Source organism: Sander vitreus, chromosome 1 (genome assembly GCF_031162955.1).
Source record: "Sander vitreus isolate 19-12246 chromosome 1, sanVit1, whole genome shotgun sequence".
NCBI classification, from domain to species: domain Eukaryota; kingdom Metazoa; phylum Chordata; class Actinopteri; order Perciformes; family Percidae; genus Sander; species Sander vitreus.
The window spans coordinates 30,912,690-31,056,868 of record NC_135855.1 but is presented as its reverse complement, the minus strand read 5'-3'; the positions used below and the strand labels follow the sequence as shown (position 1 = coordinate 31,056,868).

General features: G+C 39.6%; 1 protein-coding gene across 1 annotated transcript; it reads right to left on the bottom strand.

Annotated features, from left to right (window-relative positions):
• Positions 1-24,567: 24,567 nt before the first annotated feature.
• On the bottom strand, positions 24,568-141,600 carry LOC144522719 (protein unc-13 homolog C-like). The gene is made up of 33 exons (XM_078258019.1): positions 137,553-141,600; positions 125,842-125,864; positions 125,173-125,219; positions 124,014-124,092; positions 121,593-121,598; positions 121,199-121,270; positions 116,618-116,837; positions 115,554-115,781; positions 112,626-112,767; positions 110,560-110,729; positions 107,726-107,841; positions 107,248-107,411; positions 98,998-99,154; positions 98,469-98,537; positions 85,202-85,291; positions 83,967-84,095; positions 78,212-78,345; positions 75,839-75,924; positions 50,655-50,781; positions 49,295-49,391; positions 48,303-48,446; positions 47,995-48,072; positions 45,664-45,741; positions 44,825-44,851; positions 41,639-41,727; positions 41,089-41,226; positions 39,370-39,493; positions 38,747-38,806; positions 36,731-36,811; positions 32,616-32,763; positions 29,581-29,673; positions 27,279-27,438; positions 24,568-26,225 (listed from the first exon to the last, which is right to left on the bottom strand). Exons 1-33 carry the CDS (start codon positions 141,595-141,597, stop codon positions 25,940-25,942), a joined length of 7,707 nt encoding a protein of 2,568 aa, XP_078114145.1. The 5' UTR covers positions 141,598-141,600; the 3' UTR covers positions 24,568-25,939.
• Between the last annotated feature and the right edge of the window lie 2,579 nt (positions 141,601-144,179).

Genomic DNA, 144,179 nt, shown 5'->3' with positions numbered 1-144,179 from the left:
TCACACCGTTTGCTTTGGTCCGAATCAGTTGGTGAGTTAGTAAACTTGGAGCGATTTGCCCTCGGTCGGTTTGGTTTGGTTTGGTTTCACACCTGGAAAAATCCAAGCCTACCAAAATGCGTCATTACAAATCAGGCAAGAATGTCCACCCCTCTTATTGGTCAGATATGTCTGGGGGCGGGAGCAAAAAAGTAAATACATGAAGAAGGTCCTGTGGTCTGGTCTAGTGGTCAAACCAGCTCATTTCATAAAAAGATGAGAGACGTTACTACATCTGCTCTGGTCACCGAGACTTCACTCTGCTCTGCCAGCGTCTGTCTCCAATTTTAGCGGCAGCTGGTTTGACCACAGAGATGCGAGTGACAGACGGCAAGCTTGACTGCAATCTATTTCTGTGATAGAAACACTGCAAGCTGCTACAGTTTGCTGCTCTGCCGCATCGCAGATTGCTAAACACACCTGACTACAGGAGACATTAGCTCAGACTTGCGGAGTACATTTAGTTGGTGCGGTTATCACCACACAAACGATCCGCTCCAGAGTTCGATTGAAAGCGTACCGAGACCACCTCTTCAAGCAGGTCTCGGTACGCTTGTTTGGTCCGCTTTTGGTGCGCACCAGAGTTTGATTGCTGCGTTCTCACCTGCCCAAACGAACCGCACCAGCGGGGCAAACAAACTGTAGTTCGATTCAACGAAACGGTGAGAAAACGCCCTGAGCCTCCCAGGTGAACTAGGACTCAGTTGCCTGCTTGTTGGTTAACGGTTTATAATGAGATCGGTCAATGAGGGCCTAAATTAGCATCCATACAATAATAGCAGTGACCTCAAAGTGATTTTGAGATGCTTAAAGAAATTGGCCCTTAACTAATGTTTGTCATGGAGCCCACAAGGTACCCATTATCCTTGGAAGGGGGTTCCCTCTTGCTTGGTCCTTCTCAAGGTTTCTTCCTTCTTTACCTGTTAAAAGGTTTGGAGGGAGTTTTTCCTTGCCCGCTTGAAGGGGGCGGGAGCCTTAACACGTGGGCTTTGTGTCACTCCTGAAAATAGTTAAATTAGCCATGGCAGTCTCTGGCAATTACTGTAAGAAAATAAATAAAATGAAAAACTCAGCAACAACAAAAAAAATCAATGATATGTGATATTTTATTCATACTAAAGAAATTGTCAAAATAGTCACAGAAACTTTTTCTTAAAATTTAAGGAAAAAACAAGGTCATTCAGTTGGGAAATTGTCTTTCATTTTGAAATTATCAAATGTTAAAAAGCAACGCTGCAGTTCACTCAAACATTTTGAATCATACCAACCCTATTATAAATAATCCCTATTGACTATTGGTATTTAATTCCAAATTTTATTTACATCATATTTACACTAAGAAGAGACATTAGAATATCGGTTTTAACTTCAAACCTCTATCAAGACAGTAGTCACAAATTCTTCAGACATATCTTTTCAGCTAATAAAAATCTAAAACGGGCGACCAAGTCTGATAAACAAACAAGAGAGGGAAAAGTCACTGCATTCTGTGTCATGGCTGACTCCAGAGTCATTTTGTAGTTTTGAGGTTTATCATACCGAGATACATACCTGCAAGTTAAAGGATTTCCAATTTTTCTTGATACTTTTAAAGGCCCTACACGCCCATGATCCATGTGTTTTCACTTATGTCGCCTGATTAGACCTCTTCTCAGGACTGCGTGGGCGTGCACAAACTAGGTTTGATTGACAGCTCCCTCACATTCACCTTGTTATCATTCTTTTTGGCCCATTGCTTTTTGTGACATTGCAAAATTCCCAGCATAGCTCCACCCAACTTCAACCTGACTAGGTGTAATCAGCCAGTGTGAGTGTGCAGGGCATTTACATAATGAGATGGATGTGTCTTCATTGGTTAATCATTGAGTGCAACATGCACCTGACAACGTTAGACAGGTAATAGTAATCCACCAATCGATCTAGTGAAAGTCCTAAAATGTAAACAGCAAATTTCCTTAACATTTTATATTGATTTTTATATGTTTTTGTTATACATTTACACAATAATATACATATGTGGTCTTGAAATGAAAAGTCAAACTGTACACCTAAATGGAAACTCTTAAAAAAAACTGCATTGTTGCTGTCATTTGAACACAAGCGAGTAATGGAGTACCATCTGCAGCTTTTACCAATTATACAATAAATCGAGGAAAAATGAGCCGAGGAGTACTACTGAATATAGATAATAGAAAAAAAAACAATTTTCAAATTCAATACTTGGTTTTTGGACTGCAGCCATGATACTAATAAATGGGAAAGAGTGGGCAAAATAAAACCTATAGATTACACCTGTGTGTGATCTGTCTACAGTGGACAGCTGCACATCCTGCTGTCTCAGGGGTGTGCATTTGGTCTGGGTCTCCATACACAGACACACACAGATGTGTAAATACAATACAAGAAATAGAAAGAGTAACATGTTGGACTAGTAAAAGCACTGTGCACTCTGGTATGTCCTTTTGCCTCTACACTGCACTGCAGTCTTTTTTGCATGCAAACGCAACCTTTTCAGAGATGCTGCCTAATATGACACAGCAAGAAGGACAGTAGTACAACAGCGACAAGGACCTCACTGCATCATCCAAAGAGCAAGTTTATACCATTATAGTTGGCAGTCCGTTTGCCCTTTCTCAAACTACAGCAGATTGTCCAATTACACAGTAAACTTTACATTTACATGTGAGTCTGTTCAAGCTGCAGTGACCCAAGGGTTTCACAGAAAGCTGTCATGAAAATTGTTCAGGGCTGAGCAATGTATGCATGGCTTGTTTAATGCTGGGCTGATTTACGCTCGATGCCTGTGAGGTGCTTTTAGGGCCACGTGCCTTTAACATGTGTTATGGAATTGCAGTGTTATCTGCCCTATTATTATTATTATTATTGCCTTATCATTCACACATGGGACTAAAGTGTGGGGATAGTGGTAGGAGTAATGGAGGAGGCGAATCTCATTACTTGGCAACCTCTGTGTGTCATTGCATCAGTCATTAGGGGTAATGGCAGACATGACTGGTATAGAAAAGCAAATCATGGCTTGCCTGTTTTGATGTATGAGATGCAAAACACTGCTGTGAAAAGAGCTCCTTATTGTGATCTGCAGTGTGCATTTGTAATCTGGTTTACACTGCTAATGCAAAAAAAAACTGGGTTGAGGATGATGTATCCTTGCTGACTAAAGGCCTATCACTCATCGACAGGGTCCGTGTGGAGCCACCACCTCGTGATGTTTACACCAGAGGCGTTTAACATGGGAGTCATGAGATGATTTTCATTCATCACTCTTTCATTCTTCTCTAAGCTCTAAGAAGTATTTTACTTATGGGCAGTAATTTCAACAGTAGACATTAAGCAATATTATCATCCTTGATAGACAGAAAGACAGACAGACAGACAGACCAAGAGATGTACTACTATACTGTTTGGTTCTGCCAAAAGAAAAACTTTTACATGTGGAAAATCATTCAAGTGGAGGCATGTGGAATTCAGAGTTCTGAGAATTATAAGATGCTTTGCACCTTCCCTTTGCACTTGCCTGAAATGCTGGTACATTGTGTGGAAAGATACAGGAAACAAGAGGCAGAGGTTAATTACATATTTGATATGCATTGTCTGTTCTGCACAATTTTTGCATCTCTCCGATGGATTTTAGATTCAAAAGATCTTGGGAAACCTTCAGAAGAGTCTGCATATGTTCATCTTCGGAGGTCACTTCAATTTAATTTTCACTTCTAATTCAGAAGGAGCTAACAGACTGTTTGCTATTAAGTCTAACCTTAGAGCATCTGCAAAACAATTCAAACAAAAGATTAAACATAGAGGCTAGGTTATTTAAATCATAATTCTGGGCAGGGGCTATCTTTCATCTGCTGGCAATCTCACTAAGGCTTGATGCAGGAATGGCCTGGGCTTAACCCTCATTTTCGGTTTGTTTTGTAAAACTAAGGTTTGGCACCCGTCCAGCACCCTAGAGAAATGTCCTGCACCTTGTTATCAACAAATCTTTCAGGGAAGCAGTGTCAGCCATCCTCTAGATGTCTATTCCAGTTTACTATGTAGAAAGACACAGCTTGGCATACACTGCATCAGAAACATTCAGCTCAGATGTGTTTCTAGCACTGGAAAACAACATACTTCTTTCCTTTTTTCTTCCTATTTTAGCATAAATGGTGGTGCATTAAACATCCCATTTGAAAGAACTAACACTGGTTGCTATACTGGCTGAATGTCATTCTGTGTGTTTACTTAGTAATTGTAAGAGAACATTGAAAGTTTACGGTTTAGTTGAAGGTTCAACTATACAGTCTATAGCTCAAAATGTGCTCCATGGTGTGTTGATGACCATTTAGAACCCTGTTGTATGTACATAAATCACTGCCTCTGCAGATGTATGGGTTTCACCCCTGACATACCCACTGAACAAGAGCAAGCATATCTCAAAACATCGCACAAAACATCGCACACCATTGAGAGGAAACATCACTCAACCAGAAACTGTTGCAAACTACTGAAAGCACCATGAGTAATGTGTCAGTGGTAGGCACTGCAAGCTGTCAATCATAGAATTGTTTATTAAATTGACTTTCAAATAATATAATGTCTGAACCTTTTTACTGCCATGTGCACCAATTCCTAAATTCATATGAAGCATTTGCAAACACTATTTGACTTGGGTCAGCACAATAAGGACACAATGACTTATTGAAAGGCTCTATTTATTTTACAAGCATCCCATCTCAGACTGATTTTTCAGGCAAGGACATTAACAGAGTATCATTGTCCTAAAGAGAAGGCCTCGAGATACTCCCAGCCAAACAGATGACTTGTGCCACGAGGCCACGAGGACACTAGCTCAGCCAGAGTGTGCTCGGCTGATTTATGATTTCAGCGCTCTGCCGGAGCTGATATGATTATGCAGGCAGCTCCCTGGGCCCCAAGCAGCACCATACAGGTTATTAGAGGTGCTCCACTACTCCACACCCAGCCATATGGAGAGACCGTGGACAGATGAGTTTTTAACTGCCGCATCATGGATCCAGGGCCTCAAAGGGGTATGGGATCACTTCTATGCAGTCGGTCAGCAGAATTAAATAAAGCACCATCACTTTCACCTCCTCTTATACAAGTTTCTAATCTCAGGCCGAGCTTGGCTATCAGCCTATCTATGTGGTTCCCACGACGACCTGATTAGGTCTTGCCAAAGGACTGTGTGCAGGGCCTCTGGGGAGAGAAGGAAATCGATACAGGATTGACTCGCGCTGATTCTCCCAGGCTGGGTCATGTAAAGTTATTTTCTTTGCCATGCTTGTGTTTATTGGGACAGCCTGCACCGATGTCCCCCGGCTTAAGAGAGATCACCAAAGATACTCTCAATGGCTTGTTAAAAGAATCTTCATTTGGAAGACAAATTACCAGATGCTAAAAGGCAATGAATCTTTATCTGAACAACCACTGTGCCTTGTCCTGAACTATTTGGTGAACATAACATGCAATCACATCTGAGCACAGACTGGACCAATGCTTGGACTAAGACTGTTGGTTTTGCTCTTGCTTTAACCTAATTTTAAATCAATAACCACTGCCATTATTTTTATATTATCTCTTTTAGTATTTATGTCTCTATGTAAAAATAATAAAAAAAAAGTTTAGTTAGCAACAAAATGAATGTTCTGTAAATATACTGAATTTACCCTCTCTGTCAAATCACCGGCTCACTCACCTTTACAGTATATCCTCAAATATAAGGGCATTATAGGCAGGCTCCCATGTTACATATCCAAATTTCTTTCTATTACACAGAGTACTTATGGTTTACGGTCCCAGAACACTATTTCATTGAATGTACCTCAAGCCCAGACAGAGTTGTTCAAAAAGGATATTTTAAAGGTTATGTTAAAACTATAGAACATGAGTCCATCCACACGTGCAAATGTTTTAATTAATGGCACTTTTATTTAATTGAAATGCACTTGAGTTGTCTTTGCCTCTTGTGTTTGTTTTGTGATTGTGAATTGTTTTATATGTAACTAATTTGTTCTGCTAGCTTGGCCAGGGCTCTCTTGAAAAATAGATTGTATATCTCAATGAGACTAACCTGGTTAAATAAAGGTTAAATAAATACAGCATAATTGTATGATGGACCCAAGTGGTGTGGCGGCTCAGTTGTTTTGCACTGTGACCTCACAGAAAGAAGGCTGTAAACTGGCTGTGGTTTATTGTGTGTAAAGTTTGCATTTGCTTTTAGTGATCCAGTTTTCTCCACCAGTCTAAAGACATGAGACTTTAAAGCACCCATAGGTGTGAGTATCAGTGTATTTGTGTCTTTATATCTTTATGTCTTAGCCCTGGTTGGTGACTTGCCCAGGATTTTGCCTGCATTCCTTTCACATCGAGCTTCAAATATCTTGTAGGAAAATAAAATCCTGCCCTTGTAACCCTGAAGAGAACTATGTGAGCATGGAAATTAAAAGAATAAATTACCATGGACATGTTCTTTTTGGAATCACCCGATCAATGTATTACCAATAAACCTAGTGGATAATCAATAGCTAGACAGTCATCAGTGAGATTTATTTTGAAGAAGAAGAACAATAGATGTGTGTGGAGTTACAGCTGGCCTCTCTTGGGCTAACCTTTTTCAACTCATTATGGCCTCATTCCAAAGCATTTCATTATCACGCAGCAGTAGCAGCCCCAGCTGAATACAACCAATATCTCTAACGAAATTCTAATGTGCCATCGCTTTACCAGCTAAAACAAACAAACCATCAGCCGTGATCGTCATTAACAATTCACCATAACATCACATTACATTACCTGCCTGGGTTCATTTTCACTGTGAACCAAGAAGCCTTTCTTTACATGATTTAAAATAGAAATATCTGAAGGACCCTTAGAGCAGTATATCTTTTATATCTTTCTTTCTTATTTGTATTTCTGGTGGATACTTATGGTGAGGGTCCCTTTTTGGTTTCAGCCGAGTAACACTTTACAATACGGTACACAGGACTATGTACAGTATTAGATAACGATGAGTTACTACAGAACAGACTGGGAAATACTATATTAATGAATTATAATAATTAGTTCATAAATATCTGTGAACAGACATACTGACCACTTTCTTAATGAGTAGTTATGCTATGAGTCAGCCACAGAGCGGCACAAAACTAGTTGATTTGTAGATGACTCATTACTTAATCATTACATAACAATTAGTTCCTTTTTTGTGCCCCCTCAAGTAAAGTATTTTAGATTATACTGAGTTGTTATCAAGTTGTCCCTCATTACTTTATGATTATGACAATACAAATGATGGAATTCATAATTAGTCTCTTAATAACAAATCAGAAACAGTAGGATTCACAAAATAATCTTCTTAATTAGACCACATATATACTAATATTTACATTTAGTCAAGTCCTATTCTGTAGCATTAGGGATGCCATTGCCTTAGAAATATTATAAACAGAGTATGTACCAGTGTAAGTAAGCGTAAGGATTCGACCATGAAAAGGCAATACCTCCAAACACTTTTTTTTATGAATCCAATCCAAAAATAAACTTCAATCTCAATAGATTTATTTGGTGTGTATTTGGTGTTGCTGGGCACACACACTTTACTGCTCCCCAATACCAGCAGAAAAAAAGTTTCATTCCAGTAAATTATTACATCTCTGGTCACTTTAGTTCCAGGACTGTTGAAAAGATGATGACAGTTAGCGTTGTGCTACGTTATATTGTATATCCAGCATGAGTTATTCAGTAACAAACAATTCCTTAATTATCATGAGCGTTTCCTAAATTAGCTCCCCATAGCGCTGGCACGAAATACGATCCACAGGAGCGTTTTCCATCCTTATATCTAAACCAGATAACGTAACAGTCGTGATTTTAAACACGTCGTTAACGTTATGAAACAGTCTGTTTGGTTAGGTTTAGGCACAAAAACTACTTTTTTGGCAAGAGCAGTTGTAACACCAAAGCTGTGCTGTGCTAGATTTTTGGACAGCCACCTAGTATGCAATTTAAATATAATTTGTATCCACCAGAAACAATTTCAAACAATCCTGATAGATTCTCAATCTTTGGCAATGGCTTAGCAGTTACACTGAAAATGAATAGAATAAAGGAAAAAAGTGAGAAGGAAAAAGAATGAAAGAGACTACCTAAGCACTTGGCTTGTGGATTAACAACCAATTATTTGCCTGGATATTACAGCTCACATGGTCCTTAATTGCATTGGTCCAGTAGACTGCTGTTTTATCTATAAGACTATGGGGACATGTCTTGCTAATGTATTTTGTTCAGTAAGTTAGAGTTAAACAGATGGAAATGTGGACTTGGGTTTTGAAAGGCCAGCCAGGTCATGGCCCATTTTCCATTTAAAAACTCATCTCTGAACCTGGATCTGTCTCTGTCTGCCAACTAGAAGCCATCACATCACTCTACCCTCTCTGTTCTCTAAAACCAATAAATGGATCCCAGCTTTACTCAACTATTCTATTTGTTTCTCTTGCACCTTCACGGTAAGGTTTATTGAAGGTAAATTTATTGTGAAGTCAATAAACATAATTATAATATTAGTATTAGTATTAGTATTTTCTTTAGTTTTTTTTCATACTTTGGCTGGTTCTGCGACTTATAGTCAGGTGCGACTTATATATCAAAATATATATAATTTAACATGTTTTTAAATGTTATTTCATGCTGAAAACATTACCGTCTACAGCCGCGAGAGGCGCTCTAGGCTTGTGACAACTATAAGCTGCTCCTAAAGACAACTGAGAAAGAAAAGAAACTGCAAGCGACTGCAGGTAGTAAAATATGCAGCGAAAACGGTAATCGAACAGCAGAACAAAAGTTTGGAGTGAGAGAGAAACTTGTGAGGGACTGGCGAAAAGGTTAGTCTTACTGCAATGAAAAAAACAAAGAAAGCTAGTCGAGCGCTGAAATCCAGATGGCCAGAGCTGGAGGAAGGAGTCCACAGATGGGTGCTTGAACAACGTGCTGCTGGGAGAGGCTCGTCAACAGTGCAGTTACGTTACGTTAACATACCGGACACCTACCGTATTCAGCCCCTTGTTCTGTGTGCTATTGTGTAGTTTTGTGTAGCCTTTCCAGATTAAATGTCTGTTCTTGGTCTTGGATTTTGTGAAATTAATTTCTAAATAAATGCGACTTATAGTCCAGTGCGACTTATATATGTTTTTTTTCCTCTTCATGACGCATTTTTTGACTGATGCGACTTATACGACTTATAGTCCGGAAAATACGGTACACCTTACATAGTGATAGAATTTGTAAAAGGCCAGTTTATTAGAGAAAGACCTTTTGTAGAGGAAAATCTCTGTAACAAAAAGGTCATTCTTAAGTAAAGAGTGTTTGCATTTCAGTCTTGCAAATCCATAACACTAGCAGTTGTAGCTACATGTGACAATGTTAACACTGCAGCAGCTTAAAAAAACACTTCTGTAGTTACTGCCTGGAGCAGATGACCAATCATAGAAAGCCGGTTAGGTGTTAAGTGACACGGAGCCGAGAGTAGAAAAAAAACTGTTGAAACAGGGGCGTTCAGAAGTTTTAGCTCACAGGGATTTCTCTAAAATACGTTTACCTCATTATTTGGCCACATTTAACATGAAAATCCAACATTAGAACATTATAGATATGACAGAAAATATGGAAAAGCATAATAGGTCGCCTTTAAAGTCTACTCTGTTATCCCTCTACATAACGGCAGTGTTTTTCTTGATCTGTTATTTGACTGCCCAATTGTATGCAGCAAAGTGGAAGAAAACAATCCCATAATCATTTGAAGACAATTTCTCTGTCTTCCCTTGGAGATATTACTCACACTATATACGCAATAAAGATGTCGGATCATGGCACTTCTCATGTGTATTCACAAGAGTTAGTCAGTCAGCGAGTGAGGCTCTGTGGGCATAAAGGGATTCTGTCAGATGTGGAAACAAAGACGAGCGTGTAAAGAGGTAGAGTGCTGATGATGATGCATCATCTGACGGAGTATATACCTGTGCCATCTCCTCTCCTTATAGAGATTAATGACCCAGGCATCCATTTAAAAGCTATGTACGACCCTCAACTACAGCACACCACAAATCTTTAAGTCTTTCAATGCATGTAAAAACAACAAATCCTCATTCTTTAGACAATGCAATGTGGATCAACTCAATGAGTTGTGACCCCTAAATCAGAGGGCTGTGGGGCTGCAACAACCTTATATTGGTGTTTACAGACGGTAAGGATTTGTTTCTTCTTCTTTTTTACCACCTGTTTTTTTTTTACCTGCTGTTTGCAGTGTTGATGCCCACATTTAACATATGTTTCTTGTATCATAAAACAGACATTTATTTATTGAGGTATTTCTAAGTAAATTCCTGAGTCTAAATGCCTACTCCAAATATGACTACTCACAATCACAGAGGTATGCATTTATTGATAATTAATTATATTTAATTACATTCGATATTCAATATTTTAGGAAACCAAGACTTGTGTCATAAAGGATGTTCAGTATAGTCGTGGTATGTTCTGCCAGCTTGACAAACCTAATCTATTTTCTTCAGACATGATGTTACAGTAATTCACTGTGATACCTACAGCAAAAATACCAAGAATAAACAACACCTGAAAAGCGGCCTGCAAAGCAGCAAGCTCACCTGAGGAGATGCCTCAGAAACAAGCTTTGGTGCTACAGAGGTTGCTAAGCTAACAAGCAGCAAGAAATTGATGCCCTGGACAAGAAGGTGGACCCAAAATCACGAGGTGCATACATAACTTACTTTCTGTCTTCTGACTTGAAAGGTCAGATTAACACAAAAAAGGAAAAAACTTTTACCGGTTAGCGCTACCTCTGCCACTCAGGAAGCTCACTTCACTAGCCTAGAGGAAGCAACAAATGCATACTCCGACAGAGTGGTGGACTGAGAGACCCACATGCTCCACTTAAAGGCAAAACTTGTAAGGAAGACAGCGGCAGTGAGCCATCCGAATTCTAGGGATCAAAGAAAACTTAGGTTCTCACCCGACCCACTTAGTGACCAAACTTTTTCAAGAGACCCTCATTTCTGTACACACCACCAATATCCTGGCTTAAGTTAAGCAGTAGGTTTAAGATAACCCCATATTTTATTGATTCCCCTTGGGAAATGAGGTCATTACTTCAAAAGTCAAATTATTCAGCAGCATTATTCAGCAGGGGAATATATAAATATAAGGATTTACTCAGGCATATGGAATATAAAATTAAGCATAACAAAAAGTTTGGGGATAGCATGGATTAATGTTTATGTCTTTCTCTAAACAATATACAGTGCCGAACTTTCAGGGAGGGTCACGTGACGCAATGCGAGAGGAGGCCTGAAAGTGGCCTGAAAGTGAGCTCCGCTAGGTTCTGCTGTACTTATCCTTTAAATTTAATTTTTAACCTGATATTGGTTGTTGGCTCGAGAGTTAAACTATAGAAGGGCTAAAATATGTCGAAACATGGGCAAGACGTGGCGAAGGGACAAGATGGCGGAGCTATTACTAATCAACAGACCCAGTGCATAAGCCAGGATATTAGTAATATCTATGCAACACTGATGAAGATATCCAGCGAAATGGAGGGATTGGCAGAAATTTGCCATACCACCGCTTCAACGGAAGCCAAACTTTCCTCCTTATTCACACAAATTGACGATATGGAAAGGCGAGTGGAATACCTTGAAGCAGCCGAGAAAGACTGGCAAGCTAACCCTCCCGCTAACAAGAAAGAGGTAGAGATGATCTGGGATAACTTGGGAGGACATGGGAAATCGTGCAAGACGTAACAATGTTCGATGTATTGGATTTCCTGAAGGGAAAGAAGATGGGGATGCAGCTACATTTTTGGAGCACTTGATCCCCGAGTTACTTGACATCGAGGGGAAGTCTGAGATAGAACGGGCACACAGACTCACTAGCCAAAGCCCAAAGTCAGGAGGTAAACCGTGACCTATACAGGCGAAGTTTCTGAGATCTTCCGACAGGGATTTATTGCTATGTGCGGCGAGGACCAAGACCAAGTTAAGCTGGGATGATAACAACATTATGCTCTTCCCGGACTTTTCGAGGGCTACTATGATGAAGCGGGACAAATTCAAAGACTGCAAGAAAAAGCTACATGACCGAGAGGTGCACTTCCGTTTGATGTATCCTGCCACACTGAAGATTGCATGGGAAGGAGCTAGCCCTAAAAAAACCATGGCTTTCATAGATGCCATGGAGTGACTGTGAGTAGCCTATATAGCCCGGACTATTTCCAAAATAAGAGAGCAGTCTTTTAGTTCTTTTCATTTGTCTTTGTTGTAATTTAGTTTTACTCTCTGTATTCTGATTAATATGAGGGCAAACTCAGGGCACTGGTTAGACTAACAAGCAGCAAACCTGCGAGTTACGTTAGGTGGAGACTCAATACAACAGCTCCTAAAACAGCCGGGTTCCTAGAAGAGATATTAAGATACTATAGTCAAGGATTCAAGGCTTCTGTGTATTACTCCATGTTGATTCAGACAGCAGGGGATGGGGTCATACTAGTTCTTAAGAGCATATGGGAGAGGGACCTAAGTCTGACACTGGAGCAGGATGAGTGGATAAAGATATGTACAAACATAAAATCCATGTCAAGGGATGCAAGAGTATGTTTAATACAATTTAAAATAATGCATTGCTTTTATTGGACCCCGTCTAGACTGTTTAGATTAGGTCTGATTGCAAATCCAAACTGCTGGCGATGTAAATCTGAAGAGGGTCATCTTTTACATGCCTTATGGTCCTGTGACAAAGTGCAAGAATTTTGGACATGGATACACAGTCTCCTTATTGAGATCTCAGGGATTCAAATAGAGTTCTGTCCCAGACTATTTGTCTTGATAGGATGATTCAGTATTTACCAAAGGGACTAAGTACATAAAAAATTGGATCCAAACCAGCATCATGATAGGCAGACAGATACTTCTTAGAGGGTGGAAGACCGAAGGCGTAACCTTGGTTCAAGAGTGGACTGTTGAATTGGCAAGAGTGGCAGCATTTGAAAGGCTGTCTTATAAGACATTTGGAAAATTAGAATTCTATGACAAAAAATGGGGCAAATATTTATCATTCTATGAAGGAAGAAAAGAGAGTGTAAATTGAAATAATTCCTTGAGCGAGGCATCTATGGTATTTTGTTTTAGTCATTTATTTTTATTTGTGTGCATGTGGTATGTTGTTTAATAATTGTACCTTGTAGTTGTTATTGTTGGCAGGTTAATTTTGTCTCTTCCTAACATGCAAAATACATCTTATATGGGGACTACATCTATGTAAAAAAAAAAATGTTAATCACAAAAAAAAACAATATACAGGGGCGATACAAACATGATTAACAGTGAAAGGTAATACTGTTTGGCTAGAGGCCTAGAGAGAAAATTCAGATAGTGTAAATAGGTTTGTTGCTACCCAGGCACAAAGGTACAGCAGAGGTACTTCTCATTGATAAAATGCTGTGCTATCATATTAGGACTGACATTTCCAGACATTTCAAGAGTGGGCCTCAGGCTCCCGAGGGCTGTGGTGAATGGATACAGTCTATTGCATCAGTCAATCTTGGAAATCATATGAATTTCAGAGCACAGCATACATTAACTATGGTCAACTAATGCACTGTAAGTTACACACAGCTGGTGTTTTAGTAGCCAATGTGGCAAACGGCCTCTAGGTAGTAAAGCATTTATTGCAGAGTCTGATATAATGAATCGTTAGGGAAAGAGGAACTTGTTACTTGAGCACCCAAATGGACCAGAGGGAGTTGGTTCCTTTGAATGTATGCTTCTATACATCTGGATCTGATGGTCTGAAGATAATCTGCCGTGGACTGTTCGCTGTGCAGCCAAAGTCTCCAGAGTGACATACAGTATCTGATGTAAAAATGAACAACCATCAAGAGGGGCCAGCCAGAGTTCATTCATATCTTACTTTGCTTAAATATCTTGCTTGCTTGCTGTCGTGTGAACTCCACCGGAGAAGTAAACAAAAGGAGAGCTACGAGAGGAAGCGAGAGAAGGATCATATCCCTGTAAACCTGGACACAAAGAGTAAGTTTGTGAAGAGCTGTGAATTCATACTGATAGATATTTATAGTATATTTTCATGCACTGTAATTATCTATTTTGCTGGTTTATCTATTTTTTCTCTTGATTCTATAATCTCTGCAGGGATTAATCATATATAATAGAATATAATGCAATAATTGTACTACTGTGTGTCTTTAAGAGAAGCCTCCAGTAATGTATGGTCACATACAGTAATGTACAGGGAGTATGTGACCATAAAACATGTCTGCAATCACTAAAATAGTTGCATAAAATAACAAATGCCAACATCATGGGGAAAAGTCTGTACAAACTCTTGTACAAAAAAAATCTATATTATAAAGTAGTGCATGTTTCCTGTTCTAATTTTCACTTGTGGAAATAGACTTGGTGTAAAGGTTAGAATGAATGGCTGTAGACACTGTAGTGCCACATGTCCATTTAGAGAACCACAGACACTTAAGCAGTTTGGTGGAAAGTGATGAAACCCCTCTCTGACCATCTGCCACAGGGCTTCCCTCTGTACTCTGCAGTCTGGACAGAAACAGGGGCAGACTGTGGTGACCTAATGTTGAAACTGAGACACTGCCGCCTTCCAGCTGGGCAGTACGTCCCCGCCTGGTTATTGATGGTCAGAGTGGGAGATGTAGCCATAAGGAAGTTGTACATCTTAAACTGTCACTGCTGATATTTGCAGTCTTGCAACGTGCCTGAATCCCAAATGTTATGCTGCACAAACACATATCCGCACACACACATACTTATGCATATGCAAATATACATTTAACCCTGTACAAAAATAGGCACATATGCAAAAAAAAGAAAAGCCATCACACCACGCCGTATGTCATTTAGCAAATGGGCGACTTGCATACAGTGTGAGAATGGGGTGTCAGAGGTGGTGCTATTTCAGCGATTATGATTAATAGCAAAACTGTCAATGTGCAACAGCTATGGCTGAGTGCCTGCATATAAGATTATGTTCCACTCTATGAAGCTTTGTCACAATGGTCGTGGATTTGCGAGGCAGCACATGCACACAATCATCTCCACACGTCAATTACATTTAACGTGTTTGACAGCCATCGTGCTACACAAAATGTTATGTGGCATTACAAACATTATAGGCAGGTCATTCATGAAGCTGCCTTAGCCTTGACAGAAATTACTAGAGGGTATCTTAATGGTTGGTGGGTAGAAAGTGTAAATACGCTATTTGTCATATAAATTGTCAAGAAACAGCCCATTAACCCACTTGTAAAGACATTACTTTTGGTGTTAAATAAAGAAACACTGTCTGATTTTGTTTTCCTCTTCAGATTCCCCTCAAGCTCAAATCCAGTCAGCTAGAGAGGTATTTAACAGCTCATTCCTGACTTCAAACCATGTAAGCTGCAGTGCAGGAGACAGAGCCAGCATTTACCTCTCAGCCAGGCTGTAGGTTGGTCAGGGGGCCCCGGATTCAGACTGAGCAGAGAGCGATCCAACTAAGGCCCTAAAGCTGTAATTACACATGAACAGATGGCCTTCTTGGAGGAATTTCCTCCCTCAATCCCTTCTCTCAGACCTACTACCTGCAGTGCACCGAGCTCTCGCTGCCCTCAAAGCGTTGCTGCACAAAGATTATTGTCCACAGTTAATGGTGGCTGGCTGGTCGCCTTTACTGTTAGAGAGGTGGCTGTGTTACCAGGGAGCCATGAGCTCACTGAAACAGCCAAACCATCATGCCTTCCATGGGTGAGTTAGTTAGATAGATAGATAGATAGATAGATAGATAGATAGATAGATAGATAGATAGATAGATAGATAGATAGATAGATTTTACAAATTTACAAAAGTGCAGTATATAAAACAATGTGAGTCCTAGAGCTGGTATTGTGTTATTACTCAGATACACATACTGCAGAGAGGTCTTACAATTCCCTGAGAGAAGACACCCCTGAACATGAATATGTGTTTGAAAAAACATTTACTTTCTCTCAGATATAAATGAGCGCTGCATTCACTGACTGCGGCAGTGCGAAAAAATACACTATACAGTACAGTATAGTTGCTATATAATGTTTTTCTGTGGACTCCCATGAGATAAAGATGGAGTGGATAGATGCTTCTTGTGCTAGCCATGTCCTTTGTTCTCTCTTTGAAATCATGCAGGTGATTTACGAGTGAGGAATACAAATAATGCCCCTGTTGTGTTGTGTATCACTGGCCCAGTGCAGACAGAAGCAGAAACATATTTCAGTCCAACTCTGGTTATTCGGCAAAGACAATGTATGGAAAGGAAAAAAGGAGAGCAAAAAAAGAACGTCTTAGAGAATGTATTTACCTGTTAACTAAAGCTTCATGCTCATGGGGCACCTCACAAATGATTCAGGGGCCCCAGAGCTCTGGAGCAAACAATAAATTGTAGATATTTACTGTTTCACGGGCCCAATTGAGCTGTTTTTAAGGGCCCCAGAATAAGACAGCTGTAATGATTTGTCAAATCAAAGTGATAAACTTGCCATTGAGCGATTTGGTGAACAGATTCTATTTGCAGGCACTTCCTTTTAATCAAAACCTGCAAAATGAAACTGTGCTCAGTCAACTGGAAAACTACATCCAGATGACTGTATCACAGAAGGAAATAAATTATGTCTCCCCCTCCCTTGTCGTCATGTGTGTTTGCTATAAAACTGTCAACCAGCAGAAACAATTACAGCATTGTTTGCGGCAACTATACGCTAACGGTTGGCTGCTCAGTATCATGGTTCAGTTCAACATCTCATCTATCAGGGTCAAAAGACGGCAGCTCTGTCATACTGCACGCCGTTACAGAGGTTGCTGCCGCAATCCCTCGCCATGTCTAATCACCATAAGATCACACCTTGTGCCTCTAAGGTGGTGTGTTACTTACTGCTCAACAAGTATAGCAGCCAACCTCTGTGCTTTAATGGCTGTACTTCCCAATTGTGGCTGTAGACCTGCTTTTTTCGCTGTTTAATGGCAGGAGGAGGAGCAGGCGCCCCATGCCCACTGAGACACATGGAGCTGTAATTACACTCAGCCAGATTGGTTAGGGAGGGAGGGCAGAGAAAGTTTACACCCATAGGACACACTCAAAACACATACTCAAGCACATAATATATATATAGGTCATGGGGACACAACACATGCTCAGTACATCCACATGCAGGTCCCACAATGTTATCTTTCTTACAGAACATACTGTATATGGCACACACACACACACACACACACACACACACACACACACACACACACACACACACACACACACACACACACACACACACTGTCCTGATGATTTATTAAAGCAGTCAGAGGAGAGAAGGAGCAGCACCAGAGTCCAGTGATGGGAGGGGAAACCTAGACAACTTGTCACAGTGATACTGGACAGCGCTTTGTGGATCCAGCTAGAAAACACTGCTTTCAAGAAAGAAAAATAAGACATTAAAGTAAAATTAGTTACCTCATTTTAAAGGTATTACTGTAATTATAACTCGGAGCAACTTCAGGTTTTCTCCAGGTAAATACATCTGAAGAATAACACGGTAGGATAATGAACCCCAGGAACTGTCTTGCAGGGACTGAAATGTTACAACACAGTTTTTTCTCACAGCAGATGTTTCTTACATCTAACACAGGTGTGACAAATAACATTAATGATGGCTGCATTCAATTTAGGTGTGCCCGTGTCATTGCCCTGGAATGGTCCATGCTGGTCCACTGGCCTGGCTTGATAGCACTTTCATTTTTAAAATGTTGTATGAAACATGCCACGGACACTACTTTGTTCCATAGTACTTTTTCACAGAAGGCACTTTGACATGTCACAGTAGGAAAAGCACAGGTGTAAATTCTAAAACAAATGATGGTTTCAGGTTCCTGGTATTGTGCATGCTGGTTGACTGTCACCCTGAGCCATCGTTATTATTAGTAGTAACACCTGTCCTTTTCCTACTATGACAGACTAAGTGTCTGCTGTGAAAAAGGCCTGTTTTTCAGTGCACTATGTAGTGACACTCAAACAAAATGGCAGAGGGTAAATATAGTGCACTAAATAGTAAAGAAGGTGTGATTTTGGATATAGCCTGAGGGACCTTTTTTCACGGCAGACATTTTGACTTGATAATATTTTAAAAGGAAAAGCACGGGTGTAACTAATGACATTAGTGTTGGCTCTGTCTAATGTAGGTGTGTCAGTGCAGCATGCCCAGCATATAATATAACATTATAAATGTTATTACATGAATTATTGAATTTAGGCAATTTTAATGTATGAACTAGTTTTTCATAGGTGGAAAATTTCACATACAACCAACTTGGCTGATCAAATCTACCTAGGATGTATCAGGCTCTCACCACACGCTGACAAATATATCACTATACATGACGGGTCTCAAGCTAAATGTATTCCAACATCCCCAACAGGTATTACGTTTTAACAACAAACACTACTAGGCCTAAGAGCTGATGATGAAAATACATCCAAGTCTTGGCTGTCCTGAAGGTCAGGAAATGTTTGACATTCAAAGGCATGGAAATTCAAATCCACAGGGTAATCTAAATAACATTATATAACACTATTACATTTAGTTTGCATTCATTGATAATATTTGAATAAGTGTTTCTTGTTGAAGGACTTTTTTCCCTTTAGAAACATGCTTCCTATATTTTTTTCTAATGCCTGAAGGAATAAAATGCAGTAGAATAGGTAATATACATTAAGTAACTATGACATATTGTATCATCTTGCTCCATATTTTGTGTTTTAATATAGTGCTGCACTGTGTTTGTATTAGTCTAATTGCATTTGGTGAAACTAGCCTATTTCATACTCTAAAACTGGATCAGGTTGAATTATCTTGCTTCATGTGGTATCATATTATATGAAGTGTTGATATAAAGTCATTTTAATCAAGTTTATATATACCTTGCATATCATATATATGGATATAACATCCTGCTGTGAATGACTTATCCCTCCCTAGAGGTGAGCTTCATCAATCATCCCCTAAAGAATAAACAGCCCGCTGCTTTGAAGGACACAGAAAAGTCCAGGTTGGATGCTTCATGTCTGTCAGGCTGTTACTCATACATAACAGCTGGCTGCATTACATTATCACACAGATGGACATGTTTCTTTGGCCCATAACTTCTGGATAATGTATCCTCCTCTTGTTGAGCTTCATTGCTGTTTTATCATCCTGTCATATGCTCAATTAGTTGCCCCTGGAATTCATGTATTTATTAATCTAATTTAAAGTATATCAGTAAGAGAAATCAGGTGCCTAGGTTGGCTGCTTGCCAGCTCCTTGTGCACACGCATACACAGGCGCAGATCGGACTGTGAGGTTAACAACATGGCCGCCATCTTCCCATAAATTATATCAACCAGCTCATCCTCAGACATCATAATTTGCCCACCATCAGTTTGTCCTTTGAAATGTGATGCAGATGATGACTAAAAATTCCTGCAGGAGTTGACACTATGCAAATGAGAGGTCAAGGTTTTGGAAGTCAAAGTTGATGTAATTCTGCATCTTGGCAGCGCTATGGTAGGATGAGTCAGGTTAGTGTTTTTTTTCTATTTTCTCTCCCTCCTGAGAGTATATGAGTGACAGTGTTTCCCTTCCCCCTGCTTCAGTTTGCTCTTTTCTGCATGTTTTCCTCTTGTCCTTCTTTAACAATCTCTGATTATACATGGTGAGGAAACACGCTGGTGTGGCTGGCATACTTGGCTCAGGAAAAGAAAAGAACAGAAAAGAAAAGATTGCACACACAATTTCAGGTGGGGGATTGAAGCATTTTGGGGTTTAAAAAAACAAAACAAAAATGATGCAATTTCCTGTAATGTTATTCAATCTGAATTCAGACACATTCAACACCACATAATGCTGTGAATCAGTAACGTCCCACTATTACTCAGTCCCTCCAGGATTTCGCAGCCTTTTTTTGAGATTGTTGCGGCCCAAAATGCCTGATGTTTGTTGCAATGAAGTTGCGGGAGACAGTGAAAGTTGCAAAAAAGTTGCGATTTTGTTTTTTGTATAGTTCTTTAAAAATAAAAAGGAAACTTGTTTTGGGGAGAATAAAACTACTCTGGGCTGAGATTTCCTAGTAACCTTACCAACAAAGCTCAGGATGCTGCAAATGTTGGTATAATATGAAAATGGCTGGTGGATTTAAGACAAAAAATAATAATTTATTGAATGAATCAAATTTGAACATATGTTTTGTTGAAACAAAATATAGGTCTTGTTGATCTTTACATTGTTAGATAATTTCCAAACCTGGCCTGGGACACACATTCATATGGTTTGATACTTTGAAAGTACTGACTTTAACTTATCGTTGCACTTACAATAACGAGCGTAGCTATCCTCAATTTAGGTCATCGTGTCGTCTCATCTCCTTTTTTTCCTGCATCCACCGTGTGTGTTGTTTGTGTGTGTCTGTGTGTGTGTGTGTGTGTGTGTGTGTGTGTGTGTGCAAGCGTCAGTCGCGGGGGGAACAGAGCAGCAGCTCCACCCGCTGCAGAGAGCCGACAGCCAGGATTGAAATGGCAGCAACTTCAGCGACTTTTAAATCATTACAGTCTATATTGATGTTAAAATGTATACAGGTTGGCAGGACGGTCTGAAATGTTTTCCACAGTCTTTCGCTGTACGTTTTGTTGGTAAATGTGAGATGTTCGAGTCACACACGTCTCGTCTTCATATCACAAACAAGGAAATGATCAACCCGTTCTCACTCCCGCTTAGTCACTGGTTCTCAGAGTGCACGTGGGACTGCTGGGATTGGTTGAAACTTCAGGTTATTGGTCAAATTTGCGGAAAAGTTGCAGTGATGAAAATTGCGAGTCGCACCAAATTAGATTGGTGATCGCGACATCGCAAAATCCTGGAGGGACTGATTACTGTAGCCATAGTAAATTTATTTAAAGGAACTCGCCGACTTATTGGGACTTTAGCTTATTCACCGTAACCCCAAGAGTAAGACAAGTCGATACATACCCTTCTTGTGTCCGTGCGTGTTGTAATGCTGTCTGACGGTTCCACCGGTAGCTTAGCCTAGCACAGAACCTGCAGGTAACTGGTTCCAACTAGCCTACTGCTCCAAATAAGTGACAAAATAACGCCAACATGTTCCTATTTACATGTTGTGATTTGTAGAGTCACAGCGTGTACAAAAAACAACGTAACATGAGACACAACCATCTTCTAACCGTAAACAAACCGGGAACTATATTCTCAGAAAGGCTTGCTGCAAAGCAAATCACTCCGCCCAAGTAGCAGAAGTAGCAGAGCTTCGCCTTTATTTATTTTTTATATTATAAAAAAAATCACTTTTTCTGGGATTTGGGGTGTTATTTTGTGTCTCTGGTGCTTCCACACATATACAAACTTGGGAAAAAAAACTGTTTTTTGTCCATGCTGTTTTGAGTGAGATACGGTTTCTGAATGTGTCCTACCTTCAGTCTCCGGGTGAACTGTTCAAAATCAGAAGGGCTTTTTACGTCACTAGCCAAAACGAGGTGGCTAACCATCGCATGCTAGCGCTAGCATGCTAGCTCGTTCTGAAAGGCAAAACACTGCTACAACACACACAAGTTCACCATAATCTACAAAAGAACTACTTACATGTCCCTATTCTGCAGGTATTCCACGCAAAGTTGGAAGTGTGCCCTTGTTTAGAAGAAGTCTCTCGGCTAATCCTGCCTTATACTACTGAAGTTGTAGAAACAAATAGCTAGCTAGATGATGTGATCTTACCTAGCTACTACGCATGTGGGACTGCCAACAAAGATGTTACAGCAGTGAGAGGTATCACTCTGTAGCTAAAACAGAGACCTGAACACAGGGTGAAAAGAGGAGCTGCAGCAATGTGCAGTACAACATCAATATGTACAATACATCAAATTATAGAGTACACTAAAAAACCTAGAAATACACACCACAAATGTGTCTTTATTTATCAGTAATGAATGATGAATGTTCAGATTGAAAGATGAGCAGTGCCATCATGTCTGTTTGAAGGAATTTCATTGATCTCTCTGTGCATTATAACTCTGGACTAAAAATATCTCACACATACCCCAACCTATTCTCTGACTTTCTTTACTGTCTGTATCTCTTTTCTATAGTTTCTCCATATCATCACTGGGCTCTCACACACCTGTGTTACTTGGAACCTCTCATTTTCTTTCTTTCCCCATCTCTGTTAGAATTGTACTTTCAATTGTACTACAGCTGTAAAGAAAAGACAAAAGGATGACACTGACAAATGGACTTACTTTGTCTGGCTTACTTATGTGCTGGTTCCAGGTGATTAGATTCACTGTGTGGGCTTTTGACCAAGGTGCCAGCGGGGCCTAGAATAATCAGCTTACAACAACGTCAGATTTTCTGGTGGTTTTCTTCTCTGGTGCTTTGAAATAATATTTATATTATAATATCAGACATTAACTGCTCTCTGAAGTAACACAGATGGCCCAAATAAAAATACATAAATGCGGAATTAATGTTTTGGCAGGTGAGAAGTTTTTGAGGGATTATTTCCTGCCACAGACGTGCATTTCTACTTGTGGGTGTTGAATGACTGACAGTAAGTAGAGAATAATTTATCTCAAAACATTTCAACTTAAGCACCATGAAATCACAAAAACAGAGTAACTTTAACAAAGCAAAGTCTTCATGTTTAGTACAAAGGATTACAGTATCTTGTGAAAGTATCTGTAGCGTAGAGTCAGCATCAAAAGGCAAAAAAGTTTCAGATGCAATGTGCAGACACCACTAAGAAGATTATATGCAGTAACTGGGGAGGAAATCGTTCAGCAGTGTCTCTCACCCTGCAATTTAAAACCATAAAAAATATTTACTTTTTCAGTCAATCCCGTAGTTAAAGCATCTGTCGTGATTCTTTAATTTTAGGGATATATTTGTTTATGTTGGCATAATGATCTTTGTGAGTTTGGAATAAGGTTATCTCTTAGCCATTTTCTATCGGAACACTATTGCAACAGCATTGAAGGATAAAGTATATTTGTTTAATTTCGCAAAATGTGCGTTGTGGTGTATTGCCGGATGTTTGTAACACAGCAAATATACACATCAAAATCAATTAAGCTGTGGGGAGTAGCCTACTACTGGATATTTTACTTGCGGTTCCAGTGGGAGCTGTGCAAAGTGTGAGATATTGCCTCAAGTGATGTCATATGAGACAGCATTGGTTGAAGACTGAAAATTAAAAATGAAAATCACGGTTGCGTAGTTATAAATATAACACATTCGAAGCTCTGACCAAACTGCCGGTGGTCAAGTTGCGTTGGGGGTGATAGAGATGAGCTAGAGATTTTGACAAGGAAGAAGAATGTGTGGAATAAAAGAAGATATCTCTGGTTCTGATGCATCACTTTTTTTTTCTTCTGTCCATTGTGACTCTTAACAATGTTACAGATGTTCCATGCTAAATCAGTGGAGTACTCCTTTCAGGACTTATATCATCTTACAGTGGATGTACTGGCTATAACCCTAAAATACCAACCATGGGAGCAAACAGATCTGGAAACATATCTGCAAACCAGTGCAATGCAATGTGAAATAATTTTCACATTGAATGCAGCCTTTTTTTTCTTATATACTGGTATTGATTTTTTTGTTAAAGATTATTTTTTGGCATTTTAAGCCTTTATTTAAGAGGACAGCTTAGACATGAAAGGGGAGAGAGAAGGGGAAAGACATGCAGCAAAGGGATGAAGGTCGGAATTGAACCCACGGCTGCTGTGGCGAGGACTGAGCCTCTGTACATGGGGTGCACACTCTACCACGTGAGCTACCCAGGCGCCCCACTACTGGCATTGATTGATTTGATTTGCTCTAAAACATCCGATTTGAATGCCACTGACCACATTTGCCATTAAGCGGGTTTCACACCGCCGTGCGACAACTGCCCTGACAACCGCCTACCTGCAGGAGAGTTTCCCAAAAAAGCAATGTGATTTTAAAAGCGGTGGCAAGTGCTTCATACCCCTACCTCTGTGATCAAAACCACTTGCCATCATTGAAATGACTAGAGGCGGTGAGTTACTGTGTGGCGGTGTGAAAGCCCCTTTATGTATACTGAGGCAATTTCAGATTAAACATGACAAACTTGCATGCAAACTTTGTCAAACTGTTCTTCAAGAGTATATTATTTCTTTTGATTTTTATATTGTAATTCTCAACACAAAATGCAAGAAATCAGGTGCAATGAGTTTGTATGAATAGTAGTTGTTCTAATTACCAGTCACCTGATTCTGAAGCTTCAATTATAAAAAAAAAAAAAAAAAAAAAACTGATGATTGATGATTGTGCTATGTGTAAAAGAGATGCTTACTGGACAACTGTTCAAAATGACCCAGATGTTTAAACACATTTGCACATACTTTATGCACATTGAAGAAAAGTAGACTTTTATACAATATCTCACTAAATATATTTACATGACATACAATTCGCCATCAGTGCAATACATAGGAATGTTGCATATTTACCAAATGTTAGACTCTTTCCTTCATGAAGAAAAATAACTCTAATGACAGAAGCTGATATAACTAATGTGTAAAGTAACATGTGCAACTTTCATATTGGTTAACAGCTTCACAGGAAATAACAAAAAAATATCTTAGTACCACCCTATCAATAATCAAATATAAAGCATTGAAAAAGTAATAGATCACATGTACATATTTATCTTCATACATGTAATGGATTGCTTTTGTACAAATATTTTATATAACTTTGGCAGTTTGTCAGGAACAAAGTTATCGGAAAAATATGAAACAATAATATCAAACTGTCAGCAATGTCATGTAAGCTTGCCTTCCAAAGCTCATGTTCACAGTGGTCATTCAGAAAGGCTGGAAGCTGATGGCTAAAAACAACAAACAAAACGCCAAAGAAAAAGAAAACATTTCCGTCCTTTCTGCTAAGACTGTTAGCACTGGAGGCTGTCATCATTGTTGTCATGGTTATAAAATTACAAACACCTATGAAGGTTTACATAGCAGTCATCGCCATTTAAAAAAACACGGTCTTTTTTCAGGTTGACTTAAAATACAAACAGTTTGAAGGCAAGGGGACAGGACCCTGCTCGGTGGTCACTGTGGAATCATGGGAGAGACATGACCGAGAAGAGGACATGCACAACAGTGCTGTGTGGAAGAACGTGAAGCCAAAAAACGAGGGTGCAAAATGAAAGACTTTGCAACAATCAAAACGCCACACGGTCAGAAAATGACTTACACTGGACAAAATAATCGAGCAAATTTCAAACATACTAAGTTCACCATAATTCATATACGTTGGTTTTGTTCTTTTTTACACTGGTTTGGCACTTTATTGGAACAAATCTCTGTTCAAAAAGACTAAATGTTGTAAAAAAGGTATTTCATGTCTCGTTAACATAACTCGTAGAATATAGTACTTAATAGTAAGCATACGGTAAGTAAACACTAATACTGTAGTTTTAAAATGAACATTCCAACAGATGTTTTACGCACATGCACAAAAACAAACAAACACAACCTTCTCTCTCGCTCTCTCTCTCTCTCTCTCTCTCTCTCTCTTTCTGACTGTCTTGCTGCCTCGCCACATTTGGGCCTCCTGCGCTTCTCTTTGGACAATCACATTCTCCAGCTTTTATCCAGAGAGAATATCTGTTGCTACTGCTCCTTCTCCTTTTTCTCTTTAGCTCTCATTTAAGACAACACAACTCTTTTATTACTGTATTTTTGCTGCACATTATGACACTTCCTCCGCCGAGCGTGTGTCTGTCTTGAGACGCACAAACTCTTTGGCCACCTCATCGTTGGTCCTTTGAGAGAGTATCCTCATGATGGTGAGGCCAGTTTCGTCCATGGAGATGCTCTTCATCAGGGGGTAGCAGGCGGAGCAGCTGCCCTTGTCTGCCAGCTCTCTGAGCTGGATGACCGTCATGCCGATGATGCGGTCCTCGCGGGCAAAGCAGTAGTCCTTTACTGAGACGTGCAGCTCGTAGGCCTCTGGACCATGTTCATTACTTAGAACACTGGGAGAAAAAGAGAGAGATGAAACTCAAGTTTAAATATGTTCACATGAAGCAAAATCAGTAATGTTTTACTATACTGCAAAAAGGAAATTTAACCTATTATTATTATTTAACCTGCATGGTTAATAGAAATGTAAGGTTTACCACATAATGACATGTTCAGATACTGATGTAGTTTTTGGTTATTGTTTAAACTTAATGAAAAGCCCAGTGTCATTCTGAAGAATTGTACATAAGTGCACACCAATTGCTGTTTGGACACTGACATTTGGCTTTGTTCGCAGTGAATATAGCATGTCAGCAAGAGACTCTGGCTTGGTGACAATTCCCCAGCGGAAAGCCGCCTTATTATACAGTATGTGTGGATGTGATGAGACAATTCAGTCATACTTTGAAAGTGAAATTAATGTTTCTATTCAAATGAGCCATTATTCTGAGACAGCTTTTTGTTTTAGGTTGTTTTCTAATTATCCCCAGCGACTTTAACGGCTTCTTAAAATTCAAATGACAATGGCAGGAGTGAATCTATATGCAGACAACACTGAGCCTGCATTGATCACACTGGTGTTGCTACAACTCAGTCTAAGATCACTTTAGCTCTGTGACTTTAGTTGGCGCGGCTTAGAATGACAGTGTCAAAGAGAAGACAAGCCTGTAGATTGCTAAAACAGTCACTTGGCTTCCTTCAACAGTTTGAATGCAATGAGCATAAGTGCTGGTAAAGCAACTGCATTCTATTCCCTGCTTAGAACAATTGGGAGGACTAGCAGTAAGGTTTTACAGGTATTATGTGGTATATAGGTTGCTGGAGGCTCTTTTGTAGTGTGCAGATAGCATACTGGACTGAATACTAGCGTTTGAAGATATTGCAGCATGTTAAGATACAGAATGCAGCAGGTACCGACTATTTTAGGTTGTATGTAGGCAGGCAAAATGCTGCAAAATAATAATATTAAAAACATAGTATATGTGCTTACTAGGTAAAAACATCTTCCGCTTGCTCCCCCTTCTCTCCACCTCTGTGACTAACACTAAGGAAGCACGATTACTCACTATTGGAATGTTTCATTATACTTTGGTGACCAATTGTTATTCTTGGTCTTGGTGCTGAATTTGCGCTTCTTGTCAGCCAGATGTGGTCCTACGGCGTTGACCTCAACAAACGGCCGGAACATGGCGTTGGTTTGCCAGGTGAGGTTGTTCACTGCAACCACTGAGAAATACAAAGAAAATAATAATTAGCGACAGCGTGGATATAGTTCAGAAGAAAGTAAAGATGTCATCTCTAGAAGTGTTTTTATCTTTTTTTTCCCACAGACAACTGGCTCAGTGCAGAAAATGTTGCTGAGATACTGTCTATTTATATTTCTTTTGCATTTTGTTCTGTGGTGGTTGCCAGAGGTAATTCTGGGAAATGTAGAAAATGAATACAAAAACGCTAAACTGCATCTCTTCATCCTGTAATAATAGAAACATCCATATATGATTGCCATAGTAACCTAACTGGCAATCGTGTCGGGTACTGCTGTCGGCTGATTATAGCTGATTGCCAGCTGTAGTGCATATGGTGCTACTTCAGGAGGTGGAACAAAAATTATTGCAGCTGTGGGGATGATGAGTCCGATTTTTGTTGCTGACATTTAGGAAACAAATATCAACAAGTATGTTATTATAGCAGTGGACTTCAAAAACAGTAGTTCAGTAAAGTAGATTTTAGTTGTCTTGACTTCTCACAGCGAGACACGCAATCAGGCACACGGAGAGAGAGACACACACACACACACACACACACACACACACACACACACAGCCACATATAAGCAACAATTACCACAGTTTTCCCCACTCATCCTGTCTCTTTCTATCGGAGATAGAGAAAGAATAAGAGAAAGCCGTGACGAATGGCCAGGCGCACGATCAGGCACGTGTCTATGCTACGCGACACTTACACGTGCGGTGTGTTGCAACCCTGGAGTTTTCTAACTTAAACAGGGTCAGCAGCGTTTCCAAATGTCTCTGTTTTAGTGGCTTCGAAATGCCGGAGTAGTGTGGATGCGAGGCGTAAACATAGCAAATAAGAAACTTTATTTTTCCTCACATACACTCGTACAAGGCTGATGGGAATGTCATTAGTTGCAGGTTTTTGGTCAACCAAAGTATTATGTATATGAAAGAACGAAGTATACAAAATGCAATTTTGATCTGGTGATGGCACAACAGTAGATACAAAGTTAAAGGATCACCAACATGATTAGGATTCATCCTCTGAATGTCTGTAGAAAATGCTGTGCCAATCCATCAAGTAGATGTTGAGATATTTGACCAGATAAGTGAAAACCTTAAAAAAGCCAAACATGTCAACCTGTTTTTGCAGTACAAAAGACATGCTGCTAGCATGACTAATAGAAACACATTTCAGAAATCCAAGTGACGTTTTTTATAGACTCGGCAAGAATAGAAAATAAACCTACAGATAGGGTTGGGTATCTTTTTTTTTTCGATACCGGTGCTAAAACAATACTTTTAAAAAGATTTAAAAAAAATATGTATATATTTAAATGTCGGCGACATTTAAGAATGGCTTGTTTATTGCTAAGGCCATATGGTCAAAATTAAATGATTTATTAAAAATGTAATAACAATAACTTATTTCACCAGTAAATTGCTCGTAAACGACAAAAACAACCACTTGATGGAAAAAGGGTATTTTACAATAACTTTGAATGCACCACAAGACTGGCGAGGCGAGTTTCAAGCGAACGCACCGTCTGTGTTATTTTTCCGACAACGGCAGCTGCAGACTGTTACGTCTCGGTGTTGGAGTCCTCTACAGTGAAATACAGTCACACCGTTTAACGTTAGCTGTCAGCATTTTAACCATGTTTAATCCAGCTGCTAGCTAACGGTAGGCTAACGTTACCTGCTGCCACATGTATTATGTTAACTAGCGTCACATGCAGCGATGCTTCTAATGCCTCTAACGTCCGTTTCGGAGCATCAGAGGTCAGCGCTGGCATTTCAGTAGCACCAAAATGAGGCACCAAAATCCGTGTTACTATTCGGTCCGGTAGATATGGTTGTTAAGGCACCTGTGCGTATTAGCACCACGTTTCGGTACCCAACCCTACCTACAGTACTACCCCAACTGTGGTTATAGTTTGGGTTTTTTAGTATGATGACTTTAATTATGTCATCAGCAATCTTTCAGATGTTAATATCCTCATTTTATTTTGCACTATGGCATAAATGAGATTACCACCATGAGCTGTCCATGGTGAGTCTTTGAACATTTTCAGGTTTGAATACATTTGAACAGAAATGACACAAAGCATGTCTGAGCATAGGAAAAGCTCACCCTTAACGCTGACTTTGTGCTCTCCAGTGCCAGGGTGAGAGATGAGATTCACCTGCATCGACACCTCCCCCACGGATCCGTTGGATGACTGACCTGGAAACACACCAAAACAACAACAAGAAAATTGGCATAATGAAAATCAGTGAGAATGGAGGAGTGACAGAGATGGAGCCAGAGAGAGACATAGAGAGATCGAGAAACAGAAATAAGAGAGAGAGAGAGGATGAAAGAACATGATCCAAAACTGTGGGTGCAGCGTTTTGTGGATGAGGTATCTATAAATTGATCCACAATGTGGTGTATAAACACCTCTCTGTGTGTCAAAGCTAAAATCCTAAACCCAAGAAAACAGTAGGTAAATAGACTTGATTTCACCCCTATGGCAGCCCAGTAGGAAACAAAGCCAGGGGGTTTTCTTTAGCTTTCTTTAGAGGCTGAACAAGAACAACAAGAGAAAAAAAGAAACATGAAATAATCTGCCTGGTTTGAAGGCCATGCAGGAGGCAGGTGGTGTGAAGGGATGCACTAAATAAATAATGTTTTGCACAATGAAATCACAACAGTTCAACAGAAATACAAACAAAACTTTGGAGTTGACTACATGCAGACAACTCAAGTGGAAGTGAAAGTAAAACATTGTATGAGAAAAAAGGTAAAGAGGGGGCAAGATTGAACAAAAACGTGTGTTCTTAGGAGGAAATACCCATTTGAGCATCACACCCTGCATAGTTTGCACAGTTACATCAGCATTACAGTTTCAATCACATGGGGACATGTTGCTGCCAGTAAACAATTATAAATGATTGCTGATCATGTGTCTCACTTTGCCTGATGCAGGGAGTGCTCCTGCCTTGTGTTTGATCCAGCCCAGATAACGGACAAACAGATGTCGAACACTGCAAGGCAAGTGCCGGTGTGGTTGCTGAAAGGGCATGTTGATTCAATAGCTAATCAATATGTTCCAAACATGCAGTGCCCATTATAGCAGGTAATAAAGAAACAAGCCTCCTGATTTATTGTAATGGTGCCCTGAGAGGCTGGGGGTGGGGGTGGGGTTGGAGATACTGGTGCACACTTAAGCCCTGGACTTATGGTAAATTTAACTGAGCTATGGCACCACACACTTTAGCTATGTGCTAAAATAATGTTATAAATAAATAGATTCTGTATGTTTTCTGACTGGAGTCAGAGACAAGACATTGTCAGTAAATGCCTTTATGAAATAATAAACAGGCATATACACAGCTGACACTGGAATGGGCAGTTTGAGGGACATGGGAGGGTAAAGTGTGAATAAGATGAATGGCACATAAGTAAAGCAAAAGAAGATCAAACAAAGGTGGCAGCGAGGAGGGTCAGCAGATTAGGGAAAATGCTAACAAAAGGAGGTAACAGAAAAGAGAGGTGAGTTGTAGGCATTCATGGTTGCAATACCAATACTTTACTCTTAACCCACACAAAGTGACACATCAACACAAGATTCCTTTATAAGCAGAAAGCTGTGGAATATTCACATTAAATTACTAAATGAAGAAAGCTGTGCTTATTTTTGCTAGTACTGTCCTGCATTGTAGCTTAAAGCAGCTATACAACTCCAATCGCTCCCTAAGAAAGAGAAAAAGACTCCTACAAAAATGGACTAGTGCATGGCATGGTCTAAATGTGTCAGAGCACAGGGAGTGGTGAATGATCAAAGTGTCCACTGTGCTTCATCAAGCATCAGCACATCCCCACACTGTTTACTGACCTAATGCACATCTGCCACCTCACTAACTCCACTTACAGGCATCACATTGGACCACCTCGGATAAAGAGCGACAACATTGTGTCAACTCAGAGGGAGGAAGAGGAGAAACACATTGAGCAATCTCAAAATAGCACACAGTGAAACACTGCGTCTATGCCCATCTGCCAGTCAGTGAGAGTGAGAACGCTAGTTGGACCTGCTGGCTGTCTGGCTGACTAGCTTGCTCCCATTGCCATTCTGTTTCCCGCTGCCTGCCTATGCAATGTTCTGCAAGAATGAACACAAAGAGGCAACCAGGAGCTTAAAGCTTCAATGCCCCACCAGGCTGAAATTCCCTCTCAAATCTCTTCGAACACCTGAATGTATTTGTTACAAAAAGACAAAAAAAGGTTCCATATAGAGACAGATGAATGTGACAAGAACAAATAAAAGTGGGTTGGTCGTGATGGAGGGAAAGAGCAGAAAGAGGGAATTTATACATTTATTGTACACTACACATGTGTCTGTCATGACAATATTTGTATGTGTTGCTAATAAGAGAAAGAGAGAGAGAGAGAGAGAGAGAGAGAGAGAGAGAGAAATGGGAGCTTTCAAGCCCCTCAGGGCATGGGGTAAAGTGGTTATTAATTTACAGTGAAAGAGATAAAGCACTTAAACAGTGGGGGGAAAATTCAATCACTGCAATGTCCACTGCACATATAAGCCTAAATAAAATAAAGTGACACAGATAGATCTTCAGAACACACATACCGTTATGTAAAGGAATCTAAGGCTGATGGGAAAACAGAACTATGTGGAGGTTAAAATGAGCCTGGACGGGAGTCACATTATTTTCAATCAATTCTAAATACCAAGAGAAGCAGCTTGTGCTTTGGTGGTAATAAGGCTTTCCTTCTTATTCATCACTTAACGAGTTGTTATAGAAGTGAAAGGCTGCAACAGCAGCAGCAGCAGCAGCAACGAAATACATTGTGAATTTCACTATCAGAGTTTATCAAGTTTAATTAAATAATGTTTACTAACTACAGCAGTGTCTGATGAACGTGGTACAATACCCACAATGTGCCACTTTCACTATCTAAACATCTTTTAGCATCACTTGGTCTTGCTTACATTTCTTACCTTTATAGCAGTTTTCTTTTAGTCTGAATCTACCCCAGTGGACACTTTCTATGGTCACAGAACACAGCTCTTCACCTTAAAGTTTTTCATTATTTGAATGCTGAGGTAATTCCATCCATTCCCTCAACTGAAACATAATTGAGTCTGACCTTGGCTAGATCATTACCTTGAGAGGTTTGGGTGCATATATATTTCTTGATCAAGGCATCTGTAGGTTGAGTGTAAAGGCTCAGAGCATATTTGAGGGACTTCATATCGGGGCTCTTTTCGAGGAAGGTTTTCTTCAGTCCATTTCCTCCAGCATGGAAGTATTGCTGAAAAACAAACAAAACAAAAAACAGGAAAGATTTACTTTTTTCTTTCCAAGGTGAACAAAAGTTTGGAATAAATTTGAACATGATGGCAACCTTCCTTGGGTAAGAGAATAGCCTAGGATTATGTGGACAGTATGCATTTAACAAGGCGGCACAAACACATAAAGAGACCAGACAAGAGACAGCAGTAATAGCTACTTGTGTAGCTAATTACCATACATTTAAATCTGAAACCCATGTTTGGATGGTTAATGCACATTTGTGCTGATACGCCTGATAGCTGAGGACAGACAATGCTTTGCTTTCTTTTCAAATGCTGTCACCTCTCCCACATGTGGAAGGTGGGAGGGTGGCCACGGACAGATCTTATTAAGAAAGAAGGTGCTGCTAAAAAGAAGTGAAGATGAAGCACTTGGAGACACATTCCTAAACTAGCCTTTATTATTGTGTGCTTGTTATGTGTTTAACTAGCTCTCCTCTGTAACACATGATCATTATAGGAAAAAATTTGTATTTGTTGGGGTGTTTGCAGAGTTAGTGCAGGGTCTGTTGTCTTGATCAAAGTTAAAGAGTTGACACACAATTATCTCATACACTTAGAGGCACTGGACAAAAGAAATTAAAACTGTATAATAAAAAAAGAAAATCTTCATCACACATAGAATGACGCTCCCAATAGGGGCTGGTTGGTAAAAAATGTTTTGCCCGGTGTCAGGTCTATACTTGGGGACTGACTCAGCACAGTAGGAGAGACTGTTTTCTGTCTCACTAACGACTCATGAATCACAAAATTTGACTGACGCGTCTCTTCTGAACTATGCATAATCTGGCATGCAGGGGTGGAGTTTATCCAGAGGGAGAAAAAAAACCAATCACACTAAATGGGAAACTGCATGTGAATTATCTAAAGGTAGCCTACAGCAAATACATTTATTTTATAAAAAAAAAGTGTATGCTTTTTGTCACAAACAAACATTGAAACCAAGGCTAAGCTTACTGTAATTAATGTTGTAGCTGTACTTTTTAGAAATTGTATTGATGATTAAGGATGCAATTGAACATTGGTCTAGTAGAAGCTACATTCTGAGAGCCTAAAAGAGTTCACACTTTATAAAACAAATAGATTAAAATGGTATAGGTTGCCCATATTAAGGATTTACCATCATGATATGATTTATGTGTATTCAATTCAAATAATTTTGTTGTTGGGGCATTTTAAGGCTTTGTTATGTTGTGGTTATATTATGTATGTATGTATATATATATATATATATATGTATAGTGCATCACAAGTATAATGGTCAAGGAAAATTTTGCTTGATGTTGGAAGAGGTCCATAGTGTTACTGCTAGGCTGCATTCCCTCTGGCAAAAAGTGCAGCCGACCCGCAGAATCAAATCAAAACATCACCCTGCCTCTGGCAAAATTGCCTGTCAAACTGCCATCCTTCCTATCCCCCCATGTGAGGTTACACACCTCTTTCGAGTCCATGATACATACACGCAAAAAGGTACTCCCACATTTTCCCATATACAGTATTTAATACCTATATCTGACTACAAGAAAAAAAGGGTCTTTTTTTTTTTTTTTAAATACATTCTTGAAGAAAAAGAAAAATGGCATCTATACTGATGTGTAGCCCATCCTCATACAAATATATCTAGCACAACAAATCTGGATTTGGTGAGAATAAAACAGCTGCCATTCTTCTACAATCACTCACAGGTCAAGTTTAAGAAAGGAATTAATAGTGCATTATTGGGGATCAGTTAAATGGACTACATGTCATCTTTCATCACATGCATGTTATCTGTTGTCGTCACATATGCACTCCTCTATGGGCCAGAGTATTTACCCGTTATCCTACCCATTAGTTTTCACAGGTTCAATCTGGATAAAATATTTTCAGTGGGATAATCACTAAATGCACTCATGGCCAAACTATTGAGTATATATACTGTGTCTGAGCCACTGCATTTACATATCCCTGGCTCCTTATTATACTAGGCTACCCTTGGGGCAACATTTTCACTCAATAGTGAAATACTACTAGTATAATAATATATATTTGCAGTAGTCAATATGTACGGTATATTTGGTCCTTTTTAAATTAATCTATCCCATTTGTGTCTTTTGTAGATACAGGTTTAAAGCTGTTGTGCCTGAAATATGAAAAATATGATGCAAGTAACCCTCTGAACAGCATTTCTTGGAATGATCGGCCAACTCTCCTAAGGCATTACTGATCTGTGCTAATTGACTGTTCTCATTGTAATACTGATGAACAGAATTCAAGCTACATGACTGATCTAAACCTGCAGGTAGTTTCCTTGGAGACAGCAGAATCAATTAGTTTTATCTGCACTTCATGATGCAGTGTTCCCCCAGTGGCACCTCACCATAACTCTCTTCTTGTCCCTGTAGAACTGAGGCGTGGTCTTGAAGTTGTCTCATATCTCTTACAGTTGTATGGCAGTAAATTAACAGCGCTGTATTTCACACTTTTTTGCTGAGAGGCTTTGGGATTCTTTCCATATTCCTGGATATTAATAATGTCTCCTCAGATGGGTCTAGACTGGCATTATGTGTTTTTGTAGAACTATAATGGAACTTTTTTTTTTTCAAGCAAGCACTTTGATCCGGGTGCATCATCTTCTTGCAGCTACATTGTGTCTTAGCAAGAAACATCAGGAAGATGAAAGTACTATCCAAAAGCAGAGCCAGCCTGTAACAAGTCTCTTTTGCAATTTGTGAGGCGACAGCAAAGAATATCTCTCACAATTATTATATATAAAAAATAAAAATAAACACACACATTTATACATAGTATGTTTTTTTTCTCCATTTGACATATGCCTATACTGTAAATGCACCTTTTCAAGCATCTAGACATAACTACTCTCCCAGTCCATAATGTATACTTGCCATACCTTCTTTCTGTTTTAACCATATATATATATATATATATATGTGTCTAATATATATGTATATATATTAAAAAATTATATATATTTTAAATATATTATAAAAAAAAGGGGGTCAATGACACTGTATCCCCTGATGTCCCAAGCACATGACGTGAGCCACAGCCTCTACGTTTTAGTGTCTTTGATTTACAAAATTCTAATTTACGTCTGTTTACATAAGTATCTCTGCTCTGCCTTACACGGCTCTCCCTTATATGGCTCTCCTGTCTTTTTCTAAAGGTCAAGTTTAGCCATTGTAAAGAAGGACTTGCTATTTTATGTTCGGGGTAACGGGGATCAGCCAATCAGCGCCTTTGTTTTGGGGTTAGAGAGAAGACACCTGTTTGCGGTGGCTGATAAGTTTAGTTTTTGAGTTAGTAGTGAGAGTGGACGGGAAATGTTTTACATATGTGTATTTTCGGTCCCTTAGGTTTATATGAATGTTATCTGTTCTGGGATACTCAGTTGAAATGCAGTATGTTAGCATAAATTTCGCTAGCAGCATGCTAATGCCTAGTATTATTAGTGTTACATTACTATTGTGCTTATGTAGTGTTTACCATATTGTGTAGTAGAGAACTACGTTTGGGTTGCTGTTACTGAGACCCAGCAGTAAGAAGGCTGCTGATGTGTGTTATCTGGTATATTCTTTGGTTATTTGATATAAGCAGCTATAGTTACCTGAAGTAAAAGTTATACTAATTACCATTTATTAGTCTTACTAATTGCATCCTGTCATCACTGTTGTTTTTACTTGTATGCTGATATTTCCCTTTTTTATTGTTTATTGTAGAACCACACATACACTCATGAAGACAGACAATCATCTGCTAATAAATCTATTGAAGAGCATCAGAGCATTTGACTGCATTCTTACCGATGCACCACAGCGGTCACCTATTCCCAACTAGCTACAGTTACAGTCCTAGTTATCGATTCTCCATTACAGCCATCCAGGTGTCTCTTGCTGTACAGCCAACAGCGTAATCGACAGAACTCACCTTAATGGTGGGAAGCACGAGGTCCATGGCTGCACACTGTCGTGGAGTCAGACTTCTGGCTTCCTCGCGAGTTACATGCTCCTGGAGGGATATCAGATCAAGTCAAACTCTCTACAGTTGGCAAAACCGGAAAACAAGTCGCATTTGAATGCTTTATATTTTAAGAAGTTTCTCCAGTTTAGTGGTAATGACCTTAGGTTAGCCATAGTGCTTGAGATTGAGCATTTACTGCTTACAAAACAGCACCAATTGCAGTCATTTAAACTGCAGTGTGTCTAAATAAGCCTTGCTGTCTCACACAGGTTCTAAAATCCTATTTTAATAATGAAAAATGTTTTTTTCCTGATTTGTGAATTGATTACAGTAAATAACTTCTGGCACTGCCTAATTTCCCAGGTGTGTCCCTTATAAGGCGTACACAAAAAGGGCATTCATATTTTATGAAAGGGGCTTTGAAGAAACTAAATCACTGATGCAAAAACTGCTACAAATCTTGGTCCTAATCTACACAGTTTCATGCGTCTGGGCCTTGCTTGTACAAATGTCTTGGTGTTAGATGCTAACATTTGATCAACAAAAACACACTAGAAGAGGCGGGTACAATGTGCAGCACTGTAGAAATGCACATACCATCCCTCAAATTTGAGGCTGCAGATGAAACAAACATATATATGCCTTTTGTATTCAGAATATGATATAGATTTAGTCAACTAAAAGTTTGTTTTAAACCAATTTTAAAGAGCTTGTGTGAGACAGAAAATGCTTTAATCAACATCTGCGCTAAGATGTTGTCTGTTTTTATGCCAAAATTACACTGGGCCCACTTGATTTGTATTGACTCAGTTCCAATCATATCCCCATCCTGTGAAAACAAAGTAATGGCAAGCCCAAAAATAATGAAAGGCTGCAGACAGAAATAAGTACTTCTCTCTAATGAAAACCCCATGATGCAGATGTATGGACACCATACTTGTCATTTGATGAAATAAGGAAAGAAATTTATTTGGATATAATTTGTTTTTTACACAAATAGAATTATTCGCTTGATTTCTCATATTATTACTTATGAGTCCAGAATTGTATATTCTCTAAAATAAATGGTTATCTACCAAATGGAAGCTGATTAAACACTACAAATCCTTCAATGTATATATGCTTGGGCAGATAAGTGCAGCCCAAAAAATGAACATGGGATTTGTAAAGCTCGAAGGACATGATTGTCAGTCATAATTATACATAACAAGATGACTAGGAAACCACTTTAATGGTTTGGCAGGAAGAAAGAAACACATCCATCTGTGTACTGACGTACTGTACCTAGAAGTTCCCACAAAGGACATCTAACAGAGCCCCACACAAAACACAAACATCAGTAAGAACACCCCAAGTAAACACACACACACACACACACACACACACACACACACACACACACACAAATGCAGATAAACACACAATCAGTTCGCATCCCCCGTACTGTATGACTCAGAGCTAATATACCTCTCTGAGGTACTGTCATACAGCCGTTAGTGAAACCACAATGTAACCACTGATCCGTTCCAATGCCTCACCGCACAGAGCTCGTGGGATTAAATATCCTCCGGTCACATCAGGAATTAGATACCAGCCTGGCTAGTGTTGCACTAAATTACACTGTACAATGCAAATGCCTACAGTAGCTTAGTGCTTCCAAATTACATAATCCATCTATCCACATTTGTAAAAAGTGGAAAAACAATTAGGTGCAGGTTCTAACTGATCCTTTTACAAATATACATTCCCAGCCAAACAATTATAGACTGTGGATGAGTGAAACATCTATTTTATAATTGTGTTAGCTTGTCATGATGTTATTCATGTTGACATTTAGTTACATATCTGGCCAGCTACAAAAAGACTCTGTAGTGAGTTTCTTGTAGTGTATTAGTCTGTATATATCTGTATTATCTATTATACTGAGATGACATGAGTCGGCTAAGCTTAGCAAAACTCGCCTTGGGTTCATCCAAAAATTACCTTCAGTTTGGACAGCTGTCCCAAGTCCTTGGCAGCATTGAATATCATCTGAGCTCCTTGCTGTTGGACAGACAGATATTTTTCCATTAAGCAAGGAAAATAATGTTGGAAACAATGAATAAATAAATATCAAAACTATTATCATAAGAAAAAAATAAGCAACAGAATATGTTGCTTTAATGTGATGTTGTTGAACTTAAATATTTAACACTTAAACATAAACTCTTTCTTGTAATTGTGTTTTAAAGCTGCACTAGTTATTTTGGAAACTCCAAGTGGCAGAGACGAAAATGTTTGAAAACCGCTTGACATGATGGCATTAAACTACACTTTCATGTTTCCATTGACGGCAATAACAAAGGAGTAAAAAAGATATTCCTGAGATGAAAAATGTCGGCTCAACCCGAAGGATTAACAATTCACTCCACGTGTGTGAAGATTTAGAGATGCCATGTTTAATCTTCTCTCCAGCAATTTGTATGTTATGAGGGAGTATGAGAGAGCTGAACAGATGGAGGAAATGAGATAGAGACAGGTGGAGAAGAGGAGGGAGGTGGAGGGTAGGCCAATAGATGAAAAGAATAACAGAAATGGGAAAAAGACAGATAAATGATCAAACTCACACTCTGGTCACTCAGTGGAGGCAGAACAATTGTTCTCTCGATAGTGTTCAGCACGATTTTCCATAGCTCTTTGAGGACTCGTTTCAGCACAGTCTTCTCACAAATCTTGGCAAATAACATCAAACTGCAAAGCAGCAAAAGAAGGGCATTTGTCAGGTCAACACAGCTGAAAGCTCCAACAAGTGATGACGCCTTCATAAATTGTATAATTAAATAAAGAAAAACACCTGTGATTCATAGAAAGAATGCAGCCGCTTTATGCTTTAATCTCACCCTATTGCGCAAGCAAGGTCTCAGAGACAGGAAGAAGGATTTGGTATTTCCATATCATTAAGAGGATTCCCTGTAATACCCCATTGGCCTCAATGTTGCTTAGACAAATGGTTGAGAGCGATTCCCAGAGTTCAGCTGAAGCATATCTTCGCTATATTTTCGCTATATTTTCCAAGAATGCCACAGAAGTAAATGCAGTCCCTAGGATTAATTAATAGACATTCAGAGATATAGCTGGTAACTCATTTCTGATGAAAACAAATGTAAAATGATAGTAATCATTATTCTGCTGTATTCATTTTAATGGGAATATAATTATTATTTTTTTAAACTAAAACTGGAAATAGAAACGGAAATAAAATCAAACTGAAAAACTCATCATGAATGGAAATCTGTTGGGTGCTGTTGGCCCCTATTGACACATCAACTTCCATCTCTGTGCAACTACCTTCAACTAAAACAATTAAGGTCTTAGAAGTAGATTTTGACACATTTGACACATGGCTATCATTAGGTAGTAAGGAAGGACTCACCACAGTTGATATTGTACTTAAGTGGTCCCTAACACATTGCAATTAATCAAATAACTAGAGCCAATTGACATGCAGTAAACCTGAGACTTTTGGGGCCCCCTGTGGCCTGGAAACCTGGGGAAGTTGCCCACTTTTCCCAGTTGGATAGCCTAGCCTTTGATGTACAAGAACACGGCCCATACTTTCAATAAGACTAGGCATACACATGAATGGGTAGAGATGGCTGAAATTTGTGTCTTTATTGATTAACCTGACCTTATAGATTCTGATACAATCGCATTACACCAAAATGAACAGTGGCTAAAATAAGATAATCCTTTATTAGTCCAACAGTAGGGAAATTTGACTAATTAAAGTGTTCAGAAGGTTCTGTCACACCAGATGTTTTGCTTCGATTTCATTTCTATTCCATTTCACTTTGCAGTTCAATATGCATCAATCTGATTGAACTTTGACACCAGCGAGTTTGAATGAGAGGGTGGGATTGGCCTCTTTTGGTAAACATTTCATCATTGGTGATATAACTCAAATAATACAAGCAGCACAAAATAAGTGACAAGTGAAAAACAGTGACAGGGGTTAATACAGTAAAGTAATCAAATTGAATCATAAGTATAATTTACAACTTTGTGGACAGCTGTTGTTAGCCCACTAGCCATGCTAGTTCCCAAAGCCTCCTTAACCAACCCCATTCACGCTTCTTCCTGTCCCGTCTCCTTTTCTTCACACCATCATGCGAGTAAATGTCACACTCTCAAACTTGATGGCAAACGATGGTGAGCCTATCGATTCTTTTTAATTAATAACTTTTATTTGCTTTGCAAAAGAGGTTGGCACTTACTGAAGACCAAAGTACAAAACTACCTCCCATGTTAGAAGTTAAACTCTGACCTTGCATTCAGTATGTACCCACTTTTTATCCAGGAGGTCCATAAGAGGCCGGAGGACAGTCTCAGCGTCCATTGCAGGGTTGCTTCCTTTGGCCGTACCTTTCATCTGAACCAGCTCCTGGTTCATCTGCTTCACACAGTCCTCGATCACACCTTTGAAACTGTGTGATGGAAAACAACAATCCTTTAAATCCTTTGCTACTGGGTTCACATTTTTGGCTGCAGCAGTAGACCAACTTTACAGAGGTGCTAGCTCAGTCCCGTTGGTCCTATAAGATTATTGAAAATAAGTTGTTAATAAGTTGTTCAAGCTGAAATGTTTAACCACTTGCTTTGCTCACTAAGCATTAGTTTGAGTCAATTATATTTTGAGTAAATGTCCATCAATAACTAAGCAGTCTTGTAGTACAATTTCTTTAAAAGAACAAGACATGAATGAATACATTAACCGTAATGAAAATGATCCCACACACACGTGCGCATGCACAAACACACACACGCACACACACACACACACACACACACACACACACACACACACGCACACACACGTTACGTCACACTAATGCTCACCTGGAGCCAAACACTCCGCTGAGCTCATCCAGCACCGTGTTGAGTTTATTCTGCAGCTCCTTTAGCAGATCACTGGCCTCTGCATCCAGCTGTCAGTGGAAGACGGACAGTTACTACATCATTACACTCCATACACTAGCCCACACTGAGAGCTTAGCTCTGAATCTCTGCCTCAACTGGGGTGGGGGTTTTAAAGGGGGAGAGGACAGGCACAGAGGAGAGGTAACCTGCCTCTCTGGTGGCCTCCCACTCATTCTGCCTGCCATCTGTGCCAAGCGACGTTCTGAATACAAATGGACGGCTCACCTCCGAGCGCTGCAATGATGACTGCTTGCCGAGTCATGAGACATGGTGTCAGCAAAGAAGCAGTCAACTAGGAGTCTCTTAAAAGGGAATATTTCTGTGCACTACTACACAAGTTACAGTAGAGCAAGTATGCTGTCAGACAGCCTCGACATTGTAACATTTTAGGGGAATAAAGCTTACTGTCATATATACATAAAACCTTGTAACTACAGATGTTCTTCTGATACTGAAATCCTTGGATTAACTTATTATGTTCAGGAAGGAAATTGTTGCTGCATGTCAAATTCATTTGAGTGTGCAACTTTATTATTTAATATACGTTGGTGTATCTAGATTAATATCTGTAGCTACACTTTGCTACAAGCCTCTTAAATCCACAAACTATGTGCCTACATATCTAAAAATCTGCCTAAAAATCTGACTTGACCATGCAATGAACAATTTGTCTACCAGCTCACACAAACACATTTGCAAATTTGATTCACAGCATGTATGTGCCCATGCATGGCATGTGTTGGGTTTCTGCAGCGCCATATTTAAGCATGTGCATGTGATGGATGTGCAGATGTGTGTGTTCTTCTTTGGTTTTGGGTATATTTTGAGAAAATGCATGGGTGGATATAGGATCTTTGTGCTGCGCTGTGTGCATTGTGCGCCATTAAGTAACTGCATGTATGAGTGCATCTGTACCACTGTTTGTCTCAATATTTATAAATTACGTTCGCCATGTACAAATGTCCAAATATTGATGTTTTGGATGGGGGTGGAGAACACACATCGCTGAGGCATGGTGCCTGCGATGGATGTGTGAGGCCAGGCACCGCACCACATGCACGACAGATCGTCATATTAGAACCGATAAGCTTAGCCAAGGAGCCGCTCATCTCACACGTTATAATGTTATGATGGCTCAGCTGTGAAGCGGATGTGTAAACTAAACCTTTTACAAACATTGGTATTTTGCAGACATGCCTCTATCTGCAGCTCAACTGGGATAGATGTATATGTGTGTTTGTGTGTTCCCATGTGTACACTTCGTACTGCTGTCACTTCAATGGAAATGCATGCAAGAGTTTTCTGTCACAGAGTAAATTGACCACAGAGGTTGGAGTTGTTGTTTTACTCTTTGAGTAACGGATAACATATTTTCAAGTGACAGCAGGAAAATACAATAGGCCTTGGTCTTTTATCAGTTCCTCTTGGCCGGAGAAATTTTACACTGGGCTCTAATCTGCAGCTTGGCAGTCTCTGAAATTGAGATTCGCTGGGGTGTTTTCCAAGAACACTGTGTCTTAATGGGAATGCTGCTACAGGAAATTCACCCCGTTGTCCGATACACCGAGACACCTGTCGCCTGCTGAGAGGAGAAAATTCCATTTTGAATCCGTGTGGTTCCTAATGCTTCAGTCTACCTGAAGACTGCAATCCTGTCTGAAAGGCCTCAATTCAGAGGTACTTTGACTTGCCAAGTGAGGCAGTTTTGTAGTTTGAAAATATCAAAGATTCAGCTTCTGAAATGTTAGGTTAATAAAGGTCTTTGATTAGCTTAAAAAAATTATATAATGAGAGAATAAAATTATGAATGTTATATACGTTAATGTATATTGGATACTATGAATATAGCTGGTGTCTAAAGCCTTTCACTCATCGTAGCTAGTTTCACTCCATGATGACTGACATCCAGAGTCCTCCAGAGTGCACAAACTCTCCCCTGGCTTACAGCCTATCAACCCAGCCCAGCCTTGCTTCCCTTTGCCTGTTTCAACAATACCATATCTACTCACTGGCAGGTTGTTATTCTGAAACATAGTTTGTCCTAAACAGTGACAAATAAATAAAGGTTTTATAAACCACCATCTCTAAAGTGAGAAAAGCATATTAGCAAACAGGCCGACAACCAAACTAAAGCCTGATACCAATCAGGGGAGATCAGTCCATGATTATTCCATAAATGTGGGCACTGTAAGAGATTATTGCTAATATTTCTTATTGGTAATGCTATGATAACAGCTCTTGGTAATTACATTGGTTCCCTGGGTGGTAATTGCTGATAGGGAACTATTCTGTAATGAATAGGCTACTGTGCAGAGAGGAAACTAAGGGAAAACTTTCACCTCAAATACACATAGGCTGTATAATTAGTTTTCAAGAAAAATTACTTGGGATGTTCTTAAAGATATACCTGATTGTCCATTAACAATGAACATCCATAATTTTACTTTTCAAAAGGGATGTAAAGACTTCTGGTGTCATTATTCTTCAGACAATAATGGACTGGGAGTGATCCAGGTCTAGAACTGCTAACTGTGGGGAGGTAGTAGCACGTCAGCCAAGGGCACAGCTGGAGAGATTTGTAAGTGTTTGAAAAGCTCATTAAACACGGTCTGAAAAATCCTGTCTTAAGCATTTTGTGGCTGCAGCCTGAGAAATGGATAGAGATGATCAAAACCATAGCCAGCAATTTGGCGAGCCTCTGACACATTCTTTGCTTCGTGGAAAAAAAAAGTGGACCACGAACTAAAATAAATATCGCACTTCTAAATTAGCTATGGATAAAGAAGTGCCTCACGGAAAATAAAAACAAGCTAAAAAAAAAGATGGATCGGGTGGGTTTAGCCACTATCCCCAAAGCTCTGGGGATGGTGAGCTTGAGCAGCCTGTCCAGAGGGGTGATGGGTAATTCAGATTCCATATGCTCTGTGGCACATGCTGCTAGAGGGGGCGGGGAGTGAGAAGCATAGGAGCGTGAGGGGTGGTGGGGAGGCACAGGGGTGGGGGTGGGGGTGGGGGTGGGGGTGGGGGGGGGGGGGGGAGGGTGTGCTTTTTCATATCATTCAGTAAATGTTGGGAAGGGGTGTTGAAGAGTCCTATCACACACACCTTACAGAAGGACACAACCCCTTCCTCCTGGAGACAGAGAGAGAGAGCACAGAAAGGAAATGGGGGGAAACAGAAGACACAACGACAGGAGACAAAACGCAAGGCAAGACAGGCGTTAGATACTGGAGAGACAAATGCATGCAAGTCATAAGAAGCCATGGCTGCTGCTTCTCAGGTTAGACTGACGGGGAAAATACTTAATGGTGTTTCAAACCCAACACACAGATTTGTAGGGGTTTAACTCAATACTTACAAAAGGGCAACACATGTTATACACAAGGGTGGTTAGATGTAGGAAAATAGTGATGGGGTACAAAGAAAGTTATTGTGGAACTGTAGTAGAGGTAGAAGTCGAAAAGATGATATTAGCAAACGGAACTACATGTCAGATAAGTCTATTGGATGGTTAAGTACAGAGCTGATGGAAGCATTACAGCACAGCATCACTGTTGGGGTCAATTCACTTTCACTTCATGTAAATGTCATCTGAAATGATCATTAACATGATCATGACACAGCATTTATTTCACAGCAGAGAGCTGATCTGAGGATGGATGTTTAAGCCTTTATATTAACTGGCACCAACCTTGCCGAAGTGTCCTTCAGGAAGACACTGAATCCTTTGAAGCCCTGGGGACACTGTTCTTTAGCTAACCTTGTGATTTGAACTTGCAGTGGAAGAATGCAGATCATTGCATTACTACATTGTAATAATGTATATGTGATATGCCTTTTCTTAAACTTCTTTTAATTCAGGAATATCGTAGTTTAATTGAAAGTGAATTGCCTCAAAACTTGACACAGACACAGCAGACAGATGCACTTAGGTAGGCACAGACCTGTTTGCCACCCATGGACTCAAACATCTTCTCCAGTTGGACACGGAGCTGCTGAATGTTGTTGAGGATGATGCAGGGCTGTAAAAGTACAACAATTAATACAACTAGATTGTTTAGTATAGTACAGTGTATGATTCAATGTGTCAGAAGAACATCAACTATATATGTATTGGTGTTGAAATCCTACAAAAAAACCTAACACATTACATTTACTATTTTTTAAAGCTGTAAGCATTGTACTCTAACAGTTTGTAAGCTTGAGACTAGCCCATTTTAATGTAACACATTCTCGGAAGGGAAAAAACAGTAAAAATCCATCAGTTTTGATTTCCTGACACATCATTAATACAAAGATGCTAGGTTTCTGCGCGACATCAACAGTCAGCAGGAAAACACAATACATAATACAACAGGGAGAGAAATGTCTGCACTAAGTACGTCAGGCATTATCGATTCTCAGCTGCACAAGTTTAACAGATGACAGACATTAATCACACTGCTTTTTATGGAGACTGTGAGCAGAATTACTCACTTCAGTCAGTCACAGATTATGTACATTATCTGCCCAAAAAACAACTGACAAACAGAACGCCCCAAAATTATGATAGTGTTAATGGATTGTAGTAAAATGATAATTCTGTGCCCCACAGGAGAAGGATGATTGGTGTCTTTCAATCCACATAGCAGCCAATAGGGTCTCCGTGGCAGCACATAATGGCTTGCTCTCAACTAGATTTATAAGCATATTTGTACGGGAGTGATAAGATATTTTAAATCTGAATGAAAGCGATGTAGATTTCCCTCAGCTCATTATATCCAGCTTGAGAGAAGGTGAAAAATATAGAATAAAGGGTTCGGTCAGCTAACACTTGTATTGGATATGTTTTAATATATCAGTTAAGTGGCAGGGGCAGCTGTGAGATCACTTAGGACTTCATATACCAAAGAGAAAAAAGACAGCTATTTTCCAGTGGTTTGTTTATTGATTTACAGTGTTTGGTGGGGTAATGCTGTACGAATAGGGTGATGCTAAGATAACCAATTTGTCTGCAATTCATTTTAATGAAATGTATTCATATCAGAACATTGTTTACAAAAGCAGATCTAATTTTTATCTTATAAAATATTACGTTCAGTATTGTGACTTTTTGGGGCAGCACGGTGGTCGCCTCACAGCAAGAAGGTTCTGAGTTCAACCTGCCGACCGGCTGGTGTCTTTTTGGTGTGAAATTTGCATGTTCTCCCTGTGCCTGTGTGGGATTTCTCAGGCTGCTCCGGCTTCCTCCCACAGTTTAAAGACATGCAGGTTAGATTAATTGGTGACTAAAAAAACCCGTAGGTGTGAATGATGAATGTTTCAGCCCCGTGATTGACTGGCGACCTCCTGTCCAGAATGTACCCCGCCTCTCGCCCAATGTCAGCTAGGATTGGCTCCAGCTCCCCCGCGCCCCATGGATAAGCAGGTACTGTATAGCTACAGTAAAGGATGGAATGTGACTTTTGTCTAATCTGTGCATTTCTATGTAAAATACTGTATACTTTCACCCCTTTAGGCTTTTGAAAATCCTTAAAGCAAACTGAAGTAAGATCAAACTTTGAACAACTCATGTCCACACTATGGCCTCTGTGGCAGTAACAAGCCACAACAGTTGGGAACCACTGCTCTAGATTATCATCTTTACTTATACTACTGCTCTCTTTTAATGTTTTATGTTTCAGTTTGTTGGCGGCAAAAACAGACACACAGTACGTTCTCGGGTTAGGAAAGATGGCTATGATGTGGGTCATGTACTATATACGTGGCAGTACAATTGGGTTGAATTTGATGTAATCGTGCCACTGTACAACTCCATCTGCCTCTTATTTCCTTTTTTCCATCATCTGTCTGCTCAGTGCTGTCTCGAGGACATTTCCTGTTTTCTCTGGGACAATTGTAATGAGCCTGTCAACACTGTAAAGAAACATCTGCCTCCTCCACTAGTACCCTGTGTGTTATCTCTCACTTCAACTTCAAAGACCAGTGAGGATAATTAGGCCCCTAAGAAGGCCCTGCATTTAGTCATCTATCACATTAAACAATAGACTGTGAGCCCAGAAAATACCAATGACTTTTCCCCATCAGCTATGGGTTGTGAGATGTATAATTGCATCTCAGTTAAAAGAGACAGTTTGTTAAGTGCATTACAAAAGGCAGGGCAGGGCTCAGCGTCGAACAGACTGAACTGCTGTTAGACACAATTATCATGGAAACACCATCATCTGACTAACCAGATTTGCAATTTGACCAAAACCACTCAATGTAACCTTTGCTATTAATGCTTGCAAACTTACCACATTCTCCTTACTCAAATACAAAGGAAAGTCCTTGGATATGATTGCAGCATATTGCAGAAGAACTTTGTTGATAGTCTGCAGAGAGGGAGAGAGACACATTTATAATTACAGTTTGTTTGCCATTCTATTATTGAATTTCTGGAACTCACTGAGAAGATCTAAGCAGTCACAACCTAATAACCACATAATATCAAACCGAATAAATACACCACAGTGACTCCTCAGATCAATGGCAAACTCTTTAACTGTGAGTTATTACGTCCCACAGGAGTATGGGGGGTGGGGTGGATTTCCAAAAGCCTGACCTTCGCAAAACGGCACATGAAGTGAGCCAGAGCCTGTGGGTTCGGACACTCCAGCTTCTTGATAATCTCAAAATTCTGGTTTAGTTGAGTGAACACATCCACTACCGAACATGAGAAGAGGGCGTGTTCCGAGGTTTGCTGGAACTGTTGCAGCATAGAGAGGAGGAGAGAGGGACATGAGGGTAGAAAAAGTGATGGGGGGGGTGGGGGTGGGTGGAAGAAGGAAAAGAGAGAAAGAGACAAATGTAAGTTCTCAGATCTAAAGACCTTTAAGCACCTCCGAATAGTGAGACATTATGTTGGCACAGTGAAGAGAACGTTTGATTAATGTACCAATTACTGTATAACTACATCACTCACAGAGCAGAACTCTAGACCACTTACTGCCGATTACACTAACAGGTTTACTGTTATATGTGACTGCCAGGTAACTGCTGAGGTGCATTTATTAAAAGTTCCCACTTAAACCATCTGAAACTCTTTAGAGTTATCTCTTGAACGCATATGAATTCCTGCATTTATTCACGATTGACACAAAAGTCATAATCAATCATATTTTTCATGTGTTTAGGTAAAGATGAATCAAATCAATCATTTTAACTTTTAACTTTGTTCAGTGGACATCCTGGGTTACAACAATCACACAATCTGAAACATATAGTGCTATGCAATGTTTGTATGCGCTGACAATGCATCAGTATTTTGCGATAAAATCTTCTTTTTCACACACTTCCTGTGATTATTGTCTAATATCCTTCTGTGCCTTTTACTGCCCTGAAAATCAAGGTTTTGCTTCCAGATTGTATTAATTTTTAATTGAAATTTCATTCATATTCCTGTCTTGTGATGTCTCAGGGCGAGGAGTGTTTTTGACCGTGTCAAATTTTCTCCTCTTGGCAGACCGTCCTTGTGAATAAGAAATAGGTCTTAAGTGGCTTGGTCGGTTAATACATAAAGATACACATTGAGTTATAATTCAATGGTATACTTACTCCATCTTTCTTGTCCCTTTCCAGTGCTCCATTGAGGAAATCCATGGCAACATCCTCGTTCTCATCAAGCCACTGAATGACAAATGGCTCAAACCACCTAAAGAAAAAAAACGTTCTATAATCAAATCATAGTTGGATGGGGTTTTTTTAGCTTTAGAGGACTATATGAGTCTGGGCTTAGTATATAAGAAAAATCTGAGGCCAAGGCTTTTTAGCTTCTTTTTTTTTAATTATAGGAAAACCACTGTATTTTAGAGAAATCAATGAAAATGGATTGTATGCTGAAAATACCACACAGATGTCAGTGTGGTTTTGGCCAAGGCTGGCTCAGGTTTCAGTTTGTGGACAGAATTGACTTCGAGGCTCAGACAGAGGACAGCAGAGGACAGGACAGAGGAAGTACATTTGTTAGTAGAATAATAATGCTTGAAGAGCTTGTCCTCAAAGCAACGGATGTCCCCCCAAAACAGCTTTGTACTCTGGCTAAGGGCATCTGCTTCAGGAGGGAGAGCCAATAAATAATGTGGGTGTGGCGACAGAGAAAGAGAATAGACAGGCAGACGAAAGAGTAAGACTGTGTGTATGTGTGTGTGTGTGTGTGTGTGTGTGTGTGTGTGTGTGTGTGTGAGAGACAGTGTTAGGATGGGGAGGGTGACTCATTACACTGATAAACTGGGACGATGGGAAAGGCTGTTGCGTTCTTTGCTTGCATTACACGTGTTTACAGGCAACTATCCCTGCTTTACTGCAAATGATTATGCATGCACACTGTAAAACAGGGCTACGTGAAAAGAAGAACTAAAACTTGCTTTTAGACTATACATGTGTCTCCTCATCCAAAACAGTTCATCATCAGCTTGTTGGAATAAACTGCCAGCACAGATTACAGGAACATGACAGTGTTACAGATTCAGTTTTAACCAGAAACTAATCTGAACTTCCACCACCATACAATATTCTGCACCATAAATGAACACTGATATTCACTGATTGTCAACACTAATGTTGACAATTATTTGAAGCAAACAAAATCATCTGTGCTCATCTTAATTTGTTCAACATTGAACAATTTGACTTTTTACTTTTTTTACAACTCTGAGTCACTCAATCTTTCCTCTTAGTTTCCTGTTTGTTTTAACAAGCAGCCTGTTCATGTTCTATTACGCATTAGTAATCAAATTCTACTATGTACAATTGTAACACTATATATATATATATATATATATATATATATATATATATATATATATATATATTTATTTATTTTTTTCAGTCTTTGCTGCAATTACATACAATGTATAATGTATGTGTGTATGCATGCTTGAGCGTCTCACATGTGGGTGAAAATGACAGGACTTACAGAGAATACTCAGGCGGAACATTCTTGAAGGCCGGCAGGTCACGAACATACTCATTATGGAACCATTTGACTTTGAAGTGAAGATTCATGTATTCAGTACTTTTGCATAGGCGGTGCTTGTCATGCTCTGTAATGCAGATTAAAACATTAGAATCACGCGTTAGCATATATAGTATATCCACTAAAGCCATAATTCTTAAACAGAGAAACCTTGTTTTTAAATACTTATGGAGTCTAACACATACAAACAGGTTAAATTGTAGGGCAGCACGGCAACATCAAATTGGCAGTCTATGACACAATAAACGTGTTGCATGTGCTCTGGACAAAAAAACAGCACCTCAGTTTTACTTTGAACTGCTCCCTCCTCCAAAACACTCACAAGCACAAGTATAGACACACACCCACACACACATCAGTCAGGAACACTCTCGTCATAGATTTAACCATTTATTGCAACAAATGGAAATGCAGTTATACTTGGCGATGAAGACTCTGTTCTGATGATGCTCCCTGGATCAGCCAAGCCGTATGCTAAGATGACACAAGAAGCACGTTGCTGAGACCCCCCTGTACACAAGAGTAGGCCCAATCCAAGACATGGTTATGATGACACCCAAAACCGGGAAGGTGGAGGCAAGCTTTGCCAGCAGCAGCAGTGTGAAGAAGCATTGGAGTAGCAGGAAGCAGTGAGGAATAGGGAGACATTTAAATGGACCGCCTGATGTGAAAATGGCTGTGATTGGTTGTGACTGGCTGGAATGATAATTCAATTAGTGGGCCTATGACTTCCGTGTCCTGCATGAACAATTAAAGGTCCAATCTGTAATATATTTACTGTAATAAATCCAAAAATGACCCCAATATGTCATCAGATATTAAGGAAACATGCTAAGTTGAAATACTATCTTTTCTGACATCATTGCTAATGCCAGTATTTTCTCCTTTTGAAATTTCCGTTCCGTGACGGAATTTCTGTTTGTGTTTTGGCCTGTGTGTTGTTAACAACTGCCCAGTTAGACAGCCAGGCCGGGTTGCCAGATATACCTGTAAAAACGTAAACCCAGTGCGCTACAGCTTTAACGTTAGTACAGCCATGAAAGCAGCACTCAAACGAATGGGATCAGCGGAGACAAATTCTACATGACATAAAAAAAACAGCATGTTTCTAACAGTTGCGTGACCAGAGACGTAACAAACCCCGGGTAAATATTAGAGATGTATTTGAAAGATGGAGACAGCATAGAGCCCAAAAAGACACCGAGTTGGCTAATTTACTCCTGAACAGGTAAGCATTAGCTTCGGGCTAATTTATCATAGCTACAAGGGACGGGCATTTTATGTAATTTAAACATTTGTGTACTCACAATGAATTATATAGCTAGAGTACCTGAGTTGGTTACTCGCAAAAACAATTGAGACAGCCAGTAAAGTGATCCCGACTGGTCCTGGCTATAGCCATGCTAACCCTGCTAACTGCTATCGTTATCGGAGGGCCAGGCAAGCAATCCACAGCTGTTTACAACGTGTACAATGGTGAGTTATTTGAAGCCAAGAGAGGAGGCTGTGAATCGGGAAGAGAGGACCGTGAGTTTGCAGTGTGTTTAGCAATTGTTGCCGCAATTCTAAGCCAATGAAGTGTGTTCAGTCCGGTGGAATAGGACGGCAAGGTAGTGGGATTTTTAGTAGTTCCTATCCTGGCGTGTGGAGAGGACGACGAGTCAGTATTATTTGACCTTTAAAGTGCTCATATTATGCTAATTTTCAGGTTCATAATTGTATTTAGAGGTTGTACCAAAATAGGTTTATGTGGTTTAATTTTCAGAAAACATATATTTGTTGTACTGCACATTGCTGCAGCTCCTCTTTTCACCCTGTGTGTTGAGCTCTCTGTTTTAGCTACAGAGTGAAGCATCTCACTTCTGTACCATCTTTGTTGGGAGTCGCACATGCGCAGTAAGTACTGCTAGCTTGTCAGTTGCAGAGCATGAGGGAGTGCCATGCTAGCTATTGGAGAGCATTATAATGTGTTACAAAGTGACGCACGTTCGTCACGGTAGTAAAGGCTGGACTACAATAGAGCTGTTTGGAGCAGTTTGTGAACAGTGTTTTTTCTGTGAACATGGTAAGTCCCTTTGGGGTGGACTTTGGGCTTTTTCACTTTGTAAACCTATAACGTGCACAAAAAGATATATAACACAATAAAGGAAAGGGGAAAAGCCAAAAAGCATAATATGAGCACTTTAATAGAAATCTGCAAATACCTTAATGAGCATAAAAAAAGACCTGGGTACCAGTGGTTGCTTTTAAATCTGACTTTTTAACAGGCTCAATTATGCAGAGCCTTGAGCTGCCAAGCATAATAAAGTTAAACAGAGCCTGTGAATGTGTCCAGCTCCCTTCAAAAGAAAGCCCTTGAATGACAAATGGCAAACAAACTAAAGCTAAAATGGACTAGACTTTCATGTCAGCAGACAAGGCTGCTAAGTCATTTAGTCCAGCTCGCTGTAGACATTTCAGAACAATTAAACATTTCCATGGTATCCCCTGGAGGACATATTGATGGTGATGGTGCAAGAGAGGGCGTGAGGAAAGAAGAGATAAGGGAAAAAAGAGGAAACCAATGCAGTTGCATTAACATTATATACAAAAGAGTTAAAATATAATTAGGGCTCACCCGAATGCTTCGAAGCTTTCAATCATTGCCATGGTAATAGACATTCAAATCAGCAATCTAATGCTTTATTTATTTATTTTTATTAATATTATTATTATTATTATCAGTGTTTCTAAATTAGTTACCTAGACTTTGACTGAAGACAGTTTAAGCAGTGGTAGAAGGTGGCTGGTTGGGAAGACAGTTCACTGAACCAGGACCACAGTCGTCCCCTGACCTTAACCAAAAAACTTTTATTACATAAACCTAACACAACCTTTACCATAGAAGTGGCAGATCTCTCACGTCAGTCTCGCGTCACATTCACATGTCAGTCCACATTTGTTTACATAGCATTGTGTTGTGTTAACACAAAGGCACCCTCAACTGCACTGAACAATAACTCATTAACCTCCCAAACTCGCTCCTAACCCGAGGCAAGTCACCATGCTCTCCCTCTCCCTGTCTCACTCCAACCCTTCCTGTGTGTATGTTTCGGTCTCTCTTACACTCTTAGTGGCTCTGTGTGACTTTTCAGTGTCAGTTTTGTCTAACCATCTCTTTCTTATTTTGTTACTTTTTATAAAGTATGCAAATAGCCATATGACTCATTTCTCTGTAGCAAAGTGCAGACATCTATTTTTGGTTTGGCTGTTAGAGTTTTCCACAGATAAAATGTGGGGAGCCGTGAAGCTACATCTGATCATAAATGGGTATTTGAGACATATTGGATTTTGCCAGGTGTGAACTCCAATCCATCTCAGCTGTATTTAGACAAAATGTGGCTATGTCGGGGCACAAGGCTAAAGAAGCTGGAAATAAAAAGGTTTGTGATAGATTTCTTTTTTAATTTTAAAGCAGGTGCTTCCAAATGGTAAAGAATAAATAAAGATACACATATTTGCACACTGTTTGGCAGATACAATTTTCATACATTCACCCAACATCAAAGACATTTTTAAATCCATGCATTGCACCCTGGCTGTCGTGCCTTAATCCTGATAAGAACCTTGGTGCTTACTCTGATGAATAGTGCATACCCTGTCTGCCTACACTCCTCACTCTAAGCTTGGAGGGAAATATTTACATATGTGTAATTAACATATTTACCTGTGAATAATGTATTCAAATGCACAATGCAATATTTTATCCTTGGAATGGAGAAGATAGTGAGTGTTCAACTCAAGTCAAGTTTATATTATATATTTATTTTTAACCTGCTTTTGAAACTGAGGTTGGACTTCATTCAAAAAAACTAAAATGACAAGGGCAGCGTGTCATATACAGCATGTATGTGTGTTCAGGTGTAACTTAAGGATTAGGATCAACTTACATTTGTGTTATATTAAAAACAATGTAGTCAGTGTTTCCCCTATATTCATTCTGCAGTGGCACAACAGCAGAATGATGAACGCCGCTGCCAAAAATTCAAACGATCATAAATATCTCTGCTCTCGTGTTTCACCGAATGCAGGGACTGCTGAAATACATAGACACGGACTGGTGCGACACGTCTGCCGCAGCATGTCCGCAGCAGAGGTGCTACACTGACCACCTGTGCGGGCATCACGCTGCACACACGGAGCAGATGAGAGACAGGAGTGAAGTGAACATAACGTTGTCGGTACCGGTTAACAGGCTCTGTAGTAAACGACAAGCTAATGTGCTGATAGATTCTGTGTTTTAAATAAGTGCTGTGCGGTGGATCTAATTTATGTGAGGAGTGGGTAACTATTCTGAAGTTCATTTAAATAGTTAAAGAAAAGAAACCTGAAAAAATGTCTCTGATACATCTATAGACCATATACTGTGTAAGAAAAGGTGGATAGTTGCCATAGCCACCATGGCTTAACACATACAGTGTCAGAATCAGATGAGCAGAAAATCACAGTATGGGCAAGTGGTCTGAAAGAAATGTATTACAAGAACAGCCCAGAGTAAAATCTATAAATATCCGATGAAATGAGAAATACATTTTTTTTTTTGTGTTAAGCAGCAAGCCTATTTATTCAAGTCATCTTCTCAACTTATGTAGCTCAGCGTAAATACTTTCAGGGAGACTTCAATAACTTTATCACTTCTCTCCTAAACTGATCAGCTGTTTTCGAGGGAGTCACTTTTTAGTTAATCCAATCAAATTTGGCCATGCCAATCAAAGCATGACATCCATGTTTTAAATCTGTTCTCTCCTCTGCGGCTGTCAGTTGTCATTTCAGGCAAGAGTGCAACCCTCCTCCTCCCCTTCCACCTCCAGGCATCTTCACCCACAGCACTCTCGGTCTTCTTCCGGCTGACCGCTCCCTTCGAATCTTTCGATCCGGTCTTCGTGCCCCTTCACCGCCACCATCAGTATCTAGATTCCATCGGGAGATTTGTCTGGGTTTTTCTAACCCTTTAAAAACATATCCGAAGTCTCTCCTGATTGAAATACAGTTAAGCCTAAGGTGGAGTTTGTTCAACGTGCACATATAGATTCTAACATATTTACACAAATCCCAGAAGATACACTATTAGACTGTTTCAAATTGTGCAATGTTTTACCGATAGCTGATAGCTGATTAGATCTCTGTCTTCTAAAGCAATATTGGTAAACAATTTCATATCAGATAATCAAATTGATCTATTCAGTCTTACTGAAACATGGCTGGGACATGAAGAATATGTTAGTCTAAATGAAGCCACTCCTCCCAGTCATATTAATACCCAAATTCCTCGAAGCTCAGGCCGAGGAGGGGGAGTTGCAGCCATATTTGACTCAAACCTGTTAATCAATCCTAAACCTAAACTTAATTATAACTCGTTTGAAAGTCTTGTTCTTAATCTTCAACATCCGATATGGAAAACATTACAGCCAATTATATTTGTTGTTGTTTACCGAGCGCCAGGCCCGTATTCTGAACTTGTATCTGAATTCTCAGAGTTTTTGTCATGTGTAGTCCTAAAATCAGATAAAATAATTATTGTAGGTGATTTTAATATTCATGTGGACGTTGACAGCAATAGCCTTAGTACTGCCTTCAACTCACTACTAGATTCATTTGGTTTCATTCCTTGTGCTGTCATATGGCATCAAAATTGAAGATTTAATAGTATTTCCACAGAATTCCTTATTATCAGACCATTTTTTAATAACTTTGGAATTCTTACTACCCGACTATACAAAATTAAATAAAACCTTCTACACTAGATGCCTATCTGACAGTGCTATAGCTAAATTTAAGGAAAATATTCCAACAGCATTTAACTCAATGTCGTGCTTTAATATAACAGAGGACCTTTATGTTAACTTTAGTCCCTCCCAAATTGATAATTTTGTAGACGGTGCTACGGCCTGCCTACGGATGACTTTAGACTCTGTTGCTCCCCTCAAAAAGAAGATGATGAAGCAAAGGAAACTAGCACCTTAGTATAACTCCCAAACTCGCAAATTAAAACAAATCTCACGAAAACTTGAAAGTAAATGGCGTGCCTCCAAATTGGAAGAATCTCGTTTAGTTTGGCAAGACAGTATGAAAACATATAGGAAGGCCGTCAGCAATGCCAGATCAGACTATTACTCATCATTGATAATAAGAAAATAAGAACAACCCAAGGTTTATTTTCAGCACTGTAGCCAGGCTGACTGACAGCCACAGCTCTACTGAGCCATCTATTCCCCTAGCTCTTAATAGTGATGACTTCATGAGTTTCTTTAATGATAAAATTATAACAATTAGGGATGGAATTCATCACCTTTTGCCCTTAACTTCTAACGGTTCACCTTTGAATGCAGGAGTGCTAGAAAGAACGACAGGACGTGACATATACTTAGACTGCTTTTATCCTATAGACCTTCAACAATTAATGCTAAAGGTCTCTTCAGCAAAGCCATCTAACTGTCTATTAGACCCCATCCCAACGAGGCTACTTAAAGAAGCGTTATCTGTGGTTAACACTTCATTACTAGATATGATCAATATGTCTTTATTAACAGGTTATGTACTGCAGTCATTTAAAGTAGCTGTGATAAAACCTCTTCTGAAAAAACCCACCCTCGATCCTGAGGTCTTAGCCAACTATAGACCTATATCTAACCTTCAATTTCTCTCCAAGATCCTTGAGAAAGTAGTCGCTAATCAGTTATGTGACTTTTTACATAGGAATAGTCTATTTGAGGACTTTCAGTCAGGATTTAGAAAGCACCATAGCACAGAGATGGCACTGGTGAAAATTACTAACGACCTTCTAATTGCTGCTGACAAAGGACTTGTCTCCATACTTGTCTTATTAGATCTTAGTGCTGCATTCGACACTACTGACCATACCATCCTTTTACAGAGACTGGAACATTTAGTTGGCATTAAAGGAATCACACTATGCTGGTTTAAGTCCTATTTCTCTGATCGATCTCAATTTGTCAATATCAACGATAAATCCTCCAAGTACGCTAAAGCGTTCCTCAAGGCTCAGTGCTTGGACTAAAAAGCTTACTATATTTAGGGTATGAGGAGTTTCCGCGTTCACTTAGACCGGCGGGGGTGGGTGTGTAGCCACAGTCATGGCGCACCCTCACCCTATCTCTGCTTCTCCCCATAGAAAGCTTACATATACTTAGGGAGTAATGAGTCGCAGCGTTAGCCTAGACCGGCGGGGGAAGGTGTGTAGCCACAATCACGGAACACAGCCTCCCTATCTCCCCTTCTCTGTAGCTCTTAGTTATGCAGTTATAGTTCTAGACTACCGGGGTACCTCCTTGGACACACTGAGCTTCTCTCTCCTCTCTCTTTCCATCTGTCTGTATTCGTGTCACAGAAATGCTTGTTACTAACATAGCTCCGGGGAGCTTATTCCCCGGAGTCCTTATGTTCTTTTTCCGCCCAGCATCATCATCTTAGATCATGATGGCACATCCATCATGGTGGCAGCTGTCGCCGTGGTCCTGACCTACGCCCTGCTGTGCCCTATTACACCCTGCTACGCACTGCAATGCCCGGCTTCGACTTGCTATGTCCGGCCAATGCCCTGCCACGCCCTGTTACGCCCTGCTGTGCTCTACGACACCATGAACTATTATAACTATTACAATATCTTTATTGTGACTATTATTGGCATTGTTCATCATACCCCCAACCGGCACCGTCAGATACCGCCTACCAAGAGCCTGGGTCTGTCCGAGGTTTCTTCCTAAAATGAGTTTTTCCTTGCCACTGTCGCACTTACGCATTCATGCATGCTCTTGGGGGAATCACTGGAATTGTTGGGTCCTTGTAAATTATAGAGTGTGGTCTAGACCTACTCTATCTGTAAAGTGTCCTGAGATAATTCCTGTTATGATTTGACACTATAAATAAAATTGAATTGAATTGATATGAAAAGCCACAATGATACCAGCACCTTAGGGTTATTTTCTTTTGGAGCCAAACACTCGGAGAGGGCAGGGATCGCTGCTTTCATCAACACCTAACCTTCATGGCTGGAGTAGTTTTGATGGCTGAAATTGGCGAGGGAGGATTTAAGGTTTCACCTGGATTCACCTAGTCAGACTGCGTCATTGAAGGAGCAGGTGGCTTAAACATTGTGAATTTTTAGTCGAGATTGTTTTTCTAGAGAAGACCTGAAGTTATTCTGCCGCAGAAGCTGCGTTATATCTTTGCAGAGCGATCCACTGTAAGAGCAGAGGCTGCGTAATAGCTGAGCAGAGAGATCCACTGTGGCAGTTCCACTTTAATAACTGAGCTGGCGCTGCAAGGCAGCCTATACACATACAGGATGGACACACACATGCACACAATCACATATATGTGAGCGTTTGCAGAGCAGCTTGTGTTCACATTGCATCCACTCAAACACATGTACTATATACAGTATATACCTGTATGTTATCAATGTAGTAGGTTTCTACTGCCCCAAATTAGTTGCTGTTTAAAAAAAACGCATTACTGCTTGACTAGAAGTTTTAAATGACACGCATAAACCAAATTTGTATGCAAAAACATTCAATGAGATATGCACACAGTAAAAACATTTGGTGCATCTGAGTTAAGGAAAGAGTGAAGAGTTTCTACAAATATCATACCAGACATCAAATCTATGAAGATTAATTTAATGTAACAAAAGTACAAATGGCATCAAAAAAGTCGGAGCAGTCTTAAGCTTGTTAGATGCACTGCACGCTTTTCTAAGTTATAGTAACAACTTTATTGAAAAATGTGTAATTCTTAGATCAATACTACTAGAGGAGATATAACTGCAATATTTGTTCTGAGAGTGGCTTTAGAGGAAAGCTAATGCAAAGCAGAAATGTACATCCTGGAGAGAGCATGAATATGCTTATATTTCTTATCTACAAGTGGGGACTTTGGCCTGATGGTGGCACCAGAGCAAAGGCCAGGGTCACAAAAGATAGTAGGATACATCCTAATGGAACTTTAATATTCATACCAATTTTCTAAGAACAGCATGAGGAGTATGCACTATTGTTTTAGATAAGCATTTCTGATTCATTGTCTTACAATTCTTCTTCTCGGACATTATTGCCAAAAACAATAATAATTCACGTGCTTTGTTTGCTACTGTTGATAGGTTAACAAACCCTCCAGTACCAGTAGCATCTGAACTTTCATCCACCAAGGCCTGCAATGATTTTGCCACCTTCTTCAAAGACAAAATTCAGAAAATTAGACAAACAGTCAGTGCTTCCATATTGAGTACAGGGTATGTGTTGTCACAGTGTCCAGGCAAAACAAATTCCATATGATTAACCGTAAAATCCTGGAGGACATTATACAACATCTGAAAACCTCCTCCTGTTGCCTTGATATTCTACCAATGGGCCTTTTCAAAAATGTTTCGAATTGTTTGGCTACAGATCTTCTACAGATTGTAAACACGTCCCTTCTCTCAGGTATCTTCCCACAGGCCCTGAAAACTGCAGTCATTAAGCCACTCTTAAAAAAGAACAATCTAGACACGTCACTAATGAGCAACTATAGGCCGATATCAAACCTTCCATTTTTAAGTAAAATCACTGAAAAAAACGGTTTCTCAACAACTCAACCTTTTCTTGTCACTAAACAACAGTTTTGATGCCTTCCAGTCGGGTTTTCGACCACACCACAGCACTGAGACAGCTCTTGTTAAAGTCTTTAATGACATCCACTTAAACACAGATAGTGGCAAAATTTCAGTCTTAGTATTACTTGATCTCAGTGCTGCATTTGATACGGTCGAATATGACATATTACTAGACCGATTGGAAAACTGGGTTGGCATTTCTGGCTCAGTTCTAAAGTGGTTTGAGTCTTATTTAAAGAATAGGGACTACTTTGTGTCTATAGGTAATTATACATCTGAGCATACAAATATGACGTATGGAGCTCCCCAAGGCTCAGTTCTGGGGCCTCTTCTGTTTAACATCTACATGCTTCCACTGGCTCAAATTATGGAAAACAATAAAATAAGTTAACATAGTTATGCGGATGACACACACTTATATAACCTTATCGCCAGGGGACTATAGTCCAATACAACAACTGACTAAGTTTATTGAACAAATGAAGAAAAAACTGAGGTGGTTGTTTTTGGAGCAAAAGAGGAACGGTTAAAAGTCAGCACTCAGCTTCAAACGACAATGTTAAAAACAACATACAAAGCCAGAAATCTTGGTGTAGTCATGGACTCAGACCTGAATTTTAACAGCCAAATTAAGACAATTACAAAGTCAGCCTATAACCATCTTAAAAATATATCAAGGGTTAAAGAACTTATGTCTCAGCAGGATTTGGAAAAACTTGGCCATGCTCTTATCTTCAGTAGACTTGACTACTGTAACAGAGTCTTTACAGGTCTCCCTAAAAAATCAATCAGACAGCTGCAGCTGATTCAGAACGCTGCTGCTCGAGTCCTCACTCTTTCTCTCTGTGATCCACTTTAAAGAAAGTGGATCACACTCCAGTACTGAAGTCTCTACACTAGGGCTTTGACTCCAAACTTCGTTATTTGAATATAATTTGAATATTTAAAAAAATGATGATATTCGAACGAATATTAGGCAGCCCTTAATATTCGAATTTCGAACTTGTTATGGGCATTATTTTTTGTAAATGTGTTTGCTTGTAAACCTTGTTTTCAATTCAGATTCCGAGGCTTTTTCACGCATTTCAAAATGTAACTACACGTCGCGGCGACGCACGTCGCTCGCCTGTGGCTTGGTGTCAGTACCAGATCCGTACCGCCTGTACGATCCGTTCTGCGCATGCGCATAATTACGTAGTAGAAAACTAACGATGTCCCTGTGCGATTTGTACCACGCATGTGTTGAAACACTTTACGACCAAACATCACAACTTTTTTAATTAAATCTTTATTATACAATAGTCATAGCTACAAACAATCGAGACTTATTACTGATCCAAAACCGTGTAGCGACGTCGTTGTTGTGTTGTTTATGTTAATGTTTTTACTTTTAATACTTCGTCTTGACTAATAACCATAGACTGTGTATTATTAATGCGATGAACTGTAAACGTACATAAGTGTCCTTTTGGAGACGGGATGACAGCTCTTCCAGCCACCACTGCTGTATACCACTATAGTACCTACATGCTAACGGCAGTAAACATGTCATCTTAGCTGGCAATATTGTTAAATTCTCCCCAATTGCTGAAATATGTCCGATTGTGTAGTGTTTGGTTCAGAAGCCTTCATCTGCGATTTTTGACGTTAGAAAGTGCTGCTTCGTTCCACTACAATCTAACGTTAGCATACTCATAGCTAACTATTATAGCAGCATGCTAACGCGACATAGCGGAGCATATATAGCTAGCTATATATGTACGTGTGTAGCAGGACTTTGTACCGTAAAAAATCACCAATAAAGGCTTCTAAACCAAATACTAAACAAATACAAAGACAGTAAAGTGTCCGGAATTTGGGGTGAAATGTCCAGCATTGAGCTACATAATAGTTTGCTAGGAGTTTGCTGGTCTCTCACAGAGATCGCATTTGTAGCCCTGTTTTTACCTGATACTTTCATCGAAGTACAAACACATGAAGTGAGAGGTATACACATGCTTAAACTTTATTTAAAGCATGATTAACCTGAAGCAGGACGGAGTCATGACTTAAAACACCAAAGCAAGGCTTCTAGCTCAGGCTAGCTAGCGTTAGTGCTAGCTAGCGTTAGCAAATTACCTTCAAAGTTGCAAAGAAATGATGAAACGTAAAATTTGAAGCCTTTATTTAATTTGCTACATGGTGTTGTACTGGATGGCCGGACGACCCTCCGTATATCATTAACAGATACTTTAGGCAACTCCAGCAAACACCTTCTAAACTTCATCTCTGCCATCATAACGGTCTACTGTCTAATGTTTTCTTCTGGTAACCAGAAATGTCCAAACATCCTTACGCCAACGCGTGCATAGAGCTGTGAAGTTTGCCGGTGTTCGCGCAAGTGTAGAACTGATCAGGCAGTGTTGTAAAACACATTTTTCAAACACGACTTTCTGCGCATGCAGATCTTACAGGCGTTACGGATTGGGTGCTGACACCTGGTAGCGCATTTCCTGGTTCTCTTTCTCCTTAAACAACGTAAAATCAAGGAGATGGATAACTTTCCCTGCTCCAGATTTCCCACCGTGGTCAGAAAACACAGGGGAGACGATTTGTTTCTCTCACTATGATCCTAGAGTCGCTACTCGCTCTGAAGCTACCGGTAATCACTGTCACTCTCTCACAACACACACACACACACACACACATGCCGTCTCAATGCACACACCAGCGCACAAGTATGAACATCAGACCACTTACGTAGGCTACGGTGAAAGCCCCGAAATTCCTGTCGAAAGCATACTGTTTGTGTTTAATACAGGGTCTGACTTTTCATAAAAAAAATAAAACAGTTGCGGCAATGTGTTTTTCTTCTGAAAACATAATTGCCTGCCTATTGACATTGACTGATACACTGCCCTCTGGTGGACAGAACATATACACCTTATACCAATATAGGTCTTACTGAAGGCATTTAATGGTCAAAATATTATTAATAAATATTCGAATATTATTATTAATAAACAAACAAACTTCGAATATGATTTTGGGGCAAAAGTCAAAGCCCTACTCTACACTGGCTTCCAGTGCCTCAAAGAATTGATTTCAAAATACTTTTGCTGGTTTATAAATCACTAAACCGTTTCGGGCCAAAATACATTTCTGATCTGTTACTACACTATGACCCACCCAGACCTCTCAGGTCGTCTGGGACAGGTCTGCTTGTTGTCCCCAGAGTCAGAACTAAACAGGGAGAAGCAGCGTTCAGTTTTTATGCTCCACATATCTGGAACAAACTCCCAGGAAACTGCAGGTCTGCAGCAACTCTCAGTTCTTTTAAATCAAAGCTCTTTTTGATGTTGCCTTCCTTTAAATAACTGTTCATTTGTTACACTGAAGTTGCATTGATGACACTGTACGACATTCTATAACTGCTCTTTAATGTTTAATTTCTTATACTGCACTGTAACTTTTATTCGCGGATTTTATCTCTCAGTTCTTTAATTTCTTATACTGCACTGTCAGTTTTATTCTTGTCTTTTATCTAGTGGTATTTTTGAACAGATAACGGACATATTTCTGAGAATTTCTCCAACGCGGGTGTGACATAGATTAAAAACAGGATTTAGAGGAGGAAAAGAAAAAAATGTCCTCCAGCTATGAGAGCTATACGAAAGCCTCGAAAATACAGATAACAGACATATTTCTGAAATATTACCTCTCAAAAAACACGGGTGTGACAATAGATTATCCATACAAGGACCACGTCTGTGAACTGGTCAGATTTAGTCTGTGAACTAGGTCAATAAGAAAGACAACGTCCGTGAACTTGTCAGATATTTAACTTATCAAGAGACAGACTGTGAACTGTTCCGGATTTAGCAAGGTTTACCGAGATTAAACTAAGCTTTGTAGCGACGGCTACATCGTAGTGAAAAGTAGAACTACTGCAATCTTGTAATGGGTAACGAAAACACCAAGTAACCCGTAGCCAAAAGGACCTGTGGTCGAAGAAATGTTTTTTTAATTTTTTTTTTAATCATTTTTACCTGCTCTTTAATGTTTTAATTTATTTTTTTTAATCGTTTTCTAACTGCTCTTTAATGTTTTATGTAAAGCACTTTGAATTACCCTGTTGCTGAAATGTGCTATACAAATAAAGCTGCCTTGCTTTGCCTTGCCTTACAAATACGAACGTAGTCTAACAAACAATGCTCTATATTCTTTAACTGAATTTCATTTACTGAATGGAGTGGCTCATGGTACCAGCCAAATTATCTGCAATAACACTTTTCTTTCGAAAGCGGTGGTATGAAGACGGTTAAAAGAGGGTTAAGTTCCTGAAAAGCTTTCATCTTTCAAAACCCTTCACTTTAGGAGTCATGAAGCTCATATTCTCTCTCTAGAAAATGGAAGTACAGAGGGGCGCTTCTTTGCACACTCTGAATGAAAGCAAAAGGAAATAATTTTCCATTCGCTAGGCCCTATGTGATTGTTTGAATAGAGGAGAGAATCTGAGGGAAATGAGGTCGCAGGGGCACTGTTTTAAAAAATACTGAAATCAAACATAAAAAAGATGCCTGACTTCAGAATGAGTCATCTGTTGTTTTTTTTAAGAAAATGGTTTTGAATTTTATGTACTGAAGAATTGCAGCTAAAAATGTTGGCGGCAACAGACATTTTTTCTTTCTTCTCAGAAATGTAATTTATCATTAACTGATGAATTTCACTTCCATGACAGGAATTATTCTGTAAAAGCTGAGGTGTAAGATTGTTTCAAATGGGCAATCTGTCATTTTGGAAGGTAAATCAATTCCTATGTTTTTGGATTGACATATTTAAAAAAGCATTCAACATACTGTGTATGTGCAGGCATGTTTGAAAGTGTGCTATTGTATTGTCTTGTAGCATAACGTAGACTGAAGCAAGCAGCGCTACAATGTGTTATTTTACTGATATTGAAGTTTTCTTTATCCATTTGTAAGGCATTTTTGTGCCCTCCACACTATGAATGATGCAAAGGTTTTAAGAGGGACACAATGCACTGAGAATAAACGCCTAAGGACCAGGGGGCTGCATTACAGAAACTTCCTATCTTTTTAAGTTAAGATAGGAAGAGTCTAAGATAGGATTTTTTCCAATTTGGTATTAAGGAAGCAAATCCTAACTTAAGTAAGAATAGGACTGTTGACGTGGGAATTTTTCATCTGAAAAGGCCTTTTTCCTAAATCAGGTCCTAACCCTAATTACCATGGTTACAAAAAGTCAAGATAAGCTCTGTAAGTTAAAAGGTTTCTGTAATATGGCCCCAGATCTATTTTTACTGCAATGTTAATAAGTGGAATATGTTTAGAAGACTTTGATTGCACATTCTTCAACTAGCTGACATATTTTGACAAACAAAAACGCAAGTTTAATGCAATTATAGCAGGAATGCTGATGAGGCTGCGTTTATAATGAGCTAAAGATTCCCATGAAAAATCCCTCTTCTCCCTACATCACTTAACCCTCTCACCACCTTTATCCTCTCTATATATTTCTATCCATAAATATCAGGTAACTGACTACAACAGCTGCGTGCTCCATCGCCTTCTTTCCAACAGGTTAGATTGTTTCATTGTTAACAGCAATATGATGTGATACAGCAGAATTATGACTGTAATTGGTTTGGTTAAATTAGATCGTAAAAAATCATAATCAAATCTTTTTTTTAATTTTTATTTAATTAATTGTCTGTTTATGCAATCATGCAAATGGTTTGTGGCACCATACATTAGCAGCTTGCCACTCTCCACTTACTGGACAACAATAGTATGCCTGGAGAAGCCAGTCTGGTCTCTCTTCTTCATTTAGTGAGACACTTTAATTAAGAGCCATTGTGATTGGTACAGCTGTTTAATGGAGCTGTGACTCTCTGAGAAGATAATGATTAGTTACCACACCCATCCTATTCATATTCCACTTCTTCTGCGCCTTTGCTAATATATACATATATAAACAAAAGTATCAAGTGTACTTGAATACGCTCTCATATTCTGTACGCATATGATCTAGCATTGCAATAAGGCCATTAAAATAGGGCCTTCATATTTGTGTGTGTTACATTAAGCATGTGTGTGCGCATCTGTGCATGCATACATAGTTGTATGTGTGTTTGTGCCTTTGTGTCCTGCTGGTGTGGGCGGTCCTGAGGGAGGAGTAGGCTCAAGGTCCCTGGTGAGGATGTCATCTTGTCTGACTCAGCCCACAGGGACAGACAAACTCACAGGAGACTCACTCACTCTCGGCCTCATTAATGTAAATGCTGTGGATATTATGATGAGCTGCATCGGATCACCACGGCATGTCCATGCTCTAGTTACCATTCAGTGAATAGGTCTATAGGAGTGTGTGGTTGGACAGGTTTGCTCGAGGGAAAAGGCTGGAGGACCAGAGTATCAGCCGAGGCCAGTATACAGTAGTTATCTATGTGACATAATTCCTTCATCTTGGCTTCTGACCCAGTTCTGTCAAAGGGCCTCCTAAGCTGTATGACAGGGGCATACTGACACAGCTCTGCTATGCCACCAGAGCCCATACAGACACTAACGCAAACATATAATGCTTTAAGACACGGCCAAACTTATGATTTACTAATGTAAGAGTCCACTCTGCTTCAGTATAGTGAATCACCATTGCAGTGTAGATCTTTAAAACAAATGTCCACTGCAAAATGTAACATTTGGGAAATATTTTGTTTTAAACATATCAATATAGAAAAAGCCATACACTTTTAGCTGAGGCACAGAGAGATCAGAATTGAATGGGCTGTGCTATACTGGAAACGGCAACAATATATTACAAACTAACAGTTGGAAAACACAATAACTTATTCAAATCACACCGTAGGACAAGATACAGCCTTTAGCCACGCCCGAGCCTCATACACCACATCTTTCTTTGGAAACAAAACTCCCCTTGCAGAGGTACATTAATTGAAATTCAGTTAAATTATTCTATGGATTGAAGCTGTTCCAACAGGCTGAATTTGAGTTAATGGGCTGCTGGAGCATTGGATCTTTAATGACATGCTCCAGAGACCACAGCCATTAAACAGCTATACACAGTGGCTATACAGCATGTACTGTAGAACTTCATCACAGAAGTATTCTGAAGTCTAGACATAGTACATCTCCTCTCGATAATGAATCATTGTTTGATGCCAAAATACAGTGAAGTTATTCATATTAATCCATTATTAAGGCACAATTTTGACTGAGGTGACATAGGGGATCTCCTCCCCTTGTCTTAGGAGCCATCCACACGGAGACGGTTTTTGATTCAAACGCACGTTTAGCATTGTTTGGGCCGCCCGTCCAAATTAACTCTGTAAACGCACTGCCTCAAAACGCACTTTTTTGAAACCTGGTCTCAGGGTGAAAAAATTCGAAAACGACTCCCTTTTGGCTTCGTTTGGACGGCGAATACGAATACGTCCGTATCGATGATGTCATCGCCACACCCCTCGACCTCTTACCCACACTAGTGCACGGCCACACACGACTGCAAGAAAAACGTGTAGATTATCAAAAAGACATTGGATCATTAATTTTTTTTGACTGCCGATGTTAGCTAGCACATGTTAGCGCCGTAACGTTAGCTCGCTGCTAGGGCGCTGCAATCATGTCCGATGGCAGACAGAATTGCAAAATAAAAAGCAATCCAACAGCACATTATACATTGTAAACAAAGACACGTTTTCTTGCGGCAGCCTTTATAAATTGAGCAGTGGTGAAAGTTATTATAGTCCATGGATGTATTAAGAGAACGTTATAGTCTAGCCATGTTATGATGGGAAGTGGAAGTGACTATGCTCTTCTTCTCCGTTTTTTGGCGAATTTCTGTAGCAGAAAAAGCACCGCCTATAGGCCTGGAAAATGAAGTAGCGCGTTGAGTCATGTAAAAATGGATCCGTTTGGGACGCAACTATTCTTGAAACGAATCCAGGGAAGACGGGTAAAAAAAAAGATTGTTTCGGTACGTGTGGACGTGGCCTTAGTAGTGATACCCTCTGTTTATCTTATCTGGAGGTTGGTGAGCTGGCTCCACACTACCTGATTAATTTAGTACCCTTTTGAATGTTTATCATGTAGCTAATGAATGAAAGAGGAATCTCAGTCATAGTCATTAACTCTCTCACATCCTCCTTTTCCTTTTCTCAGTGTCTTATTTTATCCACTCTCTTTTTGTCTTGCATCCTACCTCTCTCTCTCTCTCTCTCTCTCTCTCTCTCTCTCTCTCTCCATATGGTTTTGTATTTTATGTGTTGTTGTTTTTATTAATTTTATTGTAAAGCACTTTGTGATCCCCCTTGTCTGTGAAAGGTGCTGTATAAATAAAGTTTACTTACTTTTTCTCTCTCTCTCTCTCTCTCTCTCTCTCTCTCTCTCTCTCTCTCACATACACATTCAGAGATTCACACAGAGATGCTAAAATTAGCAGCATCCATTTCTGCACCAGCACTGGCACCAAAGGCCTCTGAGCAGAAAGCAGAGGATGCATCAAAGACCTCATTAAGTAATGCACATGCACATGTGTGCACACACGCACAGATTCCTCTTTTATTCTCATTCATTTTTTCATACTTACATGCACAACTGAACACTCGCACTACTCCACAAATGCACATACACACAAACAGAGAAACACAGACCAACAAAGCAGGACATTCTGGCCCGCCTCCTTCAGGGTGTCTCTGTCAGCCAGTTACCAGTTACGTGTCACTTCTTATGTAATCAGGTCACTCTGAGTTACTTCCATTTGTCTGAATGAGAATTACAGGCAGCAACCTGGACCTATACCTACTACTCCCACCTCATTATCACCATTCATTGTGTAAAAGCACAAAGAGTACATGCACGAGTGAAGGAATATGCACATGCACACTGCAGCATGCAAATGTGAACAGCATGTAATGTGAAAGTACCCCTTTCATCTTAAGGACCACAATCCTTTGGGCTTTATTGTGTTTTTTATCCTTTTGAACACCTCTTGTTGATTGTTGTTCAATAAAGTTTTCAATCAATCAATCAATCAATCAAAAGTGCACTTTTTTTGCAGCTTTTCTACTGATCATCTCAACTCGCACACACAGTTAAAAAAACGAAGGCAGTGACATTGTTTGACAGTATGGCGGCGGGAGGAAATGTCACACAAGGGAATTAAAAAAACAAATGCCTTTTTGAGTACATTTCTTACTTGCAGAAGAATACTCCTCGATCATTTTTATTAAACAATTGACACAAAACATTTAATCAAAGATGACTTCGCAATCAACTGCTAGCGTTCCTCCGTGAATGTGCAGCCGAATTATTGTTTTGTGACTGATCTTTGTAGAAAGCAGTGAGCCGTCATTGGAATGATTAAATCCTGTGTGGTTTCACTGATTTCTTTTACGTATAACCAAATATTGGTCTTTTCTGTAGCCACACATCTTTTTTTTTTTAGATCTAACACAGACACACATGTACAGTTGTGTTCAGAATAATAGCAGTGTGTTTAAAAAAAGTGAATAATGCTCAAAATCCTTAGAATAGCTTTTAATTCCATAATATCAATGCATTGGGAACACTGCACATTCAATTCCAAATCAAAACATGACCAAAATTGATCAAGTTTGTGTTATACCTTTACAGAAAGTGAAGAAAAAGGAATATTGGGCTGTTAAAAAAAATAGCAGTATTTGCATTTTTCTTTACAAACTCAAACATTTACTGTATAAACTAAAACATACCTCAAGGGTTTGCTTTACTTTGAATCACTGCACTAATATTTAGTTGCATAACCATTATTTCTGAGAACTGCTTCACATCTGTGTTGCATGGAGTCGACCAACTTCTGGCACCTGGCAACAGGTATTCCAGCCCAGGACGATTGAACTACATTCCACAATTCCTCTGCATTACTGGGTTTTGCCTCAGAAACAGCATTTTTGATGTAACCCAACAAGTTTTCTATGGGATTGAGGTCTGGGGATTGGGCTGGCCACTCCATAACATCAATCTTGTTCATCTGGAACCAAGACTTTGCTCGCTTACTGGTGTGTTTTGGGTCATTGTCTTGTTGAAAGACCCATTTCAAAGGCATTTCCTCTTCAGCATAAGGCAACATGGCCTCTTCAAGTATTTTGATGTATTGAAACTGATCCATGATTCCTGGTATGCGATAAATAGGCCCAACACCACAGTATGAGAAACATCCCCATAACATGATTTTTGCACCACCATGCTTTACTGTCTTCACAGTGTACTGTGGCTTGAATTCAGTGCATGGGGGGGGGGTCGTCGGACAAACTGTCTGCGGCCCCTAGACCCAAAAAGAACAATTTTGCTCTCATCAGTCCACAGAATGTTCCCCCATTTCTCCTTTGGCCAGTCAATGTGTCCTTTGGCAAATTTTAACCTATTCAGTACATGTCTTTTTTTCAGCAATGGGACTTTGCAGGGGCTTCTAGCTGATAGCTTTGCTTCACATAGCCTTCTTCTGATCGTAACAGTACTCACAGGTAACTTTAAGTCTTCTCTGATTTTCCTGGAGCTGATCATTGGTTGAGCCTTTGCCATTTTGGCTATTTTTCGATCCATTCGAATGGTAGTTGACCGTTTTTTCCCACGTCGTTCAGGCTTTGGATGCCATTTCAAGGCATTTGAAATCATTTTGGCTGAGCAGCCTATCATTTTCTGCACTTCTTGATATGTTTTCCCCTCTCCAATCAACTTTTTAATCAAAGTCCACTGTTCCTCAGAGCAATGTCTGGAACGACCCATTTTGCTGAGTATTTCAGTGTGAAATGCACTATAACCAGCATCCACAACATTTGCTTCCTTCCTTCCTTAAATATGGGCCATAATTGACACCCGTTTCTTCACAGAATCAATCACCTCACTAATTGAACACAACACTGCTATTCTTTTGAACATGCCCCTTTCCATTACAGATTCAATTACACAAAATGAGCAGCATGCATGTCATGACTGTTGGGTCTGTTGGTTTTCTATGACTCTACAACACTTACTAGTAAATTATTTGCCATGTAGAAATATCACTTCTACCAAAAAAAATGATTCATGAGGTTAGTGATGTTGGACTGCTATTATTTATGTATGTGCCAGATACAACTGTATGTGCCAGATACATGTGTCCCTGACCAGGCCAATATAAAGAACAATTTACTTTTCTGTTAAAAGTCATTAAGCCTTTATTTGGGTTAGTCTGCTTACACTGCCTGTATTACTCTGCCTTTCAGCAGCTGTATTTCTGTACAAATATCAAGCGAATTTTGAGCGAACGTTTAAAACTTGAAGAAATGCGAATTAGGTACATGTCCATCAACTGGTTTGGAGCTAATAAACTAGGCTACAGTGTAGCTTTGTCAGAAGTTGGCAGATGTCAGTTATTAATGTAAATGGATCATTCATCCAAGAATTTTAAAGATGCACATCATCATCATATTCTGTAACAAAAACTATACTCACATACTTGCGATATTAAGTGTGAGTAATACACAGACCATCTGTTTTTTATGTGGTTTTACAATCTATACAGTAAAACACATTATGTGGTTTACAATGTGCATGTTTGCAGCACACTGTTATGCGGTTTATGAGCTGTCAAAATGTCCTTCATTTAATTACTAGCCTGTCTCCACCAAACCAAACCTACAACTGTGACAGCCAGTAGGACCAACAAGAAATGAGCAATAATTCATACAAAGTGCTCCTTTGAGGAACATGACAGTCATGTCCTCCTCCTGGCACGTGTCACTGTGGGCGGGCAGTGATGTACTGACAAGATGAGGCAGAGGAGGCAATGCAGGGGAAGAGGGTTCAGAAGAAGGAGGCGAGAAAGAGAGTATATGTGACTGAGTGCATCCATGATTCTTGTCTCCTTTTGTAACATGGACACACACACACACACACACACACACACACACACACACACACACACACACACACACACACACTCCCAAACCTGCTGTGACAGCAGTCAGTAACACCCTAGGTGGTCACATGCCCAGCTGCCCTGACTCAGATATGCACCCATACATATACAGAGAACCACAATTGCCCTGTGTGTCTCTCTCTCTTTATTGATCTACTTAACTGTGTATATTATCCTTCATAAAAGTGAAAAAGACTAGTGATCTAAATAGTTATTAAACTATAATGAAACTGTGCTGTTTAGCAGAAGCATTTTAATCAATTGAAAATAATGAACCTAGACATGCAGCTCAGCACTGTCTCAATCTTTTTAGTCATAAATCTGTGATAAACAATGTGTTTCGCTTTGGCACATATTCAAATTTGGAAAGTTTAGAGTGTATGAGGGCTTAGACCATTAAGATGGAAGTATATGATGCCCCTTTTCCATGCTCAAATATGCCTCATATGTTTTAAGCAATAAGCTATTTTTGGGTTGATACCATTTCTTATACAGATTTGGTACCAATTTTGACAAGAAAATTGATAGCAATTGTCAAAAATCTCTACAAAAAAACACATTACTGTAAGACACCAAGCCCTTTAGGAACATGATAGAAACATGCCATGCTGTGATTTGGCATTAAAGCCTTTTGTTATTTGGAGATTTCTGCCGGAATTCTTTGGCAATTGGATGGCGGGCACTTCTGTTCTGTAAAGTGCTCAAAACACCATTATTATCAATGTACCTAAAGCCATACATCCTCTGAATGCCCTGAAATCTACTTTGTTGTTGTAAATAGGGATGTTAATAATTAACCAACAATAATAATGATTAATACTATCAGTTAAACAGAAAATAAAATGGAAAGAAAAGTTTGTTGCACTGTAAGAGAACAATGGGCTATATAATCTATTTCTTTAATACAACTCATGGTGGCGACACACAAGCACACATGCCTTTTGTTGGAGCGTTTTAGGCTCTATTTTTGCAAAGTTCGAGGCTCTCACGACAAACTTCTGGATGGTGCTCATAGCAAATAGCTAGGTGACACATGCCACTTTATCAGTAAGGATTGGTGAGTTTAATCGGCCGTCCAAACACAGAGTCTGCCAGGCTGACACACAGCTGACAACCTCGCAGCTAAACTAATTAATGCGGTGAAGACAGACTCGGACAGCCTTCTCTGCTTCCCGGGTCTGCAGACACCTGCAGATTTGTACTGGTCGCACAGTTCCATTCTGGGGAAAAGTGGCTGTATGTGTCTATGACAATGCATGCAACATCGTGGCTGCGCGACCAGTATATGTCCGCAGACGCTGAATGCAGAAAGTCCGAGCCTTAACTCTACCGGACGGATGAACCTGCTGTGTTGACTGCTTGTCAGTTAATGATTGGTTAACGAGGGTTGGCTATCGGTCATTAAAAAAATCTAGCTTAGCAGCCCTAGTTTTAAAGTTTCATGTGGCTGTGATTATTCTAGAGGTCCCATTTTATACAGTGAGGTCAAGTTTTTAAAAATGGTCTCACTTTCATGCGAAAATAAAACATTTGTACCGCATGAGAAAAATAGCATTGTTTAGCATAAATTGGGCATGTCTGTAAAGGAGTGATTACACTACAGTTTTAACTTTCTCAACAGAGATGGTATTCTTTTTTTTTTTACAATGTCAGTAGGTTGGATTTTATGCAAAATATTCTGGTTTGTGTTGCAACACAAAACATACAGAGGTCACTATCCTTCCAGTACAAACAAAGACACAGTTTCAGAGAGTATTGCATTGCCAGGTGATGAAAATGCTTTTTCTCTTTAGGGCAAAGGAAGGAGCTGAGGTAACAACTAACAACTATTTGTAACAGAAGACAACAGAAGTCTGAGAATATTTTACTTTACAATCACCACTAATGTGAGATAGAGGGTACTGTTTTCAGTAAACACCAAGGTATCACAGTTCATTTTACAAGGATATGGTGAATGTTAAAAATTATAGATGTAAAAAAAGAATTGAAAAAAGGTTAGGATTAGTGATTTAATGTAAATCTCAGTTCCCATAATCCAGTCATCTTCTTGCTGCTTTATAACTGCTCATTACCTCAGAAATACACATTCATCTCTGCACACACACACACACACACACACAGCTGAAGCTGCACATGTCATTAGATGCATAAAGATGCATAAAGATGCATAAAGTCCATTCACATCTCTGTATCCAAAAAGCAGATCACATTTAAAACCACCTCATATACAAAATCATATTGCAGTTCAATGTACAGAATCTACACTGCAATTTGCTGTGGCACCTGGTTACCATAGCAACACAAGATGGCTTAGCATGGGGAAAGCGGTACTGTAGGTGTGTGCTTAAAAGATGAGAATAAATCACCAATAAGCTCTTTTGGTGCTTCTCTGCCTTTTCTCTAACACACATTAAAGTAGCAAATACCATCCGCTCTGTCATGTCTAGTTCAACATTGGTCCATAGGTTCAACTTTGACTGGGCAAGATATGTATGAAAAAAATACCTGCATCAACCTAAATGTTATAGTGGGGCCACATAAGAGCACCACATAATCCATTATACCAATACATTTGCTGATTTCAGAAATATTGTTGGGAATCTTTTCCACTCAAGTCAAATGCAAAACTATGTCTTATACAGCACCACAAAGACTACAAAAATCCATATCCAAATACATTTTGCAGCAAATGTATTGCTTAAATTAGGCACCATATGGATGCTATGGAATGATAGATATACACTCTTGAGTAATCAGTAGTAGTTGAATAAAGTGATTTATTATTTTGACTCATGCTAGATTACAGATTGTAAATTACTCCTTTCTTATGGTGCAAAATTCCCTTTTAGTGCCTTTATTCTAAATAAACACTATTGGAAATTCCTATTATATGCTAATTGCACTGGCTGCTGTGTATCAATAATTATGGTAAATTTGGGGGATTAGAACAGTTTGACAGTTTTGACACACACACACACACACACACACACACACACACACACACACACACACACACACACACACAAACCTAAGCATCTCATCTGTTTTTGATTATACGATTGATTCATTGTTTATCTTGATTAAAAGAAGTTCCAGTTTCTCAATTATGATCAATAGAGTGAAATCAGGGATGTGTAATCTAGACTGGCAGTAGAGCTGAACAGAGCCAGACACAGCCGATAAACAACACTGTGACACACGGCAATAAACAGCACTAAGATAAAAAAAAAAAAAAGAGCACAGTAACAAGTAAAGCTTCTTCCTGAGTAGGTTTACAGGGAGAAGGGACAACATAGAATGAACTGCTAATTAGTGAATAGCTAACAAGTAGCTATCAGTCGTGACTACTCAGGCTGTTGTGTACCTTGTGGAAGTGGTTTAAAGTGTAACCTATTATTCTTTACCAACACTCAATCTATTTATACCATTTATCTTCAGCTCTCATTCACTCCCTTACAGACAAACACACACATGGCCTCAAGCAAGAGATAATTGTCTGTTCAGCAGCATTACTCACCTTCCATTGCATACTTCATATCCAGGGCAAAGAGGCTCCACATGATCTCAGCGCTGATCTTGCCAGCATTCAGCTCTTGTGGAAACCTGATGGAATTGAAACGGATTTCAATCAGACTCATTTCCGTATAATAACACGCTCGACTGGGTGGCCTGATGGCTTGGTCCAGCCTGAGTCTCTAACAAACGACTTAACAGATGTGCAAGAAGACATGGTTGGTGAATCTCAACTAATAACCCCCTGTCATTTCCAAACCTGGTTGAATAGGGGCAGAATAGAGAGATGCATGTCTGGGGCTTATATATGAGAGAAAGTGCAAGAGGAAATGACTACGCAAAGGAAGACAGAGAGAGGGGGTGGCAACCTATTTGGTAAGTAATCTGCTATTTTGAATGCCTATAGATTTTCAGTCAAAGCTTTAATGTGAGGTGTCAATGGTTTAATTATCCGTATCTTCAGACAGTGATGGGAGGACATTTATAGATGACCGGGCCGTGGCCTGAGAATTGATAGGTCAATTTATCTGGAAATGTTTTACTTTTGCTGGAGGCCGCCTTGTTTCCAACAAAACAGTTGTCTGACAATTTCTATTGAAACCGTTATCTGCTCAGCCAGGACGCTCCAACGGAAACCAATGCCCAAGCTTGCCTGCACACTTACACACTCAGACTTTCCTCCTCCCCAACCTTTGGCACATCCTTTTATAGAGCAAAGGTACAAGCACTGAGATTAGAAGTCGGGTTTGTGCTCCCAGTGGCTACTAGAGAAAAAAACAAAACAAGAATCCCAGAAATAATTTCTCCCTTTTTCATCTCTATCACTCTCAGAATTGTTCTCTCAACCTCTGTTCTTCTTGTCTCATCATGCACACACATGGTGCACTGTGGGTGAGGCAGACAATAACAATCTTCATCTGCAGCTACTGTGCATGCCTGTAGATGGTTTACAGTCAACTTCTATGTGGTGAAATAAATGCTTTGTGGTTTACAATCTGCATGATGAGTATTCCCAGAAATAATCTCTAAAGCTTCTTTACACTTTAAAAAAACAACTGCAGCATTCTGTTTTATATTTTCAATCATAAAATAAATTATGTATATCAGTCTAGTGGATCAACAATTTCTAGGCTAGATTCCCAAGTACCTGTAAATATTCTCAGCACAGAATTTTAAAATGTTTCCCTCTGGCAGCAGCTCCCATTATTTAAAGGCAACAAGTCCACTCCTGAATTTGTTGGAAAAAAAGCATGAGAGTTGCTGTCACTCTGGAATTTGACCATGGGAATGTGAGGGAAATGGGCATGAATATTGCAAATCTATCATTAGACAGTATGGGTGAGAAAGCTCAGGGCATAAACAGAGTCGTAATAAGCATCATAAATCAGCAAGAGGAAGGAGAAAAGAAAAAGGGGGAGGCGAGCGGATATGTATGAGCGAGACCAAAAGAGAAAAATATGCTTCATCTTATTTCTCGTTAGGCGAGCTGCACTCTATTTTTCTATCAGGTTGTTTAATTTGTTGGATTTTATTAACCAAATCATCGGAAGGACGCCAGCACAAACCCCCTCAAGTCCCCTGAACACCATTACCACAACCATCCCTTTTTTCTCTAAACAAATCTCTCATCTGTTATATAATTCAGCAACACAGCATTCCCCTTTAACCATCCATACTGTGGCTCACCATACAAACAAAGCATTCTTTACTGCTGACTTCCCTGGCTGCCTCGCAGCCTTCTTGCGCAACACTGTGCTCATTCATGTCTTCACATCAGAAAATACATTTTTCAAATATACAGGAGCAAAAAAGCTTGTTGTTTCCTCTCACACTCTCTTTAAAACAAATCTTAAAAATACTTAATATGGTACTTAAAGAGGGATTTCTCTTCCTTGTCTATTTAATCATGTGTGATGAATAATGAAGCCAGAAATGCAGTAAAGAATTATATAAATATTGAACAAATAAGTAAATATTTAATTAGCACGAGCCTTATTAAAGACCCAAACGTTACTTTTATTTATTTCTTTTATATTTCCATATCAAACGCTTCCTTAAACCGCCTTTCAAGTCAACTACATCTACGTCCATTTGGTCACGAATGGTGGGGTAAATCCTACAGCATGACGCTTTAGAGCAAGCACTTAAAACGTAGCCTCTCTCGGCATGTTAATTGTGTTTTCAGAGTAGTCAACGCATACATGGTTACATGCAAATGGTATGTTGTTGACACAATGTTCAACAATGCATGGGTAATGAGAGTGCCTAACTGCTTACCACAGAAGCTGGCACAATAACTTATTAAGTGCACGTTGAACATGCATTTGATAAGCTGGCTTGGTAAAAAGCATGTGTCGCATAATAAAGAAGTACATACTGGTTAATGACTGGGGTGTAAGCCGTCCGGTCCTCGTCGATTACAGACACCATGAGAGTGATGAGTTTTGGCCAGAAGTCCAGGTTCTTTATCGACGGACCCTGCTCCTCTCGGGGAATGTCCTGCTTTCGGCTCTACAGAGATTAAAATTAGGATGGTTGAGAGTCCGAAGACAGTTTGAGTGCGTTGAAGGTGAACCAGAATATATGATAAGGAAATTAGAATTTTGGGATATGGCAAAAAATAAGAACTTGCCTAGAATCACAAAGAGAACAGTAATATTATATTGCCATGACATTTTTTACGCAACTGATAATATACTTGAATAAGAAGCAAAGGTCAGGAAGTATTATGGTAGATTTTCACATTGTAAGAACAATAAAACTTTTATACTGTATAACTGAAAAACTTTAAAATGAGGCATGGATACCAGACTTAAAACCAGATTCTAAATGTTACAATCCATACGATTGTCATGAAATCAAAGCCAGCTTTTGATTCTATTCATGGTCAGGATTTGCAATAATGTACATTTACATTCTGTGATTACAGAATATAGTGTTTATCATTGTAGTGCAGAGTTCACCATTCTGCGTTGGATTCACATTACCGTCTCACACACACAATAGGGATACACCGAAAAGAAATGATGCATGTATGTAATTCAGTGTTATTGTTAGGAATTTTATTTCAACTATATCAGCTTTAATCTTTATTGTTCTGCTAATGCAGTGGTTCCTTAAGTGGGGTCCTAGGTCCTTGACGAGGTGCCAGGGGGCCCCCAGCAAGAAAGGGGAATCATTTATTTTCACTATAATTCCATCCATAAGTAACACAATAACAGTATGTATGTGACTATTTTGGTCATTGATTTTAAACAATTTCTGTAAAAAAACATCTAAAAGCAAAAATCCTATCAGATGCAGCCAGATGTTTTGAAACCAGAACATACAGATTGCGGTTGCATGATGGAAAAAGGCAGTTTATTGACTGACCTCCGTATTACAACAACATGATTTTGTTTGGTTGCACCGGAAACAGATACAGCAAAAATAACGGGTTTTGCCAAATCAACCAGGACCAAGGATTGCAAATATAAAGTTTTAAAAACGTATTTATGATGTATGTTGCTGAAAAAGAAGTGTTAAAATAAAGGATGTTCCAATCAGTTTAATAATTTAGGTTGAATAATTCAACAACCATAAGCCTATTAACTTTGGTGCAGCACATAGAGTAGATGTTGTAGTGAGAACTGGGGAAATGGAAATGCAACATGAAGCAATTCATCATTGATGCAATCTTTAGAACCTAATCAGTTCATACAATAATCAACTTGTGTCCGATGACGATTCTTGTTTTAAATGTCTGGTGGTGCAAGGCAGACGTTGCAGCTGGAGGAGCTACAGAATTTAATCTCACAGCAACAAGAAACACAGATACGGCTTACAGCTGATTCTGTGTCAACCCAGGGTTCACTACTTTAATTATTTGGGTTTGGGGCTGCAAATGTTAAGTCTATCACTGCGTGTGCCATGGTCATGAAAACTGATTACTACTCATTCCATGGGAGGTTCCATCCCAGGCATCATATTGATCAAAGGCTCATGCATTTTTAATTTGCATATTCACTTACGTTTGCTGTGTAGCGAGTCATGAAAAATGCCAATGTGGAGGCAACAGGGAGCTTTATGTAACGGAATCTTGACCGAAAGACTGTTGTGACTTACAATTTAAGCTAGATGCATGTAAACCTGGGTTCACATGGACCCAGTATTGTAAATCATCTACAGTATGCGCTACTAGAACTGGTGAAAAATGGCTGAAATGTGAAACAACATTGGTTAGTGTGATCATAAATTAAGGCAAGCAGCGCCAAAGACAGATTTGCTTGGCCCATTAATCATGAAATTGAAAATATTGAGAGGTTAACAAGTAGTTACTGGCCCCTTAGTCATAGTTAATGAAATTAGAATAGGGATGCTTGCTTCAAAGAGGAAGGCCTGCCCTGGTATTAGAGGCCTGGGCCATCAGGGGGAGAAATGCTACTACATGCAACAAGGTAAAATTCTGTTAAATAGGAGACGTGATATGATGAAACAAATATCTCTGCAGGAGGTAACTCAGCTATGCAAAGCCTGTCAGTGGGTGTATCTTTGTGCGTGTGCGCGTGCATAGCTGTATGCATGTATGAAGGACACTGAAGGTTGTATCATCCCACTAAATTGGATGCAGTATGTATCCCGCTAAAACATAGTGTAGACTCCCTGTGCTCATGTGTATTCACCTCAAGTAGGTACAAACACATTGTTAAAGGTGATTAAGTGGCTTTCTGTCTTTTTACAGTTAACAACAAACCCATGGGCTTCACTCTCAGTTGTACTAGAAGGTGAATACTGTACTGAATGAAGAGCACAGTGTAGTTTCACTACATTGCATGCTCAATTGTGATGGTGGGGGCTCTACCAGACATATTCATAGCGGTGTATCGCTCCTCTAGAGGGTAGGGAGTGGTTAATGTTTATTGTTTAGCACTTTCAGTCCCTGTGTGGGAGAAATCAGCATTAGCATACAACTGGCTCCTCATCAATTCTCACAATGTGACATAAATTACAGTCTCTGATTGAAGGATGTTCATGAAGAATATGATCAAATTCCCAAGAGAAAGAGCTGTGGGTAGAACTGAAGCTGTTGCAATGCATTTTAAGGCCCAGAGATTTTACATTGGAAAGAATGAACTCTAAGGCACACGTTCTGAAAACAAACAATGTTTTAGTCAAACAGAGTTAAATCAACCATGTGAGTATTGTTGGCAAATATGTGATAATGTCGATGATAGAGATTATTTTCAAATAAATTTGAATTGCTTGCTCAGTAACAAGTGTAGTAGTCTTCTAGCTCCTTTTTGGCTCTTCTCACAAACAGGCACAGTGGATCCTTGCTTTTGCACGCCTGTCAACGATAACCAACCTCCCTCTTCAAAATCAGATTGCTTCTATTCATCTGTCTACTTATGCATTGATATATGCATAACACATGAGCATGTGTGCATCTCTTTATTGTTCATAGTTGCATGTGCATGTTACCAGGCATTTCTGGTCTTTCATTGCCGAAAATTACGGTAGTTTTTTTTCCTTTTCCATGATTCATCTGCCCTCTTTCCCCTTCATCTTGCTTTTTCAAAATCCTCCTTTTCCTGCCAGGATTTAAGAAACTGTTAAGCTAGATTCCCCCTGCCACTCCTCCACCCAGTAATTTTACGCCAAGGCAAAAGCTGAGAGCTTTGTTGTTATGTTATGCAAAAAGCCTCGTTGTGCCTGGGATATTTCACTGCCTGCCTGGCCACCGTGTCAGCTCTTGTGTCGCCACACTCAGTCACTGTTAGCAACTGGAGAATTGGGGTCTGAAATGTGTTCTATCGGCTGAGTCAAAGGCTACCTAGTGTATGTGAACATAATAATTTATAGTCACAATGAGATTTGCTCCAGGATGAAGCTGATGTCATTTTCTTTTGCCGTGGAGGAAGCATTGATGGAGAGACTGTCAATTGTAAAACTGTGGTGGACGAAGATGTAATTAGCAAAAGTGTCTATCCCTCCGGTTTGGTAATTGCTTACTACCCCTCAGGCTATTTAAACAAAGGAAGCTTATTATTCAACTTCTGAGTGGATTGCACCCATTATCCTAAAAGACATTATCTTCTGAGGTGTGGAGGCCATTCTCCTTGGGAAGTAAACCATAAAATAATCAGGCGGAACTGCCTGTTGCCTGATTATTTACTCAAGTAAGTAAACTAGCCCATAGAAATCTTCATGTGTTCGGAGAAGCAAACCCTAACTGAGGGACGGACCGTGTTTCTTGGAATTGTAATTAAGTGTGTCTGTGAGTTCTTAATATGAGAAACATGTCTCCAGTTGCTTGTGGCATGTTAGTGATACATTCCTACATGTGGAGGCATTATGCAGGCAGTATACTTTTATGCCAGTTTACTTATATTGTCAATGTTGAAACTTATTTTTTGTCCTCTTACATTATCCATCTGGACACTTGAGAGCCAAAAGAGCCTTAAACAGATGAGATGGTGATTTGAATAAGGTAAGTGCTGCCTGATGCTTGGCTGCCTTTATGTTTCTCTTCACCACAGACTCTCACTTTCTCAGAAGATTGAAGTCCTTCATGCAAAGTTTGCAATAGACATGGTGTACATTATTATTGTCTGGTAAATGTCAGTCATGACATATAGCCTATTGATTTCCAGCCAAGCTGGATTGAATTTATATTTTACTTGCATGAATTTAAGTAAGCTACATCACCAAGCTTAAACAGCTCACTGTTTCCAGTGATGAAGGTAGTACATTCATAAAGACTCCATTAAGTGTCAGTTATCTAGTTAGTGTTGCCTATCTGCCTGGCTAATTACCATATGTTGAGATGCTAGTTTGTAGATTAAATGTGATTACATAAATCAGCAGAGCAGGTATGCTGTCAGCTGCTTTCATTTAAGTTTAGCAGATCTTGCTCACACTGTGTCTACTCATGAAATGATTAAGAAATGCAGAAACTATATGCAAAGAACCTTTAAAATAACAATAAACACATACGCCAGTGTTCTGTGTGTACTATCCATAAGAATACAAAACCCTTTATTAGAAATAGTATTTTTCTTAATATTCTATAATATCTTGTTTATTTTCTCTGGATGGGCAGGGTTGGCTTATGTGGCTTTTTAAGCCAAGGGAAGCCATAACAACAACAACCATAATGAAAGAAACAAAAGAACACTAAAGCTGAACAGCTGGCAGACAAATCCCATAACAAAAATAGGGTGAACAAATGCAACGCCGTTATTACAATTACAGTTTGCATTAACATTCAGCTTTTCAACATTTGCTGCAAGATGTACAAAGGTTACTTCAGCCACAGATGAGGCAATGTTTTTTAAGGTAAAACGTAGGGCTCAAATATTTCCAATACCGATGCCAATACGTGACTTTGAAATTGGGTATTGAATGACGAGGCATTTTTCAATACAAGATACTTTGAATTTGGTACCTAGCCCTAGTATAACGTGTCTCAAGATGATTGATAAGCACTGGGACAGGATTTCGACCAACTAACAAAATACCCTAATTTTTAAGACAAGAAACCAGATGTAAAAAGCAAAACCCTCAGAGCAGAGTTTACCTCCCTGTTCTTCTTCTTTAAAAATTACTGGGGTGTTTAGGAGGAAGGCGGAGGAAGAAGTGATTGGGTGAGAAGTTTGACTGACCAATAAGCCTCGCTTAGCCTCGCAACATGCAAAAGGCTATATTCCGAAGAGAACCATGCCTGCGCCTTATTTTGGTTAGACTCTAACACTATCCACACCTTATGACCTGGCACCTTAATCTCTTCTTCATCTTTTTGACACAATTAAATGCACAACTATAGTACAGTAACTATTCTTGCTCAACCTACATTTTAGCTAAATTGTCTTTGTGTATGATTTGACTAGCCTTTAGGGTTTCAAGATATATGAAAATTAAATCCAAGTGAGAACTTATTAAGTGTTGAAGTGACACATTGTTTAGTGTGTGCCTCACTACATCTGCAAGATGAAATGTAAGGAATTCAGAGTTCGCAAGATTCTGCAGTTATTTACTCTGTCGCTGTACCTAGTACAGCTATGTTGGTACCAGTGCAAAAGTAGAGGCCTGGCGTTAATGAACTGAACAGGTTGATTAGTAGTGATAGTCATAAGGATCTGGAAGCTGTTTACCTGGTCAAGGAGTTGGTTGTACAGTTCATGACAGTTATCAAAAATGTATTTGTATGTGGAGTCCAGACACGCCTTCACGCAGTCCTTCACCACCATACTGGCTCTCGGTGGACTCTGGAGCTCTTGTACCTGCAAACATACACACAAATACACATGCATGATTACAATGTTAGGTGCTCTCCTCGGTCTCACAGCAGTTTATACTATATAAAATTGTACTATAACTATATATCATGTTAGCAACCCAAATCAATGGCTGTTACTGTGTCTTAAATCAATTTCAATGTATAGTGTACCATCCATCAGTGGACTGATAACATAATGATATCATATTACATGTACATGAAATATTAATCCCAAGATATAACTTCCTGGAAAAAGGGCAACCTATTTGCATCCAGTATGTATATCATAATTGGCATGTGGCCAGACTGGCATTTAGGTGTGTGTGCAGTATATCGTAAAGTAACACTGTAGCTCCCATGTGTGAGTAGCTGTGCGTATACACAGTGAAGCGCAGCATGTGCATTGCACAGATTGAAAGCATTGGTAAGCTAAAGTGACAGATTTCATTCCTTTGCTCATAGCTGCCATCTTAGCTATGCCTCAGTGCACCAGCGCTACACTCCCACTCCCGCCAAAAGCTGAATGGAGCCGAGTCCTTCATACAGCGGAAGACGTCAAGACATAGTGTTGGGGGAGAGGGGGGGGGAGAGAGAGAAAACACGACAGAGCTGGAAGCATTTTAAACATGTACAGTAGGCTAAATGTCGTATGCAGTTCAACACACATAACACAAACATGACCCCATTGTATCGGTCAAGAAATTGTGCAACAATAAATAACTGGGATTTGAATAATCAGTGGTGTTGGACAGGTTTCCGTGAATTATGAGTTTAATCGATTTTACCTAAACAAAACGTGCTTAAAATCAATGTGGCTTTATGTTTATAATTGAAAGTTCAGTATAGTATTACTAGTCACTCAGTAAAGGGCACAGCACTTCTGTGATGAAGCTTAAAAATAACCTCTACAAAGTTTAGTTAGCGTTGCGCTCCATCATCATTTATTACAATGTTTAGGTTTCTTTCAATTTGTTTTGAATTTGTTCCTCCATCACCCATCAAATTGTACTTCCCGCCCATACGACACACACACACACACACACACACACACACACACACACACACACACACACACACACACACACACACACACACACACACACAAGCTACCTTCATTCTAAAGAAGGTGATGCTGGTCAGCAAATCAACAGTGGACTTCAGATCTTGGAGACGCTCTGGGTTTCCTGCAGGGAAATTATCCTGGAGTAAGAAGGAGAGAGAGGAAAAATAACATGAGGAGACATCTTGTTGAAAGCAGCCTTTTAAAGTCACACACCCCCACCCACCAAATCACATTGCTTAGCCCTAAACAGTGAAATTGATTACAGAGCAACGCCCAGCAATCATACCAAAATGACTGTCTGTCTAATCGTTTAGTGGACAAGGGAGGTCTCTGCTGATGAAAACCTCTATTTCGGGGCCATGAAGTCATCAGGCAGAGCAGAGCACCGTGACGAGGAGCATATAAAGCCCTGACAGCCCGGAGGAAAGGCATCACTGCCCCATACATTATCCTAGTTCTCCTACTCTCTCAGTGCTCTAATACAAGTTTGCTTGTTCTCTACCCCTCCTCTATTTTGTCAATAAATGCTCAATGGAGATTCAGGAAATTGAACGAAATCTTCACAGCAGCCTGTAGGCTTGACAGTATCAAGCACCGGAGAGTTCTATCTCAGATCAAGGCCGATCAGCAGAAACAAAAACTCGCCTGACATCTTTTGGACATGGGCAGCATAGAGGTTTTTATTGGGATGATGAATTAAATAAAAACCCTTCAGATGAACAGTTTTCAAAGAAGAAGCGAAAAACACAAAACAGACAATGGAGTTTTGAAAAATAATTGTTCCAACACAACCTGGAAACTCCCACTATGTGTAGGCCTACTCGTTTTTTGAGAAGTTTATCTGTCGCCAGATTTACATCGGCCGCTTGAAAGGGCAAAGGCCAATGGGGAAACACCAACACTCATGTCTTCGCACTCACTCCGACCAATGGTGGAACATGTTTTTTGAGGTTATAGGCCTGGCCCTAGGTGATCCAGCCAAAAATGTGGATGGCCTGTTAATGCTTTACAGACAGTCAGTTGTCTACTTACAGTATATTTCTCTAGACTCACAATTAATAGTAGCAGTCTAGTTTAGAGATGAATGTGTAGTCCCCAATAAAGATAAACAGCCTCTAGGAAAACAGGCTTGACACATTCTGCACAAGAAAATGAGAATATATGTATTTATTCTATCTATCTATATCTATCTATATCTGGCTTCTGACAGGGGAAAAAAAAGAAAAGAAAATCATTTGGGACCTTTAAAATGAACAAGTTCTTATGAAAGTATAGTTCTTAAAGTATTTCATCACTTCTTTCTCGCTAAAAGGTTTTATTCAGTTCAATTTTAAAATGTGATTTAAGAAGCTTGAGTATCCCGTCTCATTCAGTCCACAGAATCCTTTAATACAAATTCTTACAATCTATTACAATCAAAGAATATCATTTTCTTGCAGCTGTTGTACTGCTACCAGTCTTATTCACAGAATGGAGCCTGTGAGTGCCATCAGTCACTACCCTTTCTCTCTCTGCTGACACTGAAATTTCTTTAACAATGACCTCACATACATGTAGCCTTCAGACAAAAGTGAAACCTTCAGTCCCTTTGAAACATGGAATCTGTAGCTTCCACTGCAACCTTGAGTGACGCCATCAGTACACCACCTAAAATCACTGTGCTGGAACAGTTACAACCACAATTTGAGGAGATGAGTGACAGTTGCGTTTGAATGTGAACAATCTTTTTATAGAGTGAAACCAATTAGGTCTGCAATGTGCCTTTGTTGCTAAAAAGTAATACAAAAAAAAGCTATGTAGGTAATCGACTAAGGCCTCTGCATTCCTCAAGCAATGTCAAACTAGTCTGTGCTTTCTTGCTTTTCCAATAGATGCAATAACACCAGGGCTGTCAAACGATTCATTTTTAAATTTTTTCTATAGTTAATCGCGATCAATCGCATATTTTATCACATGATTAAAATTCTATTATTTTGCATTTCAGAACAGTTTTTAAGTACATATTAACAATCAAAAGCAATTCTTACCAGTGTATCTTGACTGGGAATCAAATGAATGCAAAGAAAGTTACTTTATGAACTTGATTTTAAGATTTGTAATTATTTATTTACTGTAAACAAAAGAAAAATGTGTGAATCTGTCATTCCTCCAAGTAACAAAAAAATCCCTATCCTTACCAGAGTCAATATAGTGTTTAGTAACTCCTAAATAATGTTGATTACTCCCTGATGTCCAGTGATCAGCGGTTAATGAGACAGCGTTTGCACTCTGCAGCAGTTCCAGTGTGGCTGCTTTCTCCGTGTCGTACAGGCTGTGTATGGTGAAACTACTGTCCCCCTCGACTGCAATGAGACGGGTCAGAACATGCCAACCGTAGTACGTCTTTAAGACCCGAGTCCTCTACGATGCTGACAGGTCTGCAGTTAGTTGCCACCCGTTTCGCAAGAGCTGTAGTAATTTTTTGGGATTTGGTTTCATCCACAGGTCGGCAAGTAGCACTCTCCAAAATACTGCTTTGCCTGAGTAGGTAGTAAGAGGTAGCATGCTAGCGGGTAGCATCACGTTAACTGAACTATATGCTTAGCTCCGAAGCTTGACGTACTTCGGTGATATTTTAATTCGGCTTTACACAACGTGCATATGGCTTTCGACTTGTCTACGAGCCGTCCGGGAGTTTTGGAAAATAAAAAGCTCCATTCAGAGTTATTGCTGCTGTCTTTCTCCATCATGCCTGCAGCCTGCAGCAGCAGGATGTGTTACGAGGAAGTGGCAGCTTGATGATAAGTAACAGTGCTGCAAAGGGTCAAAATAGTAGCCTGTTAGGCACGACGCAAAGCAGAGTGAAGTGTAAAATAAATTAATAAATGCCGGCATGCGATTAAAAAAAATTAACGCGTTATGCTCGGCCCTTAATCGCATCGCGATTAATGCTGACAGCCCTAAATAACACCTTTATCAAGTAGAGGAAAATTACCCATGAAAGAGTTGAAATTGCACAGAAAAAAACTGCAATTTTCACTACTGCCAGGCTGCCTTTCAGTGATAGTGGAAGTCTGATCCATTGAGTCTGCTTGGTGTTTAAATGAAACTGTTTTTTCAAATTGCAGACATAATAAAATCTCATATCGTATTCTATACATTTAAATAAAGGGGAGAAAATGCTTCACAGTGTAGCATTTTCAATCCGTTAATTAGTGGATTCTGACATCAAAAGGTAATCTGGCTGTGTAACTATGGTGATTGAAGTCAAATAAAGTGAAGTCCTCATGGGCGCACATTATGTTTGCTGCAAAGGAGGTAGGTGGGTTCCTCACAAACACAAAATATTATGATCTCAGCTACCAATCTAATTTGATATTTGACACCCTTTTTTGATGGGTGCACAAAAATGCATTCATCATTGACTACACGTGTGTAAAGTGAGGAGCAACTGAATAGGATTTATCCAAATTACTGTATAATCACAGCTTCAGGAGGGGAAGCAAGTTTGGGATGCTTAAACAGATTAAAACCAGCATGTACTTATGAACTTGTGACTTACAAAGCACAACTGTGAATTGTTTTTATTTAATTCAGCGTCTCTCTGTTTCTGACGAACATACAAAAATGATTAATCCAGTGTCTTACTGTACTTTACAATTGCTGATGTTTAACACAGAACAGATGTATTGCCCAGAAGCAGGCACACATACAAAAAAAGCAAAGCATCCATCTCTGAGCCAAATTCGAGACAACATCAGCACTGCCTTCCAAAGATGACGGAAAGTCCATTATGAGACGGGACGAGGATTGAGTGATGCTGATGAGCATTTAGTTCTTTGTCTTTGTTCTAGAGCATGTTATGTTGGACCTGTGCCTACACTGAGTGTCACTGTCACTGCTGTAAGCAAAGCCTTACAGCAGTGACTGCTTATCATCAAAAACAAAAAACAATACACTGTACATTGTGTACAGTGTGTATTTTAACATTTAACATTTTTAAAAAGGCAGCATGATGGCTAAAAAAACACTGCTAGTCAAACATCGGGCAACATGCGGAGTGAGTAAGGCAACATAGTATGTCTGTGTGAGGATTTGAGTGTCTATTTAAGTTAAAAGGTATGAATGGTATACTTAATGGGTAGCCTGGATGCCAGCCGAACTTAGCCCCGCCCACAACATTTGAAGTCGGGAAGTTCGGTCTGGACTTGATCCGTTGTAGAGCAACTATGCTCGAACAGAGCTGTTCGGACCAATCAAATTGTCAGGGCGGGCTTTATACGATGATGGACAGATGATCAACAGTAACGTCTCTCTCACATACACATACACACACACACACACACACCCCTCCCCTTCGTGCACACCGCGTCCACAACAAATTGCTTTCTAAACTGTGGGAAACACTGAATTTGTTTACATTGCGTCTGTTGTAGAACATATCGACAGCGCAGTCATTTCCAAAAGAGGAACAGAGAACCGCGATCACGTATGTATACACATTGCCACACCTGTCCGCACGACACGGAAACTGACGCCTCTGCCTTTGCTCTGTCGAAGCCTGCCTTTGATTTGCAGCTTCTGTGACATCTGTCTCCGTTGCTTTGATTGTTTATAGGTCTGTCCAATTGAGTGCAGATGCATTTTCTTTCCTGGTTCGGTTGAAACACGCCCCATAATCACAGCCCAATGGAGCAGTATCAGACTCATATTCTGACTAGAATCTGAGTATAACGACGTCAAGCTACTTAATGGGTATACGATTTAGGAGGACTATGGTTAACTGCCCCTCAGATCTCTGCAGGGTAAATCCAGACAGCTAGCTAGACTATCTGTCAAATCTTATTTTTCTCTTGCACGACTAAAACAACCTTTGAACGTACACGTTCCACTAAAACAAGTTCCTTCCCGAGGCTATTTTGCAAAAGCGCCGTTGCTTTGAAGGGCGCATCGCGAAGACGATTGTGATTGGTTTAACAAAATGCCAATAAACCAGAGCTTGGATAAAAAAGAGAGTTCTCTGCGCTTCTGCAGACCACAACAATCCGGTGCAACCAAGGCAGGACAAAACAGTGTAAAGTAACAAAAAATTGCCGGTGCAACACAGATGTCTTCTTACTTAATAGTTTTATTTCTTAAGGTGCATAACAGTGACTAACGATCAGGATTCTGATGAAGATGTAACCCTACATCGAAACGTTAGTCACTGTTATGCACCTTAAGAAATAAAACCAGAGCTTGGTTTTCTCCCATCCCGGAATGCTGTGTGGACTAGCCAGACCCTCCTCCGCGGCGCTGTGGAGGAAGGTCTGGCAAAGCTAGACTAGCACAGAGGTTTCTTATCTTCTGCCCTCGGTGAAAGGTGATACTAGCTTGTCTCTTGTACTTGGCATACAATTGAAATATAATAATAAAGGGTTAGCTCTGGATTATGTAGGTTTTGCTCTGCAAATAACAAAAGTATCCCAAATACTGGCAACTATGCAAATGCAGCTTTGTTTTATTTATTTTTATTTTATTTTATTCCTCCAAAAATTAGAAAATTATATTTGTCTGCCATGTGATGATGACAGAGGCCTGTTGTTTGCTTATTTAGCAGACTGTGATTTGTATAAGTAAATCTTACTATAGAGAAACCTTGTGGATATTATCCCAGAAGTGTAATTTTTTGTTGATGTGGTGTTTTAACCCACACAATACTGCTATAGAGAGCAATAGCTACAGTATGGATCAACTATTATATGTTTTTTTTTACGTGGGGTGGCAGTAGGAACTACAGCTCCAGAGAAAGCAACAAAGCAGTAATACTCATTTTAAGAAAATAACGCACAGCTTCCAGGGGTGCTTACTGAACTAACTTCACTTTATATCAAACTGTCCAAACTAAGCCAATGGCCCAAATCCCTCGCAGCATGTTCTGAACACTGAAATTTTATGTCCAACCCAGCAAAACCTGCAAATCCCACTTGGGACAGACTGGCTATACAAGGTGTCACCCTGTATCAGGGCTGTTAGAATAAAGTTTAAAGGGAAGAAACGCATATGTAGCAAAATGTAGAGTGGCAGCTGCACTCCGGCTCTCTCTCTGCTGATTAAGGTCCCCTGTTTTACAAAAGCAAACTCAATATACCTCAGAATGTCATTATAGGGAAATCCATACGGTGAACAGGCGGAGTAGCCAGATCTGAATCCTATTACTGTCCAATAGTGGCAGGCTGGCTCTGTGGGACGGCTTAAAAAAGTGAGAGAAAGACAGTATAGGTGGGTGAGTGTGTGTGTGTGTGTGTGTGTGTGTGTGTGTGTGTGTGTGTGTGTGTGTGTGTGTGTGTGTGTGTGTGTGTGTGTGTGTGTGTGTGCGTGTGTGTGTGAGAAAGAACCACTGGTCTGTGGCAGGCTTGACAAGAGAGCAGCAGGGCAGTGCTGGCAGGTGAAACCAATGTGATATTCTGTGACTGCTCTCAGTGAACGTGTCATCACCGGACAGCCAGGCCATCTGAAAATAAAAGAGGCCATCCCTTCTTCACTTAGCCCTCTGTCTCCTACTCTGTTGCCCCCCCACCATGTGTACTTTTATTCTTCATCTGTTTCTCCTCTCTTTCCAAATCCATCTTTTTCCCTCCAACTCTCTCCGTCTTTGTCCAAATTACATCTCCTCCAACTCACTCTGTTTGTTTCATCCAACTTTCTTTTTTCCAAATCCTTTTTATCCCTCCCTTGTTATTTGCAACTTCATTATGTCTCCCTCAAGTCCTCTCTCTTTCATGATATCTACTCGCTGTCCACTCACGCTCTCGTTAGCTGGACCGCAGGGACCAGCTCTAGGACCTCAAAATTCTGTCCTTGTGTCGCTAAGTCACTGAGTCGCTTTGTCGCTGAGTGATGAAGTTCCACCACTGGTCGTAATCCATGTGATGTCAGTGTTGGAGTTTCCCCATTGGCCATTGTCCTTTCAAACTGTATTGCCGCGACACAGGCTTTATCTTATCAATCAGCTGATTAACTTCTTCAATAATGGTGGATGTTGATGTTCTTGCTGCTGCCACCTATTTCAACCGTTTAATGCATGGGTTTAGCAGCATGGGCAGATTAGGCTACATGCAGATGCATGGCACACCACCGTGTGTGTGTGTGTGTGTGTGTGTCTTGTTCATCTATGTTGCTCTCTCTTCAGACACAAATGAATGTGTGGAACAAGTAGGCCTAATTAATTTAGAAAAAAAACAATCACAAACACCAGTGACACAAGGCTATTTCTATATAAATATAGTGGATGGGCAGGTTTTGATATTTCATCATGTGAAAATCAGGGGAATTGAAACTCCAGGAGAACACCAGGGAGAGGGGGAGTGTACGTAGCACACTAAGATAAACAGTTAGACTTCATACAGACAGCTTTTGTTTTAGCTTGTCACAATTCACTATTAGCCAAGCTAGAACGCTATGCTTGTGTAAAACATAACGGCAGTGGATGAAAGACTGCAGCAGAGCTGTTTTAATTATCACTTTATATATGTCTATATGTTTATACTTGTTGTCTCCACAGTGGCCTCTCTGATCTCATACACGGTTCAGCCATATACCAGGTTTTGACCTAGTCTGGTTTCCCCAGACAGCAGGATCTGCTGTTATTAGGGTTTTCACTGTAATCACATAGTGTGTGAGAGATGTGGGTTCGTGTCTGTGGATGTGTGGTGTGTAACAGGTTTAGCTCTCCTTGGATTGCTCTAGAAGATTATGTCAGGATTTCTATCTGCCTGAGTAGAATACAGAGGCACCTTTAGAGGCTGATCTCTGTCAATTAAGAGATAACTTTCAGTTTCTTTATTTTACTATTTTTTTGGGGTTGTTTAATCTAAACCATATGTTTGATTGGGACCTTTTCTTCATTTATTTTGGGGTAAGGGAGGGGTAACAATGTTTTTGATTGTTCTTTTGAAATAACTCATATTCATTGGTAGGTAATTTGATAAGGTGTGCAGGGGGTTAAAAAACGTGATCAAAAGCTATTCATGTATTTTTGTTAATTTTAATTTTGTATTTTTCTTAATTAATATAGCTTTTTAGGTATATTTCATTTTAGTAAGCTATGTGTCATTTTATACAAAATATAATTTTCTTTTTTACTTTGAGTATTTTACACAAATAAGCAGGTACAGTATATCTATCACTGAGCAGACAACAAGAAAAAGACAACATGTTGTTCCAGACTGTGCCAAATGGCACATGTAGCCTAGTGTGGCATCAAATGGTGACTTTCAACAGTTTACATCAAAGACATATGGCCATAGATATGGCAGGTCAACCAGAAAATTCTCTTTATACAGGATTACAGTGGAGCTTGCTAACAGATGTTGCCTGCTGCTCATCATTCAGTGACAATCACAGAACAAATGACCATGGTGAATGAACCTCTATCATACAGTAAAACAAAAAGACCGATAAGTGTGACCGACTCAGTGGGGGATGAAACGCCACTACACCCGTTAACATAGAAATTGTATTTCCCCAGCATATGTGTAAGTGGGTGTGGACAAAATATTAGAAGTACATTTCACAATAAAACTTGAAAGTAAATGGCGTTCCACCAAATTGGAAGAATCTTGTTTAGATTGGCAAGACAGTTTGAAAACATATAGGAAGGCCATCAGAAATGCCAGATCAGACTATTACTCATCATTGATAGAAGAAAATAAGAACAACCCAAGGTTTCTTTTCAGCACTGTTGCCAGGCTGACTGACAGCCACAGCTCTACTGAGCCATCTATTCCCCTAGCTCTTAGTAGTGACGATTTCATGAGTTTCTTTAATGATAAAATTATAACAATTAGGGATGGAATTCATCACGTTTTGCCCTTAACTTCTAACGGTTCACCTTTGAATGCAGGAATGCTAAAAAGAACGACAGGACCTGACCTATACTTAGACTGCTTTTTTCCTATAGACCTTCTACAATTAATGCTAAAGGTCTCTTCAAAGCCATCTACCTGTCTATTAGACCCCATCCCAACGAGGCTACTTAAAGAAGCGTTATCTGTGGTTAACACTTCATTACTAGATATGATCAATATGTCTTTATTAACAGGTTATGTACTGCAGTCATTTAAAGTAGCTGTGATAAAACCTCTTCTGAAAAAACCCACCCTCGATCCTGCGGTCTTAGCCAACTATAGACCTATATCTAACCTTCCCTTTCTCTCCAAGATCCTTGAGAAAGTAGTCGCTAATCAGTTATGTGACTTTTTACATAGGAATAGTCTATTTGAGGACTTTCAGTCAGGATTTAGAAAGCATCATAGCACAGAGACGGCACTGGTGAAAATTACTAACGACCTTCTAATTGCTGCTGACAAAGGACTTGTCTCCATACTTGTCTTATTAGATCTTAGTGCTGCATTCCACACTATTGACCATACCATCCTTTTACAGAGACTGGAACATTTAGTTGGCATTAAAGGAATCACACTAAGCTGGTTTAAGTCCTATTTCTCTGATCAATCTCAATTTGTCAATATCAACGATAAATCCTCCAAGTACGCTAAAGTAAGCCATGGCGTTCCACAAGTCCAAGCTCAGTGCTTGGACCAATTCTTTTCTCCTTGTATATGCTTCCGCTAGGCAATATTATTAGGAAACACTCAATTAACTTTCACTGTTATGCGGATGACACCCAATTATACTGGTTACAGACGAAACCAGTCAGTTAGCTAAACTTCAAGTATGCATTAGAGATATCAAATCATGGACGACCTACAATTTCCTGATGTTAAACTCAAACAAAATTAAATTATTGTGCTGGGCCCTAAACACCTCCGAACATCATTATCCCAAGATATAATTACTCTAGATGGCATTGCCATGGCCTCCAGCACTACTGTCAGAAATCTAGGAGTTATTTTTGATCAGGATATATCCTTTAACGCCCACTTAAAACAAACCTCTAGAGCAGCCTTTTTTCACCTGCGTAACATTGCCAAAATTAGGAACATCCTGTCTCAAAACGATGCTGAAAAACTAGTCCATGCATTTGTTACTTCCAGGCTGGACTATTGTAATTCCCTATTATCAGGATGCTCAAATAAAACTCTTAGGACTCCAGCTGATCCAGAATGCTGAAGCGCGTGTTCTGACAAGAACTAAGAAAAGAGATCATATTTCTCCTATATTAGCTTCTCTGCATTGGCTTCCTGTAAAATCCAGGATTGAATTTAAAATCCTTCTCCTGACCTACAAAGCTCTAAATGGTCAAGCACCATCATATCTTGAAGAGCTCATAGTACCTTATTGTCCCACTAGAGCACTGCGCTCCCAGAATGCAGAATTACTTGTGGTTCCTAGAGTCTCTAAAAGTAGAATGGGAGCCAGAGCATTTAGTTATCAGGCTCCTCTCCTGTGAAACCAGCTCCCAGTCTGGGTTCGGGAGGCAGACACCGTCACCACCTTTAAGAGTAAACTTAAAACTCTCCTCTTCGATAAAGCTTATAGTTAGGGAGTGAGGAGTTGCAGCGTTCGCCTAGACCGGTGGGGGAAGATGTGTAGCCACAGTCATGACGCACCGCCTCCCTATCTCGGCTTCTCTTCATAGAAAGCTTACTATATTTAGGGTATGAGGAGTTACAGCTTTCGCCTAGACCGGCGGGGGTGGGTGTGTAGCCACAGTCATGGCGCACCCCCACCCTATCTCTGCTTCTCCCCATAGAAAGCTTACATATACTTAGGGAGTAATGAGTCGCAGCGTTAGCCTAGACCGGCGGGGGAAGGTGTGTAGCCACAATCACACCCCCAACCGGGTTCATCATACCCCCAACCGGCACCGTCATACACTGCCTACCAAGAGCCTGGGTCTGTCCGAGGTTTCTTCCTAAAAGGGAGTTTTTCCTTGCCATTGTTACGCATTCATGCATGCTCTTGGGGGAATCACTGGAATTGTTGGGTCCTTGTAAATTATAGAGTGTGGTCTAGACCTACTCTATCTGTAAAGTGTCCTGAGATAATTCCTGTTATGATTTGACACTATAAATAAAATTGAATTGAAATTGAATTGATAATGCGGTCCAATTCAACACAGCCAGTAAGACTTCAGATATGACTATACTGTAGATTTAACACACTATCAACAAAAACTAATAAGACTTGTACAGGTAACAGGTATGATACAAAGCTACTAGCTATTCCTTAGGGGTGCACGATTCAGAAAATGTCACGATTCGATTCAATATCGATTTTTAGGCTCAAGATTCGATTCAAAAATGATTCTCGATTAAAAAAACGATTCACAGTATGTAAATGTAGTTACTTTTCCCATGTGACTGCAGTATACATACAATTTAAAAGAAAAGAAACACAACAAATTGAATGCAGTTTGATATTACTTTATATGTCTTCATACAAAAATAAAAACTTTTGCAACTAAAAACTGCAAAGTGCCAAGCATGGGCCAGCTTTCAAATACATTTAATTCAAGTATAAAATAAAACTGTTAAATAAAAAGAGCTTTTAATTCAGAGTTCAGTGGGAGTTTAGAGCATTGACAGAGAGTGCGCTGGTTGACTGGTATGTTAGGTACTGTAGGTTGTTGTTCGTCCACGTCTTTAATGTTAATCTTCGGGTGATGGCGTACCATGTGAGTTCTCAAGTTTGTGGTGTTTCCAAAATACTTAACTTTCGCTTTGCAAAGCCTGCATATAGCATGATTCCTATTAAGTTCCATCTTCCCCTCAAGGTTATAAAAGCCGAAATGTGCCCAAACTCTCGCCTTCAATGAGGATGGAGCAGGGTGAATAATTCTTTCATTGTTTTGCGCCGACTAAACTACTTCTGCTGCACTCGTTCTTCTTTTGATTATAACAGAGTGCCCAGGCGTCAGTGTGAATTTGACGCAGCGCCATCTATGGGAATGGCGAGCTAAACTCATTTCAGGACAATAGTATACACGCCATTACAAAACAAAAAAAAAAAAAAAAAAATGAATCGATTTTTGGAATTCTATAAACCGATTTTGAATCGGTAGAGCTTGAATCACAATACGAATGACGTGACTTGATGCACACCCCTACTATTCCTGCTCTCCATCTTGCTTCATTGCAGCAGTTCAGCTGTTCTTCCCTCTCTCTACTACCACCTGTGCATCACCCTGGTTTTTGCTACAGTATGCATGGTTAAAGATATATTTTGCTGATTCAAATCCAGCTCTGCGTCATGGCAATGTGGGAAGTAGAGCTGTCAATCTTCCTATATAATACCATTCAAATGTCATTCCTCATTCTAATTAATATTCAAACCCCAAGGAGATGTTACTTTTAAATCTTGCAAGCTTTTCAACATTACCAACCCTGTTGTTGATGTTTACAAGGTGTCCAATACCTTAAATCCATTACCACTCAATCCATGAACCACCACGGCAGACAGAGTGGAATACACTCACGACAGAGTCTATTTATTCGACCATGAGGACCACTATTTCTTGAGCTGCTGATGGACCCCTCAACACCGGAGGGTGATTATTGATATTTATGTGCCTGGCTACACCACTGACTACAGTCTGCTGAAAACTGCAAAAACACTTAATAGTAATTTATCATTCCATTAATAACATTTGATTCAGTCATTTTTGTCTTTGTTGAACAACAATGTATGACATGAGATCTGTCTGTGTTTATATGTATCTATGTGTGATTTCTGCTTTAAATTCACACTTTTCACAAATCTTCTTAAAACCACAAAGTCTTCAAGCCATATACTATATGTTGTTCATACTATGTGAACATGAGTGTGGCACATGTGACATTAATAAATGTCATACCATCACATCTAGAATGACATTTACCTTGCCTTATACACCTATGCAGAAAATACACATGGAACTGTGTCCAAGAAAGAAGAGAATTCAGTTGTTAACCACATTTGGAGGGCAACAGGCACACATTTGGCATCAACAACAAAGTGTAAAAGGATTGCTGCTCCAAGCCAGATATAGTAAGCACACAGTGTACTATAAACAGAGTTGAATCAACCTTGAAGCCTATCAAATCAACCAGGTGGCAGGTACCTTAGATGGCAACACTTTTGTCAAAAGTACAGCCAGTTTTAAAGGATGCAAATAATAAACAGACTAAATGGCAACCTGCATTTTTACAGAAAAGGAGAATTTCTCCTACAGTGTGTAAAATAGAGACACAATGTCCGGTTAAAACTTGGTCTATCTATATACTATTAATGTGGACTTGGGTCTAAACTTTAACAGCAAACTGTAAAAATGATCCTTCTTTTGAAGTGAAGAAAGTCACAGAGACAAACATGATTTCAGTTTAACACACCACATGCAAAGTTCATACATACGCGATATTTAGAGAGGTCGATCCTCAGTGAGTTATGCAGCTGGTCCAGTAATTTGACAAATTTCTCCCTCTGTCAGGATGAAAAATTTCACAATTCAGTTCAGTGTCACCACACCAAAAGCAATTTATTACACTGTGTGGTCGTTAGCATTGCTATGCCTGCAGTGATTCATTTTTACTTTCTGGAACAAAATTTAAGGGTTTAGCTATATTGCCAGACTCGGCTTACTGCCTGGAAATATTATGTGATGCCTTACAACATTAGCTTATTAAAAGTTAAATCGGAAAGATCTGGCAACCCCTGAGATTTTGTTGATTTCAAGTGCACAACTTGCTTTAGACAAATAACTCTAAATAAAAATGTATGCAATGTAAAGGGTTCAATATCAGTCTATAAGACAGCAATTGATGTGACTTAAGTCTAACTGGAGACCATAGAACCCACATTTTCATTTAGCACTATATTACTATACATCACTGCAGTAATGTCTGCAGATGTCAGACTCAAACTAAACAATAGGTGCACTTACACCAAAGTTAGACGCAGCAAATCGGTCAGAAGCGGAGGCAGTGGTTGTGGTGGTGGTGGTGGTGTGGGCGAAGTAGGCATTGATATTAGCAAGCAGGTTGCTCATCACTGCTGGCACACCGGGACACATGTATTTGGCGGACAGACAGGAGAAGTGCCTACAGAGGAGAAGAAACAGCTTTTACTCTACGTAGCATAAGGAGCAGTGCTGTAGCCATTTTTGGACAACAAGAATCAATAGACAATCACATGAACAAATTGAGACAGTTTGAGACCCCACATCAACAACTCAATTCCAGACATAGAAAATGATCAAGCCATGCTCTTCAGCAATCTTCAATATCCACAAAGTTAAACAGCGCTAAAAGAGAACATAGTTAAGAACAGTTAAGAAATATTGCCCTTGAAATATATAGCTCTGAAAGTATCCCATACCTTGCTTTACAGTAACCACAGTAAACCACAGTGAGCAGAAATATTGCAGTACAGTATTTCTTCATTATTTTCACCTTCTGACTGCTGAAGAGAGAGCAACTTTTTATGTTCCAAACAATTACTTCTGGTGGTAGAGTTAGTGCATAAGTAGTTAACTGCTCTGTTCATGTAGTAAAAAGTGTCTTTAATGACTACATATAGCAAATTATGTCATAAATCACAGCTGTATAACCTATACTATTAAGGACACATGGCTACCAAGTTATAGATGGAGCAAATAAGTTTGGTAGTAAATCAAGGGGTCCTGTGGGGGCTGAGGTGTAATCATAATCAGGGGAACAGAACAGAGAACTTTACATTTTACTGTGTACCATTAAACTTGTTTGTTTCTGTAACAAATACAACCGAGACAAACTCAAGCACAGTACGTGCACTTGCCGTAAGTGTTTTCCACTGAGGTGAATCCACATATGTCTACCTAGCACAAAGTAAACCTCAATACAGTGCACTAAAATGACACAAGTCATATATACCAGGGGAGGGACTACAGCAGGGACCTTTTACTGTTGCAAACCGTCTTCTGTTTAGTTAAATCGTATTCCCTTTTTTCCTGTCTCCAGCGCCTTACTCCCGGAAGTTTAAACTACACACAATGAGACAGACACATTTATTATCACTTCAGATTTGCGATGATGTTTCTCTCTCTTTCCCCGCACACACAGACACACATCTGCAACAGCACTACCCAGCAGTAATTAAGTGCTAGAGGCTGAGAGGCCTGGCTTGAGCAGGGATCTCTAACACTCTCTTTTAACACTTCATACTGCTGCTTCACAAGCCATGTGGAATGGCTCCCACATTCGACATTCAATACCACATATAAAAAATGTATGTGCACAATAATCTGTATGTTTACTTTAATGTAGCAGACAAAAATATACTCAAAGGCTTCTTTATCAGCCTCTGGCATGACCCATAGCAACCAAACATCTGGATGCATTGGATGCTTTTTACAGTAAACATGCCTGAGAGCTTAAAGCCAGCTGGGCTTTAGACATATAGCATTTGTTTAATGTTCATTCTGATATCTATGAAAAAAACTGATTTCACTATCATCTGCTGAGTTTTGTATCAACAAAACTCAAATTACCATTAGCCTACATTCCACATAAAACTGCTTTAAAATACAAAAAGAAGGAAATTGATATTATCCACACCATCACTTTTAGATACTGTTGACAGAAATTTGTGGTTAGGTAATATAACTAAGCATTTTTATATATATATTATATAATATTAGGGGACATTTGTAGGGCTGCAAAATGAAATCGCAATATGGAATAGTGTAATATCCAAATCGCAATGGGGGGGGGCGCAACATTTGTTAAAGGTGATGTGTCAAACCATTCTGAATTAAGTATTGTGGTGCTGCAGAGACAATACAGCCTTCAAATCGTATCCTACAGACTAAAGAAAAAATCTTTGTTTGGTACATATTCTCGCAAAAATAACACTATAATCTTTTATATATATATATATATATTTCAATGAAAATAAGAATAACAATACAAAAATTATCATTCCCTCCAATATCGTGAATCGCAATATCAGTCAAAATAATCGCAATTACATATTTTCCTTATATTGTGCAGCCCTAGACATTTGTGTAATCAACATGTTGTTTTTTCATAAATATTTTTATTTATCACAAGTTAAGTGACTATTTTGAAACTAAAAGCATCCTGCACAGTGAATCATTGCTTCATAAAGCCAAAGTGTTAGAAAAGGCACTGCGTTATGTGGAGTAGTGATTACAGATTTACTCCCCCTCCTGAGTTCAGAGCATGCACACACATGCATACGTGCATACACTCACAAATAGAAACACAAACATGTTCTCATCAGGAAGCCTATTTAATTACTTTGCTTTCAGCCTCCGAATTACCCAGGAGCACTTGGGGTTAGGAGAGCAAAGAGAGTGATGCAAAGAGAGTGGTGATGGCATCCGCTGAATTCCCATGGTGCTTTTAGAGCTGGATCTCCTGAGCCAATTTTCAAGAGGAAGACGTTGCTTCTCCTCGTGTTACCCTGCCTTGGTTTTTACCAGCGGATGAGGCACACACTCACATATCATTTTACGGTTTCAGATGGCTGGGAGAAATTAGAAAAAGATGATGAGAAACAGGAGGGTGGGAAGTGAGGGAGATAGGGAGTGGTGATGAGTGAGATGAAGAAAAACGTACATAAGGGAGGGGCATGTTAGCAGTTGTTGTGTGGAGCATGTGAGGGTCAAGATTCTAAGATGAAGAAAACAGAAAGGTAGGGCCTTTCATAAATGAAGCATAATAAGCGATGATATAAAAAAACGCCATCATTAAACAAGGTTCAAGCCTGAAGCATTGCCTCAAACCTGAGAAAGCTGGCAATACGCCACTTACTGCTTCACTTGTCTGCCCTTAAATAACCCTACAATCCCTCATATGCTGCAATGCCCTGTCACAAAAGTCTGTCACGTAGCATCTGCACACCAGTTTGCAGCACCAAAACAATGAACTGTGTCACCGACACATATATAACGCTACACATGTGTTGTTATTGTAGCAGTTCCACTCCTTACTTATGTAGACACAATGGCTGTTAATGAGGAATGTTGAAGAATCCTAGAAACAGCAAAATCAAACTTTACAGGGCTCAACAGAAACCCAAATCATATCAAGACCATAAAAGCAACACAATTTCTCAGTGTCGCTTCATCTCAGGGATGCATGTGGCCACATTTCTGGACATGAAAGACAAATGTGAGCCAACACAATCTGTGTGTAATTAGAATCTGATTTACGAAGGCAGCAACTAATTACATAATCAGCTACTGGGACTGCACAAGTGTATTCTGAAAAGGAAGGAGAACTTAAAAGGTGCAGCTTGGTGATGCAATTTGAGATTTTTAAACAGCAACTCAGACTAAAATCACGATGTGGTGATTCTGCAGAAACTCATTAACTCATTATTACTCACTGAATAAATTAAATGCAAATAAAAGTCATACGCAAACAATGAAACCCTCCCCTCTGGCAGGAGGTTGTCCATCAGAGGTTGTCCATCAGGATCAAAACCTGCAGTCAGCCTTATTAACAAGGCCCCGGACCCCCACTGACATTGACTCTTAACCCCCCCACCCCTGTTCACTACACTTTGCATTAATCTACATCCTGGACTATACACCTGTATGGAGGACAGAACATGACTTAAGTCTAAATAAATAAATTCACAAACATAACATATACAGGAAAAAATAAATAAATACAGAAATAAATAAATAAATAAATAAATGCTGAAATAAATAAATAAATGTATTAATAAATGAAGAAAAGAATAAATAAATAAATGCTTTAAATATATGTTTACATTTTTGTTCACCTACATTTATTTATTTCAGTATTTCTGTGTCCATATGTTAATGAGCTAGACAAAAGCAAATGATCCCCGATCCCTAGCGAATCTTCCTCCCTGTGTGATAAAGATGTATGAAAACCAGCTCTAGTTAGCATAATGGCTACGACCAGCAGTGCGATGGCAGATCTGCTGCAGGATGTAAAATGCCCTTAATTAGGCCTACAACTAGAAGTTCCGACCAGGGATCAATCCTCTTTTATTGATATTTGCTTACTGTCAATAAATGTGTCTTTTTTTAGCTAAATTTGACATAATGATGACATCAGTTGAAACAGACAGTGTGAAAAAGAGAGAGAGAGAAAGAAAGAGAGAGAGAGAGAGAGAGAGAGAGAGAGAGAGAGAGAGAGAGGTAGGGAGATGTGCTCAGAGCAGACGCAGTCTATGGTCTCACCGTAAGGCAAACGTAGTAGACCCGAATTGAGCTCACTCCTGCTGTAGCCAATCATGCTTTAAACTGAGGTTAGGACCTCCTACATCATTAACATATGGACACAGAAATACAGAAATAAATAATGTAGGTGGGCAAAAATGTAGAAATACATTTAAAGCATTAATTTATTTATTTATTCTTTTATGTATTCTTTTATTTATTTATTCATACATTTATTTCGACATGTATTTATTTATTCATTTATTATTGCATATTTATTTATATCTGTGTTTATTTATTTATTCCTGTATTTGTTTATATATTTAGTTATGCATTTATTTATTAAGACTTAAGTCATGTTCTGTCCTCCATACACCTGCCTATTGCATACTATATATTTTAGCACATTCTGCACTAAACAATTCAGCCTCTTTTGTTAAACAGCTATTTTGTTTGTTCCTGTATTTATTATTTATTTCATATTAATGTTTAATATGTTTGTTTATGTATGCACCAACCACCAAGGCAAATTCCTTGTTGTACTTACTTGGCAATAAATCCTTTTCTGATTCAGATTCTAACAAGAGATAAGGGGCGTAATCCAAAGCTACTGTCTGTATCGGTTTATTTCACATAAATATCTGTATTTGGATTACTACCATAAGTTGGCAGGGCTTCTACCAAAGATTGCTTCATTCTCTGTGTTTAGCCACCCACAAAATAACATTTACAACACAATATTTCAACCATGTACCTAAATTAATCAAATAATAAAGCGTAATTTTACTGAAATTCTCTACACTGTGTGACTGTTTAATGGTAGCAAATTACAAGTCATAATTGCATTAGGAATTAATGGGCGGATGTCCAGATGAATATGAGGTTGGTCTGAAGTATCTATGACGGTGTTGGGGGGGTCAATAATTATTATAGCAACAATTCAAATGTTGTGTGTCACTAGGGCTGGGCAATATGGAGAAAATCAGATATCACGATATTCTTGACCACATACCTCAATGTCAATTGCGACTATATTGTAGGGTTGACAACTGGTGCTTTCACAAGATATTTTCACAATGAGATTTTAGATATACAATCATCAATAATGTGGATAAAATGACTAAGTGAGTAAAGGCAAATAATAGAACAGCTAGAGCCGTCCTGTCAAAAAATTACATCACTTTACTGTAATGCAGCCTGTAAAACCAGGAAAAGACAACACTTATGCCATATTACGATATCTAGTCTCAAATCACGACTGGCACAGGGCTGGGAAATATATCGCAGCCCTGTGCCAGTCTTTTTAAGTTTATTTATTTCAAAAAGGGACAGTGTATATTAATGAACATTTCAAAGAATGTTAATATACAGGATTATAGCCAAAGGCTAATTTCCATCCTTAGTCCCTGACCGTTTGATGGTCCCTATAAGTTAAGTTAAATAAATAAAACAAATCAGAGTAAAACATCACAATAAAACAACAGAGGACAAATTACAGATCATCCCAGCTAATGACAACAGGTTTGATTTTGCAGTAGCCATTATTTAAACTGTTTGGAAAATGAGGTGAGAGTTGATAATTCACGTGTTGCGTGTCTTGGTATAGAGTTCCAGGTAGTGGTTGCTCTAAAGGAAAAAATAGCCTGGCCAAATGCACTTCTCCTAAAGGGAACAGTGCAGTTACCTCTGGAGTAGGGGTGTGCAAAGCAATCGATTCACATTCGTATCACGATTCAAGCTCTACCGATTCAAAATCAAATCATAGAATTCCAAAAATCTATTCAGTTTTTGGGCATTTTCAGCCTTTAGGACAGCAGAAGACATGAAAGGGGAGAGAGAGGGGGGGAATGACATGCAGCAAAGGGCTGCAGGTTGGAGTTGAACCTGGGCCCACTGCATCAAGGAGTAAACCTCTAATATATGGGCGCCCACTCTACCAACTGAGCTATCCGGGCACCCGTGAATTGTTTTGTTTTTTTATTTGAGAAACGTTTTTGAATCGAAAATCGATTTTGAAACGAATCTTGAGCCTAAAGCTGTTTGAGTTCTTTTTTATGTATTCCTGTAAAGGAGGTGGAGCTAGACCATGAAGGATTTTAACTAATATAGAATCAATGTATTTCACTAACACTTCAAGTTTCTTCTTCTAAATCTGACAGTGATGGTACATTTTAGATTTTCTATCTAAAACTTTTATAGGTTGTTTATATGTTCTAAGGCCAAACTAGTTATGCAATAGGTCATGTGAGACATGATCATTGCATCAAAGTATAGCCTAGCCGATTCAAAATTTAGATTGTTTCTAATATAGCTAAAATTGTACAAGTTCAATTTCATTTTGTTCACAGTTTTTTTTATGTGCTGCTTGAAGTTCAGTTGTGAGTCCAATATCACACCTAGATATGTAAACTCTTGAACTACTTCAAGCCTTTTCTCCCTAAGTATTGGGGTCTGTGTCAGACTTATTTACCCTTTTTGAAAAATACATGCACACAGTCTTGGACACATTTAGGTGCAAGTGAGAGCTCTCTAACCAGTTGCACACATTACTCTTAACAGCTGTCTCTCTGTCCCTCCTCTCCAGCCACATGCCCTATGGCATTTTCCTTCCATCCACCAGACTTTTCCTCCTTTCCACATCATCTGACTGCCACACCAATCCACACACCTGTCCCCACTTTACCAATCAGCTTTGCCTGGCCTTCCCCATCTAATCACCTACCTCTCATTCCCTCGTCAACCACTATCCACATATACTGGTCCACTTCCTTTGTTCCGTTGTCAGTTCATCATAGTTGTACTGTAATGCTGTGTTCTGTCTGACAGTTAACGACAGTCGCTGCCTGTTAGCGGTCTGCCATTTGGACTCTGCCTGTAAGCCATACACAATAAATCGCTGAATTCATCCTGCTACATCCAACTGTCTGCATTTGGATTCTATCCCTGTTCTCCTGCATAACCAACTGTGACAGTTGAGCATATTTCCTCAGAGCACATTATCTGTGCAAATCTGAATATATATTTGTTTACATCCCTACATACCCATATAACTTGTAAAAAGTATTGAAAGTAAGATAAATAACCCTGATAGAAGTTCAGACCAGAGTACAATGATGGTGTAGATGGTGTCTGATGTCTCCAATGAGTTCCAAGTAAGGATTGCTGTTGCTGTAGTTCATGACTTGAGTCAGTTTGAAGCTCAAGTTTAATGACCACACAGCCACAACTGCTCGTATCCTCTTTGTCTGGTGTTGAACAGTGGACAAATATTGTAAAAGCAATATTCTTTTCAGTCAACACAGTTTAAACAGTATGTACCAGAACGAGTTTTGAAAGAAAAAAATAATAAATGCACAATCCTTTTGGATGGGGGGAAATCTATTTCAATAGGCCTCATAAAAAATATAATATATGGGAAACACTGCATCTGAAGTTAAGTGCACAGGACTTAGTAAATCTGGCAATCAATGTCTAATGTCAATGTCTCTGTATAGAGACAAAGAAAAACTAGTGTCACTAGTGCACTGGAAGATAGATACGTACTTAAGTTTAGATGCATGATGCAGACTTCTACAGTGGTAACCATTGCATCAACACTGCACAAAGTGACATGGCATTGCATGACCTTGATTAGTATTCAATGATTTTAATGTTTCAGATGGTGGGTCTTTGCATGTGTGTGGGAAAGAGACATTTATGGATGGACAGGGTCACAGAGGATCAGAGAGAGACAGAGAGAGAGGGAAACGAGACTGTTTATGTGTGTCCATGATCAATGTGACCAAGGCAGGTTGGGAGTTTTTCCAGGAGACCAATTAATCAATCAAACTTAAGAGCTCGATAGTCCTCCAAAGCTCTGATTCTGCTGAGACATCTTTACTACTCCTCTTCTCCTTCTGCTCTACTTCTCTATCTCCTTCTCTCCTCCACTCTGCCGAATGAGACAATGACAGATTGGTGAGGTAAAAGGCCATAGATCAGGGTGGTACTCACGTCATAGCCTGATAGATGGACTCCACTCCGTATCTCATGGCAAACTCATCCACTATCTCCTGAGACACGTCGTCAAAGTAGACCTTCCACGCCTCGTCCCCTTTCACCTGCGGGATCTTCACCACCCCGCTGTTCTTCACCTCGGTCAGGTAGTGGAACAGGTTCTGTGAGTGGCACGGGAGATAAAACAGAACAGGTTACGGTGATGGAGCACAGTGTCACAACAAATAATAAAAGAGATGGCGTACACCAACAAATGAAGACCCTTATCAAAGCTGGACAAATCTTTTTTTTACAATGCTGTAACTATTGATTGTTGAGAAATCCTGTTAGGTTGCTTTCCGGTGTAATCACAACAAATACAAAATATGTTTTCTTTAGTACCTGTCTTTGAAAACTTAATGCGTTGCTCCCAAAAGTTAATGATTGGAGTTAAGAACAAATTTTACCTAACGATGAATCACCTAATGAGGGTTACCTCATGTAAACAGGTGTACTGGCCGTGAGGAGGAACCACATTCTCCTCCCCTTTCATCTCCACGCTGATCTTAAGTCTGATGGCACCAGATACTGCAGACTTGTCAGTCCTTTTATCTGCAACACACAACAACACTCGGTTAGACATAACTGGAAATTAACTGAAAAGTAACTATCAATTACAAGCCACCGCTTAGGAAGGTTAGCCAACATGTGCCTCCCTAAATCCACGGTAACTATTATATTAAAGCAAGGTTTTTGCTCGCTTTTCAAACTCCACAATCTCGATTCTAAAACAAACAGTAGCATCTCTGTTTTCTTTATCCCAATACAGTACAGTTGCTATGCACTAAGAAGACCTGCTGAGACTGCCAATCTCTTGTTCTGTCTCTGCACAGCTCTCTAAATTGTACATCACTAGTTTGGCATTCAAAATGTTCTCACATTTTCTAAAGGTTTTGTTCCATACAGTTAAATAGAGAAAAGCTCCAGCACATAGGATGGATTCCCAGTCAATGAAAGACCTTTAATTCAATAAACAGAATTGTCCACGTTGGTATGGTTGTCCTTGACCACACTGTAACAGAGTGACATATAAAACACTAAAGATGAAAAACAAAAAACATTAATGACATCATATAAAACACACAACATTAATGGCAATTAACATTAATGGCATGATATCATGTCCTGTAAAACATGAATAACATCTCATCACACACCCAGCAATGCCGTTTTAATGTATGACATTACACTTGCATTTGCAACTGGCTTTGGTGGGCTGTAAGTTTGGGGGAATTAAGTTTATTTTGTGCATGCAAATATCAACACACATACTGTACAGTATATGCATATGCACGGTGTTGCTTGCATGCTCACATAAAGCCACACACAGACACACACACAAAGACACAAAGACGCAGGCATACACATTTAAATTAGTAAGTTAACTTTAAACTGCCCCCCTCTGCGCTCTTATATACAATTCATCTCTACAGTATCAAATGAGTGAAAATTTCAGTCAGTGGGTCAAGAGACAGACAAGAGAAAAATAATAACGTGACAAAGTGACAGAGACTAGCACTGTAAACACAAAAGCACACATTGAAGAGGAGCTGAAGAGGCTTAGAGAGGAGAGCAGCTGGATGGGTGGACACCCACACCAGCAAAGGCCTGTTTAAACATTTATTGTGGACATTTAAAAAGGCACAGAGCAGCAGCAGTGGTCAGGGGTCAAAATTACCACAAATTGCTTCCTTTTAGCTAGAGAGGCAAACAAAGACAGCACCCACCAGTCATAATACTTGAACAGAAGTGGGAGTTCCCATTATGCTGCCATTCAACCTCATGCAACATAAAAAAAACCCAGTGATGTAAGAGAGCGGAAACAGTTTAAGACCCTGTATCAACAGCATCAGCACCCAAACTGAACCACAGGTCTCTGTGGCTTGTTGGTACATGGATGGTAATGGTGATCTCAATTGGACCACACGTTATTGGACCATACATTTATCCTCATATCCTGTTTAATGGCTACAGTACAACGGAAATGTGTAGAGGAAGATGTGAAGAGTTTAAATGTAAATGTCCATGGTATATATATATATATACATATATATATATGGTTGAAGGGATGGCTACAGTGTTCCAGAAACATTCCAACTGGTTGCCAAAGTAGTAGGTAGAGCTGGGCGATATATATCAATATTATATCGATATCGTGATATGAGACAAGATATCGTCTTAGATTTTGGATATCGTAATATGGCATAAGTGTTATCTTTTCCTGGTTTTAAAGGCTGCAGTTAAGTGATGTCATTTTCTGAACTTACCAGACTGTTGTAACTGTTCTATTATTTGCCTTTACCCACTTAGTCATTATATCCACATTACTGATGATTATTTATCAAAAATCTCATTGTGTAAATATTTTGTGAAAGCACCGATAGTCAACCCTACGATATCGTTGTGGTATCGATATCGAGGTATTTGGTCAAAAATATCGTGATATTTGATTTTCTCCATATCGCCCAGCCCTAGTAGTAGGTACGGCTGCTAAGTCCCTAATAATGGTAATTAGAGCTGGGCATAAAAACACAACACTTTTTTTGGTACCGACCCTAATGTGTCCAAAACACCCTAATTGGAAACTGTTAAATAGGGCTGCAACGATCAGTCAATTAATCACTTAGTCAACTCAATTGACAGAAAATGAATTGGCATTATGTCATACATGGCAAACATTTTCTGGTTCCAGTTTGCTGTTTTGTCAGATAAAACAAGCAAAGACATTCATTAAACCTTTTATACTCGAGAGATCATTGAGGGGCAGCCCTCAATCACAATGACATTGAGTTACAAAGACAAAGAAAACAACACAGAGAAGAACATAGAAAGACAATGAGGGGGCATTTCACACCTGCCTCATTTACTTTGGTTGAATCACACTAGAATTTGTTTGCCCCGCTGGTACGGTTGGTTTGGGCAGGTGTGGATGCAGCAATCGCACTCAGGTGCGCACCGAAAAATACAAAACAAGCATACCGAGGCCGAGAAATTATGAGAGCAATTTCTTTTCTTTCTTTTTTTTTATTTCTAGTTTTGCCAATCAAGTAAAACTCTTGTGCGGGTGCTTGCATGCACACAATATTAGATATTTGAGAGGTTTATCTACTTTTTGTAAAGTGGCAAAAGGTTTTGGTATCATTCCCAAAACTCAGGTATCACACCTGTTGTATTGTATATAAAACAAAAAATCTAAAGTACACATTTTAGCTAGATGAGTGCCATGATAACTGCCATCGTTATTCTAAGTTAATCAAATGGGTAACATACCTAGATTGTACCAAACGTCCATCTCTCCACTGAGAGTGCGAACCTCAATGATGGTCTGGCCCAGGAAATCGTCTGACTCGCGCTTGAAATGCTGCTTCACCCGTGATTTGATGTCATCATCCTCATCCCACACACGCACCTTGATGCGGTCAGTGGCATTGTGACATTCACTGCGATTTGGAAGATGATTATGCCAGGTCACAACAATCTCAACAACATGAACAATAACAGCCACAGCATATTTAGTGACAGCTCAACAGGTTGAGGTAGTCATTGGAGCAGAACAACAGTCAATTCAAGTATAAATACAAGTTCAAAAACCTCCCTGACCCCTTTCTAAGTAACGTATGGAGAACAATTCTTGCCTGAATTCAAATGAGAGAATGTGTGTACCTGGAAGGAAGAATTAACCCAAGACATCGCATGACCTTTACTCTGCATCTCTATATTTTTACTCCCAATGCAGGCAAATATCATCAGAGAAGTTTTGAATGTTTCACAAGAACAACTGTATAGCATTCATACAGTAGCAAGGATTATTTATTTGTAAAAGCTTTCTGTCCGTCTTGTTGGTCTTCTTTGTATCAGTGCAGCTGACAGACGTTTCAGAATAATGACTCTGCTAAATAGAACAGAGGTGGCCAAAGCACTTAGCTTTAGATGGGGTCGGACTGTTGACTCAACTCTGGAATTAAAACCGACAGATTACAGTTTGTTCTAATGACATCTTGGGTGCGACAGCCAGAGAAACAGTATCTGCAGTGGTTTTTAACTAATCCCGTTCCGGGGGAAGCACTGGCTGCTGCTGCTCCACTAGCACACAGTAATGTATCACTCTATTAATCTACATCCCTGTAGTAATGTAAAAGATTTTTATCACAGCCACCACTGGAGTCTCATTACAGGTGTGGAGCCTTGTCTTTATGTAACTGGCATAGGGACATGCAAACACAAGTACACACATACAGAAAATCTCAGTAGTACATACAAAATAGTACTCTAATTATGTTTACGTATCATTATTATTATTATTATTATTATTACTATTAATCAACTATACCCTATTAATGTTGTGATATTGATCTCAACCATCTCACACAGCAAATAAATGACAGGAAGAAAAATATGGCTGCTATCAGGCTGTCAAGGAACAACCACTGCTGTGAAACCCTGTACAGTATCATCTGGTGTTAGTGCTTTGTTTTGGTATATAGTATCTGAAATTGAAGTTTGCTTGGTGACAGTAGGTTATGTAGTGGGTTTCCTTGCTGTAAAGAGTGGTAGTTGTTTTGCAAACAGCAAGTATGCATTGCGTGAGCGGTGCAGCTAACTAACTGCTAACAGTAGGCAGTCTACAAATATGTTCAAATCTGCTGGACGCGTGAGTGGCGCACATGCGGCTCGTGTTTCTCTCTTCTATATTTGCTGAACTGGTCTGGCTCACATTGTGTGTTCGGCATAATATAAATAGTTTATTTCTAGTTATTATCTATTCATTGGTTTTGGTCTTCATTCGTCTCTGACTCTTTGAGTTGTGTTCCTGGACATAATTTTTCTAGTTTGAGGCACTTCACAACAGATGTACAGAGGCAGAACATTTGTATGAAAAAAATCTTTTTTTGTTTGGATAAGATTGTGGCAGAGACGTAACAAGTTAATTGAGTGTTGATATTTCTGTTATTGCATACCTATATGGGCTAAGGTAAATAGTCTGGTCAGCACAGCACTATGGAGAGCTCATACTGAATGAGAAGCCACGCACTACTAAAGCATTAAGCACAAAATGATTTATTGTGTTATGGAAACAAGGTTGAGACCTGTGTTGTCTACACTGATGGATGCCATAGTAAAGACGTGTTTAGCTGTCTGCATCTCAAAAATCTCTGCAGTGCAGCTCATGAGTAACATGTCATAACTGATAGTAATTTCCCAAGCTATTACGTCAGAGCCAGTCATTTTACTTTGACGTATTCACTAATCCCTTCACATTCCCTTGAACAGATGATTTGTAATCTTAGTGGGAATTATCTGGTTGGACAGAGGGCAGATTAATAGAGAGCACTCACAAGTAGAATTTCTCATCCCAGACTGGGTTGAGGTTCCCGAAGATGGTCTTTGTCCTGCGTTTGGTCTTGCCCACCTGAACGGTGACGTACGGATCGCTGGAGCCAGTTTTATCTTTGGCCTGCAAGCCCTGTGCACTCATGACTGGAGACAAGACAGGGTTGGAAAAGAGTTATATGTACCACAAGCAACATATCTGACCATTTTAAGGTTTTTGATTTTATAGATAGAAGCTTACTCGTCCTGAACTTAATTACAACATTACTGATATTATATATTATAAGAAATTCACTCAATTCTTGGGGGCATATTATTTTGGAAGGCAAAAACAGTAAATTGGTCTGTTGGGTGAGGTTTTACAGCAGACTCTCAATTCCAGTCATGGAATCAAACTCTATGTATTTTATTTTAGTGCCTACTAGTCAGTTTTTTATTTATTTGATTCTATAGCATCAACTTAAGAATCAAGGCCTTGTTACTGCCTCCACCGCCTACAACAACTTTGTGCACATGCCAAAAGCTGAGGCAACTAAGCATCTCTTTGGTTCATTGACAGCAGCCATTATTCATATTTTTGTGTTTATGTGAAGTGTTAAGTGTATCTATGATTTATCTATTCCAACATCCAGGCTATAGGTAGAGTCCACCCCTGTGTGTTTGCCCACTGCTACAAGATAGATTCAGAATATCACAGGAAGGTGCAGAGAAGGAGAGACAGTAGTATTTCACAGCGCCATAAAAGGGAAAAAGGACACTAGGGGCATTAAATATGCATAAGTGACAGTCTAAATAATTCAGTGTACACATATATCCCTCAGCTCAATGCTGACAAGTGTTGGTAGGAAGGATATAAAGCTAAAAGTGCCACGGCCCACTTGCTCCATGAGTACTGAAAATCAAATGCCTCTTGCAATAAAAGAGGGGTCCAAGGGGTTTAATAGCATTTCAATACAGTACTGAATCTGCTGATTAGAATTCAAAGCTGGAAATAACTTTTAAAGAATTGAAACCAAGTTTACATGACTGCCTGTTATATATATATATATATATATGAAAGAAAAATAGTATTGTTTGAGAATGATGTGATCAGGGCATGTGCAGGTACAGTAGCAGATTTTCTAATTAGCCGATTATAAGTATGTCTGATCAAGGTTTATAGTCATTGCCAGACCTCGTAATGTGCACATTTAGCCGGAAACCTGGAATATCTCATGGTCGCTGTGAGAGTGCTACAGAGTCAATGCCAGTCAATATTTATCTAATGAATGACAAATAAACAACAACTCTATAACTACATTTTAAAATGAGACGTTAAATGAGCCCCTGGGAAATTGACCCTGGCAACCCTGGATCTTTTCAATCTCTCTCACACTCCCCCTTTTTCCTCTCTCTCTTGTTTTTCTGCTACTGTTCCTCTCTTACAGTCCTCTTTCTCGCTATTCCCATCCTTTCTGTCCCCCTCTCATTTTTTTCTCCCTCCCTCTCAGTTTCTATTTCTCTCCAGTATATTGACACTGCAAGAAATGCAAGGTGAGCAATAAATGAGCTGGGCCTGGCACAGTTACCACAGATATGGATTGGAGTCCGGGGTTGAGGTTACAAAGCTAACTTCCTGGCCTTCTTTCTGCCAGTTAACTTGGAATTAAATAAAAATCCAATGCTTAAGTGATGTGTATGTAAATTAAGTATTGAAATGAAAGAAGAGCATTTTAACTTCAAAGATGATGATTCTTTTATAGGTTCACGGTTTTCAGAATTAGGGATAAACAGAGGTTATGTAATCAAACAGGGTGTGAAATATAGTGACGAAAATTAGACTGAAATATGGACATGGGTTTTAAATATTCCCTTTCACTAAGAGGGATAGTAAACAAAAACAACAGAGGTTAGGTAAGAAAAGGAAGAACACGTGAACATTTTCTGTTCAATCTGAGTGAATGCACCTAGCCATTATGTAACCCAAAAAACTAGTACTGCCCCAAAAAAGAGATAAATATATGCAAAAAATAGTAATTTTCCTTCTGAATGTGCTGTAAAGTCCTGTATAGTCAAACTGCACTCAGGAGATTGAAGTGTAGCTGTGGGGGGGGGGGTTCATTTCCAAAATACACCATCATAATACAAATACAAATCAGCATGCCGGTGACCTCCAAAAAAACATGATCGGTCAGTTGCAGCAAGTACTCTTCCACTATAATAAGTCATCTCTATAAGCTGCCTCTTAATTACAGCCTCTTAGATTCTTTGTATTTACTTTGCCACTGTTTAACATTGGGCAAGCATTGTTACAACCTGATAAGCTTTCCCACTGCTCAACTTGTTTCTTGTTTTCATCAGAGCTGCATGTCACAGACTGAGCTGCTATTCAAAATTGATGTGTTTAGGTATATGAGTCGAGTAGAGTAAATAGTAGATGAATATCCTGGTTTCAAAGTCTCTACATGAAAAGAAAAATCATCAATTATTGTCCACAAAGCAGTGATGCATTAATAACCTTCACCGCATTATCAACAAATTACTTCTCCCCAAAATACCTAATCCATTTTTATTTCTATTTCTAATTAAATATGCATTGCTGATTGTGGTTTAGTGTCAGAGGTTAATGACCAACATGTTAAGGTTAATAACAAGTAAATACTAATTAGAATAACAATGTTTGTCATTTGAGATCAGCCTGACTTGTAATGGCAGTTTTATTGATTTTGTATTGGAGGACTGAGCAAAGGGTTATGGGTCATGGGTAACCTGCAGCAATATCAGGACATTACTAGTTAAAAAGGATTTATAACTATTCAGTTGATTGATGGTTAATGTGTAAATGAGAGCTAATAAAAACTCCATGTCATAACTGACAGATTCTAGCCTGGTAAAATGTATTATTTTAGTTGATGGTTTGAAGAATGAGCTTTCCATTATAATTACAAGCTAACCTGTGATGCTGATTTTGGCAGACCACTTGGAGGTCCCATCCAGAACAGCCTGCTTGGCTGTTTTCAGATGACTGGTGAAGTCTTCTTTGGAGACGTGGAACATCTCCTGGATCACCTCAAATACTTCAGGAGTGTTCTTCTCCCTTATCTTCATGCGCTCCTTCATAGCCATAATGATATTCTGGGTCTTGTCCTCTGCCCCATGCTTGGAGCTCTTTTCCACTGCCCCTAAAAACAAGCCAAAAGTTACAGTGTTTTGGCTCAGTAGTCTGCATATTTAATAACCAGGAACTGGGAGAGAAATTCCCAGTACAACAATCCCAGTACAGTGGGTATCTTTCATATGTATTCACCACCTTTCTCCCAGTCTTATTTTTTTAAATAACTATGGTTAGATTTATTTTCTCCTAAATACTGCAAGATTGTACAGTACCGTGTTACACCATCTAGAAACCTATGTAATGTGTGCCACTATGACTCTGACTGTGTGAGCGTGTGAAGAATAGGAAATTACAAATTCACACATTAATATTGGATAATACTGTATGTGTTTATTCATGTGAATGTGTGTCTGTAAGACATAAAGGCAATTATCTGATCACACTATCATGTATCTAGAGTGTGTTCATGAGTGCAGATTGAAATGTGATAAAAAAATGAATTGCAGTGTGAACAGTGAACTATAAAACATTGTTATGCTAGTATAAAACATTGAGTTATATAATGGCCCGGGTGTAGCTAATCCACTTAGAGTGTGTGAGGATTGCCGTGAGCATCATCCTGAAGCTTGCATGTCACATTGTTCCTATTTGACTACACCATAACAACAGGAGTGTGCCTGATTGAGAAAGCTGATTGTAGACTGTAATGTGTGTCAGTGAGCGGTTTAAATGCACCATGTCAGTAATAAGCGCAAGGGGATATGGAATATGTATTACACGACAGACACACACACACACACACAAACACACACACAAAGACATGTTTATGAGCACATGCCTATGTGTTTCAAAGTATTTGTAAATTGTACATCAAAGCATTATGGGATGAATTTACTTCCTTACTTTGTAAACAATCTGCATTGAGCAGGTCCTGGCACTTCTCATGGCATTTAACACCACACTCTGAGCAGCGCATGCCCTGACGGGCGATGCCCCACAGCAGCCCCTCACACTCATGGCAGTAGGTGGGCGCAGTTGCTGTCCACACCTCAAAGTTATGGGGTGTTGTGGATGAAATCGGGTAGATCAAGGCCTGGAGAGTCTTCTTGAAGACATGTAGTTTCTGAAAAGAAAGAAAATGCATTGAGAAAGTAAAATATGGGGATGCAAGAAAGAGAAGAGGCATGGCTGACTCATGGCACCATGAGCTAGAGAAAATAACAACTTCATAAGTTAATAAAAACAACGTTGTACTTAAATTGTTGTTTTGTTCAATACTGTACATCTTGAGATCAGTACTAAAAAAAAAAGAGGATTACTTTTGCACCTGCTGAATGACCACAATAGCCTGAGATGATCACACAAAGTTTTAGACAAAATTTAGAAGTTTCACGAAACAGCTTCAGCAGCCGTAATTGAAACTGATCTACAGTCTAAGTTGCATGAAAAGTACAATACACATCTGCATTAAAGTAATCTTGGCAATTGTATAAATTGGCTCAACTGCAGCTACCATTCATCAGTACTGAAGCATTCTTCAACTTCATTTGTTTGAGAAAGTGATCTACCTGATGACATGATTCCAAGAGATAACATGTAGGAGGCTTTGTTGATCCTTTTCTGATGACCTTATCATCAATGGAGAGGTCAGCCATATGAGAGTAAGTCTTATATCTCATTAGCTCAGATTAACAGCATCCTTAGCCCACAGGCTTTGTTCACATTGAGTGATTTACTGACTAAAGCTCCCACAGACCAAATACTAAAGTCTACTAGAGGCCTGTCCAGTCTGATTGCTATATAACAGAAGCCTCTTCAAATTGAATGCTTTACTGCAGCAGCCCTGCCATCCACAAGGACTGAAAAACGGGCCGGGACTTGCCAATTCTTGAAGGCAGAATCAATGGATGCTGTAAATAAGGTTTTTAAAAGTGAGCATTATCCAGATTGAGAGAGAGAGAGCAAGCGAGAGAGAAAGTGACAGAGGAAGAGAAGGAGATGTATGGTGGTTAAATAAATCTCCAAGAGGTACTTGCTCTCCACTTCTACCGTGCTCCCCTCCTCAACACTTCCCCTGCACGCCTCCCTCTGCTGTCAGCGCCCTGTGTGTTGACAATGTGCTTTAACACCTGAACAGCAGCTCTGCACTTTACCACAAAGACTGCAGTGCTCACTCGAACGCACTTAAGGAAAAAAATACGCACACACATACACTTGCACAGATGATTAAATGACACCAGATGACAGGACAACAAGGCCATCTAACATTGTAGCTAAACCCTGGAGGACCTTTAATGAAACACAGATAGAGACGGAGCTTTTTCTTTAAATCTGAGAACGATGACATGAAACAGATGTCTGTAATGTCATATCCACAACTTGCACACGACCTAGACCAAATCATGTACCACTTATTTTCTGCATTTCTGTGACCATTGCATAAGTAGTATTTTACTATTTATCTATTTAATGTCTATTTATGGCTCTTTCAATTCCCCTCCCTCTCAGTCCTGACACTACATGTCACACTATGCAGCAGATGTGGGAAGAGTGCTGCTTGTGTGAGTCTCATGTGTTACATGGGAGGTAACCCTGGTGATTTTGTGCAAGACACTGCTAGAATTGATTGACAGCCGCAGCCTTTGCCTGAGAGCAACATGACAGAGAAGAATCTAATCTCTCCTTCTCCTTTCACCCGTTCTTTCCAATTTCACCACCTATTGTCCTTGTCAACCACTCCATTGACACTGCCATCCTCCCCATCCAGTGCCAGTCTTCTATACCACCAATCTTTTGCTGTAACTATCTCAACCTACCAAGGGATCCATGTGGTTTCCATCGCAAAGTTTAGACATTTGCAAACATTTTAAATCTAATATGTGTATATGTATATATTAAATCAATCTAATGTGCTTTTCTTTCTGGCAAGATTCAAATATCCATCCAAAGGTACTTTGCTGGAAATCAGAGTCAAGCCCTTAAAAATCAATGTGGTTTATTTAGCTGCTAACAACCTGTCTGATGATATCTGAACTGACTTAAAGCTACGCATCACATTTTATTTCCAGATACTCCTTGAACCATGTCAGATTATGGCTACCTTCTTCCTTGGTACAACTGAGTCCCTGCATTTGTCTCAGCAGGTAAACACAGTCCAAGTTTATGTTGATAGTCACTGTTAAAAGGTTCTGGTGCATAGATTACATGCAGCTCAGAACATTGAGCGGACACACATAAGCCTGCCCACACATAATGTTCCTTTCTGCTCTAAAAAGCAGATACATGGGAAACATGACACAGAAAGAGAAACCTCTATATGTCATCAATGCCAGAGTAAGATATTTTAATCAAATTAAAATGAATAACATTGACAGAGGGAAGCAAATGGAAGAGGTGGGGCAGAGATGAGACAAAAACGTGATGGAAGCACACTAAATAGGTTCAAACATCTCTCCCGGGAGTAGGGGGCGGATTGTTCAACATGGCTCCCTGACCAAATCAGGGCCAGGGGGTCATGAGGACAAGTCACACTTAGCTCTGAACTTGTCTCATTCTCTTCTCATTTTACTCCTTTTCTCACCCTTCCTTTCCTCTTCCTTTCTCCTCCCTTCCCCTACAGTAACTCCTCTACACAGCATATGGCCGTTGACTGAGTACTCTCACAGTCTTCACAGGAAAGCACTCTCCTGGACTTAATGCAGCAGATAAAACCCTGACATCTGCTTGTCCTACTTAGCAAGACCGCACAATCTGCAGATTTGCTCGGAACTCAGTTCCCCTCGGCCACCAATTATTAAACTCTTCCTTATTTACTCTGAATCACAATATTGGACAACTATCACTGAAGTTCAAGTCCTTACTTACCACTGTGGTGCAATCACCAAATTTGCCAAAGAATCATCTCCCTTGCAACACCAATTAACACAGTGCATCAATCACGTCACTTCTCCCTCATTAGGGACATGAGTTGTTCATCCCTAAAGCCCCTTTCATGAAACCCATAGCTATTAGTAAGCAATCAAGACCCTGTCACTGTAGGGTAACTGGGCATGTGGACCATGAGGACCAAGTCAAGCATGTGAAATAGATAAGTGATGCGAACATTGTACACAAATCAGTGTGCACAAATTTAGGGCTACGCCTCGTGTTTGAAAAGATAAAATATTTGCGCATGATGTACAGAGCACATTTCAATCCAGTAATCCCGTAGGCTTAGGGCAGACCCGTGTTGCACATCAATGGATATGAAATTGTCTGCTTGCTCTCTTGCCGAGAAACTGTTTTCTCCTGCTGTTTGCCTCCTATAATGCCGTCTTCCCTCTGGGAGGGAAGAATTGCAATCAATTAATGCAGAGAGAGCTTTGGAGGTCAACCCAAAAGTGTCTCACACCATCGATGGAGACATTCTACTTGTTCTCCATAGCTCTGTCTACTATTAATCGTAGGGCATTGCCTAAATGAAATGATGGGGCTATCTCTTAATTTCTGAACTCAGCCAAATAATCTGACAGAAGGAGCACAGCAGAAAGAGTAAGTAGCTAGCCACAGAGACCATTCTAATAAACTGCAGTATGTATTATAGACAGAGACAGGCAGACAGACAGATGATGGCATGCTGTCTATACAAGAAAAAACACTAGTAACTAATTCCATCCATCTCATTTTCATTTTGGAACCCAGTGTTCCTGGCAATGTTATCCATGAAGTACAACGGCTGCAGCAAACAGCACAGCTATAAAAGGTTTGTCACAGTTCCAGCACCCTCCTCTCAAAACATCGCCCTGAAAAATAATAAGAACGTGGGTCCAGCATTCCATGCCCCTGCAGAAGCCCCCATTACCCACCAGGGCTATGTTCACACTTTGAAAAAGAAAAAGTTCACTAGGGCGCTATTGTAGTGAAAAAAAAAGCAGCCGAGAGCATTTTTTGTTGCTATAACAACCGCTACTGCTACAGTATCCTAGCTAGAGCGCTATGTGGAGCGGTGCTAACGGTAGATAAAATGAAGTGGTAGAGCTAGAGAGCTAGAGAAAGAACAGAGAGAGAGAGAGAGAGAGAGAGAGAGAGAGAGAGAGAGAGAGAGAGAGAGTGGTGCTGTTAAAGTTACATAAAACAAAGCGAGTTCCCTGTTCAGGGAGCACCCGCTCATACCGTATAACTCGCTGTGCTCCGACTCTCAATTTGTTCTTGTTATGAAAACGACAGGTCTGGCTACTCCGCTTGTCAGTAGTCAGCTGTCAAAAAAGCACTTGACGTAGGGCATTTTTTTCAGAAAAGTTTTTTCAACTTCAAAAAGACGCTCCGAGCTGCAAAAAAAGAAGTCGGTGGTGGTGTTTAAAAAAGCGCTCAGGACTTTTTTGAAAACACGGTTTACTCCATAGGATGCTGGCAGCTTAAAAAAAGACGCCAAGTGTGAACATAGCCCAAGACTCCACAATAAACGGACAATGACTTTCCATGCATTGCTGGCATGTTAGTACTTACCAGGTCCTCATTATTCAGGGTGGACCGGTTCACCAGAGCGAACGAGATGCCTGCCTTTCGAGCAGTGAGGGTCTGAGAGAAGAAGAGGAAAAGAGAGATGATAAAGGGATAAATCTACCGACCCATTTTACCTATCTGCAGTTTTATCTACTGTATCTCAATGGATTTACACACACAACATTTAGAACACACATCCCGAGTTAAACAACTTGTGAATAGCTGGTAATATTTTGTGAAAGGAAAAAAAGCCCTGAATAGAAATGGGTTACATATATAATATCATTTGGATCGAGAAATTAGTCTTTTTAAGTTTCTGTAATGGATGCGTCTACAGACTCAGAATTCATCTTTTGCTTTTAGCTTGTGCACAAGTGCAGACAGAAAGTAAGCTTACCAAAGCCTGTGAGATCCAAGAGGCCATGAATAGAGAATGAAAAAATAAAGAAATTGAATTAGACAATACATGGGAGAGTGAATGCTGAAAGCACATCTATGTATTATATTTATTTATTATCCATACGTAAAGGTGTCTCAACTGCCATGCAGAACTGCTGGTTAGGGCACAGAGCACTAGAAAGATTCAACTATTCATCAAGAGAGATTTACAGCCGTTGCATGATTCTTTATCCACTCATGCACTGGAAGTTACTAAACTGCAGTCATGCTTGGCATATATATTCAGTTCTCTGTTGGATGAAGCTTTGATCATATTTTCTGCTGTCTGCTCTGCACATTAGTTTGACACAAACAGAGAAACACAAGACACACACACACACACACACACTCACGTATGGGTGAAGCCAGCTGTACTGCACAACACAGACTCTCACACACACGCACACACATACACACACACACACACACACACACACAAACACACTTAAAAAAACACAGACATCTGCTCAGACATTCACAAACTTACTCAAAAATTAAAACGTACAACAGGTAACACAGATGAACACAGACATAAATGTAAATTAGCTGTTGTATTGATATCCACTGAGTTTGAGTGACCAGAGATTGATAAACATGTATCCCAAACTGGAGAAAGTTACGAGGAATGCAGATATGGACAGCTGACAATATTGGATCAGTCTTTACCACGACCCTCTTGTCTGTACAGCCCAGCTATGGTAAAGATCCATGGAAGCCATGGAGAATGTAGGAGAACGTGACCTCTACATGAACTGTGAGTGTTGATGTAAGTTTATCAACATGCACCAGCACTGCTGAGGTTGCTACGGGCAATACAATATGACCCTGTGTCCAGATGTTATCTATTCAGCGACAATATAGCATTCAATGCTTTGTGAATCAATTTCCCACGCTCTTTTTCTGTTTGTTTGTGTTTTTGCATCCCGCCATGATATGGGGGAACCCTGCTGTCCGTTCCAATCAAACGCTGTTGCTGCCCGGAAGCAATCACACAGCAAATGGGGGACATTGACAAAGGAGAGGCATGGAAAGGGACCAATCAGTTTGCTGACTACTGACTTCATCCCAGGTGTAAAAGGCTTGTTCAGTGTCACTTTTACATGATTTAAAAGCCTCACACAGTTAAATCAGAAGTCAATGAAGTCTCTCGGATATATTTTTGGGTTGAGTTGTCAACATTTCAAGTTAAATGCAATTTTTCGACACCTGCTGAGTAATGAAAAAAGAAAGAAAAATGGCCAAGCATCGGCGAGGCTGAAATCTGACAACTCACTGAAAAATATCACCCATAGCTGTTATGGGTCTATGTAGGAATGGCAAATATACACGCAAAATCCAAAAATATTAAAAATTAAAAAACGACAACCCATACTTACCAAGACATTGTTGGTTATTAATTTCATGAGAGATATGGACAAATACAGCATCAACTCATGTTGTTCACTGTGATATAAACATTCATCAGCATCTATTTGTATGACATCAAGCTGTAATATTTCACAAGAATGTTTGAGTATTATTACAGGCTGTTTTAATTAACTTAATTTAAGAGTTCTGATCATTTTTCCATCTTTTTGACTTAAATACATGACAAGACGAAAAACAAACGTACACAAGACAGACGCACACTGTGCAGCACATAATGGACAAACAGACATGAATATTATTGGCCTCACGACCGCATGCTGTCTTTCAGAAGGACTAACCATGTGGCACAGTGCTAAAGTGGACTGCACTGTAACAGGCCACTCTGTGGGATATGTTATGACACATTATGTTGCAATAAAAACAAATGGGGGAGCATCACTGTGATGCAATGTCTTAAACACCCTCTCTAGGCTAATTAATCAAGCCATAGAGTTATGGCCAAGGTTACATTTAACATTCCCACAATGCAGCACTCCACACTAAATAGCCTGAGTATTAAATGGTTGGTTTTATCACCAATCGTCTCCTTACTGGCATGTTTTTTATCACAGTTAAAATGTATGTATGTAATAACACGTGTGTGTGTGTGTGTGTGTGTGTGTGTGTGTGTGTGTGTGTGTGTGTGTGTGTGTGTGTGTGTGTGTGAGAGAGAGAGAGAGAGAGAGAGAGAGAGTATGTTTTAATAGCCATTATTGTTGCAGAGACCTCAGCTAAAAACATACCAAGGCTAATATTAGCCCTAGGCTAGTCCATAGGGTATTATGATAAGAAACAAACACTGTCACTCTTAAGCACTATAACGTTCTATCAGGTTCCCGGTAAAGTTATTATTGTCTTCAGCAGGGGGTCCATACTCACACAGAGCAGGATTCCACCATTGTGGTATAATGTGGGGTCACTCAGATAGATTTGACATAAATCACACATAACCTTGTTGAGGCAGATGACTCACCAGGTCTCGGACAAGAGGCACTGTCCTCTTGCGGCGTAAATCTGGCATGCTGTCAATACCATAAAGAATACTGCCAGCCCTGGAGAAGCAGACAGATTTAAAGTGTATTAATATCATAATAATGCCATGCTGGGGGAGACATTACTACGGCGAAAGGGGGGCCTTGATTTACACAGCCAGCAAACACATGGATCATGCCTCCAACCTAACCTGTCTCACCCTTTCCTCTTCACTTCGCATGGTGCCGAGCAACACTGGAGCTACACGTAATCCCTGGCACCCTCTGCTGTCCCCGTACTCTCTTTCGTCCATCTAATCTAAATGTTTATAGCGGTATTTCTGCAGTGATTACTGTTATTGATACATAGTATACCTATTACTGGATTTATATTACATTTTATGAATACTGAAGATTAATTTAATTCAACTATCGCCACGCCTTCAACACTTCATCTCCAGTTCTCTTGCTCTGTCCATTCTCAAACTCTCTTGTGCACACTCCACGGCTCCCTCACTTCCTTCCCACCAGTCTTGCTCCTTTCCCGTGAGGCTCTCAGTGGCATCACCTCAACTGTCACTCAAAGCCTCTCTAATGACCTCAACATGACATCAAGGCCCCAATGCCTCCATAAATATAAAGCTCCTCAAGCTTTTCTGTCAGCCCTCTCAGCGACATCAGTGTATGACCCTAAAGATACACAACATGACGAGCTGCGCCGACCCTTGCCTCACCCTAGGGCCCCTGATTCTCGCTGCCTATTTACAGTATGCACAATTTACAGTATGCACAATGCATACTGCAGATGCTATTTCCGCTCTTGACATCACATGACAACACTTAGCTCTTTCACAAAGACTTTCTAAGTTAATCGTTTTTTTCACATTTCTGAATAAGGCATCAATCAGGCATGTGAATCCAAGAGGATATGTTCCTGTACATATGTTGTGAAGGCATCAGGCATCTTGTATATTCATCTTGTCTCTGTGGTATGTCACAAAACAGGGAGCATGATACCTTAACTGGGGCTGCATGCCAAAGAATCAGCATGTCTGCAACATTTCTGCTACATGTGTCTCAGCGTGGGGGTACAAAACAGCACAGCAGCTAAGATTTATGTTATTGTGAACTGATCAGATCAGGAAGTGAGCCACCACTCACCCTCCAGACTGCAAGCCGAGCACTTTGGGGTCCAAAAGACTGTGAGGCTGCAGAAAGAAGAAACACACAATGTAAAACAAGAAACCCAAAGTAAGTGCACACAAGCAAACATAAAGCAAACAGCGGCAAAATTAAAACAAAAGAAATATACAGTATGACAAAATGTACTTGGGAAAATACAGTACATTTGGAGGTCAATTCAGGATAAGACAAATGATATGATATGAGGAGTATAGCACAGGGAGAAGGGAGGAAATCACCACAGGCAGAAGACCAAATTATTCCACATCAATGTAATTTGCGGGCTCAAGACTTAGTTTTGCCGCTCTTGGTGCTTCAGGCCAGATTTGCCTATTGCGTAACACTCCCTTTTCACTGACCAAAATGTCCAGTTTGAAACACAAATCATTTTATTTAAAGGAATAAAGGGATAACCAGCACAAAGTGACAACACGATGGCTCAAAGAAAAACGAGCACACACTCTCACAAATACACTCAGGTACATGTATTATTTCAAATCCAATTCAAGGGAGATGCAAAATCTACACACCATCACACCACATACCATGAAAAACAAAAGACAAATTTACAAACATATACACAAACACATGCAAATGCTAGGAAATCACAAATGTTGACGTGGCTGATGATAAACAATGACTTAAAACCTGTGTATCCAAAGCACTGCTGTCTGAAAGAAAATGACAGGAGGGCGGAGAGTTAGGAAAGAGCAGCTCACTGGAAAACACACGCACTTAGTTAGGACACTAATCTACTATTACCGCCTGACACAATTCTGTTTTGCCAAACATTTTATGCAGAAATGGAGACAAAAATGCGCCTCAGGGAGAATGGCTATGAACAGAGGAATACCATATAAAGTAGAACCAGTAGAAAAAGCCTTAACAGAAAGCTCTCAGCCAAAGGTTGAAATGTGAATAATTTTTTTTGCTTAAAGAATATTTTAAAAATCAATGCAGCACAAATTAAAAAATAATGCCTTTTATGGATAACATTATCTGAGTTAACAATCATACATGTAGCTACGGAGACATGGGACATTAAGTAAGCATAAGCAGTTGATATCATATTGCCATTTCAGAGACAAACTGTGAGAGGGCAAGCCCTTTAAATAGGGGTGTAATTACTGTGCTATTGATCCATGGGTGATAAATGGCAGCATAATCATGATCTAATGTGCTACAAACAGAAAACAGCTGTTCACCAAAAGATAAAATTGCTGCACTGATTAAAAACAACACGATACCCTATTGTTGACAAGCAGTTGCTGCATCACTAATACAGCAAGAGGCAATGTAAATTAGCTTCTTTCTTTAATTGTGCTAGTTTCTATTCAATTTTGTTTCGTCTGTTTAGTTGAAAGTTGAAACCTGTTAAAAAAGAAAAAGAAAATATGAATTGATAACTATTAAAATAGCAATTAGTCTGGACCTGTGCATTGATTGAGAACACAGTGCATGGCAATTGGTGGATGCTATTACCCAGAGTGCTTTATAGTACCATTAGTGTTCACGACAAATGCATATCTTTTCATGATCATTTAAAAACATTAAAAATGCATTCCACTCAACATGAAAAGAATTAAGTTGTATAAATACTTTAAAATGTTGATAGTTGTAGAGACACTACATTTATGGTACAACTGTGACAATATATTGTTACTGGGTGAGGTGACATCAAAAGCTGCACACACGCAGAGACACCGCACTCAAAGAGGAGCTAAGCTGAAAGTGGGTACCATGGACAGCGATCAGCTAAGCTACTTTCAGCATGACTATACAAGATAGAGCCATCTCCTCTACCAGCAAGTCTGCAGCTACACTAGATAAAGCCAGACCATAAAGATAGGCTATAGGCTGCTGGTATAAACCTCATTTCAAAGGTGCCTTAAATCTGTGGGGGAAAAAATGTAATTGATTGGTAGGAAAACCTCTGCCTGTGTGTGCTATGGGCAAAGTGTTGTGCTGTCAACAGTAACAGTAAATCCTGAATTTCAGTGTCGACACACACAGTCACACCATACGTAGATCAGGGTTTGCCAGAGCAGAAAAGCCTGCACATGGCTGATAGTATAACCAGGACTGACGCTAACCCCTTCTCCAACACACACAGGAACATGTGTTCTTACTTGGACACACTCAAGCACACATTTACACAAAGATGCACCAACATACACTGGTGTGTATCTAGGTATACTGTGTATATACACACGCACACACACACACACACACACACACACACACACAGCGAGAGAACAAAGTCCTTTATGCCAGTACAGAAATTATTATTAAATCAAGAAACCCTTAATCAATGATGACTGATTTCCAGAAGACCCTCGTTTTTACAGATGTTTTTTAGCATTCAGCACAATAACAAAGTATGTCATGATTACAGTCCCATTTCCATTCCATTCCATTTCCAAGGAGCTCATGAAAAACAGAGGAAATCAAGATAATGAAGAGGAGCAGGACCTGTGACAGCAACTCAAAACCTCTAACATTACTTTGAAGTTCAAACCTCAAGTATGAACACACAGTGTATGGGCATGAACAAATCCCTAAAAGTATGGCACATGATTGTCCGCTGTGCTGCCAAAGGCTACAGCCCAAAATCCTTCACCAGTTTTGTGGCAGTGAGTAGTAAATACATGTGGCACTTAATAACTATTAGCATAGAATTTATGGCCATATTCATTCAGTCGTTTTTTAACTTTGAGTACACAAATGCAGTACACTGAGGTGCAGATCAGAGTTTCAGTCCATTAAAATTAAACAAATTGCTAATTCCTAAATTATTTTGGCTATCTTGCCTTAATCAGTGTCGCATCACCTTGACCTTAAAGCACTTTATATTGGAGAAGAGTTTTTTAATCGCAGCATTTGCAATTAGAAAATCTAATTTTAACATATTGCAATTTAACTGCAAATGCAATTAATTGTTCAGCCCTAGTTTGTATACAGTAATAACATCTATTCTATAGCCTTACTTAATATGTAGTGCTAGCAGAAGCTTAGTCCATCATGCACAAAGTTTTATTTACGGAGCAGAGAGTAAGTTTAGAAGTGGAGTCACTGACTCTTGTGGCAGGAAAGAGTGAGGTCCAAGCTGACATGACCACCAGTTTGTGGTCTGGCTCATTAGATTTAGAGCCGATAATCGGCCGTTGGACAGTCTGGCGAGTCAGTGACTCGAATCTGTTCGGTGTGTTCCATGCCATCGTCCGTCCGAGGGGCCGTCGTCCTTCATTTTGGCCGATTTGACATGTATAATCGGCAGGGCGGGCACTGCCGGTAGTCGGACTCAAATGACCCATCTGATTGGTAGAGTGCTAACCCGGAAACGGGGAGCGGAATGAGCGTGACTAGAGCCTCTCAAAATCTGACGAAAATCTTTTAAACTGAACTTTGTTGATCTGAAATGAAGACAGATTCAGCAACTGCATGGCCTATTTCTCGCTTAAAATGTTTTCAGAAACACATTTCAATGAACTATTTTAGTACAATATGAGATCGTATTCTGAACAAGCCGCCATGACAGTCTGTCTTTGACTTTCCGGAGAAGTCAAACCCATGTGACGCGTTCGTCCAATCAGCTGGCGGTTTTCATTTTTGGGCGACAATACAGATTAGCGCCGCCTGCTGTTATGGAGACGTATTACGTCTCGTCGCTTTGGTGTGTTCCGAGGCATTCTTTTTGACCAATTTGGGGAGACTGGTCAGCCCAACTGCCTTTTCTGCGGACGTTTGGCCGTCGGCTCTGTGTCCACCTTAAAGTGCCAGCAAGAGCCCAGCAAGAGCATAGGCTGCAGACCTTACAGTGAACACATCCTGATTTTTTTTTTAAAAAGCTCTCTACAGCATAACAGGCTGCTGGTGTCAACTCTTACTAGTGAATTAATATCGGTTCCAGTGATAGCTAACTATCAACGAACATAAAACCAAATTCAGGCAAAAGTTAAGAAGGTAAAGTTTAAATAACAAACGAGAATCAATACTACACAGGTTTAACTTTTATTATACAGTATTTATGACAAGCCTTCTTAGCATTACCTAATGCTACGTGCAAAGTGGCACACAACAGTGCAAAGTGGCACACAACAGCAAATAAAAGCCATTTTAGTTGTTTAAATTTGACATAAAGTACTTCTGGCCTTGTGTGTCCAGTTGGGCAAATTCAGTATTAATACACGTTACTTCTTCACTGAAAAAAAATCAAGACATTGTGATATGTCATAGCAGAAGGAGCACAGGTGTAACGTTAATTAATAAGGTATTGGATGGATGAATTAAGCTATTTCACCTTCGAACAAAGCTGTAATGAATGTGATTAGTTAACGTTACACCTGTGATTTTCTTTTCAAGATATCTAGCTAACGTTAAGATACTGTCGGGAAAAAAGGTCTATTACTCAACATTATTCTACTTCGTTTAAGAATGCTTGATTCTGATTGGCTGGGAGGAGGGCATTAACCCGGCAGGTTGCCCGCTGACTGAGCACAGCGTCATCAAATAGTAGATCAATACGCCGCTTGTACATCACAGAAATTTCAAAACATGAGGTCCATTGTAAAAATAAACCTTGTTTAAAAAAGTTTCTCAAATGTGTCGGAAATCTATCGGCGGGTCAGTCGATACATAGTTTCGCAAGCAAGATACAATGTAGCAACTACGTTATTAAAAAAACGTTAGTGATCAGATGCAGCCTTGTGTGGTTGCTATAAAAACTAATTAACGTCAGCTAGTTGAGCTAACGTTATTCGCCGTAGTTCTAAACAATACAGTGTTTTAAAAATGGACAAATTCATTGTCAATTTTAATATATTTGGAGGAGGGAAGACATTTGAGGACTGGTTAAAGAGCGACGAGGACGACGGAATGACAAAAGAAAAAGACAAGGCCCAGGGTACCCGTTTCCGAGATCTGACAGATGAGAAGCTGTGTACAATTGAAGACGGGGCCCTTGAATCAAACACGAAAAAGGCAACTGCCTTTGCTATCAAGGATATCACCAAGTGGAAGAGCCACCAGAAGGATAGACTGACAGTGACAACTGACCCGGACTGTGGTTGCTATAGAAACTAATTAGCTACAGCTGAGCTAACGTTAACCCTTTCATACTCGTTAACGTTACTGAAACAGGCTAAAAGCCCACAGCTGCCAATCCGCATGTCAGACACGCAGCTGAACAATATAATGCTAAAAAAAAGTTAATCTGCCTTTTATATATTTTTTATTATTATTCATTAATTAATTTGTTTATTATGTTTTGGTATAATTCAGCACGAATGAATGTTTACACTGAAAAATATGAAGTATTACTTTCACTAAAATATTGTTTTAGTATAATAGTGCACTATTAAAGTATTTTTCCAGAGCATTAAGCTGTTGTGCGGACTTCACCTACTTTGAACATTCACTTTTTTGTAATGCACCAGCAACTACATGGATGTGCACAACATTATCTTTTTTAAGCTGTGAAGGGGGTCTCAGCAGTAGGCCTACTGCCAATCCAGCCAGGCCTGTCTTCAACTACAGAAGTGTCTGTATTCAGATGCTAATTCATACTCCCAAGGGCATTCTGTAACCAGGTCAGCCTTGCTTGGAATATTTATAGAGGTCTGCTGTTAGTGAAGTTTGCAGCTTACTCCTGGGGGAGCTAAGGAGGTAGACCCTCTTTTTGCTTAGTGCACCATTTCTCGAGAAAGTGTGGATATGAAAAATGCAGATAGAGGGAATGAAGAGTCTCTGTTGTTGGCTTAGGTGCTACCATTCAAATTAAAGGCACTGAATGATTCAGTATTGCTGTTTTCATTGGACTGTTGTAAACAGGGAAAGCCTCTTCTCCACAGTTTACTCTCACAACTTGGATTAAGTGTCAGACCAGACACTTAAAACACCATACAATCTCTCTCTGGTTGTGATGTTGCCAAATCATCCTCATAGTTCGATGCAGTTACTTTTTACCCTAAACGTGCACGACGGTAATTTCAGATTAACTCGGATTTAGGCAATAGTTTTGCTTTATATGTACAATGTAAATCTCAGTTCAAAAACAGCATCTCTGGTTAGATAAGGGCTGATAACCCATTTTACCCCAATGCTCTATTCCTGGTTCATTGCCTACAGGGATTCTATTTTGCTTGGAAATTGAACTAAATAAACCCTCTGACATCAGCCTGCCACAGATAGATATCTTGAAAAGGAAATCATAGGTGTTCAACGTTAACTAATCACATTAATTATGGCTTTGTTCCAAGGTGAAATAGCGTTATTCATCCATTCAATACCTTATTAATTAACGGTACACCTGTGCTCTTTCTGCTATGACATATCACAATGTCTGGATTTTTTTTTCAGTTAAGAAGTAACGTTAGAGATTAATACTGTATTAATAGTGAATTTGCCCAACTGGACACACCAGCCCATAAGTACTTTATGTCAAACTTAGACAACTAAAATGGCTTTTTTTTAGCATGATGAGCACACATCAGCTACATGAGATGAAGGCATAAAGCTAATGAGGGGGTAGTATAGAGTATGCTTGTCGCTGCTTCTGTCTATGGCTGTTTATCCATCAGTAGTATAATGAGTTCTAAACAATTGTCAACATAAATGCATATTGCATGTGTTTCCATCAACTATGAGCAAGTAAAAGAGAAGTGGAAATTGTCAGGTAGTTGGTGGTAATGCAACATTAAAGGATTACTTAAAACTGGACAGTCAGAGCTCTTTAATATCAGGTACCATTGGCTATTTGCTACATTTGTTGTGTCAAACATAAAATGTAGCTGGATTTCTTAGCTTTTTCGTAGCTGGATAGAATGCTATAGACAAGGCCGCTAAGTAACATGTAGATAGATGAAGAAAAGAGCCAAAAGCCATCAGACAGTGAGAACACTTGGTCACACATTTATATTTGGAGTCATATGTCCAGAGTCTACAGCATGCCTCACCTCACACATGCACGAGTCAACAAAGAGAAGTGAGTCAAAATCAGTGAATGAGTCAGACAGTCAGATTGTCTTTTAACTCTTCTCGGCTGGTAATCCAGCAAAAGCCATGTACAAGATTGAAAATGGACAATCACTGTCAAGAAATAGACATTGCAGTAAAGAAATGCCAGATATGTTTGAGGGATTTAGATGTATGTCGCTATAACATACATTTTCCACCAGAGAGCACCGACAAGTTTGTTTTTCAACTGTAACATGTTTCGCAGTATGTATTGGTCACAGTTCTTTGATAATCATAACTGTTTACAGTATGTTATCTGCGATGTTAAATAAAGAATATATAGGTCTATTTATTGTACCAGATCTTTTTAACTCTCATGTATCAATATTGGTATTGGCTTAAAAAATCCTTTTGATTGTGACGTAATTACAATTGGTAATAGCAATTCAAATTATTGGTGCATCCCTTTTGCCTTTATTCTCACTGTGTTGACATGAATGACTTAACACACATTTAAGAAGTAAATTGAATTTACTAAGTTAAGCAAAGTAATGGTATATATAGGATTATAATTTTGATGATTATTTATAGTGTACTGCCATTTCTATCTTGCGTTTGCAGTTTTTTGGTATTAAACGGTTACATTCAATCAAATAACAGAGAAGGAAGCTCTCCTAATTTAAGATTTTCAGTTTATAACAGTACTGAATTTCTTCTCCGCAGGATGTTTGGTGAATGTGGCCACTGAAAAGGTTTGTGCAGTCATCTGTCACACAGTCTTCAGGTGTAGCCTGTATTCCCTGAACTAAAGAACCTACCTACATATGTAGGTCAAGAGCTTTTTCATTTTAAGTAAGAGTGGAAATTCCCTGGTCTCTTTTTTCATTCCAATGAAAGACTATTTTCCTTCAATAAATCAATCTTAACCATTTATATACCCATGTTGATTTTAAATTGCATCCTTTTTACGTAAACCTTGACCAATCAGCTATACAGCATTTTGATTCAAAACTACTACTGCAGTAAGGCTGCTTGATACAAGAAGACAAATGAGAGCATTGGTGTAATGTTCTGCTACATATAGAGAATAAAATGTATCTTATTTAAAGCACAGTGGTGCAAAACAATAGTCACATACAGAACATTCTCAGTCAAGCCAATATGTAAAGACTTCATGTTCACACTTGCTTTGACTGTCTGCCAACACTACACCTCATAGCAGACTGTACTCTTGTTTTTATTCATTGGGAAGAAGTTATGGTAGTTTCTGAGGCCAGCCCTAGTGTAGCTTTCAATTAAATGTTTGAAAAAAAAATTTATAAACCTCCATAAACCTATCCCTTGAGCCACAGGCTGTTACAAAATAATGTACAAAGCCCAATTCCAATGAAGTTGGGACGTTGTGTAAAGCGTAAATAAAAACAGAATACGATTTGTAAATCCTTTTCAACCTATATTCAGATGAATACACTACAAAGACAAGATATTTAATGTTCAAACTGATTAACTTTACTGATGCCTGCAACACGTTTCAAAAAAGCTGAGATAGGGGCATGTTTACCACTGTGTTACATCACCTTTCCCTTTAACAACACTCAATAAGTGTTCCTGAGCCCACATGGTAATATCTTTTACATAATGATGTCTGTTTTTAATGCAGTGCCGCCTGAGGGATCGAAGGTCACGGGCATTCAATGTTTCAATGAAATCCCTAAATTCCTTGCAATTGTACTTTGTTTTTCTTAAACTGTTTATTTATTTCAATTGTACGTTGAAAAACGTTTTTCTTAAACTGTTGGACTATTTGCTCGAGCGGTTGTTCAAAGTCAAGTGGTGAAACTTACCCCATCCTTGCTTGTGAACGACTGAGCCTTTTTCCAATTAACCTGTTCACCTGTGGAATGTTCCAAACAGGTGTTTTTTGAGCATTGAGTCTTTTGGTGCCCCTGTCCCAGCTTTTTTGGAATGTGTTGCAGGCATCAAATTCAAAATGAGTGAATATTTGCACAAAAAAAGCAAGTTTATCAGTTTGAACATTAAATATCTTGTCTTTGTAGTGTTTTCAAATGAATATAGGTTGAAAAGGATTTGCAATTCATTGTATTCTTTTTTTATTTAAGTTTTACTTGGGGTGTGACGAGACACTCAGCTCACGAGCTGAGACGAGACACGAGACTGGGTTCACGAGAACGAGGACAAGACAAGATTTTAACACTATTTTAAAGAAAACTTAAATGATTAAATATTACTGGAAATATAGTCTTGTATTCAATCGGAAGTCACAAAATGACAAATGAGCACTGTGATAGGTTTTGCCACAAACTCAAATGGCTTCTCTCCTGTTTAACTAACCTCTTCAGACCTAATAACTGTGGCGTCCTCCCAAACCCATCCCTACAACCTATTAATCAAAAAATATGAATTTCTTACACTGCACTGTAACTTTTAGTCTTGTATTTGTATCTTACTCTTTATAACCTGTTTTATTTTCATGACCGTTTTTAATTGTTCTTTAATGTTTTATGTAAAGCACTTTAAATTGACTTGTTGCTGAAAGGTGCTATACAGTCCCTCCAAGATTTCACGATGTCGCGATCGCACCAATTCACGCAAATTCAACCAATCACCGCGAATTTGGTGCGACTCACAATTTTGACCAATCACCGCAACGTTTCCGCAGATTTGACCAATAACCTGAAGTTTCCCGTGACTTCAACCAATCCCAGCAGTCCCACGTGCCGTCAGTATGTGACTCTGAGAGCCAATGACCAAGCGGGAGTGAGAACGGCCAAGGGTTGTCGATCATTTCCTTATTTCTGATGAAGACGAGACGTGTGTGACTGACTCGAACATCTCACATTTACCAACAAAATGTACAGCGAAAGACCGTGCAAAACTTTCAGACACACACACACATACACACAGTGGATGCAGGAAAAATCGGAGATGAGATGACACAATTACCTAAATTGCTACACTCGTTATTGTAAGTGCAATGATAAGTGATAAGCATAAGTCCAATAAGTAACGTTACTTTATCAAACCGTATGAATGTGTGTCCCAGGCCAGGTTAGGAAATTAACCAACAATGTAAAGATCAACAAGCCACTGACACATATGTTCAGATTTGATTCATTCAATAAATTATTATTTTTTGTCTTAAATCCACCAAACTTAAGACTATAAGACTATTAGCTCCACATAACTCTCTCTGTAGAAACTGGTGTCGTCCGGCGACTTCCGCGCGCAGAAAATCGAGCGAAGATAATTACCTCTCTTCTGAAGAGTCCATCATGTTTTTTGTGTGTGTAGTTCCACTTGGGTGTGACCGCCGTTCTGTTATGTTGAATCCTGGATGGTCATTAAACAAAGTTTGAAATAAAACAACTTTCCATTCATGTAAACTCTCAACATGGTGTCTGAGGCACTTTTCCAGAATGTTTTTAGGAGAGGACGACGGATAGCCTGCTAGACGGCGCGGCTAAAGGGTTAAACAGTCAACATGGCGGACGGATTCCGGAGACCAGGCCCACTCGTTTTTGACTGTAACATCGGTGAAAACTGGTGAAAACTCAAGCATAAATTCTTCTCAATCTAGCGGGGCCGGAGGCCATTGAACGTGAACGGTCTTTTGTGTATTCGGGAGAAGTGAGCGAGCCCGGTGAGGACGGAAACAGCCTTGTTTCCTGCAGAATCCAAAGAGGATCCTGAATGCCTCAAGAGGAAATTTCTGGAGATATGCAATCCTCAAACCAATGTTACAATGGAGAGACACAAGTTCAACACACAAAATCAAAAGGCTGGTGAGACAATTGAATCATATGTCAGTGATTTGAGGATTAAAGCAAAAAGCTGCAATTTTGGAGATCTCTATGAAGAGCTCATTAGAGATGGTCTGTGGTATTAATAATGACAATTTAAGAAAGGTGTTACTGTATAATAGTAATTTGACATTACCTAAGGCTGACCCCATCTGTCAAATTCATGAGATGACTAAAGAGGACGATAAAACACTGACTTCTCCACAGCACACTCTCACGAATGTTGATGCAGTTCAAGGTAGGTTCGTGAGGAAACAAACGTCTAAGATGAAGACGAAAAAACAGTCAGAGATAACTGGGACGCAGTATATTGCCAACTGCAATAACTGTGGGGGTAGACATGTAGCTAAGAGAGACAAATGCCCAGCTTTTGGTCAACAGTGCCATGTCTGCAACAAGTTGAATCATTTTATAAAGTGCTGCAGATCCACACAGCAGACCTACAACAGGCAGAGACTTGGAGGAGTGTTCACCAAGTAAAACCTGACCAAGCCGACAGCAGTGCTGATGAAACATTCTATGTTGATGGAATAGGACTACAAATGACTGTTGATTCAACTGGTGCCCAGATGGAGCAAAAAGATGAAGCTTTTGTCACTGTGCAAGTAAATGACACCCCAGTTGAAATGAAGGTAGACACAGGTGCCAAGTGTAATGTCTTGTCAATAAGCACGTTTGAACAACTATGGAATGATGGAGAGAAACTACGCACTATAGCTTTAAACAAACTGCTAGGCGATCTTGCCATTTTATTATATTGCAGCAAACGCTCTCTGCGTGAAGTTTTAAAAAGGGTAACCACACTTGTGTCCGCTTTACCGGCATATCCATGTCTCACTGTGACTTGAACAAACTTGAGAGGCGGCATTTTACTTTCAGTTTTTCAACTCAAAATAAATTACCAATTCAAAGAGACATCCTTCAATTTGATCAAAGTCTGAGGTTGCCAAAATCCTATGATATTGAACCACCAAGTTACAAGTCTATGGCTTGTCTCCACCACATAAATTAAAAGTATTCAAAATGATTCAGACTTCCACTAATAACACAGAGGACCTACTGGATGTTACGATGTTTTTGTGTGTTTTAGCTCATTAAGTTAAAAGTGTGTACACTCAACATTTATTCACGCAATTTTCCAAATCATACTATAACTTTATGGATTCAATTTACCTCCTCGTAGTCAGCCTTTAGTTAATATTCATTTCAGTATAAATAACTTTTCAAGGATGCTCCAACATCTGAAACTTGCACTAAGGTATCTTCTCAGTGCAATACATGACGTTATAAATGTACACCCTTTTGCTGATATCCATGTTTGTTAGTTGTTTGTCTTTTCTGACAAATCTCAGAGAGGAAACTTGAATGCACCAAGAGTGCACCAACAAAACCAAGACTTTTCAAAACAGTTGCTGCTGAGATGTTGGCTATTTTTGTAAAGTACTGTTCTTTAAGTCCCAGGTGCATGGTTGGACGACTGTTACTGTTATGGTTGTACAAGTGTATTGCCAATGGAAAGCCTTGTAAAACAGTAAAAAATCAAAGTGACACGGTGACAAACAAAAAAAGAGTTAAGAGTCATACCCCCTGCCAGGATCTGCTGCTCCAGTTCAGCCATCTGTTTCCTGTAGGCCCTCAGTGCTGCTTCCTTGAATGTGGGTCGAACACGTTTCTTGGGTGGGGCCTCTGTGGGCTTCTCCTCTGAAACATTTTTGTTCTCATCCTCCTGCTGTTGCTCCACCTTTTCAGACACCTCAGCAGCCTCCTCTGTTATCTCCTCTACATCCTCTAACTCCTCATCACCCTCTTCCGTCTCCTCTGTCACATCAATGTCGTCCGGTTCTTCTACGTCTACATACTCCACCATTGCATCATATTCAGCAGTGTCCTCTGTGAGTTGGGTTTCATATTCTTCATTGTACTCTTCATCCAAACTGCAATCATACTCCAGAACACATGCCTCTTTACTTGCCTCAAAGTCCTCTGTGGCTTCAAACTCTTGAGAGGCCTCAAAATCCTGAAAGGCATCATTGTCTTGAGAGGCCTCAATGTCATCAGACACACTATAGTCCTGAGAAGTCTCGCACTCCTGCACGGGCTCATCTGTCTCCTCTGTCTCATCAGCATTAGTTCTGTTCTCCAAGTTAGCTAGTACCTGCTCCATTACTTCAACATAGTGGGTCTCATTGTCCACTGGTTGTTCCACAGCTTCTGCCTCTGCACCTGCTTTCACATCCTCTAACTTGTTAAATACAGGCTCTGTGTGGGCATCTGAGTCTATTGTAGTACAAGAGTTATTTGCACCAGAGGTGGACAGGGTGCGGAAACGCCCCATAAATGATGAGTTGTTGGGCTCCTCAGGAGGAGCAGGGGTAGGAGTCTGAGAGCCAGACTTCCAAACAACCTCCAGAGCTGACTTAGCCCTCTGCAGTGTAGAACCAAAGCCAAAACCAAAGGACTTCTCACTGAGATCTATGCTGAGCCTACTACTCCAAGACTTGGGAACCTCCTCAACCTTCTCTGTTCGAATCTCGCTTTGACTGCGGTACATAGTTGAAGACTTATTCTGGGTCTGGTGAAAGCTATGATTGATATCCAGTTCAGGGAATTTATCTTTATGAACTACTTTGGGTGTTTCCTTAGGGGCATCTTTAGAGGCTACTTTGGGTGCTACTTTAGGGGCTTCTGTTGGAGTGGCTTTAGGGGTCTCTATGGGGGGCACCTTAGGACTCTCTTTAGGGGCTAGCTCCTGGGCTTCTTTAGGTGGAATCTTAGAAACTTCTTTAGTGGGTACTTTAACAGTCTCCTCAGATGCTACTCTAGGTATCTCTTTTCGGACTTCTTTTGGGGGCAGTTTTGCAGCTTCTTTGGTAACCTCTTTAGCAACAATGTTCAGACCTTCTCTAGATGCAATTTGTGGGGGATCTTTAGCAATGATTTTAGGAGACTCTTTAGGGGATTCTTTAGGGGACTCTTTAGGGGTTGAAACAGGGCTCTCAATTGGGGTTATTTTAGGGCTTTCTTTAGGTGACTCTTTAGGACTTTCTTTAGGAGTCATTATCGGGCTATCTTTTGGGGTCACTTTAGGAGTGACTTTAGGAGCCACACTAGAAGTTATCCTAGATGCCACTTTAGATACTTCTTTAACAATTGGCTTAGTGGCATCTTTAGGTGTGACTTTAGGAATGTCTTTAGGGAGGGCTTGAGAGGATTCTTTAGCTGCAGATTTCTCTTTAGATGACTCTTTAGGAGCTGCTTTAGAGGTCACTTTAGATGAAACCTTAGCAGATACCTTTGAGCTTTCCTTTGGTAATATTTTCATGGTTTCTTCTTTAGCCAATTTAGTCTGTTTATGTGTAACTTTAGTAGCAGCTTTAGGCGTATCTTTAGATGATATTTTTGTGTTTTCTTTTGTGATCATTTTGTTTGCCTCCTTAGACTGCCAGGCAGATGGCTTGATGGCAGATTCCCGTTCTGTAATGGGAGGAATAATGTGGGTGGTTATAAGTGGTAGGGATGGTTCTCTGTCAAGCATCATGAATTCCTCATCTCCTTCAAATTGTAAATCAACCTCCTGACATTTAGTGATGTTTTCTGGGAAACCGGGGATGGTTGATGGGTCAAAGGGACTGCTAACCTCTATGGAGGCTTCCAAGCCAGAGTCAGCACCCTGCTCCAGATTATGCCAGTCTTTCCAGGGTGATAGGTCACCTTGCAGAGAAAGCTGGGAGCCACTGTAGTGGCTTCTGTCCCCAGACATGCAGACAAGCCCATTGCTCACCCCACTGTCAATAGTTTCTGTAGTCTCAACCTCATTGTGTTCATAAGTTTGATTCTCATGGCTGAGTGGGTGACTGTCGCTAGCATACCAGGAAGAGGCCATGTCTTCTTGTTTTCTCTGCCACAGTTCCTGATCTGACGAGGACAGCAGGGAGCAGCCATTAACCCGTGTAAAGAACTGACTCTCTGAAAAGTCTTCTGAGTATGACTGGCAAAGTTTTGAGCAGTCAGACTCAGAGCGGCTGAGTTTAGGGGTAGAATACTCACTCTGGGAAAGCCAACCAGGGGTCAAATCAGAGTAGTAAGCCTTTGCATGTTTGTCTGGGTCATAGTACAAGTCATCAGCATAGTGAACAGTGCCTGAGTAGCCTGCTTCCTCTCCTGACTGGCCATGGTCATGTGATCGCCTCTTCTCTGATTTGCTCTTGTGAACAGGCTTTGAAATCACCATTGCATATTTATTTCTGCTTAATTCGTCTAATTCTTTATCACTGTCCATTGAGTCCCAGTCATCACTCTCCCCCACTTTATCCTTTCCTGAGGCCTTTATATCCATGCTTTCATAGGTTTGCGAGGAAGACATTGTCTTGTCTTTTCTTTCCTTTCCATCATGAGTTAAACTATCAGTAGATACTGTAATGCCTGTTCCTTTAAGTTTATAGCACTTTTTCAAGACTATATCCCTCTCTTGGGTTGTTGCAAAAATGACAATAATAGGGCGGGGTTTTGCATTAGAACATTCTCTTTGTTGCCCTAACCTATGAGCAAGCTCAATTTTAATTGTTTTAAGGGCATCAGTGAAACCCATTTTGTCTTTTAGTATTTTATATATTAGACTCTCTGTTTTCTCTGGCTTTTCTTCAGGAACATTGAGAAACCGCAAGGTTGAATTATTGGCCTGGTGGCTAATTTGTTTTATGTAGTCATGAATATCACGTGTTTCCCTTCTAGACTGGACAAATCCTGAGCGAAGCTGCTCAATCTCACTCTGAACTACTTCCACACTGCTGGATATCTCATCAATGGAGCTTTTTAGGGCATTTACATGACCACGTAGCTCAGACAGTTCTGTCTCTATCTGGCTGATCCCCTGAAGCTCCTTAAAGATCATCTCCATGACATCCTGGGTCTGACTGATGCAACCTGTGGAAGAGGAGCCAGGCTCCAGGGTCGAACTCTTTTGCTGCCGTCCAGCACGGTCCAAGGACTTGCTCCGGATGCCTAAGGTTTTCCTCCAATTGCTCACCTCGGAGTCTGAGGAGACACATTCCTGACTCTTTTTCCATTTTCTTAACTTGCGTAGAGCACCCAGCCTAAGTGTGTGTAAACTGGAGCGTTCCACTCGTTCACCCTCAGAGCTGCCATCAGAGGGAGCCAAACTAATGAGGCTCTTCCTGTTTCGTCTTACTGGCATAGTGTGTGATTTATGCTCATCCAGTCTCCTGACAAGTTTAGTCTCACTCAAGGAGTCAGAGTAACTACTATCAATCGAAAGAACCTCAGGAAATATACTTTCATTATTATTCAAAAAAATAGGGTTTTTTGGGAGTCCATTTGCTATAGCTACACGATAACTGAAAGTGGGTGACAGGGATGAGCAGTCGTTCTTTCCGTCGTCTTCTTCCAGCGATATGTTACGTGCCGAAGAGCATTTGGAAATCTTTTTAACTGTAGTCTTCAGTGTGGTAGAGAGAGTTAGATTGTGTGCTTGCAAATCAGTGGTCAATTTAGGCTCTTTATTTTCACTTCTCTCTTTCTTCTTTATTGGGTTTGCCAATTTCTTTGTAAACATTCCTTTGCAAATCTTTTTAATGTAGGATGATATAGTATTGATTAGGACAGAAACCATGGATGGCAATCCTGTGGACTGTTTTTATCATCTAGTAAAAAAAGAAGTTGGATGAGAATACAGTGGTGGTGAGCCAAGAACAATCAACTTGTGATTGACAGTGGAATCCCAGCTCACAATCACTAAAACCACAGTCCGCGTAGAGACTCACTAATACTTTTAAATCCAGTGGCCTTCCTTCTGATAAGGAACATCTCTCTGAAAGACAAAAAAACAACAAATCTTTACTTTACAATTTGGTTGCAGATTCCCAGATCACACTCAAAGACAAGCAGGAAGAACCTATACTGAGTTATTACTCTGCAAGTACCCAGACCTTGGACAATCTGCTAAATCTGTAACATGCATAATGTGAAAAGTCTCTCATTGAGCAATCACCATACTTATGCAAAGAAACCAATGATTCAGATGCAGAAAACAAAATACCATTCATTTGAACATTCAAACATTTTTCAGTTATTTAATTGTATGAACGTATGAATGAATATGAATGTACATTTTCTAAAAAATATTAAGTACATGGCTTTATAGCAAATCCCACAGAGCATCCTAGTCACCCATCCTACTCAGATACCCCTTAAACCGCATGCCAGAGTTGCTGACACAGAGAGAGGGGGAAGACAAAGAGAGAGAATGAAAAGTATTGTGTGTATGTGGTTGTATGTAGAAGGGTTGGGGGAAAAATCAATTGCATGTGTATATGACTATATGTGCATTGTGTGTACTGTATGTGTCAGTCAAGGTCAATAAACATTGGCTACACCGATATTCAGCTTCTACAGCAGGAGAGCCAATTATTCTAATTGCTTCACTGCTACAATACTCTTGTGTGTTCATCATAAATGAATATCTAGCTTGATTAAAAATGCTAAATAATCTGAATTTGATCTTAATACACTTACGCTATAAATATTTATTTTTCTTGTTTTCATTTTCAACACAATAATGTTCTAAAATCATATTCAAACACAAGACAAAATCTGTTTGTTGGCTATTTTCCATATATTGATTGATAATGAAGTTAGTGTTGTAGTACATTTAATGTCCCAAATACTTTAATTGGAATGGTTCAGCATCTGAACCTTTCAGGTGTCATAATGTATATCTGCAGCAGACCATACAGTATCGATACAAAGAGGATGAAATGGCCATCTTAGTCTTGTGGAAAAGAGGCCAGAAACTTATTGAATCATGCTGCATAGTGTTAAGCCTTAAGTAGCTTGAAAATGCTCTGAGAGGTGTGTGTTTTTTATAGAGTGGGACTGGCCAACTGAGACGAAAGAGCGATGTTTGTTGCACAGAGAATCTGACAGCTGCTCCACAGACCACAGAGACATGCTCACTTCAAATGAGCTGTGAAACACAGCATCACAGTTAGCTTTTAATGCTAAGCTCTGAAGAAGGACCAGGCATTAGCAAATAGAGCTTACGACTAGGTTGCCAGCATAGACGTCTTTCTGCCAGATTCATGTATGATATGAATCAAGGGGCTTGACTTGTTAACTTCACGGGATAAGGTTTGAGGCAGGCCTGAGGCAAGAATGTTTGTGCAAGGAAAACACTTTTTATGGTATGTAATACTGAAGGGTCTTAGAAATAGGTGAAGGGATAGGTGAGTTAACTAACTGCAGTTACTATAGTACTTTAACCTAAGCCATCATTCACTTGTAAATTACTGATTCTTTAAAATGCTATCCCTAAACTCTCCTAGTCTAATCACAGGTCAGTATGGTCTTGAGTTGTGAAAATAAGAGAAAAGCAGCATCAACATGTGTCTTTACAGAAATGGAATAACAACAGAGTGAGGTAAAGACTACAGTATACTTATGGTATGAGGAAGTTCATGACTCAGCTTTGTTGCAGAATGGTGTGAAGCCAGGAGCAGCCTTTTGCAACTGACGGGTCACGACCCAAAACTGTCCCCCCCCATAAAAAAATCACTTTAGATATTGTTAAAATATGTTCTGACATTGCCTCAACTACTGTACTTTCACTGAAAAATGTTAGCTCTCATATGCATTTCAAACCTCTATCACTGCAAATAACTGAGACACACCACAGTACAAGCACAGTCAACTTGTGTTAATCAGTGAGCAGCTGAAGGTTAAGTGCCTTGCTCAAGGGCACCTGTAGTTGTTAGAGTAGGGGAGTGATGGCTTATTGACTCACTCTACCAGGATAAGTGAATAAGTCATTTCTATGTTACATGAATTGATATGGTATGGTATCCCAATAAAAAAAATTCATTCCTAGACCTTTTTTTAAGGACTGTGTTGGTGTGTACAGACTTCACTTGATTGTCATTTCCCACACCCTCATCTTAGTTTTATTGCAACTGGTGTAAAAGTGTACAGTTACCATTGTTATTAGTACAAAACATTTGGTAACATCACTTAATTCCCAGCAACGCTCCACCCATCTTTAACCTGATTAAAGCTCTAAGAGTAATTGACTGCTTTGCGGATTGATAAGCGATGTGATTATAAAGAGTTTCAGCAGGATGAACTAAGACAAGAAAATGTATATTATACCGTTGTAAGAGGCACCATTTAATTATAATTAAAAAAAAGTCTTTACTTATA

What these genes read in the sequence shown, in the direction of transcription:
- LOC144522719 (XM_078258019.1), bottom strand. Translation starts at nt 141,597, where the DNA reads ATGGTTTCTGTCCTAATCAATACTATATCATCCTACATTAAAAAGATT. An exon ending in TTGCTGCGTCTAACTTTGGT is followed by an intron (nt 98,538 to 98,997) that starts GTAAGTGCACCT and finishes TCATCCTGACAG; the next exon opens with AGGGAGAAATTTGTCAAATT. An exon ending in TCGTGCTTCCCACCATTAAG is followed by an intron (nt 32,764 to 36,730) that starts GTGAGTTCTGTC and finishes TTTGTTTTTCAG; the next exon opens with CAATACTTCCATGCTGGAGG.